The sequence below is a fragment of the Protopterus annectens genome, chromosome 2.part2 (genome assembly GCF_019279795.1).
Source record: "Protopterus annectens isolate FY-2018-M chromosome 2.part2, PAN1.0, whole genome shotgun sequence".
Classification (NCBI taxonomy): Eukaryota; Metazoa; Chordata; order Ceratodontiformes; family Protopteridae; genus Protopterus; species Protopterus annectens.
The window spans coordinates 1,050,040,690-1,050,184,868 of NC_056730.1; positions in this window are offsets into that span (position 1 = coordinate 1,050,040,690).

Here is a 144,179-nt window from a genome sequence, read left to right on the forward strand (position 1 = left end):
GGGGAGGGTTGTGCTTTGATTCTGGAAAGTCTTATGGGGGCATGGTAATTAAGGATGCTCAGGAAGGTAGTATTAAAAAATTCAACTGCGTCATCAAGACTGAGGTACTTTAGAGGATGCCAGTTACATTCTTTGAGGGATGAGATGAATGTGAGTGGGTTAAAGTTTTTTTTTTACGTATTTGATAGTAGATGACAGGTTTAGCTTGGTATAGGTATTTTTTGAGTAGGAATGTTGGGGAGTGATCACTGAGGCAATCTGATAAGCAGCCTGTTATATATGACTGGGGGCTCTTACTGACTAGTATCCAATCCAGGGTAGTGTGCTTGCTGGAGTTTTTATTTATCCTGGTTGGTGAGTTGGTGACTGGACTAATTGGGTGAAGCCATGAAGGTTTACATGATGGGTTGGATGGTTGCCAGAACAGGATTGCCAGTCAATATTGAAATCACCTAAAATTATATTTTCTTGGGGGAGATGGTGGGTAGACCAGCTGAGGAGGTTTTCTAGTGAAGGGATGTTTTGGCCAGGTGGAAAGTAGCATCCAATTATGTTGATGGTTTTGTTTTGGTTTATTTTGAGGTTGGTATATATTATTTCTTTATTGCCTATTACTGCCTATTGAGTATTACTGTTATAATCAAAATTTTAAGCAAATGTACAGTGGGACACCATTACTAAGAAGTGGAGTGGGCAGGATTTGATCCCTGGCCTATTTGTGCTCTGATCATAAACTCACTGCACTTACACCAGTTGTCACATGGAAAAAGCAAGTGGCAGATGTATTTTCTTCACTGATTACTGTCCAGAGTGCTGACAGGCATCCATCACCGCTGAGCCTGTTTGCACAAATGAAGGTGAGCCAAATGAAATTTTTACTTTTTTTTCCTTAAGTAGTGAACCCTGTTTGTGCATAGATAGCTAATATGCAAATGTAAAAGGCAACAGCGAACATGTATTACTTGTGTAAATACTCAATATGACCCTTCCTCAATATATATAACAAAAAAAAAAAAACTATTGTAGGACTCAAATCCAACTTTGCCTATGTTCTCTTCTTTTTAGCTCAAAGCATTTACACCTTGTGCCACAGAGGCACTTGGAAACAGCTAGAATTTCTGCAGTCATTACCACTCATGTTGCTGACTGCCGCAGAATGCCGCTTAGCGTTTGTGCTCTGTAAGGTGACTGAAACTAATTTCTTACTTTTAAGCAGCTAACCATGTTTGTGCTATGCTGTGTGTCACCCACACACTAAAAAAAGGATGAAAAAAGGTTAAACAATAAAACAGCTCTGGATTTGAACCATCAGACTACTGCACTTGCACATAATAGTTGTAGTGGGTTATTTCTCTTTATCACACAGAAAGAACCATGTGCATACAAGCAATTCACAGTTCATATCCAGTATTAAACCATTCATACAGATAGACATTCTCAGTTGATTGTAAATGTGTAGATAACATATTTAGTGTAATGAGTGATCACACAATATTTATAAAGATTTTTGCAAAACTGCTGCTCTGCCTCTGTTTGTATTCTGGCTATCATTCCCTTATCTCTTCTTTACTATCCCACATGCAATTTCTAGTACATATTCTCTCATTGCTCATTCAAGGTGTGATACAAATACATGGCAATCAACATCAGATTTCAGCAAAGGCAGAAAACTGTGCTATTGTGCCAAGGGAATAAACATGTTGGGTATTTATTTTTGTTTAAAAGCTCACCGTGGTTAGTCCACACTTTATAAGTGATATCCTCAATGATATACCCACTTCATGTCTGTGCATTATTGTGTTTTGCTTCAGTCAAAGTAATCATTCACATTTGCAAGCCATTAGCATCTAACAGTGGTATAGAGGCTACGCTATGCTTACATCTGCTGCATAAAGTCAAATGTTTGATATTCAGCAATTATAAGGAGTTCACACCTCATTTGCATCTTCAGAGTGCTTAGAGGGCTGAATCTATACTGACAGGTAACTGTGTAGCCAGGGAACTTGTAGGGGACGAGACTGTTTTCAGTCATGTTTATTGCTCTACTTGTGGGAGTGTAGGGATAAGTACACTTATCTGACTGCTTTTTTATGACGTGTATTTCAGTCACATGGACCACGTTATTTGGAAAACTGCATAAGTATATATTACACGTCAGTCATGTCAGATATTGATGTCTTTGCTAGACAACTTACACATACTCTACTTAACTACATTTACAAGTACCAGTAAGGCAGGTATCTGTCATTCATTCATGTTCTTACACATTTATTTTTCTATTACAGTTTCAACAATTATCTCGATAGTCCTGCAATTACAACTGTTGTCATATGGGGCTGACACTGACTGATGCTAGTGGTACACAGCCATTACATGGGTAAGTAAAGGTTATGAGTGTTATCTGACATCAATGTTACTCTGTGTATGTGCATAGGATGAAAGGTATACCCCTTAGGAGGTGAGCATGTGTGCTATCCATTGTCTCTTGGCCAGGACAAGGGAATATTGTGCACCTACATCTACCTACTCCCACAGCAGCTGGGGGTCCCCCTCTGACTCCTCACCTATGTGTGGATGTGGTGACCTGGCCAGTGGTAGTGGAACATTTGCTCCTAACCCTTGCTGTTCCTGCTGCAGCTGTTTTCATAGGATGATATTGTGTAGGACATCACAGACTGTAATGCTTTCTGCACAAGTACTGGGATTGTACCGCAGAGCCCCCCTGATGTATCTAGGCACCAAAACCATGACTTCAACAGCCCAAACACACACTATATGATATTTCTTGTCTGAGAGTGTCCCTCATTATAGCATTCCTCCATGAGTGTGTGTGCATTTCTGATGGAAATCATCAGCCATGGTTCGAGTGTATAGCTTGTATCACCCATAAATAGCCTTGTGGGACATCACCCTTGGAAAACCTCTGGTAGAACTATGAGGTATGCCAGATATGGGAGTAATGGTAACTGCAGGGGTTGCCAGCACACTCATTCAGGGTGATTCCCGTAGCATTACACAAAACCTGTCAGCTAATGGAGTGGAACCACTTTCTGTTGCTGTAGACCCTTCCCTCTTCCATGGGTGGTGCTTTGTTTTCAATGTGCATGCAATCCATAGTACCAAAGACTTCAAAAAAGTGTGCTATGGGGTAGAACTCCTGCACAGTTCTACCTCTGTCCTCGGGGGTAGAGGAGAAATATATATATAGTCACTGGCATGCTGTAGCATAGTGTTCAGCAACTGGTGTTGGATCTTGGATGCTGATGCCTATGTTATCCCCAGCATGTCCCCTATGGGTTATCGAAATGTTCCTGTAGCTAATATTCTAAGTGTTAAACATACCTTGGTCTCCACAAGTATTGGTTCCCCTCAGTTTGTCTTCCTCTGAGGTGAGGACGACAGAGGTTGAAGAGTTCTTGAAGTGTGTCTCTATTCACCCTGTAGTGTTCTACTATTTCCACCTCATGCATACCATGAAAAGTTAAATGGGTTCTAAATACCCTTCTCCTCCTTGCCCGAGGTCCATCAGCAGCAGCATAGATTTTAGCCTATTGCACACACATATGTAGAAGAGCAGCAGCAGTCCCTAACATTGTTTCCCGCCAGTGTACTTTCTGTGGCTGTATTCCAACAGATTTTGTAGTACAAGGCAGAAGGCTACATGAAGTGTACACAATTACTATATAGCTTGTTGAATAGCTCCGCCATCTTGGATTTTGTTGATTAGCATGCAATTCAGCTGCTTATGCAGTAGTTAGCATGCCACAATATTTACTCTGTTTGCGCGGCTCTGTACATTGAGTAGAGCATCTTACTGAATACAGATTGGTGCTCTATTGTGTGAGCAATTCTGCATGACGTGCAAACAGTTTCAGTGAACTGTGTAGGGTTGATTTATTTATTTATTGATATTAGATTACCAGGAAAGTCTGACTGGGTAGAAGCCCATTCTCAGCGGAGGCCCAGAGAGAAAAGCTCCAAATTATTACAAAACATTTTAAGAACAATCATTTTACAATCTTCAAAAATAAAACAAAAACAGCTGTAATTTAAATAAATATAACAAATTAGACATAATATAAAAACTTTGGTTAAGAATCGATACAAGGTATTTCACAATCATTTAATATTTGGAGACATTTTAGACAATTTATAGAGAGATTAAAGGTACGTTTGTTTAATACAAATAGGAACTGCAATATGAAGTGAGGGAAAAACAGGTTTATGGTATATTTAGAGAGAAAATCAGGGAAGAGAATTAAATAGCATTAAGGAAGTAAGTGAGCAAGGGAGAGTAAGGCAGTATAAGGAATGAAAAGGTACTTGTTCACATTTAGGGATATAGTTTATCCTGGTTTCGAGCAAAACATAGCCAGAATTTACTAGGAAGTCTATCAGAGTGGTTTTGAAAGGTGGGAGGGAGGTTATAGACACGATAGATACAGGTAAGGAGTTCCAGGCCTTAGCTACCTTATATGGGTGCAGACAATGCCCAGCAAATTTGCTAGGCTTATAGACAGACAGGAGTTTTTGATCACTGGATTGCAATGACTGGCAGGGGACATAGTTGTGTACAATGTTTTTTAGTGCTGGATAGATGGATGAATGCTAGATAATTGTATAGGCGGTAAGAAGTTGTATATATGTTAGGTGATGCGGCACTTCTAACCAATTTAGGCTTTTCAGTGCTATACAGTGGCGGGTTCTGAAAGGAGACGTGCTGTAAATTTAGCAACTTTGTTATAGTATTGTTCTTTGGAGGTTAGTAAGGATGGGAGTGTCATAAAGTAGAGTGAGGAGGAGATAAGCAGCGGCAAGTGTAGGTTTACTTCTGTTAGTGAGAAAATTTTTGGCTCTGTAAAGTATCCCTTGTGTTTGATGAGTTTTTCTTATGGAATTTTGTATATCCAGGTTCAATGTAAGATTATCATTCATTATTACCCCTAATAGTTTACTATGAGAAGTCACTTCAATGGTTATATTATCAAGAGGGAGGACTTTACATTTTGTTTTTCATGAGAGAGGGATTTGGTGAAAAAAGCAGTAGTTTAGTCTTATAGGTTCATAGGTTCATAGGTTCATAGGTTCATACTAGGCTATCTGCCCAAGGGCATTTATAAGCCTAGCCCATAGTTATGTGGCTTTCGCCACCCCTTTAGTTTGAATAAAAACTATGCCTATCATTTTTCTGTGCCTCTGTCAAGCAGTGACACTGAAGTAATCCCTGGGGTATATCTGCGATCTCCCATCCATTGGTCAAGATTCCTCTTGAACAAGGCCAGCGAGGTGCTCTGCCTCACATGTACTGGGATTTTGTTCCACAGCATAGGAAGTCTCTGGGTGATGAATCTGTCCCTCCAGCACGTTATATTTATAACCGTGTCAAGGTTTAAGTCTCCTGCCCTTGTGGTTCTGAGGGATCTAGATTTTTTGAGGTGAAGCATATTCATCAAATCTGGGTTTGACATGGCCTTATATGTCAGGCACAGGTCACCTCTGAGCAAGCGGTATGAGACTGAATAGAGCTGGAGTTCTTTCAGTCGGGCAGCATAAGACATATTTTTGAGACCCTTTATCCTTTTGGTGAGGAACTTTTGGGGCCTTTCAAGCTGCAGCAGGTGTCTGGTCAGATACATTCGAGCGGGCATTGTACTCAATCATAGGTCTAATGAGTGATGAGTACAGGGGACGATGACCTCCCTTGATCTAGATGTGAATCCCTTCATGATCAGGTGGGCGATATAGAAGGTTTTCCTAACTACTTTAGCAACATGAGTGTCAAACGAAGGCTACTGTCAACTTGGGTCCCCAGATCCTGATTACTTTTCTGTGCTCAGTGGATTGCCACCTATATGGTAGCTAGGGGTAACCTTGTTTTTCCCAAAGGGTATGACTATGCATTTTTTGGTGTTTAACTTCAGGCCATGGCTCTGGCACCAGTTATCCATTTCTGTGAGGCCCTTCTGGAGGATATCTGTGTCAGATGTGTTTTCGACTATGGCCCAGTTTGCAGTCATCTGCAAACTTTGTCAGCCATAACCCTCCTGTGTTTGCTTGTACTTCAGAAAAGTAGAAGCCGAACAAGAGTGGACCCAGGACTGAGCCCTGTGGGACACCAGTTGTGACAGGCTTTGAGTCTGACATGGCTCCAGCAACTCTGACCCTGTGGGTTCTGTCACTTAGCCAGTTTGCAACCCATCTTGTGATGTATGGGTTTACATTCAAGCTGATGAGTTTTTCGATGATACCTGAGTGGGTATTGTGTCAAGGCCTTTGCCAGGTCGAGGTAGGCTGTATGGACTGCCTTTCCTCATCAATGGCCTTGGTGACTGTCTCAAAAGTCAACCAAGTTTAAGAGGCAGGATCTGCCTTTGACAAAGCCAAACTGGGTTGGATCCAAAGTCTGCAAGTTCCCTATGTCTTTATTTATGAGTTCCATTATGATCCTCTCCATGGCTTTGCAGATAAGGCTTGTCAAGCTAATGGGGCGGTAATTTCCAGGGTCTGTGGAGGCACCGCCTTATGAAGTGGGACCACAGTCGCCGCGCCACTCCTTGGTGCGATCCTGAGGTGAGGCTAAGATTAAACAGCTGTCCTGACTGTGTGTTTAATTCCTCGTTGAGTTCATGAAGCACACTGCAGTGGACACCATCCGGTCCCATGGATGCTGTGTTTATTGCCTTAGTGAGGGCAGTTCTCACCTGGGCGTTGGAGATGTCTGAGGCGCTACAATCCTCTGGAAAAGACATCTCTCCTTTGGGGAGGGGAGTTTGCACTGAACCTGTCAGCCAGTATGTTAGCAATGTGTGTAGGTTCAGTAATTTTCACATCATTTTGAACTAATTCTGAGCATATCTGGGAGTTTCCTCCTAGGTTTCTAACATAGCTAAAGAAGGCCTTATGATTGTCTTTAGAGTCCTTGGCGATTTTTCTCTCAAAATTTGCCTTGGATGATTTTATGAGAGCTCTTAGTTTTTACTTATAATGATCAAAGGTGTCTTACCTTTCAAGGATTTTGCTCTATCTTGTAGTAGCTTCCTCCTTTTGTTGTAGAGCTTGTTTATGGCTGGGGTCCACCAGACTGGATGCTTGCCTTTGGTACAGAGAGTCTTAGTTTTGTTTGGGATTGCCTGATCCATGCAGTCCTGTAGGTGCTGGTAGAAGGCATTTGTAAGTGATTCAGCGGTTTGAGTAATGTTTACCACTGGCTCAGGGGCCTTAAAGGAGACCACACTAGTTTTTAGAAGTGTGAAATCGGCTTTTGAGAAGTTTTTCACTGTGGTCTTTTTGTTTCAGGTGGGGCGGGATGAGGACCTCCAGCGAGATTAGTTTATGATCTGATCTCACCAGTGAGGGGTATACTTCGGTGTTGAACATTTTGATCCCATGTTCGTGATGATGAGATCAAGTATGTTTTCTCCTCTTGTGGGGATGGTGACTAGTTGTTCCATGGCATTTGAGTTTATGAACTCCAGGAATCTTTGGGTTAGAGTGTTGGGCTTGAGTAGTGTTCCCAGTCTATATTAGGGTAGTTGAAGTCACCTAGTATGATGGTGTTTGGAGATACATTTATCCCTCCAATGTTTTCAGGAAGGCCATGTGAGGTTCCTGAGTTTGAGAGGTGGCCTGTAACATGCTACAAATTGCAGAGCAGTCTTGCCTATGGTTAATTGCACCTGGATGGTCTCCGATGCATCGTCGTTGCCACCAACCTTGAGGTGTGGGTGTCCTTTATGAATATGGACACCCCTCCTTTCTTGGTGTTGTCCGGATTTTGGGGCCGGAACGCATGATATGAGGTGAAACCTGTTAGCGCTGGGGTGCTCTCAGGAGCCTTGAACCAGGTTTCTGTCACAGCACAGACATCGATGTTCTCCATATTGAGAAGGGCCTCGAGTGCATCTTGAGACTGAGACTTCTGGCATTGAGCAGCATTACCCTTAGTTTTTCCTTTTGGTGTTCTAGGGTGGTAGGTTTAGAATTTGAGCCTTGCCTAAAAAAGGCACTATGGGGGTGGCAAGAGCCTTTGCCAATATCCGGAAGCCCAGGGGTGACAGGTGCAAGCCGTCCCTTGCGAAGCAGCGTGGCTTGTCCAGCATGTCATCCCAGGCAGACAGACATTGGATCCCCTTTGAATGACACCAGAATTTAAGCCAATTATTAAAGCTGATCATCTTATCACTGTATTGTGGCATCATTCTAGGTGAAGGGTTTTTCGGGTCTTTTTTGGGTTAAGCATGAGTTTTGAGTTATGAATCCATGTTTCAGTAGCTGTTAAAGATTTCTGAGTAATTTTTGTAGCATAGCCAGAATTTACTAGGAAGTCTGTCAGAGTGGTTTGGAAAGGTGGGAGGGAGGGAGGTTATAGACACGATAGATACAGGTAAGGAGTTCCAGGCCTTAGCTACCTTATATGAGTGCAGACAATGCCCAGCAAATTTGCTAGGCTTATAGACAGACAGGAGTTTTTGATCACTGGATTGCAATGACTGGCAGGGGACATAGTTGTGTACAATGTTTTTTAGTGCTGGATAGACGGATGAATGCTAGATAATTGTATAGGTGGTAAGAAGTTGCATATATGTTAGGTGATGCGGCACTTCTAACCAATTTAGGCTTTTCAGTGCTATACAGTGGCGGGTTCTGAAAGGAGACGTGCTGTAAATTTAGCAACTTTGTTATAGTATTGTTCTTTGGAGGTTAGTAAGGATGGGAGTGTCATAAAGTAGAGTGAGGAGGAGATAAGCAGTGGCAAGTGTAGGTTTACTTCTGTTAGTGAGAAAATTTTTGGCTCTGTAAAGTATCCCTTGTGTTTGATGAGTTTTTCTTATGGAATTTTGTATATCCAGGTTCAATGTAAGATTATCATTCATTATTACCACTAATAGTTTACTATGAGAAGTCACTTCAATGGTTATATTATCAAGAGGGAGGACTTTACATTTTGTTTTTCATGAGAGAGGGATTTGGTGAAAAAGCAGTAGTTTAGTCTTTTTTGGGTTAAGCATGAGTTTTGAGTTATGAATCCATGTTTCAGTAGCTGTTAAAGATTTCTGATTAATTTTTGTAGGTGTACCATGTTGTCATTGGAATCATCTGTGTATTGTATTACAATGGTCTGTTGTGTGGAAGTACAGAGGGTTTTGGTGAAAATGTTAAAAAAGACAGGACCAAGGACAGAGTCCTGTGGTACACCGATGGTGACTGGGAGATAAGGAGAGAGTGTGGAGTGCCATTTTACTGACTGATACCTATTGGACAGGTAGCTTTTGAACAACAGAAGGGTGGGCTGAGAGAGAAATAGTAGTGACGTTTGAAGTAGAAGTTTGACAAACTTTATCAAAGGCTTTAGTCAAGTTTAGAAATAAGAAAGAGACTAGTTTGCCATTATCTCTAGTTTTATTGACACTGTCTATATAGGTTAGAAGGGCAGTGCTAGTACTATGGAAAGGACGGAAGCCATGTTGTGTAGGGGATATGAGGTCTTCCTGCAGGAGATAGTCTTGAAATTGTTTTTGAATACATTTTCCTAGTATTTTGGTGAGGGGAGATAAGATTGGTATAGGTCTAAAGTTATTAATGTCTGTTGCAGTTCCTCCTTTATGGAGGGGGATATGTGACTTTTTCCAGAGAGAGGGAATGTAGGATTCCTGGATTGACCTATTTATAAGGATAGAGACAGGATAGGCAATGCTATTGGCTGCTATTTTTGGATACTTGCTTGGAAGGTTATTAGCTGAAAAAGAACATGGTTTAACAGTAGCTTATTGAATCCTGCCCTCTGTTTTTCTGAATTGAGAAGATCAAATATATGCAGTTCTAGAAGAAATAACACCTTAACTGATTTTAAAATGTATGGAACGTTCAAAATCTTGTCTCAGAAAAATACCTTGTAGAATTTGAAAGAAAAATTAAATATGTTATGTAAGAACTGTTAAGTATTAGGGAGAGAGTTTTCTGTCAGTATCATACTAGAAAGCATAATTCCCTGCATCACATACGAGGTAAACATTTTATTCATTCATTTTAAATGCACAAAGGCCATGTGAATAAATCATAGAGAGATGCAACCTTTTTCTTCTTCTTCTTCTTCTGTCACTATTTTATTTTTTTGCAAAAAAGTAGTTTGGGTTAGATTCATTAATGTTTACACTAAGTGCAACTATTGTGTACTGTATGTGGTGCTCTATTTGCTATTCATTAAACAGCTCTAGAGTTAGTTTAGAGCCACAAAAGAAAGGAAAGCAGCAGAATATGCTAATGATAACATAAGTAGCTGAATTACATGCTAATTAACCAGTCCAACATAGTGGAGCTATTCAGGAAGCTATAAAGCAACTGTGTACATTCAGTGTAGCCATTTGCCCTGAAACCCTCAACTCTTTGGATTACAGCCATAATTACACCTAGCAAAAAATGGACATTAGCAGTTGCTGTTGCCATCATTAACCTGTATGTGTAACAGGCTTTAATTCAAGATGCTGCTGCTGCTAGAGCCTATCTGACTTATTGTGGACTTCATGGCACAGAAATTGTAAAGTGATACTGTGTGAATAAGTAACAGAAGAAATACACAACCTTTGCTGCCCTCACCTAAGACCCCAGGAAATCATGGAGAACATATCCCAGTGGAAACAAAGGTATGTGTAGCATTATATGTATTAGGTACAGGTACATTTCAGAGACCAACAGGGATATATTAGGGATGTCACAGGCCTCAGCTTCCATAATATTACACCAGTTTCTAAATGCAATGATAAAACTTGCAAGGGAGCATGTCTGTTTCCCACAAACCCCACAGGAGAGAGCAAGAACCATGTAGGAATTTGATGTAATAGATTGCACACACACACACATAGAAATAAAAGCCCCACCTGGTGGGGATACTACTCCATAAACTATCAGGTTGGATGTAAGGCCCAGTGGATCATCTACAGTGTCTGTGCAGGTAACCCAGGCAGTTTTCATGACTCACACATATAGCATATCTGCAGTTTGTTAGGGGTTACTTTCCACAAGGGTGTCTAGTGGGGGATGCAGGTTATGCCCTGGAACCATGGCTCATGACACCCATGAGAAACCTACAGAACTCCACCAAACAAGGATACGATGATGCCCATGCTCAAACTTGGAATATCAGAGACATGTGTTTGACTTGCTCAAATCGAGGTCCCGGTGTCTAGACACCTCAGGAGGTGACCTGCAGTATGACTGAACCATCTCTGCTGAAATGTCTGTTCCATCCTGTACAATATCATTCCTAGGAGACAGCTTCAACAAGGACAACTAGGGGCAGAACTGCAGTTCCCAGTTCCACAGGCATGGCTAGCAGCTCCAGCAGATACAGATTAGAAATCTGATGGAGAACAAGCAGCTGCAGATGTAGGCAGGCACAATATGCCATGGATCTGGCCAAGAGGCAAAAGATAGCACATGCACTGAATACCTAAAAGAAAGAATAACAGCTTTAGCACATAACAAATATTAAAAATGATGCCTGAAAAAATGCACACTCTTTACTTAACCATGTAATGGTTGTATTCAGTTGGCATCAGACACAAGCACCCCCCCAAGAAGACTTCTCATTTCCGCAATATTATTTTCTTTCTTATGTTGTTCTCTGATACCACTGTATCTATGTTATTTGGTCTGCATTTCTCAAATGAGATGACATTTGTAATTTTGTTTATGCCTGCACATGTGGTCCTAAATGACAATCAAGTTTCTTTGAAAATATTTGAATCTATTGCCAAGGGAAGTCTGGAACCTGTACAGAAGAACCAATACAGTTGTATAAATGATTACAGTGTTAAGCAAATTACATGTCCCTAAGGCGATACATGTTCCATGTGTAGAGTAATGTCAGTAATACATTATGATTGGTGTTTGCAATAAACGGGTCTATATTAGATGATTGAAGTTTCACTACTTCGAATCAGTAAACATCGATCACTACTGATCGAAGTAGTAAAACATCGAATCATCTTTAAAAGTTTTTTCAAAACACAAAAAATAAAACAAGAGGGTGTAGACAGGGAGGAAAACCCCCCTGCACCCCCACACCCCCGCTACTTAAATATACCAACTCTGAGATTGCACTTTAATGGAGTATGGTGCGGAAAGGGAAGATTTCCCTTTCCTACATTGTCGCGCGATCTTGGAGTTGGTATATTTAAGTAGCAGGGGGTGTGGGGGTACAGGGGAGCTTGCCCCCCTGCTTTAACCCATCAGGGTAAATTTTTCTTGTTTAATTTTTTTATTTTTATTTTTGAAGTTACGGAACTTCGATCATATGGTGTCGACCATATGGTATTCGATGTTCCGTAACTTCGAGATTCTAATATAGACCCGCAATAAACAGCTATGAATTTTGCCCACTAATGTGTATCAAGCCCTTCAGTTGGCCACTGTATATAAACCAGTAAGTAGGTCAACGGTAGCATAATTTGCACAAGTAAGCAAGTAAGCAAGACTTAAACATCTTCTTTGACTACATAAGTAACAACAGTAACACAAATACAGTGAGGATCATCAATGGTCCTGCCCATGTCTAGTTCCAACCTGATCCCACTTACCTTCTTTCCGAATACCATTTCCCCATACTCTCCATCTTTTCTTCTTTCTCTCTTCTTACTCCTCTTCCTAGCAAATCAAACCAATCTCCCACTATGAGTGCATAATCCTTTTCATCCCTTCACCATAATGTTGGAACAATTCTTATGTATATTCACTTATACAAAAACTTGTACAAAACCCTATAGTGGTGTTAACAGCTTTTAGGTGTAATAATTCTTATAACAATGTAATTTCCATTTTGTATGTTGTAATTGCAATTGGAGCTATCTGGTCTCCTTTGTGTTATAAAGTTTTATTATGATGTAATCTCTTTTATAAAGTTTCTGTTTGAATGTTTGTAATTGCAGTTGGAGCTTTTCTCCTCAGATCTCCACTGAAAATGGGCCATTTTGGCTCAGCTGGACCAACCCGGTAAACACATGACAATAAATAAAAAGCAATAAATAAATAAAATTATGGAAGCAATCATATGCAACTGATGAACTATGATTAAAAGCATTAACTGTGCAATATATTTTCATTAAAGGAAGATTCTGAGTAAGCAGGTATTAGCTATCCAGTCTGTGCATCAACCATATATGCAACCCAAAGTCAAAAAGAAATATGTAAAGGGCAGCACACAGTCTTCATTATTTGCATGGGCGGGGTGGGGGTGAGGGCAAGCTTGACACAAAATAAGTGAGTGGGTGCAAGCAAAACAAAATTTATTTCTTAAGTATCCAATTTTCAGGGCCAGTAGCAAGACATGTTTAGCAGCCAACAGTACTGCTGAGATAAGTAGAGTGTCTATGTGTGTGTGTGTGTGTGTGTGTGTGTGTGTGTGTGTGTGTGTGTGTGTGTGTGTGTGTGTGTGTGTGGTGTTATGGGCAAGTATTTGTTGAATGTGCCTGCATGACCACAATCAAGCACTGTGTTAGCATTACATCCTGGCATCTCAGTCAAGTGTGCATGATAGAGTACTCAGTTCAGTGCTTTTTACTCCTGACCATGAGAATTACCTTTGCCATAAGGTGCACTGCTAGTTTCATGGCAGTAGCTAGAATTTGGGGTGCTACCTGACTGTGATTGATGTCTGCTGGATGAGCTCTCACCATGACTACATTAAGGACCATGACCCCATGGCCTACCATATGTGGGTGTGGACACCATAGTCACTGATGGAACAGTGGAAATAGTGGCACTATGGAAGCAGGATCTTGCACGACCACATTGGTTAACACTGGAGTGGAAATAGTGGCACTATGGAAGCAGGATCTTGCACGACCACATTGGTTAACACTGGACGATGTAGCAACTCTATGGCCATGTGGAGACCAGCCATCCCCAGCAGACATTCCATTACAGACAGTGCCTTATTCAATGTGTCATTCATCCTGTCCAAGGACTCACCCACACAGTTCAGACAGTCCCACATGTCAGAATGAACAATGTTTAGTACTCATACTATCTGTTCTGAGGCCCTTGTAGAACATGCATGTGTCTGATGGCCCTACGCATACTCAGAGTAGCATCAACTGACACACCAACATCAGGAACAGAGTGGACAGGAGGCCTCTTCCAAGATCCTCTAACAACCCACCTGTTTGGTGCCTCACCCACATGATGGCTACAGGGAGAATCAACCAGTTCTGCAACTGGAGTAACCACACTACCCTGATCAACTGTGTCACCCTCAGCCTGTCCTATGTCTGAGGTCTCTGTAAGCACACTGACTGTGTTCAAAATAGGGGCAGGAGATGTTGGAGGCACAACCTCATTGCCAGAATGACACTCTGTACCCTCAGATTGTGCCTCTTCATTACCATCATCATCAGAGGCTACCGATATTCTGACATCAGGAGGCAGGAGTACCACACTGCCACTGTAAGGATCCCCTATGATAATAAGAAAGCAAACAAAAAAAAAATAAAGAAAAAGAGGGTAAACTATGATCAAACCTATGTTATGTGAAATGTATATTACAACTTAAAAGATGCTAATGCAATGAAATCAAATACATTTCATTTATTCATGCATCTTCTTTTTTGATATTGGTAAGAATACAGAAGACATGTTTACCATGTGCAGGTGGTCATGCAATTGCAGACCCAGATGTCTCTACATATAAAAAAGAATCACAACAGAGATGCTAGGAGATATCTGTTCCCAGCTTTAAGGCAAATGACTGACTTTACTTCAATGTGATTTGTGAAAAATGAAAAATAAAAACACTTAAATGTTCCAGTATTAAGCAACAGTAATAAACAGTCCAAAACTTCAGATGGTAGTTCATCTTCTGTGAAGATACTGAAGAAACAAACTCAAATAGACTTAGTCAAAGGAATAACTCAGCTTTAATTCATGAGAAGCACTTTTTTCCACCAACTGGACTTACATCAGCAGTGCTTATCATGAATTAAAGCTGAATTATTCTGGTGACTAAGCCTGTTTAAGTTTGTTTCTTCAGTACCCATAGAAGAAGAATTAATATCTGAAAACAAATAATCTACTCAGGAAAGACAGAACAACCAAAAGCGTGGTGGTATCACCATATTATACAAAAGCAACCTTACAATAGACATTATAAACATAAATCCTAAATGTAATAAAGCTGAAACCATACTCACCAAAGTAAAACTCAAAGCTCAAAAAACTGAATATAATTGATGCATATATTCCCTAGAAGCTATTCTCCACTGGTCATCCCAAGCCCTCTCCCAAGAAACACTCATACTAGGTGACTTTAATATCGGCTGGTGAACATGTATCTACCCCCTCCCCACCACTCACATAAACCTACATGTCTTTACTTAACTAATCCAAACTTCTACCAGAACTGACAAAACCTCCAAGAAAGAATCAATTTTAGACTGGATCCTCACCAATCAGCCATCCCAAGTGTACAACTCTGGGACACTACCTGATAGTCTTTGTGACCACTAACCTACTTTCGCCCTAAGACATCACATCGAATCCACAAAAACCTCCTCCCTACAACAAATATGGTATAAAAAAACTACAAATCACAGGACCTCTTAACTGCTCTACATCATAGTAACTGGTCACCCCTCTTAAAGCTACCCCTGATCACAGCAGTGGATTACTTCAACTCTGCTTTCCTAAACATTCTCAACCAGCTTGCCCCAACAATCCCTGGCTTACCAAAAATACCTGGCAACTCCTCAAACAGAGAGATAAGGCATGGGAAGCATGGCAGCAAAACAAAACCAGACAAAATAGGCAAAACTACCTTGAACTAAGAAACAAGTCCAAAAAACAAATAAGAATTAACACACAAAACTACTACTATGAGGTTCAGGCTAAACACAGAACAAACCCTCAAAAATTTTGGGCAGCCATCAATATTTTATTTTTATTTTTATTTTTACATTTGTTAACTGGGTTAGTCCAACTGGGCCCAGAGAGCCCTTTTTCAGAGGAGACCCGAGGAGAAAAGCTCCAGGAAAGTAAAAATAAGAAAAACCTAACAATTCAAGTTGTAAAATACTTAACAGTAAAAAAACAAAGAGAAATATACCATACAAATATATACAAGACAAAAGTACAGTATTTTGAGAATGCAATAACAATATCTTTGAGAAATTTGGTTAGCATTAAGTTGTTTACAAGGAAAGTAGCAATGCCTAAATTAAAAAAAAATCAGAGTAACATCATGGCATAGTGCAAAAAAGATGCATTTAAAAGCATAGGTACTAACTGCAGAGAGAGTAATATATGTAGACAGTTTAGGTAGATACTAGGCAGATATGTTAATTAAGAGAAGAAAAATTCATTAGGTAATTTCCTGACAAGTATATATATATATATATATATATATATATATATATATATATATATATATATATATATATACATGCATGTTGGAAAGGAATTTTTAGTTGCTTTTTGAATTCACCACTTTTGGTATTTGGTAATGTTAATTGAGAGAAGAAAAAATCATTAGGTAATTTCCTGACAACTACATATCCATGCATGTTAGAAAGTTGCTTTTTGAATTTGCCATTTTGGTAGTGGAGCGAAGGGACAATGGAATTTTGTTTCATGAGCATACAACTGAATGACTGTAATGTAGTTTTGCAATATTTTTGTTTGGCTTGGTCACCTGCAGAAGGTTTTGTTGTGTGCTTCTGAGGTCACGATTGGGTGTGTAGGGTGTAATTATGGATGTAAGGGCAGGACAGGAGTTGGGACAATTTAGGATGCTGTGTGCAATTTGCAGTTGTGATATTTGAAGCGTGGGGGAGCTCAGTCCTTCTTAAGCTTTCAGGGATATACAATGATGGGATTTGTAGCTATTAATGGCTGCAAATCTTGATATTATGTTATAGGTGGCATCTAGTTTGGTTAAGAGATTATTTTGAAGGCTATTAAGTATGGGAGCAGCATGCATCAGGGACTGTAGAATAAGTGCTTCAGCTAGTATAGGTCTAGATTTGTTAGGTATATATTTGATGTTGCAGTATAGAAGACCTAGTTTTTGATTGGACTTTTTCTGATGCAGTTTAAGATATTTAGGTCGAATTTTAATTGGTTTTCTATAGTAATGCCAAGCAATTTGGTATTTGAGCCAGTGGTGATAATTGTATCATCTAAGGATGAGATGGTGAAGTTGTCTTTAGCTGGATTGAGGTTTTTTGGAAGGAAAAGGAGAAGCTTGGTCTTTTGGGGGTTGAGAAGCAGTTTTGTTTTCAGTTAGCCATTGTTCTAGAAGGTGCAGAGATTGTTGAGTGACAATGTGGAGATTTTGTATATTGTCAGAGGTGTTAATAATTGTGGAATTGTCTGCATACTGTATTAAGGTAGACTGGGAACAGGAGACATGGAGGTTATTTGTAAAAATATTAAAAAGTAGGGGATCCAGGATAGAACCCTGGGGAACCCTGGTCTTAACAAGACAGAAAGGGGAGAAGGAGGTTTGCCATCTGATGGACTGATATCTGTTTGAGAGGTAGCTGTTAAACCAGGAGGTAGTGGAGGTAGAGAGTTGTAGGTTGGAAAGTTTGTTTAGGAGGATGGGACGGGAAATGGTATCAAATGCTTTGGATAGGTCAAGGAATAGAGCTGATACAAGTTTATTATCATCTCTGGCTTGGGCAATGTTGTGTGTGAAAGATAGGAGGGCAGTGGTAGTATTTATTTATTTTCATTTTATTTTACATTTGTTAACTGGGAAAGTCCGACTGGATATAGGTCCATTTTCAGCGGAGGCCCGGGGAGAAAAGCTCCAAATGTACAAAAACAAGTGTAAATACAGTGAAATAATTACAGTGAGTAATCACAAAACTGAGATTTGTTTAACGATATGTACACACAGGTACATGTTTTCCTCACTTACACACAGCAAAGGTTGGAAGCAAGTAGCTGAGAAAGAAATAGTTAAAGATTTCATCTGAAAAAGGAAAACACATATATTAAGGTGGTTATCATACATGGTGTAGTGTTAACTTTAAATCTTTCCAGTAGGTGGGTGATGCACAGAATTTTAAACAGTTAGAGAGTCAGAGTTTTATTCTTGTAATGAGGTTCTCATTTATGAATTATGTTTGAGTGGGGGTTAGTCAGGGTTTGTACAGGGACAAAGCCACTGCATTTTTAGATATTTCCTAAGGGATTTTTTGAATTGGGATAAGGAGGGGTCAGTGGTGAGTTTAGCAGGAAGTAGGTTCCAGTTTTTACCAGCAGAGTTGGAGAATAGTGATTCACCAGCTGAATTGTTAGTTTTAACAGTTTGCACTAGCAATTTTTTGGAAGAGTGAAGGGATTTTAGGTTACTGTAGGGGGTAATAATATTTTTCAGTATGGGTGTACTGTCTGATTGGTAGAGGATTTTGTGAACAACTATTAGTTGGTTATATTGCAATTGATAGGGTAGTTCAAGCCAGTCTAACGATTGAAGGTTAAGGTAGTGATGAGTTCTATAAGCTGATCATGTGGCAAATCTGGCAAAGTTATTGTAGCACCTAGTAAATTTATTGAGGTTTGATTTGCTTAGGTTTACAAAGATGGGTGAGGCATAAAGAAGGGTCGATAGCGGATGTGTACGGGCAATAACAGTTCTAGCAGATGGGGTTAGGAATGGTTTAATCCTGTATAAAGAGCCTCATTTTTTATTAACTGTTTTAGTAGTTTTGTCTATGTGAGCATCAAATGTGAGGCTGTTGTCGATGTTCACTCCCAGTAGTTTAGCACTAGGTTCTGGGGAAATTATGGTACTATTGTTAGATATTATGGTGAGAGGTGGTGAGGGGACCTTGCGAATGGAGTAGAAGAGTAATAGTTTGGTTTTATTTGGGATTAATAGTAGTTGTCGACAAGTGAGCCAGTTCTCTACTTTGTTGAAAGTGATTTGGGACAAGGATTGTAAATCTGTGGGGGAGGTGGCAGAACAGATTAGGGTTGAGTCATCTGCATACTGAATACAAGTTGCATCAGGGATGACTTTGTACAGGTTATTAATGAATATGGAGAATAGGAGGGGACCTAATACAGATCCCTGTGGGACTCCAAGGGTGACTGGTAAAAGGGACGATAGGTTATTATTCCATAGTACAGTTTGTTGTCTGTCACTTAGGTAAGAACGAAACCAGGTAATTGCTAGGTTATCTATGGAGAGTGATTTTAATGTGTTTAAGAGTAGCTGGTGATTTACCATATCAAATGCCTTGGATAGGTCAAAGAAGAGGGCTGAGGAGAGTGTGTTGTCATTACAGTTTTGATTTACTGTATGGGAGAAGGAGAGAAGGGCTGAAGTTGTACTATGGCAAGGTATAAATCTGTGCTGGGAGTGGGCTAGGAGAGTGTCTTGATTCAGATAGGCAAGAAATTGCTTGTGGATACATTTTTCCATTATTTTAGCCAAGGGAGACAGAATGGCTATAGGCCTATAATTTGAAAGTTCAGTGGAATCTCACCCTTTATGAAGAGGAACAATGTGGGAGATTTTCCAGATGTGGGGGATATAGGCTTTGTGGATAGTTCTATTGATTAAAATTGATATGGGGTATGCTATTTCACTAGCAGCTTTTTGGAGATGTTCTGCGGGTAGTAGGTCTGCTGAAAGGGTGGTGGGTTTCAGTTTTTTAAGTAGGGACTTAATAAAAGATGTTGGTACTGGATCAAGCTTAAAGGGATCTTATTATCAGGTGTGGGGTTGGTGGTACTTGGGGTATAGGGAGATAGCTTATTGGCTAGGGATTGCACTTTTTTGTAAAGAAAGTGTTAAAGGTGTTAGCAACAATTTTAGGAGGTTGTTGGAGGGTAGTTAAGGGGGTGGGGGTAGTTAATTGGCCTGGGTGGAGAAGTTTGTTTATGCCTGACCAGAATTTTTGTGGTTGATTTTGGTGCTTTTGTTGCAGATTACAGTAGTAATTCTTTTTGTCTAGCATACTAGACTTCTTTGTATCATTTTTCAGCTGTTTATATATAAGGTTGTCTTTTGGGGATTTAGTGGTTCTCCAGGAGGTCCACGCTTTGTTTCTGCTAATAATATTTTGTCTTGTATCATTGGATAGTCATGGTGCTACTTTGTTATTGGTTCTGATAGTGCGTGGGGGAGCATGGTTATCCAGGATAGCAAGAAATGTAGAGATAAAGTATGGGACTGCTTCTTCTAGTGGAAGTAGCCATAGGTTGGACCAGTCACGTGTTAAGTTCATTCTGAAATTTAGTCTGAATAAAGTTCTTACAACTTCTAATGGTTTTAAAGGAAGATTGTTGATGGATGTCATTTCTTTTTCTGATTATATAGGTCAGGAAGTGATCACTAAAGTCCTCAGGTAGGGCACCTGTTTTATATATCTGGGGTAGGCTGTTTATTAATATCCAGTCTAGGATACATTCCTTTTTGTTAAGCTTATTGATTCTGGTTGGGAAGATATCATCTGGGGGAAGCCATGCAAATTTATACGGGTGGTGGGGAAGTCTGAAGAGCAAGTATTCCAGTTGATATTAACATCCCTGAGAATAATAGTTTCCTGGGAGCAGTTAGTGGAGAGCCATTGGAGGATACCCTCCAAGGTATTTTTGTTGTCACCTGGGGAATATAGATACATGCAATGTTTATAGATTTGCGTTTGTTGACTTGGACCTTTGTGATGAGCATTTCTGCATTGTTAGTAAACAAGGTGTTTGGAGTACTAGTTTTGGATACTTCCAGATTGGATTTATACAAGATGGCTATCCCCTCCTTCCCTTTCTTAGAGATGCGATCAAGATGTAATATATTGTACCCTGGGGGTATAATCTCATTATCAATGTTAGTAAGCTTGAGCCAGGTCTCAGTAAGGCATAGTATATCAGGGGAGTGGACATCCAGGAGGGCATGTAAGTAGTGAATTTTCTTGTTTATACTTCTAATGTTTAGTTGACACACTGGGAGTGAGTTGGGGGAATTATTTGAGTTTTGTAGGCTAGTATGGGTGTTATTTGTGGGGCTGATAGTAACAGGTGGGGTTGGGCCTGGGTTAGGGTGGATGTCACCATCCACTATGAGGTTAGGTTGTAATCTAATAGCAAGTTTCTGGAGTTTTAATAAGAGTTTGTGGTAGTATTTAGTTCTAGGATTGATATATGAAGCACGAATGGTATGTTGAGTTTTTGCATTAGAAGAGTTTGATGAGAGGTGGGGTAGTGGTTGGTTAGAATTATGTGGCTGATTAGTGGTACTGGTTTTGGTTCTAGTGTAGTGGGTGCCAGGGAGATGTTGGTATTCATAGGCTGTGAGAAGATAGAGAATTATAAGTGGGGGTATTAGACAGTAAATAGGATTAGAGTTTGAAGATTTGTTAAAAGTATGTGGAGGCATTGTACTGTATGGGTATTTGAGTAATGCTTATTTAAAATAGAGTTGGGATGTTTATAATTAGCATATAGTGAGAGACTGGAGAGAGTTTGAGTAATAGGGCTGGGTCCTGTGAATGATTGGTTAATGCTGATTGATTCTGATGAGTGGGAGTGGTGTCAGATGAGGGGGAGTGGCAAGGTGATAATAAGTGTAGGACAACTGGGGTGGGTGGGAATTGGGGGCAGGGTAGGGGAGCGGAGTGAGCCAGCAGGGTGAACAGAGTGGGTAGATCCAAAAGAAGAAGAAGATCGAGGAAATCAATCAATCAGTGGAGTGCTGTGTAAGTGTGGTGAGATATATAAGAAGGTAAGAGGCTTTAAAAAAGATAGAAGTGGGATTATAGCAGAAAAGTACTGTGCAAGGGTCGGAAATGGTGCTGTGTGGATGTAATTAGGCTTGCATGTAAGAGGTGCTTTAGTATTTGTCTATGTATACATTTTTCCAGTATCTTGGGTAAGGGGTGTAATATGGCAATAAGCCTGTAATTTGAAGGTTCTGTAGAATTTCCTCCCTTGTGGAGGGGTATTATGAAGAATTTTTTTTCCCAGTGTCTGGTACTGTATTTTCTTGGATGGATCTATTGATAAGTATAGATACAGGGTATGCTACGGATTTGGTTGCATGTTTGAGAAATAATAGAGGGAGTTTGTCAGCTGATGGGGAACAGGGTTTGAATTTGTTAAGAAGTGATCTGATGAAGGAAGTTGCTACGGGTGCTAGAGAGAAGAACAATGGAAGAGATGAAGTGGGAAGTGGAGTCTTTATATCAACAGTTTCTGGTTTAGTAAGCTTTTCTATTGTTTCGATGAAAATGTTAAGTAGGCTTGCAGTTTCATTAGAAGGTTTGTTTGGGAAGGGGCTTGTTGAAGAGGGGTTCCCTGGAGATAGTTGTTGGTTTATTGAGTGCCTGAATTTCTTTGGGTTGGAATATGGGTTGCTCAGAGATTTTTGATAAAAATTTTTTTGTCTAGTAGGACCTGCTTTTTTGTTTGGTTGTGAAGCTGTTTATATACGTTCAGGTGGAAAGTTGAGTTGTTATTTTTTTCCATGCTGTCCAGGCATTGTCTCTCTTGTTTGTAAGTGATTACGTTGCCTGGTTTAGCCATGGTGCATAATTACATTTTAGCCTAATTTTTCTACTAGGAGCCAGGGTGTTAAGCGTTTCTAGGAATTAATTGTTGAAGCTTTGGACAGCCTCATTAAGGGGTAATGTGTGTAGGAATGACCAGGTTACAGTGGACAGTAATTCATTTAGGGTGAAAGAGTTGTAGTTTTTAAGGTTACAAGACTCTTTGTATTGGTGGATCTTGTTAAGACTGGGAAAATGTCTTACTGCTGAGGTAGGGAGGTGGTCACTAAGGAAGCTAGGTAGGGTGGAATGGTTATGATGGCACTGGGGGTTGGATACTAATATCTAGTTGATAACCGAGCTGTTCTGGGAATTTTTTTGCTGGTGCGTGGGTGAGGTGATCAGCTGGGTAAAGCCATAAATGTTTACAGAGTAGCTAGGGGATGCAGTATTAAAAAGGTTCCAGTCAATATTCATATTTTATTTATTTATTTTTATTTACATTTGCTAACCAGGTAATGTCCAACTGGGCTAAAAACCAAGCCAATTTTCAGCTGAGACCTGAGGATGATGGTTTCATAAGGAATGGATATAAAAATCCAAGAAAGAAACTGCTCAAAAATGGGAATGTTTTTACTTGGAGGTATGTAGATCGCTGCAATGACAGTTTTTTATGTTGATTTAAGATATAGGTTGCTATAAGTATTTCAGCAGGGCAGAAATCAGGGATAGCTATTGACAGGGAGGAGAGAGATATTGACAGGGAGGAGAGAGAGAGATGGTCAGAGTACAGTATAGCTACTCCTAAACCCTTTTTTATTTATAGCTAGTTGAACAATATTATGACCAGGGGAGAATTTCACAGTTTGTAATATGAGGTTTTAGCCATGTCTCAAATAGGTCAAGTATATCTGGGTTATATTGAGAAATCCAGGTATGAAGGAGGGTACTTTTATTGACAATGCTGTGTATAGTCATTGAAACAAAAGATAGATTTTTTGGAGGCTTGTGATTGTAATGAGCTATTTGTGAGGCATTTGGAAGGGAGGTGCTGTATAAGTGTGGTTAGAGTGCTGTTGGCAAGGGCATGGGTCAGGGTGAATATCACCAGATATGAGTAGTATTGTGCTTAGAAGTATTTGCATGAAAAAATATTTGCAAAGGAACTGATGTTTTGTTTTGATGAGAGGTTGGGCATTTGGTATGTACAGTACTTTGAACTTGTGAAATTATATAGTGGTATGGTGAAAGAGAGAGGGGGCGATAGGGGTGCAGTAGTTATTTGTATGGTGGGTAGTGGGATAAGAGAGTGCAGGAGATGGGGTGGTAAGCAGGTGAGGAGTATGGTAAGTGGTTAGGGCTAAGAAAAGAATTAGAAATAGGAGGGAGAGAAATAAAGTTTTGAAAAGTATAGCCATGATTTAGTGACAGCTCAGAAATAATTAAAGGATAACAAAGTATTTAAGGTTAGTAGAAGAAATCAGGAATTAACTGAGGGAATTTTCTAAAGTGAGTGACTGAAAGAGATAAAAGCAGGTAAGGATCAGGAGGGGTGGGGAGTGGTTGTTATAGTTAATGGTGATGTAGGGCATGAGTAGAGAAGAGGGATGTCTATTGGCTAGTGTGGAGGCAGGGTAAAGCAGGTTTAGCTATAAAGAAAATGATGTCAGGGGTGGTTAGGAATGGGGGGTAGCATAGGAGAATGGAGTGAGCCCTAGTGCAGTGAGGGCAAATGGAGCAGGATGAGCCAGAAAAATTGGACCAGACGTGAGCCAGAAAAACTGGACTGGGCCAGCTTCCAAGAAAACAATCAGGAAAACCAAGCTCAGTCAATTCCAGGTCAGTGTATTGCATTATCTTCCTAATAACTAGAAATCTTGTGCTACTAATCTACTACAGTGTAGTGAAAAGGACCACCACTTCTATAGGGGAAAAACAATACCAGTATGGGCTGCAGGTACATAGGTAAACCTTTTCCAAGAGAAAGAAAGAAGTTTTAAGTAATTCAACTAGTAGTACAATAGGAAGAGAAAAAATGGGGAGGGCAGTAGTGTGCATGCTTACATTAAAAGCTTATAGCAAAAATGTCTTCAGTTTAGAGGACAGACTAAATACAACTCTAACATACACTAATTTAGCTGAAAGCACTTTATTGTTCCACAGACACAGGATCATACAGTGCAGGGTAGACAGCCTTTGGTTTATTGGAGTTTGGCCAGGACACAGAATAAAACTTTTGCTGAGGGGAATGGAAATAAAAAAGGAAAAGAAGGTAAATATTAGGTCTGAAGTTTTAAAACACTCTGATTACCAAGTAACTAAGATAGAGGATGCAGGGGAGGAGCAGCATATCTTGTAAGAAACAGCAAAATTCTATGAGCAACACAAAATGCAAAGAAAGCAGAGAAAAAAAAATAAAATACTACAACCAGGGAAAACCACTACCCCTCCCCCTAATATTGACACCTCCACTTGAAGCACCACAGCTCAATTTAATGAATACTTTACAAAATCCATTAAAAATCTGATTAATAACAACTCTCCCACAACTCAAACAAACCACAAATGCCAACCATTGATCAAAATGGTTACTCCCTTCAACCAGTCCCAACCAATATAATATATAAATACATGACAAAAGTAGAGAGACCAGTTGCCATAATAGTTAAGGTCTTTGTCTCCCATGCACAAGGTGCAAGTTTTGATCCTGACCTCTGACCAATGCCTGTTTGGAGTTTGTACATTCTCCCCGTGTCTCCATGGGGTTTCTCCCATGTCCAAAAAACATGCTGTTTCCATTTCAATTTCACCAATGAATGGAGCTGTGGGCAGCAGCAGCACAGAGTCTACATGGTGCCCTAAAGAAGGAAGAGTTGTACAGACCAACTGCTTTGGCCATCTACTGTGCTGCGCAGTATACTCAAGATAGGAGAACATGGATCACAGACTGTGCACAGTGGCAGGGCTAGCCACTTGATGATGTAAAATATGTCTCTAGGTGATTCGGTCATGTTGACTACTGTTGCCAAAATGGGCATGGGAAGTTACTGGTGATAAGTGGGTTGAGGATCTAGGCTACTGTGCCCTACACCAAGGACCCTTGCTAATGGTGGGAGGGGTATATCTGTGCCCCTATTGACCAGTGTGCACCTTCCATAAAGCTCAGCAGCCCTAGGTCAGTAAGCTGCTGGCCAGCTGGTGTCTAGTTTCCCCAGCCTGGGTTACCTGGGATAGCTCTGTTGAGTGAAAGCTGGACAAAAAAACAACCAACCTGCCAAGAAATGAGAATTGCTACACTTAATACAGGTTCACTGACAGGATGCAGCTTGGAAGTGGATGACATGTTGATATGGAGGAAGCCGGACATCCTGTGTATCCAAGAGATGAGATGGAATGGCAGTGCAGCAAAGCCACTTGGCTTGGGATCCAGACTCTACTACTCAGGAGGGGGATAGGCTAGAAATGGTGTAGGAATTTTGGTGAGAGAACTTCATCAGAATTAATGACAGACTAATGGCAATCAGACTCCAAAATAATGATAGGGCTGTATTCAGACAGCAGTTGCAGATCCTACTAGATAAAGCAAGAGAACATGAATTGGTGTTGATAATGGGTGACTTGAATGCACATATTGGAACAGACAGAACAGGATATGAGAACTGCCAGGGTCCACATGGGTGGGGCAACAGGAATAAAGAAGGAGAAGCCATTCTAGACTTCTGTCTGACAAATGGCTTGATAGCAGCCAACACATAGGTTCATACATTCACAGATGTGTACTAGGCTAATGGCCCTAGAGCCTTTACAAGCCTAGCCCATAGAGGTGCCCTGGCATCATGCTGCCCAACGTTAGTTCCCAGTGCCTCTATCAAGTAGAGCCACTGGAGTGATTCCTGGGGTTAACTTTCTATTACCCATTCACTCATCAAGATTTTTCTTGAAGAGGGCCAGTGTCTGCTTGACATGTATGGGAAATCTATTCTAGAGCATGGGCAGTCCCTGAGTTATGAACTTGTCCCGCCAGCATGGTCTGTTGATTGTGGCAATGAGGTTGAGATCTCTGGAGTGTGTGGTACAAAGGGATTGGGATTTCTTTAGATGTAGCATTTCTAACAGAGCTGGGTCAGACATGGCTTTGTATGTCAAGCAGAGATTGCCTCTTAGTAGACAATATGAGACAGAGAATAGCTAGAGTTTTTTGAGTCTGTCCATGTAGGACATGTGTTTAAGGCCTAGGATCCTCTTTGTGAGGTATTTTTATGGCCTCTTCAGCTGTTGCAGGAGTCTAGTGAAGTACATGTCAAATGGGGCATTATACTCGATGACTGGTCTAATGAGGGAAGAATAGAGAGACCTGATGACCTCTTTCTTCCTGGATGCAAAACCCTTTGTAATGAGATATGCCACATAGAAGGACTTTCTGACCACAGTGGCAATGTGGTGGTTGAAGGAGAGGTTGCTGTCAACCTGTGTCCCCAGATCTCTTATAACACCTTCAGTGTTCAGTGGGGTCCCATCGATGTGGTAATTAGTGGGAACTGAGTTTTTCCCAAAGGGGATGATGACACATTTTTTGGCATTAAGCTTAAGGCCATGGTTTTGACACCAGTCATTGGTCTCAGTGAGGCCTTTCTGTAGGATGTCTGCATCACATGGGGAGCTAATAATGGCTCTCAGAGTGCAGTCATCTGTGAACTTGGTCAGCCAGTGACCCTCCATGTTGTCCTGGACTTCTGAGAAGTAGATGCCAAAGAGGAGCGGACCCAGGACCAAACCCTGTGGGACTCCACTTGTGACTGGTCGGCAGTCTGACTTGGAGTCTGCTACTTTCACACTTTGGGTTCTATCTGTGAGCCAATTTCCATCCCACCTAATGATATAGGGATTGATGCCTAGTTTGGTAAGTTTATCAATAATTCCTGAGTGAGGAAAGGTATCAATGGCCTTGGCCAGATCGAGGTAGGCTGTATGAACTGCCTTAGCCTCAGCCACAGCTCTGGTGACTGACTCAAAGAAGTCAACTAGGTTGAGCAGGCATGATCTACCTTTCACAAAACCAAATTGCATGGGATCTAGAGTTTGAGGTTCCCTATATCCTTGTTAATTAGGTCCATGACGATGCTCTACATAGCCTTACATGTCAGACTCATCAGGCTAATGGTGTGATAATTCCCAGGGTCTGTAGCCACTCCCCCTTTATGGAGAGGGATGACTGTAGCAGTGCACCATTATGTAGGGACAAAGCCTGAGGTGAGGCTATGAGTGAACAGAGCACACAGATGTGGTGCCAGTTCACTTTGTAGTTCATGTAGAAAACAGCCAGGGATATTGTTGAGTCCCATGAAAGCTGTATTCTTGGCCTTGGAGAATGCAGCTTTAACTTGTGATGCAGTAATGCTGAGTGACTGGCATTCTTCTGGTATTGTGATTGGTCCCTTAGGAGGTGAAAGAGGGGTAAAGTTGCCACTGAATCTGTCAGCCAGTATGTTGGCAACATCTGTTGGCTTGGTATAGGAGGTACCATTGTGCAGTAACTCACAGCAAATTTGGGTATTGCCATGGAGATTCTTGATATAACTATAGAACCTTTGTGGTTGTTTTTAGTGCCTGCTGTAATTCTGCCTTCATAGCTGGCTTTAGAGGTTTTGATGAGGGATCTCAACTTTTTGTTGAGGCTAATAAGGGAGTGTTTCCAGTCTTGGGACTTCACCTTTTTCTGCAACAGTTTCTTCCTTCTGTTGTAGAGTTTATTAATGGCAGGGCACCTCCAGATTGGCTTCCTCTTTTTGGAGGAGAGCATCTTAGTTCTGTTGGGTATGGCTAGGTCCATGCATTTATGTACGTGTGCGTACAGTGCATTGGTGTATGATTCGGCAATCATGCATCTTTTTTCCATTGGCATGGGTCCCATGAAGTTAGCCACCTTTGTTTTTAGGAGCCCAAAGTCAGCTTTGTAGAAGTTTTTCATGGTGGTTACCTTTGTGGGGGGTGTGGGTGAGATGAGGATTTCCATGGTGATTAGTTTGTGGTCGGATCTAACCAGGGAGGAATTGACTATTGGTGTAGAGCAGCGGTTGCCCATGTTAGTGATGACCAGATCAAGGATATTGCTTCCTCTAGTGGGGATAAGAATGAGCTGGTCCAGGGCATTGGAAGTGATGAATTCCAGGAAGTGTTGGGCTGGTGTATTGGTGCATGAGTAGTTTTCCCAGTTGATGGAGGGGTAGTTGAAGTCACCTAGTATGAGAGTGTTGGGTTGGACCCTAGCAGTTTCCAGGGTGCTTAGGATCGTGGAGTGAGAGTCTTGGGACATGGTTGGGGACCTATAGCAGGCTACGATCTGAATTGTCGTCTTACGCAATGTTAGTTGTACCTGAAGTATCTCAGATGCATTATGCTGGGCTACTTGTCTGGAGATGTGCATGTCCTTTATGAATATGGAGACGGCACCACCTTTGGAGCTTTGATCCATGTTCCGGGGCTGAAAGATATGGAATGAGTTATAGCCTGGTAGCACAGGGGTGTTTTCTGCTGCTTTAAACCAGGGCTCCGTTACAGCACAAATGTTAATGTTCTCCATTTTGAGGAGTGCTTTGAGCGAGTGCTTCTTGAGATTTAGACTTCTAGCATTGAGCAGCATGACCCTCAGATTGCATTTATTTTAGCTGTTATGGTAGTAATTTGATCTTTGGAACACTGCCTAAAAAGGCACTATAGAGGTGGCAAGAGCCTTAGCCTGTACCCAAAAACCTAGTGGTGATAGATGCAGACCATCTCTGGCAAAGCATTGAGGTCTGTCAATCATGTTATCTCAGGCAGACAGGTAGTGGATCCCCTTAGAATGACACCAGAAACTTAGACAATTGTTGAAGTCAATCATTTTCTGCTTGCACTGTGGTATCATTCTGGGTCACAGTAGGATGTTGCTCAGGGCTAGGGTCATACCTGCCTGGGCCACATAATCCGAGAGCTCCACCGTGTCTCTTTTCATGTAGTTCAGGGAGGTGTGTCTCAGGTCATTCACACCCACATGGACAATGACAGAGTCATACTTGTACTTGTTGTGGAGTGTCCTGACTGCATGCATTACGTGCACCTGATAGACAGCTGACTGTTAACTTCTCCTTATTCAACCTAGTGAGTGGGACATCAGTGTGCCTCACTATTGATTCACCTATGATTAGTGTATTGGGCAAGCTGTCTTGCTTTAGGGGCTTAGGTTGAGGGGCACACTGTGTAGGTGAGCTATGTGTCTTGTGGTTTGTGCTGTGTTGTGGTGGTCGAGTGCGTTTCTGCCGTGGAGGTCTCTGCTGTTTGGGTAAATTTCTTTTGAGAGCCTCTGCAATGGTGGGTGTGTGGTTTGTGTTTTATGTGAGAGCTGTGATGGTGGATATTCTGGAAGGCTATGTGTTCCATGTGGTGTGGTGCAGGTGTTGGCCTTCTCCTCTTGACCAGCAATTCCAGCCTTGGCTGAAGAGTGCATGGCTTCCAATGTGAAGATATAAGTGCATCTCTCACAAGTCTGAGTGTTGGGAGGTAAGAACAGATGGTTGTCTGTGTACATGAGGCAGTAGCTACACTGCCTCAGAATGCCCAAGTTCACCAATTTAATAGGAGAAAACACAGAGAACTGACCTTTAGAGACACCAGGAGGGATGGTCATCATTACTAAGTACTGGAGCTGTTTCCTTACAAGATGCTGACTGCTTATTGCACTTATGTGTGATACAATAATTGCTACAAACAGCCTGATGAAGTGTTAGGCAAAGAAGCTAATTAAAGTGCAAGAGAGAAGAGAACCAGCAAGATCTAAGGGAAAAATTGAAGATCAGACTTTCTGGCACTGGTAATAGTTTACTCCAGCTTAGCGGCACTGCGTGGCATGCAAACAAGGGCAAACCTGGCAAACACGGAATTTTAAACCAGAAAGTTGAAAGGGATAGAAAAACTGCTCAAACAGCCAATAAACTACAATTTCAGAGCCAGAAACCACTCCTCTTGTGGTAGATAGGCTACCTAGTGCTTACCACTCCCACTGATAAGCTGGAAGGCTTCCCTCTGACACAGAAAGGTCTGGGGAACTCAGAAACTTACAAAACAGTCCTGGATACAACAAATCTGTAGTGTATCTGGACTATTCTAGTAACAGGAAAGGCAGGAAACAAGCATATAACCTTTTTTTTTTGTTTTTTTTTTGCAGAAAAAAACAGTTAAAATAGTAAAAAAAACCACTTTGAATGCAGTGCAAGCTAGCACACTTGAGTGTTAAAGCAAATACAGTTAAAATAAATGCAGTTAAATGAAAAAAATGACATAAATCAAGTGCAAAAAGCAGTATAATCAAAATGTTGGCACTTAAAATCTCTCTTTCTCCTTTCTGTTGCTCTTGTAGTCTGCAGGATGCCAAAACTGGATCTGTGGAGCTTAAACAAGTGCAAACCCATGCAAACACTGGCTTTTAAACCAGAAAGTTGAAAGGGGTAGAAAAACTGCCCAAACGGCCAATAAACCACAATTTCAGAGCCAGAAACCATTCCTCTTGTGGTAGATAGGCTACCTAGTGCTTACCACTCCCACTGATAAGCTGGAGGGCTTCACTCTAACACAGAAAGGTCTTGGGAACTTAAAAACTTACAAAACAGTCCTGTATACAGCAAATCTGTATCTGAAATACTCTAGTAATAGGAAAGGTGGGAAACAAGCTTAGAACTTTTTTGTTTTTTTTGAGAAAAAAAACAGTTAAAACAGTAATAAAAACACTTTAAATGCAGTGCAAGCTAGCACACTTGAGTGTGTAGCAATATTAAAGCAAGTACAGTTAAAATAAATGCAGTTAAATGAAAAAATAAATCAAGTACAGAAAGCAGTATAATCAGAAAAAATCAAAATGGAGGCACTTAAAGTCTCTCTTTCTCCTTTCTTTTGCTCTTGTAGTCTGCAGGATGCCTGACATGGCTCAGAAAGACAGATAGTCACAATATCGCATACAAGAGTAGCCAACATACAACTCAGGTAGACTTCCTCCTAGTAAGGAAAAGGCACTGGGGTAGAATCCATGATTACAAAGTAATCCCCAGTGAAACAGTCATCCCACAGCATAAACCACTAGTTGCCACAATCAGCTGCAAACAGTGGTCAGAGAAGGCTCTTAGGTCAACAGAGAGCAAAAAACCTGGAAGATAACGGGAAGAAAGTACAACAGTTCAATTAATTACTCAGGGCACTAGCACATGAAGCAGAGGAGGAAATAAGTGGAGTTGAACAAGAATGGCAGTGCCTAAAAACAGCATGCGTTAGGACTACAGAAAAGATATTTGGCCGAGCTAGATATGGAAACAAGGTACATAAGGAAAGTTGGTGGTGGAAAGCAGAAGTCCAGGAAGTTATCAAAAGAAATAAGGAGTGCAGGAAGAAGTGAGAGATAGAAAAGACTGACCAGGCTAGGAAGGACTATTGGTTGGCTAACAAAGAAGCTAAGAAAGAAGTTGCAGTAGCAAAGAATAGGACATGAGAGGCACTCTACCAACTTCTTTAAAGTGACTCAGTAAGTGGCACAAAGAAACTATATCAGGTTGCAAGGCAAAGACAGAAAGATAAAGAAGATAGTCAGACACCCTTCATAAGGGATGCCAGCAACAACCTGCTCACTAGTGCACAGGACATCAAAGGCAAATGGAAGGAATATTTCTAGCAGCTTCTGAATGAAGAAAACCCCACAAAAGTTCTACTGCCCCAGAAACAGCCTACAATAAGAGAAGAAGAGGAGCCCACCCTAGAAGAAGTAAGAACAGCACTAAGGAAAATGAAGTCAGGGAAATCAGTAGGCTCCGGTGAGGCCACAGCAGATATGATAAAGATGCTGGGTGTGATAGGGGAGAAATGGCTCGTAAGGGTGCTAATAGCAGTGTGAAGAGAAAGGCATATCCCAGATGACTGGAGAATAAGCATACTCATGTCAGTGTACAGTGTACAAGAACAAAAGGGATATCCACAACTGTGGGCAGTACAGAGGCATCAAACTCCTATCACAGTGCATGAAAGTTCTGGAGAGGGTGATTGATAAATGGATACTCAGAGTAGTAGAATGTAAGATGGGAGATGAGCAGTTCAGATTCAGATCAGGATGCAGCACAATTGACCCAATGTTTGCAGTGAGACAGATACTTGAGAAGAAGCTAGAGATGAGAAGAGAGTCCAACTGGGCATTCCTAGACTTGGAGAAAGCATATGACAAGGTCCCAAAAAAGTTGATCTGGGCAGTACTACAGTAGTTTGAAGTCCCAGAAACACTGGCAGAATTAGTGCAGGCTATGTACAAGGACCCAATGACTCAAGTACGAACAGTGTTTGACCTCACAGAGGGTTTCCCAGTGAGAGTGGGTATACACCAGGGTTTAGCTCTGAGCACACTGCTGTTTATACTGGTGATGGACTACATTAGCAAACAGGTCTGAGGGGACAGATCAACAAAGTTGCTGTATGCAGATGATGTGGCATTACAGGCAGACTCTGAGCTAGAACTTCAGCAAAGGATAGGAGAATGGAATGCAAAACTGAAGGCATATGGGATGAAACTAAGCACAGATAAGACAGTGGTAATGGCAGCAAACTGGGGAAATAAGAAGAAGCTGAGAATAGAGATAGAAGGGAAGATAGTGGAACAGGTAAACAGCTTCAAGTATCTTGGAAGGGTGGTTGAGGAGAAGGGAAGTCTGAATGAAGAGGTCAAAGCTAGAATCAGAGGGGCTGCAGCCAACTGGCATAGAGTGTCAAGTGTAGTCTATGACAGAAGAATTCCAAAGATGCTGAAATGTAAGGTGTACAAGACAGTGGTGCGACCAGTACTACTGTACGGTACAGAAACCTGGGAAGTAAAGGAAAAACAGCTGAAGAAGCTAGAGGTGATGGAAATGAAGTACCTGAGAAGGGTGGTAGGATGCACACTGTGGGACAGATGAAGAAATGAGGACATAAGAGCAGAAGCCAAAGTAGCTCCAATTGCAGAAAAGGTCAAAGAGAACAGATTACAATGGTTTGGACACATGCTGAAAAGCAGAAGACAATCTGATGAGGAAGATTTGGGACAGACAGGAAGAAGGTAAGAGGAAGCTAGGACATCCAGTAAAGAGGTGGCTGGATTGTCTGAAAGAAGATCTGCAACAGTCAGGCATGAGTGTTAAAGAGGGCAGGAGTATGGTATTGAATCGAGAAAGTTGGCGAAAGTTAATGCTATGCCCTGACCCCATGTAGAAAAAATGTGAAAAAGGGGGCTGATGATGAAATGATGATAATGAAACTAAAACTCACTACCCTTGCAGCTGATAGATTCCGAATTGAATACCTCAAGATCACAGCCAAAGCAATCTGGTATACCGTCTCCATATTAATAAACAGGTCAATAGCTGAACAACATGCTCCATCCCTCTGGATAATCTCTCATATAATACCAATACACAAATTCAGCAATTCAACTGAATTAACAAACTACTGTGCAGTTGCCATACTATTCCTCCTATTAAAAATCTGTGAGAAATGCGTACACTCCCAAATACTAAACTACTTACTAACTAGCTATCTCCTGGCTGAAACACAGCACGGATTCCTCCCAAACCAAGGTACCACTACCGCCCTTATCAATTTCACCAATATCATAAATCAACAATGGAACAAAGGCAATCTTGCCTCTACCATCTTTTTGGACCTCTCCAAAGCCTTTCACATGGTTTCCCATTCCAAACTACTAACCATACTCTCAGAACTCAAACTACACAACTTCACACTATCATGATTCAAAGAGTATCTCTCAAACCATCAACAAGCTGCAAAATGGGAAAACAGCTCATCCCCCCCCTTCTCCCTATAAACTTAGTTGTTCCACAGGGATCCATACTTGGACCCCTTCTCTTCATCATATTCAACAACAACTTACATAAAGCTACCCTACATGCCAACCTGGTCCAATATGCCAATGATTCTACCCTAATATGCTCTGCCCCATCATTCCAACAATTGCAACCAATCAACCAAAATGGCTATCTGACTCACAACTAATGCTCAACCCTAAAAAACAACTAATGTTATTGCATCCCTCTAAAGCTACTGACCCAGTTCCATTATTTAAAATAACATCATCCAACAATACCCCTATCACACTTGTTGCCCAAACTAAACTATTAAGAGTAATCATATCTCACAATATGAAATTCAACAAACATGTAGCTCAAACCATCACAAAAGTTCACAAAAAACTAGGTACCCTCTATAAATGCAGAAATTACATAACCTCTGAGAGTAAAGTCACCATTGCAAGAACCTACCTACTCTCCACTCTACTGTATGCCTCCATAGTACTAATCAATCTAAGCAAAGGTGACCTAAATAAACTATCTGCTATAACAAAATAGCAAAATTCACCACTGACTCATCCTACAGATCCCACCATTGCCAATCCTTTAAAAAACTATCCTGGCTAGACTTAACAAAGCTACTAACTTGTAACAAACTTACAGTAGCCTACCAAATCCTCTATCACTCCATAAATCCACAGCCCTACAAGGACTACTACACCACTATACCAACAAACATCCACTAAGTAGTACCAACAAATCACTGGTTGAAATTACTAAAAGCAAATATAACTCTCGGGACTCCCTTTATACTACTGCTGCTGCAAAAACATGGAGTACACTTCCTCTAGATATCGGATTACTAAAAACACACATGACTTTAAGAGCCTTCTTAAGTTACACCTATCCAACTCACAGACTTGCTCCTACACTAGCCCTGGGTAATTACTACCAGTCCTCCTACTCACACCTCCTCTCTCTCACCTAAGCTGTCCCATTCAGAACTTCTATCCACTTAAAAGCAGACATAATGCATATTAGTATTATTAGTACTACATACTCTTACAGTTTACTCTACATGCCTACTAATGAATCTGTTATATATATCCACCACTGAACACAGACAATTGACTATACTTTTACTAAAAGTATAAATTAGTGAAGAGTCTTGACACTATTTTACTACATATATAACTTTAACTATTTGTATAAATTCATGTAACTACAAAAATGCAGTTCAAATGTTGACATTGTTGTAATCTTATATTGTCTGTATTACTCTGTGCATTATTATTGTGTGGTAGTGTAAATGTTACTTATTGTCTCTTTTATTACTGTATGGAGCTTTTCTCCTGGGCCTCCATTGAAAATGGGCTGCTCTGCAGAGTCAGATGTTTTCCAGTAAACAAATGTAAAATAAATAAAATAAAATAAATACACTTTGTACTGTTTATTACTGTTGCTTAATACTGTGAGAAATAGTGCTTTTATTTTTCATTTTTCACCAGTATCAAGGAAGTGAAGTCAGTCCTCTACCTTAATAATGGGGACAGCTATCTCCTTGCATCTCTGTTGTGGTTTTTGCATTTGTTCATCTCTGTTGTGGTTTTTGCATTTGTTCATCCGATGATTCTACTTTTGTGATACACTGGATTATTGCATGTGTGAGACAGATTTACATGAGCCATTGGTGATCTTTTTTATTTTACATATAAAAAAGAGAGTTGAAACAGGGGACATAAGCATCATCAAGCAAATGACAGAAGAAACAGAAGACAATTGCCTTTACAGCTGCAGAATAAGAAACAGCTAAATGAAATCGCTACTGTTCACTGGAGTATGCCCCTACTCCTGCTCCAACTATATCTATTCTACCCCCTGTGCCTCTGTCTCTATATTTAAATTGCATACCTGGAAGTTCTGCAGTAGACATGCTTTGGTTATCTTCCATGCCAGCCCCAACATTAATGATTCTGTGTAATCCCTGTGATGAGCTGTCTGGATCTTTGACAGTAGACAGGAACTCCTCCTTTGCAATCAGCGATGGCTTGGTAGGAGGACCTCTCCTCTGTAACCATATGTTCATGGGCAGTTGCAGCCATCCTACATCTAGCCATCCTACATGTAGCCATCCTACATCTCACCTGTATGATCATGTGACTTGGCTATGTCTTATTTCAGAATATGTACATCCATAGCCTCCCATTGTATTAACATCATTCACCACCTGCTCCCATATACGGTCACAGCTCACAGGAGGACTTGTCACCTCTGTCTCTCTAAATTAGGAAAGTCCTGTGATGATGTAGGTCCTGAATTATCACATCATTCTCACCTTCCATGTATGGTAGTTTATGGGGGTGAAGATTTTTTGAGTGCCATAGCCCTGTATGAGAGGAAACATAATATGAAAGAAGAAATTCATAAGTACAAAAATAAAAGATGGTTAAACAGAAAATAAATACTTATGAATGTATCCCTCCATTGTACACAAAATACATGAAAAGGTAAGGCTTAATATATGTTTACATACGTTAATAGAGAATTCCTCCCTCACAATGCAAAACAATGAAACAACTTGATAAAAAATTCATAGCAGGGCTAACATTTCTGTCCCTCTGTAGTACATTGCAACATACAAAATGTACACCTGTCAAGGAAAAATGGATCCAATGTTGTTGATTTTCTTCTGATTCAATATATAGATCATTGGATCCAACAAGATCTGACCTCAGCACTGATTTCAAAACCTCCACTGTTCCAGAGCTCTGACTTACCCCTACCCATAGCTCCTTGAACACAACCTTTGTACCTCAGATCCCATTTGCCCATGAAGACTTCAGATATGTTCTGATGGCTTTTTTCATGTCTTTATATCCTTTATTGGCAACTTGTGATTTATCCTTCTCCTCCTACTAAGAGATTTCTTTCTAAAGTTGTTAGAGAAGCTTTCTGTGTGTGTGTGTGTGTGTGTGTGTGTGTGTGTGTGTGTGTGTGTGTGTGTGTGTGTGTGTGTGTGTGTGTGTGTGTGTGTGTGTGTGTGTGTGTGTGTGTGTTAGGTAGGTGGTTTAGCGATTTAGATTACTCTTTAGACTGTTATTATTGTAGGATAGTTCATAGTTTGAATACTTGGGATCAACAGTTCAGAGTAATGGTGAGTGTGGAAGAGAGGTGAAGAAGAGAGTACAGGCAGGATGGAGTGAGTTGAGAAGAATATCAGGAGTTATTTGTGACAGACGAGTACCAGTAAGAGTGAAAGGGAAGGTCTACAAGAGGGTAGTGAGACCAGCTATGTTATATGGGTTGGAGATAGTGGCACTGACAAAAAGGCAGGAGTCAGAGGTGGACGTGGCAGAGTTAAAGATGTTAAGAATTGCACTGGGTGTGACAAAGGTGGACAGGATTAGGAATAAGTATATTATAGGCTCAGCCCAGGTTGGAAGGTTTGGAGACAAAGCCAGAGAGGTAAGATTACGTTGGTTTGGACATGTGCTGAGGAGGGATGCAGAGTATATTGGGAAAAAGATGCTAAGGATGAAGATGCCAGGTAACAGGAAAAGAGGAAGGCCTAAGATATGCTTTATGGATGTTGTGCGAGAGGACATACAGGTGGTTGGTGTGACAGAGCAAGATGCTGAGGACAGGAGAAATGGAAACAGATGATCTTCTGTGGTGACCCCTAACGGGAGCAGCCGAAAGAAGAAGTTCATAGTTTGAAGCTTTAAGTTGGTAGTTTATGATATTTAGGTTGTTTTTCCTTATGTAGTTCTTATAGTCTTATTTTTCTAGGTCGATTCACCTGCCATGGCATGTGCGTGTGTCTGTGCTTAGTCTAGGGCTTATTGTAAAATTTATTGACAGGCTTTGATTCTTCTTCTATATGGCAGACATGGAAAGCTTTAAGAAATGCTCTGAGTGTGAGCATAAACTCCTCCTTAAGACCCCCACACTTTGCGTGTCTACTGTTTGGGCACTGCCCACTTGGATACTGACTGCCAGCAGAGTGCCTCCTTTAGTTCTAGGTCGTTTAAGGACTTTTCCCACCACAAACAAGGCCGTCTTTGTTGGGTTCTTCCTCTTCAGCTTCTCCAGCTATGAACCAGACAGATCTAAATCATGAGGGAAAAAGAAAGAACGATAAAGAGAAAAACAAACAAAAGAAAAAAGGCAAGGATAAAACTCAGTCAGGAAACCAGACAAGTCTCTCTCTGGTTTACCTGAAAATATTCTCCTGACCCCACAGTACCAGTCAGGCCCAATCCAAAATGCACTCATAGGTCAGAACCGACAACTTAATGGATTTGTCTTATGTCCCCACAACCCTGGTTCTGGACGGAACTGGCGAGTCTGAGATTGCATTCTCCAATCCTTCAGGAAAATAGGTATTCCAGGCCATCATCTGTGTCATCTTCTGCTCAGTAATCTTGGAGCCTTACAGAACACAAGGTTGACAAGATGATCAGAAAACTTCTAAGGAAGGAAATCCAGCTTGGCGTTCTTTTGGTACCATCCCCAGGGAATGCATCAACTATTAGACAAACTACCCCTCCAGTCACCTCTACCATCCCAGTCCATCTTATGGTCCCTGTGGTCCTGGATCCAGCTGACTCTGGAGTGCCTTTGCCAGAACTGACAGAACCATCTACTTTGACTGTGGCAGCTTTTTTCTCTCCACTCTGATACATTGGGGTCTAGAAGAGACTCAGAGTTAAAATGTAGGTGCCAGTTCTGAGGGGATGGTTCAACACCAAGAATGTTGGCATCTTCCCTCCCCCCCAGGGCTTCAGTATTAGACAGCTTGGGTCCAAGATCAGCTCTGGGTTCAAAGCTCATTGGTACTGAGGGTTGTCTTTCTTTTTTGGATCATGGGAGACCCTTGGTTTTGATAGTAGCTTCCACCTTCAAGGCTTTGAAAAGGGTCTTAGCTATGCCCAAAGAGAAGGTGCTCCCATCCAGCTTGGTTCCACACAAACCCCACCTGAATTCTATGTCTTCTTCTCCTTCTCATTATTCTCCCAGACAGGAACAGTTGGCACCACATGATTCTGAAACCACATGCTATGCCAGCTCCCAGTCTGATTCTGAACCCTCTGACCTCCCAAAAGAACCACTTCATAATAAACATACATGCAAGCCGAATCACATGGACTCCTCTCCTGAATCTTTCTCTGAGGATACAGATTTGGTTCAAGGTGAGGTGCCCCCCAAAAAAATCCTTGAACTCATGAATGAAACAGAGAGAGGATGGTCCATCAATGATACCTCACCAGACAAATCTGTTCTTATGGAAGCCTTTGGTTCTGGCTCAGCTTCATCTGTACCACTCATTGATCCCCTCATTGACCTCATTGTATAGTGGGCTTGGATGGACCCTGATGTATTGGAACCAAATCCTAAAAAAACAGACAGGATTTTAACAGCTCCAAGGGACAGGAAGCATTGGAGCAAATGTCCACCAGTAGATGCTATGGTCATAGCAGCAGCCATCAAAAAGGAATTATCCAAGGAAAGTTCCTCTGTTTATCCCCCAACAGGGAATCAAGAGTGTTGGGCAGATTTGGGAAAAAGACTTATGCTTTAGTGATGTTTATACTTAGATCGTGGAAGTACTTGACACATGTTACCAAATTCCAGAGAGACTTGACTAAGGAACTCTCCAAGTCTCTTTCTGGAGTATTGCCTGTAGATGTTCAGAAGAAGGTGGACTCCCAGCTTTCCAATCTACAGTCAGCTACTAACATTGTCATGTGACTGCTATCTAATGCAGCAGATAGCTTAGCTAGAGTGGCAGGGACGAGAATTACCATATGTTGACATGCCGGGATGTGTCTTTGTTATTTTGTGGAAAGCTGTAAGATGTACTTCATCAGTTCTCCATATGATGGCTCCACATTTTTTGGATGTAAAGTTAAAGATACATTTACCAGAAGTCAACAGGATGGTAAGACTTTGTCTGCTGTGACCATCCATTTTCCACTCCAAAAAAGCCCTTCTCTAGGAATCAAGGGCAGGGAAAAAGATGTGGTTTTGTAAATCACAGCATTCTTACAATGATTCTCCTGGTGATAGACCTATGCATGGCAGAGGAAGAGATAACACCAGTGGATGTCACCCAAGAGGAAGAGGCAGACATAATCAGAGCTTCTCTTGCACTTTACTAAGAGGCTCTAGCAGCATCCCTGAAAGGTCATCAGACTGCTTCACCCTGGAGGCAGATGGGGGGTTCTTTTCCTTGCACTCTCAAGCCTGGCAAAGGATAACAACATATTTGTTCTAAAGATAATTTCCAGATGTTATTCTATTCCACTTTCTCTTCCTTCTATGAAAAAGAAGAACACTCCTGATGTTCCACCCAATCAATGGGAACCAGCAGCAGTAGAAATTTCCAAGTTGCTAGGAAAAAAGAGTCATCCAACTGGCCCCCAAGACCAATTATAGTCAGAATTCTATTCCAGATTACTTTTAGTGCTGAAGAAAAAAAGGGACCTCAGACCAGTTTTGGATCTCAGTCATCTCAATCGGTTCATAAAACACACTAAATTCCAGATGGTCATGGTTCAGTCCACACCGCCTCTGTTGAGGAAGTATATTTACATGTGCTCCATAGACCTCCAGGACTCTTACCGTGATGTGAACTTAGAGAAGCACTCAGGAGATTCTTCTGTGTCCAGCTGGGAGCCAATCATTATCAGTTCTGAGCCCCGTCTTTCTGTCTCACTACAGCCCCCAGGTTGTTCATCAAGATAATAGTAGTGGTGGCAGTGGACTTGCATCTTTTGGGGATACAAGTCTTCCCCTACCTTGATGATTGACTCCTAACTGCTAAGTCAAAGCATCTGATGGTACTCCATCTGGAAATTGTGCTCCAAATTTTACTGGACTAGCAATAACAGTAAACCTCCCAAGTGTCAGTTGGTACCAGCCCAACAAAGATAATTCATTGTATGCAATCGCAACACAGTTTTGCAGATTGTCAGTCTCCCTGACCCCAGGGTTGCATCTTTATGTTTAACAGCCATGCAAGTGATTCATCATCCTTCACCCCTAGGAAGGTTGATTGTACAACTCCTAGGTCTAATGACATCCACAATTCTAATGTTTCTGCTGACCGAATATTACATGAGAGTGCTTCAGTGGATCCTAGCAGTGCAATGGTCCTAGAATTTCCCCATTACATGCAAAGATTGAACTCACACAGATTTACAAAGAATATGTTGCTTGGTGGATAACCTTTCCTTTAGTGACAGAAGGTCACCATTTTCACTCAGCTCTACAAGCAGTGGTAGTAACCACAGATGCCTCCCTTTCAGTGTGTGGGGTATTTCAAAGGGAGGATGGTCCTAGGTACATGGTCACCATCAGGGGTCAATATTCACAATGTTTTGGAGATGAGGGGCATCCTCCTAGTGTTGCAGACATTTCAGGATGTCCTCCTTCAGGGCATGATTTTCACAGAAATGGTCATCCTGGCAGTGGTATGGTATATCAGCAAACAAGGAGGAACCCTTTCTTATCCTCTGTGTTGAGAAGTCATGAAAGTTTGGCAGTGGGCAATGTTTTCACTCCTGTTTCTGATAGCAATACACATTTTGAGATTATCCATTGTTTTGGCAGACAAATTGAGCAGGACTACTGCTCAGTGACAACCATGATCTTTCATTACTGGGGCCAGCTTTGCTGCAATCTGTTTGCCTCCTACCTCAGCAATAAATGCAGTAGTTACTCAGCCCTGATCCCTCCACAAGGACAGTCATAGACATATTCTGTGTTCCACATTGGCTCTGGTCTCCTTTATGCCTTTTCCCCTTTACCACTCATGAACAAATTTTCCAGAAAGCTAGACAGTGCAAGGCCATGGATATCCTTATTGCCCCCCTTTGACCCAGACAAACATGGTTCCCCTTCCTGTGCCCTCTACTAGTACATCCTCCATGGATGCTAGATTAGTATTCAGATCATCTATCTCACCCATCCAGAATACATCCTCTGTATCAGACCACCTTGAATCTAATCACTTGGTTTCTCCAGTTTTGACCATAGCCAGAGATGACAGGATTTCGACCACAGTAGACAGGATTATATCAGCTTCCCAGGAACCTACAAAGGTTTATTAGAGCTAATGGAAAATATTTTCCATTTGGGTGATTTCCAAGGGGTTGGATCCATTTTCTAAACCCATACCATCCATCTTGGAATTCCTGTCTGAACTTTCTGACAACGGCTCTAGTTACTGCACCCTCAAAGTTCAAATGGCAGCAATCTCAAATTTTCATGTTGAAGACAATGACAATTCTATAGCTTCTTTGAAGATCTCTAAGGTGTTTCTTAGGGGACATTTATTTTACATCTTCCCATCAAAGAACCAATTTTCACATTGGACATCACAATCATGTCACAATCTCTAACTCAGACCCCTTTGAACCTGCAGCCAAAGTGGACATTAAATACCTAACTTGTAAAACAATCTTTATAGTAGCCAACAATTCAGCCAGATGGATTTCAGAGTTACATGCACTCTCAGGCAAACCTCCACATTTGATTTTCCATAAAGACAGGGTTTCTTTGAGAACCAATATATTCTTTCTTCCAAAGGTGGAATCCAAGACTTACTTGAATCAGTCTATACATTTACTAGTGTTTTTCTCCAATTTCTGAAATAAAGAGAAGTACATATTGCACGTTAGATGTTCATCGCTATCTCAGATTCTATCTTCATTAAACAAAGCTTGGTAAAACTGTTGCCAAAGTTACATTTTCATGGAAGTTATCAGACTGCATCTCCTGTGTATAACAAGAAGGGCTTGTCTCTTCAATCCAACCAAGACTTCGTTCATTGAGGGCAATAGGTTCATAGGTTCATAGGTTCATAGGTTCATACTAGGCTATCTGTATTTTGCTGTGCCTCTGTCGAGCAGTGACACTGAGGTAATCCCTGGGGATCTCCCATCCATTGGTCAAGATTTCTCTTGAACAAGGCGCTCTGCCTCACATGTTTGTTCCACAGCATAGAGTCTTTGGGTGATGAATCTATGATGGATCTAGATTTTTGAGGTGAAGCATATTCATCAAATCTGGGTTTGACATGGCCTTGTATGTTAAGCAAAGGTCACCTCTGAGCAAGCGGTGGCGACTGAATAGAGCTGGAGTTCTTTCAGTCGGGCAGCATAGGACAGATTTTTGAACCCTTTATCCTTTTGGTGAGGAACTTTGTGGCCTCTCCAGCTGCTGCCAATCATTGGTCTGATGAGTGATGAGTAAAGGGAGACTATGACCCTCCTGATCTAGATGAGAATCCCTTCATGATAAGGTGGGCAATGTAGAAGGTCTTCCTAACTACTTTAGCTACATGGGTGTCGAATGACAGACTACTATCAACCTGGGTCCCCAGGTCCCTGATAACTTCTTCTGTGCTCAGTGGATTGCCACCTATTTGGTAGCTAGGGGTAACCTTGTTTTTTGGCATTTAACTTTAGGCCGTGGCTCTGGCACCAGTTATCCATTTCTGTGAGACCCTTCTGAAGGATATCTGTGTCAGATGTGTTTTCTACTATTTTGCAGTCATCTGCAAACTTTGTCAGCCATAACCCTCCTGTGTTTGCTTGTACAAAGTAGATGCCAAACAAGAGTGGGCCCAGGACTGAGCCCTGTGGGACACCACTTGTGACAGGCTTTGAGTCTGACATGGCGCCAGCAGCTCTGACCCTGTGGGTTCTGTCACTCAGCCAGTTTGCAACCCATCTTGTGATGTATGGGTTGACATTTAAGCTGATGAGTTTTTCAATGATAGCCTTAGCCAGATCGAGGTAGGCTGTATGGACTGCCTTTCCCTCATCAATGGCTTTGGTGACTGTTTCGAAAAAGTCAACCAAGTTTAAAAGGCAATAGTTGCGTCAACAGCATTTTCAGGTAGACTTCCCATCAATGACACTTGTGCAGCAGCAACCTGGTCCATAGTGCATACCTTTGTGTCTCATTAGCTGTCCAATCCAGATCTCAGTCTTCCTTTGGCTCCACCATCCTTGGGAATGCCCTTCCTTGAATGCTTGGGAAGCTGTACAATATGTTGAAAATGATGAAAATAGATAGCAATGAATATAAAGGTTATGCACTTATTATAACGATAGCTCCATGTTGCCTGTTGCTGATTTTCATCCAGTTCAACCTCCCTCCCTCCTGCCTCCATTCCAAATTGACACATAAGGCTTTGAGATGACTGAATGGTAACTCTACACCTTGCCTGTGAAAATCTCTGTCTGACTGTTTTCCTTGTCTTCTACTTTGTACTTGTTTTTTTCTACTTCCTATATATTGCTATGTTTATTTCTCATCAGTACTGTAAGGGGAAAATTCAGTCTGAGGTACTAGGGTGGAGATTAAGGAATTATGGGTAGGGGAGGAGTCAGAATCCAGAAGCCATGAAATCTTTGAAATTGGTGACAAGGTCATATCCCTTCAGATCCGACAAACTATATGTTGAACTGGATAAAAATCAAACAACATGGCTCTATCATCATGGTAAGTACATATCTTTTTTCAACACTTTTTGGTCTGATATGCACTTCCATGAAAGTCAGCCTGGTAGACATCAGAGCCTTAACAACATTGTCACTGCTACTAATGCAAGAACCCATGAACTTGTTATAATTAATACAACAGACTTCTGAAGAAAGTGGTCAGCTTTTAAATTTGAAATTTCCATTACACTGTCATCATGCAGAAAAATACTGCATGTTCAAGAAATAAAAGTAGTATACATGCCTGTATCAACAATTACTGAGAATAATGCAGAAAGTAAAGTAATACTTGTATTGTGAAATGCAAACCATAACTAAGGTTCAAATATGTAACTGTATTCATAACCACAACCTTCCTTTTCAGCAAGTCAGTTGTGAACGTAGAAAAAGGTTTTCAAAGCAAGTAGTAGTAACTAGAAATATCGAGTTCTCTGGATCCAGACAGTCTCCCCTACTATTATACAAGTTCTTAGCTACATGATTGCCTTTATATTGTGCAAATTCAGCCTTGTCAGTATGGTGAATATGTGAATGAGGTTGAACTAATTAGCACTCATGATCTCCACAATCTGCACTAAAGGCAGGGACCTACAGAATTGCATGCCCACACCCTACCTCTGCAAGGGTGAGCACTGAGAAGTGTTACCTGCTAAATGCTTGTAAGTGTGACTGGTTAGTCTGACTACTAAATCAATCATGGTCTGTCAGGGAGAAGGGATATAAAATAAATGTTCTGACTACAATTGACTGACTTAGGAGAGCAACATTCCTATCATTTATATGAATTGTTTATGACAACAACTTCTACCTCTGAATACAATTGTATCTGCAACTCTAAGGACATAGACCTCTCACTGAAATGTGTTAACTGCAAGGCAAAGCACATAGCAGTCTTGTAAGAGAAGCATAGGTATGGGAATGATATTCACAAAATAAAGAGAAGCAGAGAGGTGCAATGTTCACATTTTTGTATTATGTGAGGAAAGATTATTTTCCCTGTTGCCAGTATCACAGTCATCTACACATCTAACTTCAAATTATGTAGGACAGAGGTCAGAAATGATTTCTGTTGTACCTGTAATGTCAACTGATACTGTGTCACATACTGAGTATAGATAATCTCTTTTTTATCTTCACAGTATGTGTGTGGCACATGATGATAAGAATCTGAACTATGTCTTGTGAATGCCCTGGTATCCTGATGTTCTAATCCGCAGATGGTGGTGTTTGAACATAATGATGTCTTTTGAGTATATGTTCATACTGAAATACAATAATGTTTAAGAAATATCAAAGCTATACATTTTAACTACTTGTTTCATAATGTTTCCTCTATTTCAGTACTTTTTTGTTTGTTTGTTTTTTTTACTTTTATTGTTTGCTCTGCATTTTGCATTGCACACTAAAGAAAAGAATGCAAAAATTAAATTTAGATTGCCTTTTGTAGTGAAAACAAGCCTGGTGCCAGTGAGTGGCTGTCAACAATCCGGATAGTGCTTTGTGTAGAAAATGCACCTCTCAGGTAACTTTTTCTGTGGCGCAAGATGTAAATGCACTGAGCATAGAGAAAAAGGACTGCTGATTCAGGGGTTGGATCCAGTTAACTGATTATTTTACACAGGGGATCTCAATACATATTTACACACATTTTGTGATATCATTGTGTTGCTGTTTAAAATTCACCTATTCTGTACACTTTCAGATTATTTGGCATTAACTACAGTTTTGATAATTTGCACCAGAAATCAAATTGGTGATTTGTCAATGATATGTGAGAAGGATGACAGTGTCACTGTAATGCACTTATTGCTCCTGTTATTGTTAGGTATACCTATGCTTGAATTAAATTTTCCTTTCAGCTTTTCTTTTTCACTGTCATTTTTTTAATGTCTTTTGCATTTGCTCTCTGCTTGGCAACATACAGACATGATTTACTGCCTAAGGAAAAAAATGCAACATTTAATTTAGCATGCCTTCTGTAGCAGAAACCTGCCTAACTCTGGTGCATGCCCATCAGCACTCTAAATAGCACTTAGTGAATAAATTTCACCTCTCAACTAACTATCCATAACTCAAGTGACTTCAGAGAAATAAGATATGTGATGCTGTTTTTGAATTGAGTTAATTGATAATTTTATAGATGGGGGTATGAATACATATTTACAGAGATTTTGTTATATCATTGTGTTGTGTAACTCAAATATTTGCAAAATTGCTAACAGCATGTGAGGTGTTGTCTGCCCACTTTCACATTACTTGGCATTAACTACGAGTCTGACAATGTATGCCACAAATTATATTTTTGATGTTGCAAGGACATGTGAGAAAGATGAATATGTCACTTGAATGCCTTTCTTACTCTGTTCTTTGTTAGGTATACCTCCTGCTTGAATTAACTTCCCTGCCAGCTATATTTCTCTGCCATTTTTTTTCTAATGCCTTTTTCATTTGTGCTGCAGTTGGCACTGTGCAAACATGGTTCATTGCATAAGGAAAAAAAGTGAAATGTTTAAGTTAGGCTGCCTTCTGTAGTGCAAACAAACACAGTGGTGGTCCATGGCTATCAGCACTCTGGACAGTACTCAATGAATAAATTCATCTTTACTGGTAACTTTACCTGTAGCACAAGGGATAAGTGCGGTGATTATAAAGAGTAGACAGGTGATGCAGGGTTCGGATCCAGAGGGGGCAGAATATCATTCATCATAACACTTTGATTTAGAATGTCATAGTAGATGTACATGAGTATCATGACTATGTTTATTATGAGAAACGTGTCATTACTACTTGCTATAGAAGACCAATATAAAGGAGGTAGATTATGCTAAACATGACAAAGCCGATATATAATGTAGAATGCACAGACGCAGGTCTGATGTGCACAATAGTTTTGTTCTAATTATTGACTTTGTCATATATCATAAGTATGTGCTTAGAACATTATGTGTTATGACATATGAATATAACCTAATCATCATGTCTTATTCAGGTCATGCAATGTTTTTACATAGAAATGTAGTCCCATGACTAAATAAAGTCACATATATATAGGCATATCTTAAGCATTTCTGTATTCAGTCTTAAAGTTGTATACCTCTAATTACCAGGTTCATACGTAAGCCCTCTTGTGGCATTAACAGCTAATGATCAAAGTTTAACATTTTATCCTTTTCTTCTTCTGGGTTTGATTCCAGGGAGAACTACACAATTTTATCAGAGTCTAACTCCCAACACGGAAATATGTCTCAAGTCATATCATTTTTCCACATAAATAACCATAATTATAACCAATAACATAAAGTATACCAGTGTTTAACACTGGAACATGTCTCAAGAGTTTGAGCATCACACATGGCCAAATCTCAGTTCCCTTTTTAACACCTTCTGTGCTTCATGATATAATCAGTGCCAATGTGTCTGAAAATCCATTTCTGTGCTTCCAATTGTGCCAATGTAGTTGGCAAGGCTGTTTATCTTTGTGTACAGGTTGTTACATGTGAGATCTGAATTGGGTCCCAATTCAGACCCATATTTCTGGGTTGACTGCTGCAGGCATGGCTGGCAATAGTAGAGCTAGTATTCCAATTAGAAAACAAAGGTGGGATGTTGTAGAGTACAGGAATTTTGTGACACTCCTTGTAAAATGCTACAGCTGGAGGCTACTGTAGGGGGAATATACTGGGTTTCAGTATAAAGCAGAGTCTTGAAATAGCTTGGCCAAGGCTGTCTCCAGTGCAACAGGTATGATGCACTTTGGAGAAATGTCATCACTACTACAGCGACATAAAGAGATACAACAGGGACCTCCTTAGCCAACATGAGGATGAATTTAGGACTGCAAGCACCCCTCAGTTGTGTAAGCCTACTGACCCATCACCTGTCAATGATATGGCATTAATTAGCTAGCTAATCAACAGGTATTCATTATGCTTTCATATCTATATCTATATCTATGTCTGTATCTATATCTATATCTATAGCTATATCAAGACCATATGATTGAGTTTTTGAAAACTTGAAGCTTTTGAATGGAGATCGCGGTACAACAAGGATTGGGAAATTTACCCTTTTCTTCACTGTAGTGTGATATCAGAGTTGCTATACATAATATGCAGGGGGTGTGGAGGTGCAGGGGGATTGCTCCCCTGCATAAATGTAAAAATGTAAAAGAGTACATTTTTGTGTTTTTTTTCTTTTTGATGTTCGAGTTTTCAGAAACTTGATCATATGAGCTCATCCGTAGAAATTTCGAGTTTCTGAAAACTTGATCATCTGACCTAGATCCCTATATCTATATCTATATCTATATCTATATCTATATCTATATCTATATCTATATTTTTTCTACTGTACAGCTGCAGCAGAGATCATAGAAAACCATGAGGTGCATCAGGAAAGACTAACTTACCTCAGGGAGACATGGGGTAAATATGCATCTATTCTGATTGCAAGGCACAGAAGTATTCTCAGTCCATCACTGTATATCATCTTGAGCAGGCATACTTTAACTTTTATATTAAGCCAATATGTCTGCTCCAATAGCTCTTGGTTATTGCATTAGGCACTGAGGGGTTATTGCATTAGGCACTGAGTACATTAGATTAATTGTTTGTGAGTTCCATATCGACAAAGAAAATATACATTTTTTACAGGCTATTATTTATAAGTTATTTTTAACTTCTATACTCCATGGCATTAATATTTGCAAATGCAGCAGATATCTGACATTGTACAATGAAATGCATGATTATATTAGTCATATCATATCACTCTGATTGATTATTTTTATGACACATTCATGCTTTCCTATCATTTCTGGATATGGATAAGATATACTTATGTATTTTTCATAGTGTTTTATGTACTGAAATAATTTAGTAATGTGACATTCTATTGCTCTAATTATCTCTTTTTTGTCTCTCACCACCCTTTATCTCTAATTAGATTTTTTGGGTTTATTTTTACTACATTGCTGCGGAAAACAAAATGACCATCAGCACAGGGAGGTAGACCAACCACTGTGGTTCAGCCTGTCATACATCCACGTGTGGCTGGGGCAGCAACTGCTCAGGCAGCACAGACACCCACCACATCAGGGACACAACTTGTCAGTGTTGCCTCCACAATTCCTTCTCTTTCTGCTCTGCCTGTATCAGGTAGTTCTGTCCCAGCAGCTTTTGCAGTGGTACTCTCCAGGAGTAGTAGAAGTGGAGGTGGTGATTTTGTCCCCCGACAGGAGTTGACAGGTCTGTTGGAGGACATTATGGAGAGGGGTATTAGTGCCAGAATCAACAATGTTGAAAAGGTAATCTGTCATATTGCCAAAAATTATGGCACATCTGGCACTGACCCAGGCAGCAGAAATAGGAGACAGTGGTGACAGTTCTGAGGGTGAAGACTAGATTCTCACTCTTCTCAAGCTGGAAGTTGTTGCACCTCTGAAGTCCTTTTCCTATCCCCAATCATGGTGTCCTCCAATATTTTGTGCCTACCACTATTTATGTCAGACTTGTACGTATGCACATGCTACCTACTTGACCCCATTATTCCTAAGCACCTTCCACAACATCCCTCTCTCTCTCAAAAAAAAAAGACAACCTGTCCCAGAAAAAATGAAATGCTATACATAGCTCTCCACTTAACCTGTGTGCTATCTTGACACACTTGATTTGTTCCAATTGGCTATACAATATTATTATGTTGTTGTTATCCATCCCTGCTGTAGTGACTTTTCAAAGTCATGAAATTATTTGCACAATTCTACATTTATGTTGTGAAGAAGTGGATAGCTATGGTGCTGTCCAACAACCCTCCTGTATATTTCTGTATTCTTTCCACTGCATCCTACCATCTGCTTGCCACTCCTCTTTTCACCACTGTCCTGTCCACCCCTTTTTTGCATTTAATCAGGTCAGAAAATAGAATGATACACAGTACAAATGACTAGAAATGCCCCATCAAAAAGTCTTCACATTTTGTCCCCAGCATTTACTTGGAGGTTGGCATCATGCACCAGTACTGAGTTGTGGAGAATACCATTTAGCTTCCTATGGCAAATTCTGAAGATTTTAATTTCAGCCACAGTGGTCTGGTTACTTTTGTACAAATCTGCTTAAATCTACTGATCTATGGGAATAGAGAGTAAAGGCAGAATAATGCACTACTGTGAAACAGTTACTGTAACAGTTCTTAGGCTGCTGCATGGAACCATTTTGAGGTTCCTCTGTGGCATGTTGAGGTAATGCATACTGTCATGGGTTCAATTACAGCTGTAGATCAAATGATTATTTCATGACATTTTATATTCTTGTCATACAGTTAACTGCAAATATCTGTATTTCTCTCCATTTACAACATTTCATTAACACACCATTGGAATAATGCAGCAAGAAAACATTTGCAAAAAACATTCCAGGCCCAACAGGGAGAATTAGTAATCCGACCTTAAACTGCTAATGCCATAATGTTGGTCATACTCTCCTACTACATTTTGGTCCCTGTAGCAAACACTTTATTGTGCAGAGCATGACAGCTTAATAATGTGGAAAAACATAAGAGACACACTATACAGATGGCCCTACATGTTCCAGAAAAAATACTGTTGCAATCTCTCTCTCTCTCTCTCTCTCTCTCACCCCTTCTGCTTCAGTAAGTGGTTACTCTCCTTCAACTGTGTGATTTAAAGTGTGTGAATTATGGGTTTCTTTGAGTTCTGATGAGATAATTCTCAGATCTGTAGACAGATATTTCCATACTTAAAAAGTAAAAAAAAGTAATGGAAATTCAGAAGCCATGTAGCTGAAATATTTGATGACATGAAGGGGTCACTTGCATATATCCCATGGGCCACCACTACAGGAGGTTTAAGGTATCACGCAGTGAAATCTAAACTGTAGCTTGTCTGGCTTTCTTTGCAGGTTTTACTGAAAGGTTTGTCTGTGTGTCCCTTTTACCCTTTGGATGTTAGTTGGGATATTTTGCAGGCACCTTAATTTTTATGGGCATCAGCTGGGTTTAAAGACCCTGTGCAGAAGGGTACATTGTACTCCATTATTGCTCTAAAGAGGGCTAAGTATAGTGGCACAATGATCTCTATGATCGTTTGAAAGTTTTGTATGACTCCTGTGGTTGTAACTATAGCAACACATTTTCTTAACCAAACATATTACCCTGCTGTTGTATTAACTTTCTTGCTCCCTCTTGTAAACACTGTCTTGTACAGATCTTGCCTCAGTAATTAGGATGATAAAGCAAACAGTAACGCAACACAAATCTATACAGAAATGAACCATAAAATAATCTCTTATTATGTCTGTATATATATTTCTGTCACCAACAGTCTGCCTCTTTCTACCTCTTCTGTGTCATCAAATAAGCCTCATACATTCCAAAATGTAGTTATTTATTTATTTATTTTGTTAACCTGGTAATGTCCAATTGGCCAAAATAGCCCATTTTCAGCGGAGACCCGGGGAGAAAAAAACAGTTCTCCAAACCAAAAATGCTTATAGAAAAAACATTATTGGATTAGATTAATAGCAAAATGAGATTAAAAAAACATAAACATTATATAAATATATATATATATATATATATATATATATATATATATATATATATATATATATATACACATATATATATTTATATATATATATATATATATATATATATATATAGATAGATAGATATCACGAGTTAAAAAACATAATTTAATAATTACAAGAAAATACAAGAAACTAGAATGAATTAAGAGTTTTGTATAAGGAAAGTACAAAGAAGAGCAAATTACTATGAGCAGGAGATATAAAGGTGAACAAGCATGTCTTCTGATACGTAGGGTAAGTAACTGCAGATATTAAGAATTATCCTGGAACTGTACAAGAGCATAGCCAGTGTTTAGTAAAGTGTTCTTTTAGAAGAAGTTTGAACGTATGAATATCTGGGTTTTTAGAATGTGTTGGGGAACAAAGTTCCAGGTTTTAACTATTTTGTTTGAATAGAGAGAGTCTCTATAGAAGTATTAGATTTGGTTACCATAAGCATTAATTTGTCAGATAATCTAAGGGGTCTATTACTAGAGTTATGTTGGACTAAATTAATGAGAGCAGGACAGTTATTGGGTTTGTAGATTATATTATGAACAGTGGTAAGTTGGTTGAAAGATAGTAGGCTAGGCAGTTCAATCCATTTAAGCTTATGAAGGGCATAACAATGGTGAGACTTATGGGGTAAATTAACAGCAAATTTATCTATTTTATTATAGCAACTTTCAAGATTGTTTAAGTCAGTTTTACACAAGTTGGTAAAGATATGAGAGAAGTACAGGAGGGTTGATAATAGGTGGATTCTAGCAGTAGTAAGTCTGATGTTGTTGGTTAGAAAAGATTTAGACCTGTACAGCGAGCCAAGTTTACAGTGAACTTTTTTGATTGTCAGGGATATGTGTTTACTGAATTTTAGTCAATCATCTATTAAAAATGTTTCAATAAACCATGTTTCCACCAGCAATAACATGCTTGGTCTCTCGTATGTTCCATAACAGCTGTAGCATACATATAAGGATCAAATAACTGCAACTGTCATGACAAACATGTAAATCATGACACCTGAAACATGATCATAACATATATCTCTTTTGTATTCATCAGATTCAAACATGGCTGTATGTGTATACTGTGTATTTGCACAAAAGTCAGCATAGAGCACCATAGATTGCGAATCCCCATTCTATGCTCAACACCTGAAGATCTGACTACACATGTGCTAATACTTTGTTGTCATCAGCAGCACAACTGAGCTTGCCAGCACTGCACTTCCAGTAGAGATTAAAACATTTACAAAAATAATTATTTCTTTAGGTTGCATAATGTCTGTATGCATGTATTGAATTTTGACAAGTTATCTGGATTTCTGAGTGATGTTGACTCAATTAAATCAGTCTGTTAATGTATGTCTGCACTCCAGTGGTTACACTTGCAACTATGTTACACCATTGAGTAACCTATTGACACGTATTCCATCACTGTTATTCTGTAGTGCACTGTCCTATTTAGGAAGTGTCTGCTTGTATTGTCAAAGCACATTGTACAAACATGAGACACGTGAGAGTGACATTATAAATGTTTACTATTTGCGTGCAGTCATCCCAGAATGAAGTAGCAGGAATGCTTGAATGATAATTCATTTATCTACAACTATGATTGTCATTGGCATCTCATATTGTAAAATAAGTACATTTCTCTCACAGTAACGTGATGCACATTAAGGACAGTATATAAATCTTAGCAACATGTATGTCATTACATGGGACAAGCACAGTGCTGTTACTTTGGCCTGTCCACAAACACATGCAGTTGTCCCAGAACCTATGATGCTTAGTATCAGCTGTTCCAAACAGTGAATTTTTACTAATTATAAATGTACTTATTCACATCAATAAATTCAGACTGCTCCTGTAGTACTGTTGACTGATACTGTGCTCTGTAGATTGTGCAGCTCAATAGGCAGGAGGTTCATTCCTTCCTTGGGGAACTTGTGGGCAGGTGGAGGGCCTAGTGAAAGGTAGATCATGCTTCAGAGTCAAATGTGCTGTGTTCAAGTCAACTGAGAAGAGTACATTTAACTTTGGACACAGCTTCATATGTACTTTATCCTACTTTTAACAGAAACATCCTCTCTGCAGCACACTGATAAGGTCATTCTGTCGAAAGTGCACTCTGTCTCCTAAAAGTCAGAGTTCTTCTTTGCGACTGATACTGTGCTCTCTAGATTGTATAACTATATAGGTATGAGGTTCAGTTCTCAGTGTGGGAGGTCTTCTGTGTGTATGTTGCTGCAATATAAGGTACATGTAGCTTTTTGAAGGGAAATGCTATATCACCTACCACTCAGGGGTAAAACTTAATCTCACCAAGTATTTTACCCTCAAGTTATCTCAGTTTTACCACAAACATCTCTGTAACACAGCGATGAGGTCATCCTGCCAGATGTGTAATCTCTCCCCATAAGAATTAAACTTCTCCTGTGGCTCTTACAGCTAATACTATGTTTTCTCAATTTTGTAACTAGTAAGGTAGGTGGTTCAAATCTATCAGTGATTAAGTTGTGTGTTTGTGTGGTTCTAGTCTCATGGAAGTAAACTTTCAGCAACAGATATGCTGTCTCCAGTTCCACTTAGGATAAAACTGTAACTTTGGACAATGCTCCTTTTGCAGTTTATCCAACTTTTAACACAAACTTCTTATCTACAACACCATGATGAAATCATCCTGTCAAAAGTGCACTCTCTCCCCTTAAAGGACAACTGCACCCTCAGACTCAAAAAACATGTTTATTTCATCATGGTTTGGTGTTTCTTACATTTTTACACCACTCTGGGACTATTTATAGGTTTTTAGATATTTTTACACATAATTTCTGAGTCTGGCCACATGGGGTCTGGCATATTGAAGGAATTCCAGAAGTTTAGTCTGCCTCTGTGTATCCTAGTATGCATTGTTTGTCTCAAAAAAATTGCATCACATCTGCCACTATTCCCTAGAGCTCCTGTCACTGCACTCATTTACAGGAATTCACTGCTGTGTTGTAGACACCTAGTTTTGGTTAACATTATATCCTTTTTCAATGACTACTTCAAACCCAAGCAGTGCAAATGCTACAGAACAGAACTGAAAAGTGCATTTTATTGCTGTTTCTTCTTAGAAATGCTAACTTGAATTCAGGCTTGACAAAAGAAATGTAGTTCTTCAAGGAAGTCCCCTCCCCCTTCACACCTACCTTCCCTAGCTGTCAAAGAGCTAAGGGTAATTTGACCCATTATCTGCATGTGATTGACAGCTCACAGCAGGTGACCAGACAAATGTACTGTTTTCTTCTCACAGTCTTTCCTTCCTTACAGTGGGACACTTTTTTGTTGCACATCTCCTGTCAAATTTAGATCCAAGCTCTATAGCACCGGGAAAAATCACTTCTTTGCAAACCAAACTCCCAGTTTTTTCCTTACACTATGGTTAAATAGCTAACAAATGATAGACTATAAAAAAGATATATTTCAAGGACTTGTATGACAGCAGTTGCATGCTTTTTAAAGTGGTGATTTAAGAAAATTACAGTCTCTCATACTTCATGTAATCTTATATAGTGTTCTCTATTAATTGTGACAAACATCTGCGTCCTATGTAAAAAGATGCAATTAATGTCTATGCATGGTCATTTTTAAAATTATGCAGCTGTTACTGTACTTTTGCATGTACTTCCTCACTGTGCTTTGTCACATCAGTGGGGCTTTTCAGAAAATTGCTGTAATATTTCCAGGAATGGAACACACACACGCATCAGCCCCCCTGTGTCCATTCACACATACACCGGCCCCCCTGTGTGCATTCGCACACACACTGGCCCCCCTGTATGCATTCACACACACACTGACCCCCCTGCGTGCATTCACACATGCACACACAAAAAGCTGGAGAAGATGCAGGCAATGCAAACTTTCCTCAAATCCCTCAGATAAATGCAGTTGACAGGGTACACTTACACAGAAAAGGAGTTCCACACAGCATATACCCAGTAATATTAGGTTAAGAGTGGGCTGGGCAAGGCAGCTCTGACATCACAATTTGGGAGGTTCACTGGCTCTTCTATAGAGCATGCAAATCAGGCAGCGCTTACATCACTTTGGGGGAGGAAACATCCGGGTAACTACAGCAAGAGCTCTGGCAGATGTGACATCACCATTTAAGAGCCAGCTAGACATTTTTCAACTTGTTTTGCAAAGTGAAAGTAAAACAGTATGGAAAGGTAGGAAGCCTGAGAGGTAAAACAGTTGACTGCATTACTTTTTAAAGCTGCAGTGATGATTTTTTGTGGCTGTATCAAACAATGGGGACTAAAAGAGACATCAGTTTGAGCAATCTGCTTTACTATCCCGTTGTTATCCTTTAAGAGTCAAAATTGTCCTGAGGCACTTGTGGCTCATACTGTGTTTTCAACTAGATAGGTAGGAGGTTTAAATCTCACAGTGGGGAACTTGCGTGCGGCTTCAATGTCAGTTCTGTATAGCTTCTTGAACAGATGTGCTGTGTCAACTTCCAGTAAGTGAAAGATTTTAGCACGGCACAGGATGGCCTCATCCCCTTCTCCCACTTTTATCACAGAAATTTTTTCTCCATATCACTGATGAGGTTCGCATGTCAAAACAGCACAATGTGCCTTTACTACTCAAATTTCTCCTGTCGTACTTAAAGCTTATTCTGTGCTGTCTAGATTATGTAAATAGATAGGCAGTAAAAACAAAATTAGGAATGAACCAAGCAGAAGACCACTTTAAATAATTTACTGAGCGCTTTTGTCTCAGGTAAAGAGAGATTCATTCAGAATAAAAAAAAAACAAACTTTTTTACACAATCAGCTTAAATACAACCCTACCTACATTCTAACTGGATAATCAATCAGTAACTTAGTTAAACAGATAAGGAATTCACTTCAACAGTATGCATTTTGCTCCCTTATTGGGTTCAGGTAGTAATTCAACATTTCCTTTAAGGGACAATAGTAAAACCCAGACAACAATAGTTTTGTGAAGGCACTTATTTTGACCTATAACATGGATTTTTTATGATATCCAAGCTATTATAGAAAAGTACAGGAATGCCTTTATGATTATTCCAGACTATATTAAGGTTGTGGGGTAAGCTCCATTGGTAAAACAAGAGAATGTTTAAGGTTAGACTCTTAGAACACTTGAGGGATATAAGAAACAAAAAAAGGAGCCTTTAGCCCTACATTTTTTGTGATTTTCATGATGGCAATAGTGATAGTTTAAAAGCTACCATTTTACAACTACACTTGAGGGATATAAGAAAAAAAAAAATGGAGAGCCCCCTTTGGCCATTTTTTTTGTTTTTGAGGATGGCAATAGTGATATAGTAAAGTTCAAACAGAACCTGATGAGTTAGTTGTAGGTAGATTACTTTTAAAAAGGAAACTGTTTTTATTTTAAAATATGACACTCTATTACCTAGAGGTTTGAATACAGAATGTAGTTGGAAGAATGTTATTTAGTTTTTAAAGCACATTAATTTTATTGATTAATTGGTTAATTATGTAATTGAATGATTCTTGTGACTATTTAAAGTATGTTTTAGTGCTGATAGTTTACTGCTAAGCTCCATTGGTAGTCTATAGGAAGGATATCTGTTTGAAAAAATTTATTAGAGAGGGAAAGTAATTGTAATCATGAGGGAAGGATGTCAAATGTGGACACTGCACACAATGTAAATATATGTATGAAACCAGCAGTGTGCAGTTTGATGGGTTTGGTATGATAAAATTAAAGTAAAATCATTACTGTAACACTAAAGCTGTGATTTATCTAGCTCTGTGCCAATCCTGTATGTATTTTTATGTGAGAAAGACAAAACAAAGACTTATTGAAAGAATTTACCAGTATTATTATGACATAAAAGAAAAAGGAACTTAAAAACACCCTTTTTAGGCACTTATGTGACTATGAAAATCATTTGTTTTAATTTTTGGCTACTGATCATGTTGATATGGGTCAGAGAGGGGAGTTCCAGAATGACCTTCTTGAACTTGAAAGAGTTGCAGTGGCAACTTAGAACTAATGCTACTACCTTTCCGGGTTTGAATGACTCACTATCTATAAGTAGCATTCTTAAATTAAAAGCAGTTTTTGCTATGTAAAATTAAGGCTTTCATAGCCTTTATTATATATAAAATAATATCTGAACATGTTTTTATGTTTACATGTACATGTATATGTATCTATATGTATATGGGTATGTATATACTTATTTACATACAAGGCTTTATATACATTATTATATATATTTTTGCCACACACATTTATATATATATATATTTTATATATGTATATGTGCAAATGCACACAGTTTTTTTCTTATGTATTTATATTAATGGAAACCATGCAGTATGGAATTTTATGAGTCAGCACTTATGGGTTTCATTTACTTTGTTGTGCTATATGGGTTTCTGTTTTTTAACTGTTCTTTAAAATGCTTACTGTTTAAGTGTATTTCGTATCTGTTTAACTAAGTTACTGATTTATTATCCAATCAGAATGTAAGTAAGGATGTATTTAAGCTGATTGTGTAAAAAAGTTTTTTTATTCTGAAGAAGTCTCTCTTTACCCGAGGCAAAAGTGCTCAATAAATTATTTAAAGTGGTCCCCAGCTTGGTTCATACCTAATTTTGTTTTTACTGGTTTAAAACAGCATTTTGGTTCATGTAAATAGATAGGCAGTGAGTTCAAATTTAGCTCTAGGTAACTAATGTGATTGTTTGTAGAAGCATGTACAAACATGTCTATAAAAACAACTCTTATGTAAACTTCCACTTAGGAAATATATTTTCCCTGGCAGAGGATTACCTCAGAAATTCATAGGTATTTACTAGGCTAATGACTACAAGGGCCTTTTTAAGCCTAGCCATGCATCTCAAATTTTTGACAAGTTCTTGTACCCTTGATAAGTGTAAGCAGGAGCTTGAGAAATGAACCATTTACAGGCTGCCTCTGTCCATTAGAGACATAGGTGTGAAGGCTGCCAGCCTTGTCAGATAGAATTGTGCAGATAATTCTACCATTTGCAAATATGAATGTGGAACTACAGACTTGTTTTCTTAAATGAAAGAATATGCTGTGAAATGTGAACTTAAAACAATGTAACAACATTGCCCTCTGCTGTAAAGAAAGCTAAGACAAGCATTTCTTGTTTGTCCTTTGAAGTTCAAATTATTTCATGACTGTCTTTGATGTTTACAATTTGGCTCTGGCCGGGCTAGATGAAAGCATCCTGCCTATTGTTTTAACTTAGAGTTTACATATGGAATGTCTTTTATTGATGTAGTTTCCTGCAGCTGCAAGATAACAAAATAATGTAGTATCTGTCAGCCTGGGAACCCCAGGAAAGTGTAAAAATTATGTAATGGGAAACAGGACTGAAAATAGCAATTTAAAAAGAGAGAATCAGAAGGCATTAAGCATTTTTGTCTTGATCATCCAACTCACAGCACTGTCTTGTTCTTATGTAAGTTATCTTAGATTTGTTTTTTCTTTTAGAAATAGCTAGGAACTAGAAAGATTAGACTAAGCGTTTTTCTGTGATGTCAGAACTGTACTACTGATTTATTTTAAGTATTTCTGTGTGATCTCTAAACTCTTTGATTAGCACTGTGTAGTAGAGAGTATTATCTTGTGGTTTTAATTATTTATTATTAAATATTTTAAAACCTTTTAACTGTGGCTGGTTTGTGCAGAGATAAGTTAAGCTCTAGAGTACATTGCATATTTATAGTTTATTGTCCAAGTCACTCCAAATAAGCCTTGACCGATTAGTCACACTTACCAATTGGATAATAATATTGCACAGTAATAATTGGACACCCTTTTAAGGGCCTTTGAGTATCTGATAATTATTAGTGGGTGGTGGCAGCTGGTACTACCATATAGTCTGGGAAAAAGGGTCACAGCTGGAGAACCTGTGCCAGCCTTCCCCAGGAATGTCTGTGTGGTTGTATAAACTCTTCTCAAAGTGTGTGTTTCAGCTACTTGGGCAGGGACATGAAGCACTGGTTGGACAGAGAGGGTGCTAGAGGTTTTAGCTTGCCCACTAGGCTGAGATATGGACCCTATAGCTATGCCAGTGGGGAGTCTTATTGGGGACCTGGAGAGCAAGGGAGCGACCAGCCCCAGACTGACTGTGATCTATGTGTCCTCTTAAGAGAATTTGCACTTTGCTGTGTGTATTTGTTATCCTTTCCTCATATATGAGATGCCCTCTCTGGGGTTAGTGGTGAGGATTGAGGCTCCTTAATTGCTGGGCCAGGGCACGGGCATCAAATATTAATTGGTGACAGTGGTTGGGATATCCTCACATATTAATTGGTGGCAGTGGTTGGGATATCCACATCACATATTAATTGTTTGGCAGCGGTGGGATATCCACATCACATATTAATTAGTTGGCAAATACTAACTGGCTTGTAGTGGTATGGGTAGATTGAATCCTGAAGCTTGTGTACCGTGAGCTTTGGAGGTGTTTTGGTACTCTAAAACAGCCACACAGTGAATACTCAGAGTTCAGATCACAATTGTTTTATTTCTTTTGTTAGCTTAGTTAGTCAGGGTGAGCAGGCAGCATGTCAACAGTGGAGTATGAAAAGCTGACAAGGAGCTAGCTGGCATTGATGTACCAGGCTAGGGGACTGGTGCATGGAAACCTGACTAAGGCAGACCTGATTGCAGCCTTGGTTACAGCTGCATCAGAAAACCGTAACCAGGAGGACAATTAGACTGGCAGTAGAGATATAATACCCTTGGAGAATGGACAGCTCAGCCTTTCTGCAGTGGACTTAAAAATCCAGCTGGAGCCAAAGAGACTTGAGTTGGTGGCCTGGCATGTGGAATTAGAAGCAGCTGAGAGACTGAGAAGTCTACAAGCTGAGGAGAACGAGAAACTGCTATGTCTCGAGGCTGAGGAAAAGAAAAGGCAGAGGCAGCATGAGAAGGAGATGCTGACTCTTCACCAGAGTCATGGAGGTAATGGGAAAGGGAGTAACTGGACCCCAGAAGCACAACAGGTCAATAAATTTCTTCCGCAGTTTAAAGAGGGGGATAATTTTGATAGTTTCATTCATATGTTTGAGAGGGTATGTAAACAGTATGAAGATGACCAAGGGCTCTGGGTAGGGTTCCTGACCCCCTTACTCCATGGTAAAGTTGTAACTGTTTTATCTAAAATGTCTGGCATTGCATGTTTTGATTATACTGCTGTTAAGAAATGTCTTTTAGAACTGTTTAAGCTAACACCTGAAACGTATAGGAAAATGTTTTATGAGCATAGACACAAGGTAGATGAAAGTGTGTGTGAATATGTTGCTGAATTGAGCAGTTATTTCCATAGGTGGGTGAGTGGATGTCAGGTCACCACTTTTGAAGGGCTGTCAGACCTTTTGGTGAGGGAACAAGCCCTTAGCACTTTGCCTAAGGACATGAGGATCTGGTTAGCTGATAGACAATGTGCTACTTTGGATGACTTGGGGAAAAAGGGAGACCTATACCTGCCAAGCAGGGCAGCCCTTCACAGGAAAGGGACCCCCAGTACTGTTCATGGGTCTAAAGGAACCCATGGTGGACAGCACAGACTGTCACAACAGAATCTGCCAGTTGCAGTGGAAGCAACTAGTCCAGGTACAAGTCCAGGAGCTAGGGTTAAATGTTTTGAATGCAACCAGTGGGGCCATGTGGCATACAGGTGTCCACAGAGGCAAAGTGGGGAACAAAAGGTGAGGGAGCCAGTAAGTGTGAAAGACAAAATGCCCATAGTAGGTTGCCTTGGGACAACATGGGTACCAAACTACCACCAGAGGCTATATCCTATTGTAGTAAATGGCAAAGAGGCCATTGCCAAGAGAGACACAACCTCTGATATAACCATTGTAAAGCCTGCAATGGTTACAAAGAAGCACTACTTGTCTGGGCAGTCTTCTCCAGTCAAGGCTTTAGGAGGGATCCTATTCAAATACCTTTGGCTAGGTTTCACCTTGACTGGGAGGGTGGAAAAGGAAGCCAACAAGTAGGTGTGTTTGAGGATATACCTGCAGATGTCCTGATATGGAATGATTTTGATAGTGCAGTACCCTGTGCTTGTGCAATTACACCCAGTCAGGCTTGGAGACAAGCAGGTAAGTCTGGTAGCCTGGGGGAGACGCAGACAGACTGCATACTTGCAGCCAGGACTGGTGAGGTGGTTACTTCAGGGAGGGAGCTACTCTGTAGCAGTGAGACTGAATGTGAGACACAGCTTCTTGTGGGTACTGATGGTCCCTTGGACAGAGTGACTGCAAAGGTAGAGGTGAGTAGTAGTACCTAGGCTGACAGTGAGGCACCACAGGCAGAGGATGACAGACTTCCTGTGGAAGGGGACCTGGGAAGGGTTACAAGGAGAGACTTGAGACAGGCTCAGCTCTCAGACCCCACATTGCAAGGCCTGAGGCAGGTAGCTAGGGAGGCACCAGATTCTTAAAGAAAGGGGGAATCTGTATACTGGGACAAAGGGTTACTATACAGAGTGGTCCCCTGAGGGAGGGCTAGAAGTTGAGAGAGTACAGCAGTTGGTAGTGCCTAGAGCTTACCATCTGGTGCTTTTAGCCATAGCCCATGATATTCCCTTTGCAAGTCATACAGGCATAAAATGTACAAAGAGGCATATTATGCAGAACTTCTATTGGCCTGGAATTTCCAAAGATGTAACAGGGTACTGCAGGACCTGTGCACAGTGCCAAAAGGTAGGCAAGGCAGGAGACAAGGCGAGAGCTCCTTTGATGCCTTTGCCTGTGATTAAGGAGCCATTTCAGAGGGTAGCTATGGATATTTTGGGTCCTCTGAGTACCCCAAGTTCCACAGGGAAAAAGTATATCCTAGTGGCAGTGGATTGTGCTACATGATACCCTGAGGCAGTGGCTTTGTCCTCCATTGTGGCAGAGAAGGTGGCAAATGCTTTGTTAGAGATTTTCAGCAGGATAGTTTTCCCCCAAAAAATACAGACTGACAGAGGTGCCAATTTCATGTCAGACCTGCTGGCTTGTTTGTGGAAGTCCTGTGGGGTGAAGCACATGAAGACCACCCCTACCATCCTCAGACTAATCGTCTTGTTGAGAGGTTAAACTCTACAATCAAGTTCATGCTACAGGCATTTGCAGATCAGTTTAAGAGGGAGTGGGACAAATATTTACCCCATCTGTTGTTTGCTTACTGAGAAGTTCCCCAGGAATCCAAAGGTTTTCACCCTTTGAGATGCTGTATTGGATAGGGTGAGGGGACCTCTAGATTTAATTCAAGATGAGTGGGAAGGTGAGTGCAAGTCTCATAAGCAGTCTGTTGTGGTATACGTCCTAAACCTCAGGACAAGGCTCAGGGAATTCATGGGCTTGGCACAGGAAAACCTGACAGAAGCCCAACAACAGAAAAAGGTGAGGTATGACAGGAATGCTTGAGCTAGAAAGTATGCTGCGGGGCAGCAGGTAATGGTTCTCATCCCTGTCAGGCACAACAAGCTGCAAGCAGTTTGGGTGGGACCCTACAAGGTGGTAAGAAAGGTAAGTGATGTTAACTACATGGTGGACCTGCTAGGCAGATGGCAGAGGTGCAAATTGTACCATGTTAACATGATGAAACCTTACCATGATAGGGAGGCCCTTGTGCTGAGCATTTGTAGTGGATTGCAGGAGGAGTCTGAGGAAGATTTGGTGACTGATCTCCTCAGTGAGGCTCGGGCTGACACCTCAGTGGGAGGGTTAGCAATATCCCAGAAGCTATCTCCTACCCAGGTTTGGGAAATCCGAGCAGTGTTGCAGGAATTTGTGGACATGTTCACAAGGAATCCAGGGTGCTTCCACCTGGTGCAGCACCAGGTGGATACAGGACCTTAAAGGCCTATTAGGCAGGCCCCTTATAGGGTGCCTGAGAGAGTCAGACAGACCCTGAGGGAGGAGGTGCAGGAGATGTTGGAACTAGGGCTGATTCAAGAGTCCAACAGTCCCTGGGCTTCCCCAGTGGTGCTGGTGCCAAAGAAGGATGGCAGCACCAGGTTCTGTGTGGACTATAGGAAATTAAATAGTCACACAGAGTCGGATGCTTACCCCATGCCTAGGACAGATGAGGCCCTAGAGCAGCTGGGTGGGGCTAAGTATCTTACAACCATTGATCTTACCAAGCATTACTGGCAGGTGCCCTTGACTTCCAGTGCTGGACAGAAGTCAGCCTTTGTGACTCCTTTTGGCTTGTATGAGCTCACAAAGATGCCTTTTGCAATGAAGAATGCCCCAGCAACTTTCCAGAGGCTGGTGGATGTATCCTAGCAGGAACAGAAGGGTTTGCCCTTGCTTACCTAGATGATATTACCATCTACAGCAATTCTTGGCTAGAGCACCTTCAGCATGACAGAGAGGTGCTGGGCAGACTACAAAGGGCAGGGTTGACCATTAAGCCAAGCAAATGTCAGGTGAGTATGGCAGAGGTCTCCTACCTAGGACATAGAGTGGGAAGTGGTAAGATAAGGCTAGAACCTGCTAAAGTGGAAGCCATTCAGGCATGGCCTGCACCTGCTACTAAAAAGCAGGTGAGGGCATTTTTAGGTACAGCAGGGTACTACAGAAAGTTCATCCTCAGTTATAGTACCATAGCTGCTCCCCTCACAGACCTGACAAAGAGGAACAGACCAGATAAGGTAGTGTTAACCCCAGCATGTGAGCAGGCATTCCAGAAGCTTAAAGAAGCTTTGAGAGGACCCCCTGTGTTAGCCAGTCCAGATTACAGCAAATAATTTGTTGTGCAGGTGAATGCTTCGAACCATGGGGTGGGGGCTGCACTTAGCCAGATTTCTCCAGAGGGAGAAGAGCACCCAGTGGTTTATCTCAGACATAGGCTCCAACCCAGGGAGGAATGCTATGCAGCTGTAGAAAAGGAATGTCTAGCCATAGTGTGGGCAGTGCAGAAACTTCAGCCTTATCTGTATGGAAGGAAATTCACTGTTATGACAGATCACAACCCCCTAACATGGTGAATCATAGCCAGTCAGCAAAATGCCAAGTTGCTAAGATGGAGCCTAGGGTTGCAAGCATATGATATGTCAGTGCAGCACTGCAGCACTGCAGTGGGATTAGCAAAGCCAATGCAGATGGGCTCTCAAGACAAGGAATGGGGTGAGGTACACTCAGATAGACCTAACCCTCTCAAGTGGCGTTTCTCAAGGGTCACTTGAAAAACTAGCTTGCGTTCTCCAGGGGGGAGAAATGTGAAGGCTGCCAGCCTAGCCAGATAGAATTGTGCAGATAATTCTATCATTTGTAAATATGAATGTGGAACTACAGACTTGTTTTCTTAAATGAAAGAATATGCTGTGAAATGTGAACTTAAAACAATGCAACAACATTGCCCTCTGCTGTAAAGAAAGCTAAGACAAACATTTCTTGTTTGTCCTTTGAAGTTCAAATTATTTCATGATTGTCTTTGATGTTTACAATTTGGCTCCAGGTGGGCTAGATGAAGGCATCCTGCCTATTGTTTTAACTTAAGGAATAATTACTAGAGTTTACATGTGGAATGTCTTTTATTGATGTAGTTTCCTGCAGCTGCAAGATAACAAAAGAATGTAGTATCTGTCAGCCTCGGAAGCCCAGGAAAGTGTAAAAATGATGTAATGGGAATCAGGACTGAAAATAGCAATTTTATAAGAGAGAATCAGAAGGCATTAAGCATTTTTGTCTTGATGATCCAACTCACAGCACTGTCTTGCTCTTATGTAAGTTATCTTAGATTTGTGTTTTCTTTTAGAAATAGCTAGGAACTAGAAAGATTAAACTAAGTGTTTTTCTGTGATGTCAGAACTGTACTACTGATTTATTTTAAGTATTTCTGTGTGATCTTTGAACTCTTTGACTAGACTGTGTAGTAGAAAGTATTGTCTTGTGGTTTTAATTATTTATTATTAAATATTTTAAAACCTTTTAACTGTGGCTGGTTTGTGTAGAGATAAGTAAAGAACTAGAGTACATTGCATATTTATAGAGTTCACTGTCCAAGTCACTCCAAATAAGCCTTGCCTGATTAGTCACACTTACCAACTGGAGAATAATATTGCACAGTAATAGTTGGACACCCTTGTAAGGGTCTTTGAGTAGCTGATAATTATTAGTGGGTGGTGGCAGCAGGTACTACCGTATAGTCTGGGAAAAAGGGCACAGCTGGAGAACCTGTACCAACCTTCCCCAGGAGTGTCTGTGTGGTTGTATAAACTCTTCTCAAAGTGTGTGTGTGTGTGTCAGCTTCTTGGGCAGGGACATCAAGCACTGGTTGGACAGAGAGGGTGCTAGAGGTGTTAGCTTGCCCACTAGGCTGAGATATGGACCATATAGCTGTGACAGTGGGGAGTATTATTGGGGACCTGGAGAGCAAGGGAGCAATCAGCCCCAGACTGACTGTGATTTCTGTGTGCTCTTAAGGGAAATTGCACTTTACTGTGTGTATTTGTTATCCTTTCCTCATATATGAGATGCCCTCTTTGGTGTTAGTGGTGAGGATTGAGGCTCCTTGATTGCTGGGCCAGGGCACGGGTGTCACAATAGGTACAAAACCAGATATGAATTTCCTGTCCTCCATCCACTTGTCCAAGTAATGCTTGAATTGTTTTAGGGAGGAACTCTGCTTCATATAGATGAGAAGCCTGTTCCAGAGAACGGGCACCCTGAGGCAACAAATGTTTTGGAAACATAGTGCTTACATCATGCTATCAAAATAAGCCACAACAAAGTGGTCAAATGAGTTACCTTATGGCACTGGCTGTTGATACTGTGCTCTCTAGACTGTAGGGATGCACAATCATACAGAAGGAGGAGGTTTTAATCCAGAAATGCTTGACTACTGCCTGTCTGTGAGTGTCTGTTTGTCATGCTGTGCATGTGTAGTGTTACTGTGCACTTTAGCCACAGTCATACATTTTATAAGCACATCAACGCATGAAAGAATGGTGATGTCACACAGTCAAATGTGCACTGTCACAACTGTAAAAGAATTTCTTGTGTGGCAAGTGTGATTCAGGCAGTGTTCTGTACCTTGTGTTCTTAGGTAGTCTGTTTAAATCCAGCCATTAATCCTTAGACTCACTTGTGTCAGTATGACTGTGAATGTGCAGGTAGGTGAATGTCAGCCAGCTATCTTCTGCATACATGTATGGATGAGTATTCCTGTCGCAATGATTTCTGCTCATTTTTCTTTACACAGAAATGCTTTGTTTGATAATGAGGATGATGATGCCATGGGATGACATTTGACTTTCCCATTAGAACTACTAAGGCTTTTCCTGTGGTGTGAAGACATGAGACTATGCTCTGTATTCTGATGCCTTAATAAGGCATGTGTTCAAATCTGTGATTATCCAGATATTGTGCCTGACTGCCATTCTCCCACCACAGTGACAAATGTATTATGCGTCACATGTGTCTGGGTATACCAGCAGCAGGCAATGTTGTGTGAGAACACAACAGTATTTTAAAGAAATGAAAGGTACAATTCTCCCTTGCAGCAATTAAATAATGTCATGGCTTCAAAGACCATAACGTCTCACACTTGTAGCACCAGTGGTATTGTGACACATTCATCATTTCCACTATCATGTAGCTTCTGTCATCACATAGTCAGGTGTTCAATACCCACATTGACTGACTGTAAACACTGCATGTCCTAATGCTGTTATGCATGAATAAGATCCAGAAGTGTTATAATGTGTGCAAATACAGCGGGATAAACTTCTCTTAGCCCTTTATCTCTTACAAATTGCAACACAATCATATGATGTAATGCCTTCACATAGATGGAGTTTCACAGCTATGTTATGACTGCCAGTGTGGTGCATTTGATTTATACATGTTTGTAGTCAGTGGGCTCACATAGATTACTATTCATTTCCAGCCAAGGGTAACATTCTATGAGTGTATTGACATTACATAAACAGCACTGCATAAAGTTATTCTTCTCAATGTTTACTTATTATTAATCCAAATAATATATGTGTGTTGTTTACATGCAGTGTTTGCAGTAATGTCTTGTGATCTTGTATTAGATCGCTCCTTTTATAAATTGAGACATTGAACTACTGCAGTGTCATCAGGTCTGTGTTGTCATTTGTCACTTGTGTATTTTGATTGTTATTCTATTACTGTTTATCATGCACATGTAAATAAAACACATGCTTGTCTCAGATATGTGTCAATGTAATATACTCCCTGTCTATGGTTGTCTAATGACAAATGTTAGAACATGTTCCTTTTGACTGTGCATGACACAGCTGTTGTATGGCCTATACCTTGTTCATACAAGATGCAGTGGAAGGTATAGTGCTACAGTCAGTTATCATGCATGCATTCCCTGTATATACATGTCATATTCAATAAATGCACTGTATATAAATGGCCCATAATGAATCTACTGTCCCTGATGTTATCTCAACTCAGCATATTATCAACATTAATATTGCATTTAACACCCTTTCTTACAATTTTGCATTGTGTCCCTCTCACATCCATTGCTAGTATGTCTGTTTTTAAGGTTAGTACATGGGTAAACACTTGGAACTAGGATTCTTTATTATTACTATCAATCTGAATGTCTTTCTATCAAAAAATGTTTCTTTGTCACATCATCACATTTGAATGCATTGACTGAGCACATTTTTTCCAATTACCTTCCCTTCACAATTATCCCTTCACTGTTTACATTATATTCTATGTAAATTAGCCCAATTTCATATCCCCTACAGCTACATGCTTAAAAGTTACTTGCCTTTACTTCATATAAGCAGTCTATGCTTACTCACATAATACATTTGCTTACAGGCAAGTACTTTTAATTACATTTTGTGTTTGTGCTCCCAGTATCATTTCAAGGTCACCAACACTGTTGCTGGCCTCAAAACTGTGCTTGCAATTGTGTAAGTGCAATGAGCAACCTGCATGTTCAGTGAGCTCTGCTGCTCATCATGCTAACACATTGCAATCATGTAGGCTTTGTGTGAAGCCTACACAATTGTTAATGAATCCTAAGGAGACGCTACAATTTGTCTAATGAAAGTATAAATTCAAATTGTTACAGTTTTATTCTTCATGCATTTTAGAAACCCAGCTTATTATTTTAATTAACTGCAGGTTACATCTAATATGCTTTTTGATTTAACAGCTACTGGATGCTTATGTACTGCTTGGCAACATTATTGAGTATACAGTACCCAGTTATGGTTATTTGGGTTATGGAACTAGCAAGCAAAATGCCATAAGATTTAAGATCTGAATCTGAGGGTGTATATGCGCTTTGAACTGCACTTTTATATTTCTATCCTGCCCGAGGCTATTGAATATGCTTTTCTAATTTGTAACCATCACTTTCAGAAATGGAAATATATATATATATATATATATATATATATATATATATATATATAGATAGATAGATAGATATGGGTCTATGTCAAATGATTGGCTTTTCGGAAACTCAAATAAATATTGAAGAGGCCATATGATTGAGTTTCCGAAAACTCAAACATCAAAAAAAAAATCTACCTTTTTTATGTTTTAGCATAGGGGCAAGCCCCCCTTTGCCCCCCATACCCACTGCAAATGATATAAACCAACTCCAAGATCATTGCCTTACAGCAAGGAAAGGGGTACTGCAATCTCCATTCAAAAGTTTTGAGTTTTCAAAAACTTGATCATATGGTCTTGACCATATGGAGTTCAAGTTTCTGAAAACTCAATCAACTGATAAGGATCCATATATCCATATATATATATATATATATATATATATATATATATATATATATATTATATTATATTACATATCTATCTCTCTCTCTCTCTCTCTCTCTATATGTGTGTATATATATATATATATATATATATACACACACATGCCTAAAGTTTCTCAGACATGCATGGCCATCATATATTGTAGTCCCGCTGATGCAAGAAACATAAATATGATTCTGTCAACATGCAGAAATATAAATATAATATAATTCCGCTTCCTCAAGAAATATGACTTCAATATCAATAGGTATGAAGTAATAGTTTACAGTAGCCAGCAGTACCAACAGTCCTTTATTACACACTGTGAAACATATTTTATTATCTGTTTATTTTTTAAGCCAGTTACAGTATAGAGGCAGGTCATATACCTGTTTTTCCCTGGAGCTGAATTTGGGAATGGACTCAGGTCACTGGTAAGGATGGTTGGGGTGAAATAAGACAACAAAGCTTTTGACAGCTGTCCTATACCAAGGTCAGGTTTTAGGAAACCCTTTCATTGTGCAACCTCCAGTGTTTACAAAAGAGCTCACAGGTCAGTTGGTATATTTAAGTAGCGGGTGGTGTGAGGGGTGCAGGGAGGCTTTCCCCCCTGCCTACACCCTTTAGATTTTTTTTTATTTTAATTTATTTTTTATGAACATTCACAATTTTAATGGTTCGATCATTAAAGGTCGACTTTTAGTGATTCGAACCATTAAACGTTCAATGTTCTAATATAGACCCGTCAGGGGTATCTGGAAAGGGGCAACTGGGTAATCTGCAACTATGCTAGTGTGGAAACTAGGGGTAACAGCCAAACGATGTATGGGGGGGGTAGGGGAAAAGATTAAAAAAATGTTCTTTCAGCTAAAAATGGATTTGAAAACTAAATATGAAGTATGAGACATGTGATGACACATGCAGCTATAAAAAAAATGTTTCTCCTTAACTGGACAGCAGTACCACAGTCAGGTGCTATTTCTCTGGGTTTAATGTCTCCATATGCTTATTTTATTTTAATACTTTGATAAGCATGGACCCCATTCCTAAGTCAGGGTATAATTAAAGTTCATGAATGCAGTATTGTTTCAGTCTTTGATGTTAGCCAAGAGTGCGCTTCTCAGCACCCACAATATCCCAGAATTGCCTCCTTCTCCAGTTTATACTGGGTTACATGTATTGGTAGCATATTTAAGTATAATTACATGTTTTATTAGTCCTGTTGTCTCTACTACTATTAGAACTGTCTGGGTATCTTTCTTCCACATTGCTCTAGTTTCTGCTTTCAAATCTTGGTACTTCTTGACATTGTGTCTCTTTGTAAAAAAGACAGAGTAATTACTGGATGTAGCAATTTCATTGCTAAATGCTGCTTTTTTCTTTTTTTCTTGAACTACTGTATCTGTTTTTCTTGTGTCTAGTTTTTGAACTATTGGTAACAGATGATCTCATGCAATATAAACTTCATCATTCTCAATAATGCTTTGTTGTTCATGTTTCCAATGCCTCCCAGCTACTTCTGTTTTGTAGTGCTTGCACAATCCCCCAGTGCAGCAGTCTTGCCACATTATTGTATCTTTCAGTGTCTTGACCATCAACCACGAATGTATTATAACATGTCAACATTTTATCATCGGTATTTTATTACATACTGAAAAACATTTTGTTTTATCTTTGATTCTTACACGGAAATTGCAAAATTTTATTTATTTAACCTGAAAATGGATTTGGAAGCTAAATGTAAGATATACATATGCAATTACAAAAAGGTTCCCTTTCCTTGGAACAGAATACTGCAGTGAATAGATATTTCTGCTCCACAGGAAAAGGTTAATATGTAGACTTTTAGTAATGCTCACTATACTTGAGATTTATATGCATGTTTTATGTATGCCAGAAAAAAAAAGGTTATAGTATCTTTACTAAGAACAGCTGCCAGCAGTACTCTCCCACCCAATCCCCTTTGCTTGGAAGCACATTCTTATATCTCTAACATTTGGCCTGACATTCGTTAGCAATCTGATCTGGGCCTTTGTAAGAATCAGAGGGCCAATGCATTTTATTTTCTTCAGTGCCTGAGATGATAAATTATCCCCTAGGTCTGGTATCACAGTAGTCTCAAAAATGCCATTAATAATTTGTTGGGAGAGCAGTTTAAGAAACAAACCCTTAACTAAAAAGTAATCTGCGATCTCTGGAAGCCGATTATTCATAATTCTGCCCTTTTGTCCTGCAATTCAGTACTGTAGTATGAAGTTAACATGAATCATGAATCATCACCCAAGTCAAACCTACAAGCTTTGAAATATTATTGGGCTTTTTGATACAGAGCTACAAGTTTTATTTGACAACAGTAGTCTGTTTTTGTAGAGAACACTGAGTCAACTTTTCGAGAGCTAGAAAAGTGGCTGTAGCAAATATTCATTCTGATAAGCATCCAGATGTTTCGTTTTATGGCTGATATTCTGTTACATTTAACTGTTGTCTGTTAAGGTTGACACAAGGCAGATAAAACTTTTATTTGTACTCATAAGTCCAGCTTATTAAAAAGGCATTTATGGCCCAGCAACTACAAACATGTGAACAGTGTCTAATGAAAGCAAAAAATCCTCATGACCGTTAGCATTTCTCATTAATCACCACTTAAAAGTGATTTTTCCCTAGAGCAGGACAAAAAGCTTTACAAGATCAAAAGCAGTGAGCCATGAAAAGAGCTAGGAAGAAAGACAGTTGTCACAGGGATCACGGTAAATGTATTTAATTTCTAAGAAGCAAAGGTGAGGAATAAAAGACTATGGTGAATAGAACTTGGTCTGATTCCCTGTTGTATGTATCATTTCTAACACAGATACATTTTTTCTTTTTGCAGATGACATTTGAAATTGTCAGTTAGGTATTCTTTCCAAGCAAGACAGAGTAGTGAAGAAAATATTAAAGATGATAATATGATAACTGTTTCTTTCTTAAAAAAGTTCAAAATCAGTTTCTCTTGTGCGGTTTGTAAAGCTAATAGCAGACTTGAGTTCAGCTAACAAACTGTGTGCATATTTCATCATGCAGACACTGGTTAGACTCATATAATCTGCAGCTAAATATTATGTGAGTAGGAGGAGCAAGTTACTTAACCAGAACAGGGCCGCCACTCACACCTGAAACAGGTGTTTATATCTTGAGCAACCTATCTAGTTTAAAAGGCAACATAATAAAATATTATTGGGTAGTATTTATTTCAAACTTTTATTTATTTATGTGGCATTTGTTTACCAGGATAGTACAATTTGGATGACTAGCGTACCCCTTTTCAGTGGAGGCCTGGGGAGAAAAATCTCCCAACATTCAGCTACAATTGTTCAGAAATAGTTATACAAAGAGTATAGAAACCAAGCAATACCCCAAAAAAAAAACTTTATAAAATAGCAACAGTTGAGAAGAGAATATATGATAACATATGTGATAATGCAATTAATAAGAAACAGACATTACGTTAACGATAGTATAATAAATGATTATGGACTGTTTGAAATACCAACATATTTTCAATAAATGTAATTGGGATCATAACATTTTATTTATTTATTCCTCTTGAGCCATTTGCTACTACAACATGTAGAGTGAAAGAAATATATATTTACCCATCTCTCTCTCTTTCTCTCTCTCTATATATATATATATATATATATATATATATATATATATATATATATATATATATGTATGTATATGTTTATAAGTTAGTGTAGACAATCAGCAAGTTTTTTAGGAAGTATGAAAAAACTGGAGGACCCGATGAAAACTCATGCAGCTATGAGCTGAACAGTAAAAAAGGACTGAACTAAAGACAGTGAGTTATGAGGAAGGCATCTTATTACTAAGCCAACATGCTGTACAAAATACATGTGAATGATATATGCTGAGGTAATCAGGTCTAGTTTTTGCCATCAAACAAATATTAAATTGAATGGCTGTACATTGAATGTTACTCAATGAACAGCACTTTTAACAAACAGGCGTGTCTTTGAAAATAAAGTCATCGGATGGCCATAGTTGGTAAACATAAAGGAACCGCGATCTACTACTAGCTTACCAGTAACTTAGCTTTAACAGAACCTGCCCTTTCTCCAGTTTAGTGCAACCTCGGAGTTGGTATATGTAATTAGCAGGGGATGAGGGGCGTTTCATGTTCATGAATCCTTCTGTTGTGGGGAGCACCCCCACTAATTATATATACCAACTCCAAGGTCACACTAAATTGGGGAGGTTCTGCTAAAGCTAAGTTACCAGTAAGCTAGTAGTAGTAGATTGCAATTCCTTTATGTTGGCCAACTATGTCCATTTGATGACTTTGTTATTGAAGACATGCCTGTTAGTTAAAAGTGCTGTTCATTTTAATATTTTTTTGATAGTCGAAAATAGACCTGAGGTAATCACCTAAGGATGGACAAGTTGACTGAGGCAGTGTAGCAAGGTAGTGATAACAGAAATTAGATACCCGGGTGCACAGAACAGATTCTTAGTAGCATAAAGAACAATGGAGCGGGCTCATTATCAAATTGTCTGCTTAAAATGCAGTGAAAGTACAGTGTTGAGTTTTAAGGCCTTAGCTTTAGGAGGACTCGGTAACAATTGAGAAGTACCAAAATGTGAAACACAGTCAGGGCAAACTTTATGACAAACCGTATTACGAATGATTAGGTATTGTCAGAACTTATAATGTGTGTGTGTGTGTGTGTGTGTGTGTGTGTGTGTGTGTGTGTGTGTGTGTGTGTGTGTGTGTGTGCGCGTAAGTGTTTTTGTGTACATACATGCATGTGTGTGTGCTAGTGTGTACATATATGTGCATGTGTATAGTTGCATGTGTGTGTGTGTGTGTGTGTGTGTGTGTGTGTGTGTGTGTGTGTGTGTGGGTGCAAGTGTGTTTACGGAGGTTAGGAGATTAAGCTAATTTTGTACTTATGAAAAAAATTTGATATATACATTTCATCTCACGTAAGGACAAATAATCTGACTGAAGAAGGCACAGTTTAAAAATATAGACCCACTGCTGGCAGTGCAGTGCAGTGTGTTACAACAGGGGAGGAGCAATTGCCAAACATGGTAGGTCTAGTGATGGTGGTAGTGACAAACTATTGGAACCCAGCTGCTCCAGTGGTCACTCTGGTTTCCCCAGTAGGCACTGATGCTGGAGATACTGGCCAAGGGAGTTAGAAGTAAATGTCTGTGCCTGCTTACTCAGCTAACTGGAAGGTAGTAATGTGCATCATGTTCTAGGGGTGACTGAAGGTAAGGTTTTCAGCTTAGGGGCCCAAGACTAGGAGCCATACTGTAGACAAAACACAGACTCATGGTAATGTGCCTATACAACTTAACTGTTCAGATTTTGGAGGAGTATTCTTAATTTGTTAATGGTCCTTTGTTACATTCCTCCTAAAGTTGGAAATTATTTTAAGAATACCTAATTAAACAGTACCAGCATTTAAAATGTGTCTGTTTTGGGGTCTTTTCCCTAATTATTTTTTGCTTTGCCTTTAATTTCATGGATAAAAGCTGAGTGGTACATTACCTGCTTTGCAAACCCAGAGTCCGGACTCAAGAGGGATTTGTCTCTTGTGCTTTAATAAACACCACCATTTTTTTAATTAAACATTAAACAAAAGTAATGTAAAACATAACACAATTTAAAAGCATCACACAGTGTAAAACAACTAGAAATGATGCAGCTTGTAAAACCATGTTAGAGTGTCAATGGGGTAGCATATAACATTGTATACAAGAAGAAGAAGTGGGTTCTAAGTGATATATACGTAAAATCTTGATCTTAACAGCAGCAGCTAGCACTTACAGTATAACTCTTCTTTTTTCAAACATCTTTATTGAATTACTACTTGTGACATAGGCAGACTTACATTCATATAAAAGTATCAAACTATATAACAAACATTATACTTCACATAATAAAAATACTGTATATTATAGCAGGCATGGTAAAGAGAATCACCATAAAATCATTTTGTCTGTTTCAGTTCAGGGAACCAAAATCTGATATATTTTGTGATTAAATGAAAATTCTACCATAGAACTAAAAAAATCTACCTTTAAATTTTGAACTACCTTAATGCATTACATCAGTCTATGTACTCCTTGTTCTATTTTAATATGTTTTACCACAAAATAACCATCATAGGACCTGTCATAATAATGTGATATGGGTTTACTGCTTTTTCCTTTGGTCCCAAGAATTAATTTCAAGTGCCCATTATATAAATCATGGCAAACATTAGGAAATTGGGTATTTTTAACTTCTATGCAAATTAAATGACAGCAGTGAGAGTCATACATTATATCTTATATGACTTCTGGATTGTGATTAATTTTTCACTTTTTAACCAAATTACTCCAATCTGCATTATTCTCAGAAATGCTCTAGCCTATTCCAAGTAGTTATACAGCCGCAATAAGATAACGTAGCAGAAATATAAGCCTATGTCTGTCAATTTACAGTACATCATATATTGGCAGTCCACTCTTTTTTTTTCCTTTATTTCTTTATGTTTGAACATTTGTATGTATGTATGCATATATGCATGCATGTATGTATTTGTTTATTTTATTTATTTATCCTGTGATTAATAGGTTACTCCCAATATGTTACTGGCCTGTTTAGAGAAGAGACCCAGTGTGATATTTATACTACTAGGGGAAATTTGGCCAGGACATCAGGGAACTTCCCCTACTTTTTTGTTGTGAGGGGGAACATTTTTGTGGTTGCACTTCCTGTTTCTGTTTCTGGCATGGAGGCAGCTCAGAGAAGCAGGGGGATAAGAAGTGGAGTCAAAATAGTTGGAAATAAAGAACACTCCAGCTGTAGCCAAAAAACAGACTCTCCAGGTACAACTTTGGTATTGCACCTGGAGAGTCTGTTTTTTTGGCTACAGATGAAGTGTTCTTTATTTCTAAGTGTTCTTTTACACTCTGATGCCAGAACTTTGGTTATTGGAGCCAAAATAGATGTTTGGTGATGATTTGGAGCAGAAGATGGCAGCCAAGAGTTCAAATCAACTTAAAAATGTGTCAAGAGGTAAGAGTTGAGAAGTGAATGTAGTTGAGCCTTCTATATTTGTGTCTATATCTGTGTCTGAAGGTTGGATTAAAGGTACATTTGAAAAAAAGATATAGTACTACAATGGGACTACAATGGTAAAATGTTATGAAAAGCATCAAAAATATGTGTTCTTTCTGGAGGTCTTTTTAAACTTTCTTTCAAAAAAATATTTATTTGCTTAACTCTGTTGTTTTAGGAAATATTTCATATATAGCTAGTATATTTAGCATGCCATTGTCAATTGAAAAAGATATTAATACTATTTTCATCTTTATATGGAGATCTCATCTTAATCCTGTAAAGAGAGGTGGGTTATATGTAGCAAAGAAGGATGGTGTTTTAGAACTTATAAATCAAGTGGTGTTTGCAGTTTCATTACATATATATAAAATACTTAAATGTGTAAGGGAAACATGGTAATTTAGTAAGTCTATTATTGGAAAACGAATATAAAAATATGGGATATGATGAAAAGTTGTGAAAGAGTAAAACAGTAAAATACTATCCCCTAGATTTACTAATCTTCTGTGCAGGACTAGTTTAGTCCTGCATGGAAGAGACCATTTAGGAGTAGGATGGCAGCATGCCATGCATATTAATGAAGCATGCTGCCTGAGCTCCTAATCCTGCATGTAAGAGTGCAGGGGGCATGTCTGAGAGCAGAGGTCTCAGAATATACACACCCCCACAATGAAGAACAGCAGAAAGGCCTAACAAATGAGCGAGATCGCTCATAGGTGTCCGCATATCCCCACCAACATTCCCCTTGGTATACAACTGCAAGTAAATACAAATAAAATGAACAAACCTTTTTTTTTTAAAACCCGATTAAAGCTAACCGTAGGTGCATGGGTGTGCCCACCACTTAGGTACAGTTAATGCAGCTTAAATGGCTGAAGATGATAACAAGGAAGATATATGCAAATGAAGCGGCAAAGCAATAGTGTAGTGGGCAGAGCACTTGACTTATGAGCAGGGATTCCCGGTTCGAGTCCCACTGCAGCACATTCCATTTTCCATGGCAAAGCATGTTATGACCAAAATCTTTGTTGCATAACCCACTAAATAACATATATTTATGAACTGGAGTACTGCAGTAAATTCACATGTGAGGTGTCAGTGTCATAATGAATAAAGCACTAGTAAGCAGGTTTAAGCAGCAGTAAGTAGTAGTAAGCATATTTAAGCACTAGTAAGTGAGTTTAAGCCTGTTTGCATGGGGCTAAGCAATGTGCACACAGGTTAAGCAATTGTGAAGCTAACTCTCTGTAAGCATAAGTAACCAGAGGTTAGCATTGCTTACCCTCACGCAAATCCGCATAAACCCGCTTACAAATGCTCAAAAGTGCCTTAATCACTCTGTATCCAATGGGCCTTGTTCTGCCCATCAACAAAATAAACATCCTTGCAGGTCTTGAACCCACGACCCTATACAGTATAGTCACAGTAGTTAACCACCACGCCATCACAACAGTACAGAAGAATGAGGTATCACCAAACAAGTCCTCACTATAGTGAAATCTAACTGAACCTGTGAAAGGAATCAGTATGCAGTCATATGTTCCATAACCCACTACATAACATAAATATGTGAACTGGAGTACAGCAGTAAGCCCAGAAGTGAGGTGTAATTGTAACAGAGTGTTGAAGTCCCCAATAAAACAAAAGGACCCCATAGAGTGTACGTACATATTAATCATGGATACCAGGCAGATATATAAGATGTAATGAATAAGAAATCAATGCCAAAAATAAAATAAAATGCAAAGACTAATGTAAGCAATGGTAAGCATTGCACAGGCCAGCATAGGAGGCATAAGCAATGTGTAGGCCAGCTAACACATTGTGCCCAGTGGTATACCCCTTTAAACAATGCAAACCTTAGATAAGCAGGTTTTTCCATAGTTTAGCCTTTTCAAAACCGGCCAATTACGGAAAAGTGTGGGAAATCAGCCTACTTAAACCCAAGAGGCGGGAATACATCTCATAACTGGTTGTAGCTTCCCTTTGTAGGCACCATGTCAGGAAGAGGAGAGGGAGTGCGCTTTCGGGCACAGTATTGGTGCATCCAGGAGTCCAGAGTCATGGCAAGACTCCTTGTCAAAGATCATGACCAGAGACTGCTGCAGGGCTGGTATCAGGGTTCCCAATATAAGGCAGAAGCCTGGGACCATCTCACATGTGACCTCACCAGTGCCACTGACATATCCCGAACTGGTGAGCAGGTCAGGCATCACTATGCTGACCTGAAGTGGTGTAAGGGGGACCTCTTGGACCAGTGGATTTAAAAGGCTAGAAAGGCAGGGGCTGTACCAGCTGTCTGTATCACCCCATGTGTGTATTAATTGCCAGCTCATGTATATCATGGATAGGTATGGCTAAATAGTCCTGTTATGTCCTACACAGCTGCAAGTGAGCGGGCTGCGAGCCAGGAGGCCTATGGAAGTTAACTGGAGAGGTTGTGATGCGAGGCAGGTCAGTAATACTCTCACATTTACTGTCATAGGAAATAAATCTAAAAGTAATAGTAAATCAATTGCCTGTATAAAACCTGTATTGTTTAAGGCACATACTGCATACACCAGAGAGTATGGCAGGAAGAGTCTCATATAGTTTGTATGTAAATAAAAGCGTAATAGCTTGACAATAAAGGTCTAACTGGACTGCATGTATCATATGGTAATGTAGATTTGCAATCATGTAATAGTACTGTTGTATTAAGCACTGTTACCCACACTGTGCACCATAAATAGAATGTGTAGGAATGCCTGTATATGACTGGTGTAATCCCCAGAGGACATTTAGTACAACTGAGAGACACACAGAGAGAAAACAGAGAAAATGCAGACAACAGAACCCAAATAGCACATGCAACTGAGATGTGAACTGTTGCTTTTTTAGCACACACAGCCATGGTTTGAATCCTGTCAGTGGTAGTAGTCTGCATACAGAATCATACCCCACAACTGTACAGATATGTCCAGAATGTCCAGTAAAGTGGCCCATATCTGTTGCCTGTCAACCTGTCCCCTGAGAAATCAGTGGGATGATCCCAGACATACAGGCAGCAAACAGGAAGTACAACTGATTGACACACATCAATAAGAACAAAGCTGGCACACTAGCAACTCACCAAAACCTTATGAGACTAAGAAGCCATGTATGTCCCATTTACACCCCCATCTTGTCAAGCTGTGGCCAGAGTGTGTACAGTAACAGAGTGAAATGTATGTGCATAATAGTAATGTGGAATCTGGTACTGTGTGTGGCAACAATCAGGTAGTGCTAACAAACATTTCTCTCACAGATCTGTCAGATACCAACACTGTGCCCAGAAATATAAGAATGATACCCTGTACTGGTACTGTTTACTATGGTATTGTATGGCATTGTGACTAATGCAGTTGCTCTGAATAATGAGGTATTACTCATCACTGTCACCCACACTGTCCAACAAAATATAACTGTCTAGGAAATCTGTATAAGAGTGTTGTAATACAAGGTCAGAATGCAAAAGCACAGGAGAATTATAGGACAGAAAGCAGAAAGGAGATATACAGCAAAATCTATATAGCACACACAACTCTGATGGACAGTGTTTAAGTTTTAGCAGTCACAGCCATGGTTTGAATACTGCATACAGAATCATACCCCACAACTGTACAGATGAGACCAGAATGTCCAGTATATGGTCCCATATCTGCTGCATATCCCCCTGTCCCCCTGGTAACTATGTGGGATGATCCCAGATGTTTAGTCTGCAAACAGGGAATACAAGTGATTGTCAAACATCTATGTGAACAAACCTGTCACTGTAGCAACTCCAAAAACTGTTATGAGAGTAATAAGCCAAGTATGTCCTATCTATACCCCCATGTTGTCACGCTGTGACCAGAATCTGCACAGTAACAGAGTGAGATGTATGTGCATAATACTAATGTGTAATCTGACACTTTGTGCGGCAACATTCAGGTAGTGCTAACAAACATTGCTCCCACAGGTATGTCGGATACGAACACTGTGCTGAGAAATAAAACCATTATACTCTGTATTGGTACTGTTTACTCTAGTATTGTGGGGAATTGTGAGTGTTGCAGTTTCTCTGAATAATGAAGTATCACTGATCACTGTCACCCACACTGTGCTACATAATATAACTGCGTAGGAAAGCATATATATGTGTGTGTCAAGTCACTAAAGGTTGAAGAGGGCAATATCCTAGATATGTGCCAGTATACCTGCATGTGGTCAACACATGGCCAGAGTCTGTGCAGAAAGAGTTGGATAGCTATGTGCACAACATCAACCCGGAATCTGGGAGTATGTGTAGAAACAGTTAGTTAGTGTTAACAAACATTCCCTCCACAGGTATACCAGGTAAGAGGTGTATACTGCAGATAAAACCAATTAATGTATAACGATGACGACAGCCATATCACTGTCCAAACTAAGGCTATAGGGTAGTGTAGTAAGACTTGTAAGGTACAGATAACAGCACTGACTAGGAAAGTAATGTGGACTACAGGAATATACTTGTTGTTAATTGACATCTTTCTCCCCCCCACCATATCTCCAACAATAAACAACATACCCACCCCAACCGGTGTGTACTGACTCCAATGTTCTGACAATGTCCTATTGTTTGATAAATATTTTAATTGTTCCCATGCATGTGCTATATTGAATTATTCCAACATTGGTGGCATGGTGCCATCATTGTACCTGCAGGCTGTTCTTATTACCAGTGTGGTCCCATATATGCATGTGTTCTGTTTGCTATGCAACTGTTCCGTATCTGGTGTCTGGGTTAATGGGAATACCTATGCATGCTGTTATACCTAACCCTGGAATGTGTTGACTATTACTAACCCACATATGATGATAAACTCTAAACACTATAGCATGTTTGGGAAGGCCGGTCCCAGCAGACCCACGTGTCCCACCTCAGCTGGCCATGGCACCAGGCACCAACATGTCTGGGGCCCAACCCGGGACCTCCTTATCCATTGGTCCTGCACCACCTTTGGGTGGAACTGCCACAGGGGATGGGGCTTGCCCCCCCTGGGAGCAGGCGCAGACAGGAACCTGTCACCCATTGCTAGGTCCGGGTCATGGTGTGTAGCAAGCTCAACCAGCAACTTGGTGATCTGCTACACCAGCTCGAGGGCTGAGTGTTGTGACTAGAGGGTCAGCCTGGCTCTGCGACTCAGCCCCCAGCACAACCACCTTCGGGACTGTAAAGGTGCAGTGGTGACTGCCCATGGGTGGGGACCTCAGTCACACTGTTTCTACTAGGAGGCTCATGGACTTTCGATTTCCCAACACCCCTACCCATCAAGGTGTTTACCCGCCACATGTGTCACATACTGCCCCTGTATGCATCTTGTTTGTCTTGTCTGTTAACCTACCCAACCTACCTCCCCAAATATACCTACTATCGCTCCCCAACATCCCACTCTCACCCGAAAAAAAAAATAAAAAAAGGGCAATCTGTTCCCCCCCCCAAAAAATCTCACCCCATATATAGCTGTCCATTTTGCACATGTCCACTGGACACAACTTATTTATTGTTGTCCTCACCCCTCTCCCAGGGGTTTGAGTGTCCAAATCTACCTCCAAATTCAGTGTATATGCACATCTGTTGCTGTAGAAGAAATGGGCAGCTATGGACCTTCCCCACACCCTCCCTGCACATCCCTAGCTATTTTCCCCACTGCCTTTCCCTCTTTGTGCCCCCTTTGCACTACTTTCCTATCAACCATTTTTTCCTTTCTTTTAAAGACATTAGCACAGGGGTAAGCGGGAGTAAGCAGTTTTAAGCAGCAGTAAGCGAGATTAAGCTTGTTTGGGCAGGAGTAAGCAATGCCTACATAGGTTAAGCAATTTAGAAGCTAACTAAGGATAAGAAACTGTAACTGGAAGTTAGCAGTGCTTACCTCTGCGTAAACCCACACAAACCTGCTTACAACTGCTCAAAAGTGCCTTAATCCCTCTGCGTCCAATGGCCCTTGTTCTGCCCAGTAACAAAAGAAACAGCTTCTGCAAGACTCAAACCCAGGAACCTGCACACCATAGCCAAAGTGATTTACCACTAAGCCAAGTCAGATATACATAACCCTGATGTTTTCACAAACATATCCAGCCCAGTCATTCAACAGTACAGGGAATGTATTCCAACACGTAGATGTAAGTGTGTGTGTGTATATATAATAATATCTACATAGATAAAACATATCTGTATATGTAGATATATATATATATATATATATATATATATATATATATATATATATAAACATATATACAGACAAATCCATACATCTATAAATATATATGTCTACATTTATATATATATATATATATATATATATATATATATATATATATAGATAGCAAGTTATATATATGTAAGCACACACACACACATATATATATATATATATATATATATATATATATATATATATATATAGGTATGTACAGACATACATTTGTAGATAACAATGGGAACATAACAAAAACATATATGTCCACATGCACCATTAATGGGGTTGAGAGGCACCAATCAACATATGTTTTGTATGAATAGGTATACCCCCACAGCCAAACATGTCTCCCCTACCAACTGTTGCAGATCCCATAACCAGGCCCTGACATGACATGGCACAAGATGTTAACAGTACTCCATCCCACCTGTATGATGTCAGGCTGGTATCAGTAACTTGTCATACAGTACAGTCTGGCTCTCATAGGGAATGTACAATGTGGAAGCTATCAACATCTATACAGACACATATATGCAGATACAGATAGATGCAGATACAGATGGATACATATATATATATATATATATATATATATATATATATATATATATATATATATATATATATCTATATATATATATATAGATATGTAACTACACATACACACGCAGAGATATGTATAGTAAGATACATATGTAGAAGGTGCACACAATATGGAACACTCACTATGCCTACAGTTACCACCTTAACAACTGGACACTGTATAAGCCACACATACAAATGACAATCATTGCCTGCAACATATACCCACAAAGGCATCAAAGGTTATAACACCACACACAGGTTTGCATAAATGGGAAAGCTTTATTTGTATACTATTAAAGTTGTATATGCCATGTCACATAGCTGTTTAGACACTGACATCCATATAAACAGAGTAATGCAACTGTGAAACAGTTATACTAATACAGTAGTCTGGAAAGGTTTACAAATGCTGCTGTCCAGGCACAGGCCTTCAAGTAATACAATAGTAAAGACAGACTGGGCCACAGGATATCAAACAATCAACAGTAAGTAATGCAGATATATAGTTCAGCAGCCTCTATCTACACCCTGTACACAATCCCTAGGGTGTAAAGAACTCAGTTGACACAATGGGATGTAACTGTTACATAACAAGGCATAACTGGCATCATCACAAGCACACTAATAGACAGAACAGTCTGTATGGCAGGAGGCTGTAGGCCTGCATTTACCCAAGTAATATTACAGTATATGGACTAGTCGTGCAACACCATCCTCATATGTGCCACTCACACACTAACCCTACATATACTGGGCCACTCCACAGTGTGGTCTGAAGCCTGTCTGTGGTATGGGACATGTGTGTGTATGGCTCTACAAATATGTAAGCCAATAGGGTAACATACAGTGGAGCAGCATGTAACATCAGATAGAACAGGACCATGAACAATGACATCTACCACAGTCTGTACACAGGCCAAAGTACATATGAACATACACACAGTGTCGACAATCACCATGAGTACACACAACCACAGAATGTCCAGGTTATGTCATAAATTGTAACCACATGTGTAGCAGCCTGATATCTCACCAACTTGTTATCAGATATGATGCCACTAATTATGGTGTACAGCCCATATGCACCTCTTACTGAATGACATATATACAAAGGTTGACAGAGTTGTGGCTGGAGGCACATACACAGAGCCAATATTGACATGCTGCTCTAATACCCTCATACATTTACTGTTGTAACAGGGTTTGTTGCAACATATGTCCTATGAAGGATATGACGTCAGTAACTCTCATGGTTGTCACCATCTACAGACTGCAATCCTCACACTACCTTCTGCAAATCACAGATAGGTGCTCTGTGGGTAACACATGAAACAAAAGGCACCACACACTGCCCAGTCTGCAGAAGACCCTACAGATGGGGGTTTCCTCATAAACATAGCACTGACATGGCAGCTATTAAAACAAGTAAGGCAGGCATATCCACACACACCCTGTTAAACCGACATTACTCCAAATGCAGTATAGCAGCACTTCCAGTCTGTAGTCAGGTCAGGCACATCCCTCTCCTGTGTTTTGCCGTTTCCACAGTCAATGCTCTTATAGATGCTCAGTCCATCTGAGATGCTGTTTGCCAAACAACAGATCGATTTCCTGCTCACAGTGAATGTAAAGGCCCAACACCAACATGGTGTTCCTAGATATTTGAGTGTGCTTCCATGCAATTGACTATGGAAATGTTACCACAGCTGTTCCACATGCAATCAGCTAAAGGAGGGCTGCAATTTGTGCAGAGGCCATCAGCTGATCATGAGCAACACTTAAAATACACATGCTGCTGCCTAAGCACAGTGGGTATATGTCTCCACATCCACCAGGGAGGGAGTGAGAGAGGCAGACAGAGGCAAAGAAAAGTCAGGGAGGGGTGGGAGAGTAAAACTTAAGCACCAGTACAGGGTATCAAATCCCTGATGACTATGTAGTGCTATCACATGTCTATGCAGTTATTGGATGCACCACATAGGTTACATGTTGAGGAGCCCTCAAAACATATATGTGATGGTGAGTGACATCTGCAACAGGGATATGGTACCTATATGGTAGGTGTAGTACACGTGCCTGTCTGCATGAACAGGTGCCAGTGTCTACACAGCCACACTCTCACAGGGACACACACACACATTGACACACTTGACAGGGCCAGGAATACAAATCATCACTAGTGAGATTGCCATAAAACATTACTGCGCAGGTATCACATGCATCACAGGGATCATACAGAGTTTATATGGGCAAAGGGTATGTGGAGGTGTCTGACATCAGGCAGCATGCTTCAGTATGCCAATGGAGGTTGCAGTGAGTGTGAATGTGGTCATACACATCATACAACACACACATACAGACACAGGGTGCCAGTAATGATATGCATGGGTGCATTGCTGCACAAGTGTGTCATGATAAACTGTGCCAGATGGCTATACAAGGATAGGTGATGGGTATACCTTGGCATCAGGCCTCATGACAATTATCTTCATTGTGGCTCAGGGATGTAGTGTCTGGATCTGACCACACAGGTGAGTATTGTATTCACCATCCAGTCACCTGGGTGACTATTGCATGTGGTCAGTGCTGTGCATTGATTGCCATGCATGTGTTCCTTAGTCCATGACATGGATGGTGTTTGGGATGTGTACACCTCCCACATGCATGTACAGTGAAATGTGGAACTGTACCTGGGGTCTCTGGCCCATGTTGTGCACACATATTGTTATCAGATGTGCCAGTCCTGGCCTCATGTGGTGGGAACTGTTAATGGATGGCAGGTTGACCCAGCACCTACATTGATAGTGTGATACCGGTATTCCCTGGTGTCAGTGGCATCTGTCCATACAGGGTGCATTTTCAGGCATGGTATGTCCTTTGTGGGTCACATTTGAGGGCACCACAGGTGTTGCAGGTGTCCAGTGGGGAACATGGGGAAGGTGCACTGTCAGCATGTACATGCCTATTGGACTGATGGTTGGGGTGCTATGCCCACTGTAGCCCACTGCAATCACACCATGGTTAATATCAGTGGGTAATATGCAGGCTACTTCCAACATAGCGGCTGTTGCCTAGGCAAGTGTGTGTGTATGAGACATGGGTTGATAGTGTTATCTGGGTAATACTAGGGTCACTCACTTTGTTTTCCTGGCCTTGATATCAAATGTAGAGGTATGGATATGCACCACAGCCTCTCAGCTATTTCACATCTGTTATCCCTGTATGGTGGACACTGTGATATATATACTAGAGCCATCATATAAGAAATTTGCAAAACCTGCTCCCCATTGACTCCATTTGTTACACACTCACAACCACCTCCACACAGGATACAAATTACAAACACACACACACACACACACACACACACACACACACACACACACACACACACACACACACACACACACACACACACACTCACCTGTCATGTCTGGGATTAGAACTCCTACCTAAGGAGTTTATTACACTACAGCACTATGCAGTTATAGGACATGCCATGGAGATTACTGGGCTACAACCTTCCCAAAGGTGTATTTCAAGTTGGATAAAATCAGCCTTGCCAAAGTAGGGCATTTGAATTGTAGGGAGTGTGACTAGCCTAAAAAACATTGCTCTCTACACACACACACACACACACACACACACACACACACACACACACACACACACACACACACACACACACACACACACACACACACGCTCTTGCCAAGTCCGGGATTAGACCTCCTACCTATTTCATCACACTACAGCAGTACGTAATTATAGGACACGCCACAGAGATTACTGGGTACAACTTTGCCAGATGTGTATTTCAAGGTAGATAACATCAGCAGCCTTGCCAAAGTAGGGCATTTGAATTGTAGGGAGTCTGGCTAGCCTAGAAAGCATTTCTCTCTACATAGACAGACAGACAGACACACACACACACACACACACACACACACACACACACACACACACACACACACACACACACACTTGACAAGTCTGGGGTTAGAACTCCTACCTAATTATTTTATGACACTACATCACTACGCAGTTATAGGACATGCCACAGAGATCAGTGGGCTACAACCTTCCCAAAGGTGTATTTCACAGTGGATGACCTCAGCAGGCTTGTCATAGTAGGGCTATGGGGAGGGCAGTGTGTGTGCATGGGCCATAACCCACTCATCTAGGGGCTGACACACCACATGCGGGTACACACTGGGCCATATTCTACAGGTACGTGTATACAGCTACTAGATGGCAAATTCCTTATACAGTCATGTTGCACAGCTAGCACTTGCACCACATAGTCGGTACTGCTGACAGATACCATTGGCTAGTATCTACAGTGAGTGACATCTGAACCTCATGTTGTTGTAGCCATTTGGCTGTGTGCTGGGTGGGACAGGCCTGGATGGCTCCTTGTCACAGTCACTCTCTTCCACGCATCTATGTACATCTTCTTTTGGCTTAGTATAGTGTATTGCCCTTGGATATATGTCTGTATTCCTATCCACTGTGTGTGCAAAGCATGAGTGGTGCATACTGAGGAGTGTCTGCACTAACATCTGCAACTGCCAGATATGTCTGGTCCACTGTTGTTTGCAGACATGGGCTTCATGTGTGTAAGTGTGTGAGCATGCCCAGTATGACCTTTCAGTATGTTGTTGTCTGACATTGCCTTCATTTCTCTAAGTGTGTGAGCATGCCCAGTATGCCCTTCTGTATTGCATGTGTGGATCGAGTCCAGGTAGTTTGTCCTCCAGTGCAGAGCTTTGTGTTGTACATCTACAGGTAGCAAACTGTTTCTGCAGGGTATCCATTGATCATTTGGCAATATGGGGACAAAGTGTGCAGGGGATAATGTGTACTGTACGCAATTGTATCTGTGCTGCTTCAGCTACATGGTACTGCTGTTAGCAGAGATATTCAGAGATATGTACTGTTATACACTGTGATGCTTTCTGTCCTCATGCACTGTCAGATGGACATTCCTGCTCACAGTGATGTCTTGGGGGACAAGGGTGACTGCAGCTGTGTATGGTATTGTGGGCAGACGCCTACATATTCATGGTAGGTTATGCCATCCTGTAGGGGGTGCTGCAGCCATTTACTGCTGGGTCTGTGTATCCAGTTCAGCACCTTGGTACAGTACTGGCAGGGGATCCCATACATGTACATCCATCAACATGACAGTATGGCCTTATATTGCTATGGCAATACCTCACAGCTGTACAGATTCACACAGGTTACCTAGAGGCAGAGGCCATGAGTCAGGACTTTACCCCTATTGTGGTGTATGGGCAGGTATGTAGGCACCTATTTATGTGTTTACAGCCAGGGATAGTGTGTGCACAGAGCTTTGTGTCGGACCATGCACATTCTATGCTGCCCACACTCCCACCCCTCTCTGTTATTCTCTCCTCTTCCTTACATTATGCATACATTCTCTGATACTTTCCCTATGGTTATCACCCCATCACGGCTGTGTGTTTGTGTTGGTCCAGTGTCCATGCAGTGGGATATGGTGGCCATGTTACTGTGGTTTGTCCACATGGCCTTGCATATGGCGTATGTGGAGTGTGTTGTGTTGTTAATTGGGTGTCCATGAGATACCATTCATTGGCAGTACATGTGAGACACAGGCCCTTGGCAGAGGACTGTGGGCCATTAACTGTTGATGCGGGCCAGATGTGGCAGGCCATTGCATTCTGTCTGTCCTACAGTCTCAGACTGCCATACAGTATATTCCCCTGGGGTGACAGAGTAGGTGTGGCAGGTGTTCATGCGAATACCTTCTATCAGTCTTGATCAGGTGGTGTGGATGCTGGCAGGGTGCTACCTACAGCTGGTGACACACCTGCATGGGACAGTTGCACTGCATGCTGCATTCTTTTGCTATTGCCATATACAGCTGCGATCATATTGTGCCCATTCCCCACAGCAGGGGTACAACCAGAGAAGTACCTCTGGGTGGTGTTTGCAGGAGCTGGTTGCATGTGTGCTATGGACACTACTTGCATCTGACACACAGATATGCACTGAGCATTACAGTTATGCTTGCATGTGTAGGTACATCAGCTGTTTCCCAATACATCAATCCTACCTCCTTTGTGAACTGCGAGTGTTTGGGCAGACAACACCGGTATCCTCTACTACAGGAACAGATAATGTGATGCATACCTGTTTGTACTATTCCAAGGGTGTGTCCATTTCACAGTGACACAATATATATACTGTATGTCTGGGGTACTGTCCCCTGTGTACTGCTTGTATATCTAGCCCAACAGCCATGCCATGTCACTCTTTCAGATGGTGACACATTTTACCACCATACATTTGCAATGGCTTACTGCTAGCTTGTGTTATACTGGTGGATATTGTGTTTGGCACTGCAGTTGTGAGGACTTGTCCCTGTTATCAGTGGTAGTAGGCAATGGCCACCAGGTCTTACCTCAACATGCATACATACCGACCACTCTCACACAATATGAAACACACACCAATTTAACACACACATATCTGCATATTGTGCAGATGCTACAACCTATCCTGCAGGATACACAGGATTGGGGGGGGGCACACCTGACTGTTACTACATTTCTACACAGGATTGGGGGGGGCACACCTGACTGTTATTACATTTCTAAGTAGGATGGGAGGGGCACACCTGACAGTTATTACATTTCTATGTAGGATGGGGGGCACACCTGACACTTGTACACATTTGCTATGACTGTACTGGTATGTCAGGTACTCCATTTCATTCTATATTCTAACCTATCATGCTGACTAGAGGCATATCAGTGTACTACAGCTCTTAGGTTTGACTGACCTACATATCGGTTTCTGACTTCCTACCCTTCAGAACTAACATCCCACTGCCTGACCTGCTATAGTTTGTCTGTGTAGGCCTGGGGGGTTATCCATAGGCATCATTCAGAGGCCATAGCACAGCCTTTGTTTGTCTTTGTCTACACCTGTCCTGCTGGCTTTGACTGTTGTTGGGCATGTGAACCCCCTGACTGGCATGGGTGAGTAACTTACCTTGTGGGTGTCCAAGTATTAAGGGTGGTGCTACAAGGCTGCCTATGTCTGATGCACATAGTACACTCCCTACACATGGTTGAGCACAGGTAGTGTCATGTTTGGCATCTCTTTTACTGTATGTGAGAGTCAGAGAGAGGTGTTATTCCCTGAGTCCCTCCTGTGTCAGTGTATGTGCTATGCGTTGCTTCTTTGCCAAGGCCAGGGCATACTGAGCACACCTCCTTCTGCCTACTGGGGCAGGCTCAGGTTGTTCCTCCTCTGGGTCACTCTGTGCCTGTGCAGGCCTTGGTAATGGTGGGGGGGCTGTGTGGCCCTGCCCCATGCTATTCCTGCTGCAGCTTTTACCGCAGGATCATATTGTGTAGCATGGTACATATGATGACATTTTGGGTACATGTAGCTGGTGAGTACTGCAAGGCTCCATTGGCTGTGTCCAGGCACTGGAACCATGACTTGAGCATCTCAAACACATGCTCTACTATAATTCGGGTCTGTGGGTGTGCCTCATTATGGAGTTTTTGTTCTGGTTTGTGTGCATTTCTGATGGGTGTCATCATCGATGGCTCCAGTGCATATCCAGCATCTCCCACTATGTGACTGTCAGGGATGTTCCCATTGGCAAATCTCTGGTACAGCTGCATAAGATGCCAGATGTGGGAATTGTGATAGCTTCCAGGGCAGCCAGCACATACATTCATTATTATGCCTTGGGCATCGTACACATCCTGGCAGTTGATGAAGGGGAAGCCCTTGCAGTTGATGTAGACCCTACTCCACTCACCGGGTGGTGCTTTGATGCATATGTGCGTGCAGTCTATAGCACCCACTACCTCAGGGTATTATGCTATTTCACCCACTACCTCAGGGTATTATGCTATTTGGTGAAACAGTTGCATATTGCTGGCCAACGCCTCACGGGTGTTGGGGAAATATACATGCTCACCGGCATGTGCTGACATGGCATCCAGGAACTAGTGGAGTACCCTGGATGCTGATGCCTGCGAGATCCCCATCATATCCCCAGTTGGCCTTTGAAAGGTACCTGTGGCTAGTATTCTTAGGCCTACACATACCTTGGTATCCACTGGGATGGGTTCCCCTCTGTTAGTTCTGTGTGTCAGGCATAGCCAGCACAGCTCAACAATTTGCTGTAGGAGGCCCCTGTCCACCCTATAGCGCTCCACTATCTCCAGCTCATGTAGCCTCTGGTAGGTTACCCTGGGTCTGTACACTCTTCTCCGTCTCCTCACTGTGGGTTGGTCGACAGCATTCACATCCTCACCACCCTCAGCCTCTTCCACAAGTTGCTGTATGATAGCTATTGCAGCCCCTATCATTTTGTTGTTTTGTCTGTTAAAAATTCCCCGCTTGTATACACCAGTGGTGTAGAGTATGGGAAAAACAGAGTGGAATGTGTTTGCATAGTTTATAGTAGTGTTCTAGGCTGGGCTGGTCTGCTGCCTGTATAATTGGCTGATTCTGATACATTTGACCTGCCAGCTATGCTAGTTTTCCTTGATTAACTTCCTACTGCTGCTTTCCCTTCCCAATGCCTTCCTGTTTAAGCAGGTCTATATTAGGACATCGAATGTTTAATAGTTTGAATCACTAAAGGTTGACCTTAAATGATCGAACTATTAAAACATTGAAAGTTCCTAAAAAATAATTAAAAAAGAAAAGAAAAACTAAAGGATGTAGGCAGGGGGGGGCAAGCCCCCTGCACCCCCCACACCCCTCTCTATTTAAATATACCAACTCCGAGACCGCACTACATTGAAGTAAACAGAAATCTCCCCTTATGGAGATTTCCATTTACACGTTCGATATTCTGAATGTTTGCTGTTGTCGTGACAACAATATCAGAGTCGATATTCTCGGCTTTCAACAATGTAATATAGACCCGTTTAAGCTTAGGGGCACGCAGCATAAATACAGTGCTCAAATGTGCACAGAGCTGCTATTTCCTGGTTTACCTTTTTTATTTCTTTAAAACCCGGTGCATGGGGAGCACTCCCTCTTAGGCAATGTAAAGAGTGCTAGGCAGACTCAGACACACCCCCTTGGCTAGCTGTGCTAAGCTAGGAGCAAACCTAAGCCACAGGGCTCCAATGCGCTTACAGTCTGCCTGATACACCCCCTATGATGTCAGCTAACTCCTAGGCTTGCACCAAGCTATTCCTGCTCTTACACTGTTGGGAGCTGACTAGCATGCTGGGGAAATCTGGGGTTCAGTATCATTCCCCTCGTTTGCATAGGATTGCCTGCTAATGCATAGTTACATGTCTCACACTGAGCCTCCCCCCTTAGCAACCACTACATATTGGCCATGTTGTCTTCTGCCTGCCATTGACTATAATGGCAGAATAGTGATTTTTGGTAGAATGCTTTTTTTGTTTTTTTTTTTAATTATTTTTAGCACAATCCCATTTGCGTGCCACTGCCCTAGCTTAAACGGCTGAGAGTGGCAAAAAAAAATGTTGATTTCTTTATTTTTTAAACTGTTTTCAATGCCAATGGCCTTATACTTGTCCATTGGCATGCTTCCTGAATGATATGCACCCTTTATTTGGAGTTATCATGGCTCCGTTTTTAAATTTGCAGAAATCTACTGGGTTACTAACTGAGTACATTTCTGCAGATTACACTAGTCCTGCACGGCCAGTTTCCAGCTTCCTGGATCACAAATTCACCTCATTTGCATGGATTTCTCTTGCAAATGGGGTAATTTGCATACAAGGGCTGAGTCCGTGCAGGACTAGTGTAGGAGCGCTCATGCACGCCCCTACAGGCTATTCCTGGATTGCACGGCAGACATATTGCCTGCTAGAGCTCCTGCACTAATCCTGCATGCCGTGCAAGGCTTGCAGAATCCGGGGGTATATGAATGAAGAAATGAAAACATATCAAGAGAGAATTGTAATGTGGAAAATAAGTATAGAAGATTTAGAAGAAAAAAGAGAAAAGTGGTATAAAAAAGTAATGGCAAAATATTTTGATATGTACTAATGGAGAGAATTGGAGAAAGTGAAAATCAGAGCTATCAAAGCAAGAAATTCTAGATATAAAAAGATAGTAGAATGTCATGATTGTCTATGGAGACTGGAGATAAGGAAATCACCAGTTAAAGCAAACATGCTGTATAAAAAAGTGAAATAATATGTAATGATTATAATAAAGAAGAAACTGCCGTACATCTCTTTTTGTAATATGAAATGATTGATACATTATGGACTAGCTTAGATGAGAATCATTATTTAGACAAAATTAAGGGATACAAAAATATTAATATGGATATGATTACATATGCTTTCTATAAAGATAAAGCTAAGCGGCCAGATTCATTAAAGCCTACATGATCCATTTACACAGTGTGAGCATCAGGTCATGGTGCTCACATAGTAGCACACTCTTTTGGATTCAGTAAACAGATCTACATGGCGTACAGAGCTGTGCAAGCAAGGAAATACCATGGCATGCTAATTATAGTGAAAGCAGCTGAACTGTATGCTAATCAACCAATCCAAGATGGAGAAGCTATTCAACAAACTATAAAGTAACAGTGTAGACTGAGTGCTGGTTTTCCCTTTGAATTCCAAAACCTATTGGAATACAGCCATGGAATGAAGTCTACAGAGAAAAAATGTTTGGGGCCGCTGTTGCTTTAATTCATGTGTATGTGCAACAGGCTGAAGTCAATGCTGCTGCTGCTGTTAAAATACCAAGGCCAAGAAGGAGAAGAGTTTTTAGACCCCATTTAACTTATCACAATCTGCATGATGTGGAAATTGTAGAGCACCACTGGGTGGACAGAGGCATACTACAGGAACTCTGCAACCTCTGTCATCTGCAACACAGAGCCAGGGCAAACCAAGGGGAACCCATACCAGTAGAAAAAGATATGTGTAGAACTTTAGCTACAAGAACCTTTCAGAGACCAGCAGGGGACATGCTGGGAGTGTCGCAGGCATCAGCATCCAGGATCCTCCATCAATTCCTGAATACTATACTACAACATGCCAGTGACCACATATATTTTCCCCATGCCCCTAAGGATAGGGCCACAAATATGCAGGAGTTCTACCCTATAGCAGAGTACCCTGAAGTAATGGGTGCCATAGATTGCACACATAAAGAAATTAAGGCACCATCTGGAGATCAGGGAATGAGCTACATAAATAAAAAAGGCTTCTGCTCTATTAACTGCCAAGTCATGTGTAATGCCAAGGGAATAATCTTGAATGTGTGTGTTGGCAACCCAGGCAGTTACCATGACTCACATATCTGGCACACCTCTCAAGTTTATCAGCTGCTCACTGGGGTGATATCCTACAGGGTCATTTACTGGGGGATGCAGGTTATGCACTGGAACTGGGGCTGATGACACATCACAATTGTGCACACACCTGCTGAAGAACACCATAATGAGGCACACACTCAAACCAGAAATAGCACAGAGTGTGTGTTTGGGCTGCTGAAGTCATGGTTCCAGTGTCTAGATACATCTGTAGGAGCCCTGTAGTACAACCCACTTACATTTACTGAAATATTCACTGTATGTGCCATGCTGTACAACATCATCTTGAGAAAACAGCTTCAGAAGGATCAGCAAAGGGAAGGAGCACACATTCCGCCACCAATGGCAAGGTCACCACAGCCACATGCAGGTGAGGAGTCAAAGGGGGGAACTAGCAGCTACTGTGGGTGTAGTCAGACATAGGAGTGCTCAATATGCCCTTGCATTGGCTAAGAGGCAATGTATAGCACACTCACTGACCACCTAAGGGACTACAATATTCCTCCTATGGGCAAACATATAGTAACATTGATGCCGGTCAATGCTCACAACCTTTACCTTCCCATGTAATGGCTGTGTACTGCTAGCATCAGATAGAGCCAGCCCAGAACTAAAACTGTTGCAGGTGCTGGATTTACAGGTAAGTGTTGAGCATGGAGTGTATTGTTTAATGATATGAATGAATGTCATATCCTTGCATGTTGTTACTTGATAATCTAAACAAGTAAAAGGTGGGTGATTTGTACAGAAATGACTTTAACATGTAATAGCAGAGACTTAAGTGACTTATATGTCTCCATTATCAAGTAGTAGGCCTCAGGCATCAAATATTCACACAGTGATATCTCTCAAATATACTGATGGCCACCGAATATCCTCAGTTTAGCACCATACTTTTGTACTGGAAAATCATTAAAGAGTGAAGTTACAAAGTAATGAGACACATTCCAGTGTCAGCCTTCACAACCCTCACAAGATCATTAACGATGCTGAAGCAAAAAATGTTTGATTATTATCAACTATCTTTCTAAGATCAGTATATGCCAAAGGTACAATTACCAAATCCACATCATAAATGCAGATATACTAAGCAATAAGTTAGGTATGCACCCTGAGCATCAGACACAAATGTTATGTATCCTTGAATCCAAAACATAGAAAATATGCATATGGCACAGTTATCATCACTTTCACAGGGTGTTGTGTGGAGGGCAGGAAGCCCAGGCTGACACAAAAGGTGGGTTAGTGTGTGTGAGTAAGAAAGAGAAGCAGGTAGACATTTGGATAAAATAACAAATGGCCAGTGAGACAAAATAAGATTTAAGCTTCATGGCTGAACCATGTAACTGCTGTGTGTGTGTGTGTCTGTATTGGTCCTCCAGGTTAAATTGGTGCGTGAGTGTCTGTACTGGCTTTGCTGGAGAAGCTCACTCAGACTCTGCCACAGCTTGCTGTGAGGGAAAGGCTAGTTCGCTTTTGATTTCTTATACTTTGTATTACTTTATTGTCTTTTTCTATTTTGTATATTGTGATTTGTTTTCTTTTCACTGTGTTTTTCATGTATTCTGCTTTTAATTGAATATTAAAACTTGAAAAGAAACCACAGCTGTGTCTCCTATGAGTCAGACAGAAATTAGAACAGGTCAATTAAGGAGTCACACAGACATTAGAACAGGTGAGTTAAGGTTAATCATCTGTGAAATGAGGGGTAGAGCTAGGAACTAAACCTTCTATTTAAGGGGTAGAATAAAACATTTCAAAGCTTTACTGGAAAAGCTCATCCAGACTCTGCCACAGCTTGCTGTGAGGGAAAGATTAGTTTGCTTTTGATTTCTTGTACTTTGTATTACTTTATTGCCTTTTTCTGTTCTGCATACTGTGATTTGTTTTCGTTCCACTGTGGTTTTTTTTGTATACTGCATTCAATTGCATATTAAAACTTGAAAAGTGACCACAGCTGTGTCTCTTGTGAATCAGACAGAATTTTTTCCCACCCTGTTACTGTTGTGTTCTTAAACACCACTGTCTTTCTAGTTGCCTGCCCCTTATGTTAATTTGACCACATATCTCCTTCCCTCTCTCCTTCAATTGCTGGTGTAAGCACAAAACTATAATTTTGTGAAATCACTCCCCTTCAACTATTTAAATTTATTGACCGTCCCACTGTATTCCATAGTAACAGAATACAAATGTGCCCATCACCTTTCAATCTATCTTGCTCTTTTAAAAATGATGGCTCTCCACTTAGACAGCTAAAACTTAAGTTACCCACTTTCATATCTAACTGCTTAGTGTACAGTGCAGTGTTTAGGATAAACCATTTTTTTCATTTTACCTTTAAACATCTATTGCAAGACCATCAGTTATTGAAGAGCCCACATTCTGCCTTTCAGTAGTCATCTTGGAATTAGTGCTTCTGTTTTCTCCTGGTGAGAGAAGGAGTACAGGGACATTATTTTCTGGAGATTGCTGATCACTAGAAAGCCTAATAACTGCTTTATAGTTGACAGCTTGGAATATGTGTTTATAAAGAACATAGTGCATTGATTCCTGACTGTTTCTGGATGGAGAGTGAGTGTCTGTGCTTAATGTTACTGGTCAGTCTGGTTGCTATTCAAGGCATCTACCAGGAAAAGGCTACAAGCCCACAGACCCTTGCATCATTTGGGACAAGACTGTGGATCACTAAGCAGGCTGTGGCTGCTTCTCTTCTTGGGATTGGTGCTAACATTTTGCTTCTGGTGAGAGATGAAGCAAAGGAATATTGTATCCCAACAGAGTGAAGCTGTGGTGAGACCAGCATTAGTAGTAGCCAGGCAGTAGCCATTCATGCGACTCCCCTCTTTTCATCATTACAGACAAGACAATTCTTTGATTTGAGTAATTACTGCTTGATTTGTTTCTGTCTTCAGAATATACACCTAAATACTTCATCCTTAAATTTTCAGGGTCTAATTATTAGATTCCCCTCAAGTGTTTGGCAGTGCTGTGTATAGATTCAGACACCTTGATGACATTTTTTCCTATAAAACCACAAATGAAATTTCTCCAATACCTAGTTGCATACAGGACAAATAGTTTGCAGTGACAAGCACTGTCCCCATAATTGCAAAATGGATACTCCTGACAGTGATTGAGATTCCCACTCCAACTGTCTAATCAATAAAAAAGGGTCTGTTGCCATGGGCATGAACCTTCCCACTGTCTCCGTTACCAGCTTGGTGGATATGGGTATCCTCAGGCAATGTACAAATTTCTTAATGTTTACTGACAACCAGTTAGTTCTCAAACAAACTGATATGGTATGTGAGAGAATTTATACAATGTCACTGGAGGAAAAGTTCTCACTTAAAAGTACTCCTAATGTCAATAAGGTTGTCAGTAGTACACACTCTGCAACCATCACTCACAATCCAAAGCAGACATATCAACCCACATATGCTGAGGCACTTAATTGTAACCTTCCTAAACCACAAAGACTTCTTAGAAGAAGTACACATAACAAATACCCTCAGCAGCCCCAAATGCACTCTTTCAAAACAATACCCACATCAACACATAGAGCTACATCTCAAGGAGCCTCTACCTCTAAGCCTATAAGGCAAGTCACCACACAATATAACATCCTAGTCATTGGAGACTCCATAATGAGGCACACTGATGTCCCTCTCACCAGGCTGAGCAAGGAGAAAGTCACAGTCAGTTGCTTATCAGGGGCTAGGATCCACCACATTACAAAGGCATTCAGGTCACTAGACCACAGTTACCAATATGACTCAGTCATAGTCCATATGGGAGTAAATGACCTGAGACATACTTCCCTAGACTATATGAAGAGAGACATCATGGAGCTCTCAGAATATGTGTCTCAGGCTGGTAGAGCCTAGCATTGAGCAGCATTTTACCTTCTCCAAGGATGGTGCCACAATATGAACAAAAGATAATTTACTTTAATAATTGGCTTAGTTTCTGGTGTCATTCTAAGGGGGTGCAATATTTGTCAACATGGAAGGAGATGGTCAACAGACCATGCTGCTTTGCCAGGGATGGTCTGCACCTCTCCCCTCTGAGCTTTTGAATATTAGCTAAAACGTTGTCTTCCACCATAATGCCTTTTTTAGGGAATGCCAAACTGAAAGTACTTCCGACATGGCAAATCAAAACCAAAAAAAATCTAAAGGTACTAAGGAGTCTAAACAAAAACCTCCACTCACTAGAAGCTCTCTTTTCCCTAGAAAATGCTGACATCTGTGTGGTCACTGAGACATGGTTTAAAGCCGCAGAGAGCACACCAACAGTGTTAGGTTATAATACCTTCCACACATTTAGGCCCGCTACTTCACATGCAGGGACTAAAGGTGGAGGTGTCTCTATTTACATCAAAGATAAATATATGTCAAGGCTGGTCAAACAGGACAATGCACTTAAGCTGTTCCATGTTCAAATTACCATAGGCAAAATCCAATAACACTTCCTTGCAAGCTGTAGGTCCCCATCTATGACCCAGGAAACCCATACCATATATTTAAACATATTAAAAACACTAACTATCCAACCCAATACCATATTCATGGATGACTTTAATTACCCCACTATTAACTGGGAATCCTATACAACACCAAATGTACATGCACAGATATTCCTGGATTTTGTAAACACAAACTTCGTGGACCAGATAGTCAGTACACCAACCAGGGGTGCAACCATGATGGATCTGGTCCTCACTAATATGGGAGAGTGCTGCACACCCCCTACTGTAATGCCTTCCCTGGTAAGGTCAGACCACAAAAAGGTCTTGTTTGAAGTAAAAATAAAACCTAGCCCCCCAGCTAAACCTGGAATATTCAGGAACTATTCTAAGGCTAACCTCCTGCAATTAAGTGAGAGCCTGGCAAAATTTCAAGCCCCCATAAACCCTGAGAACACTGCTGCCTATGTAGAACTGTTCGCAGAAACCCTGTGCAAGCATGTTAATAGCTGCATAGAGGTATGTGTACCCACCAGGAAGAAGTACAGAACTAACTCAAGAAAACAAGCCACCTGGTGGAATCACAAAATCAATAGGCTGTATAACAGGAAGAAGAAAACCATGGCAAAAATTAGGAGGTGCAGCACTCAGCAGGATAAAAGCACTCTCATCAAACTAAACAAACCACTCAGAGGACAAATAAAGTCTATCAAAGCCAAATTTGAGATAAGTTTGGCCTCCCAGGCCAAGGAGTGTTCCTATTACGTGATTGAAGATGCATTCTGTCGAATGCCTCTTGATCGAATGTAAAAGAATGAAAAGGCAAAAGAGCGAAGCGGCTTTTAAGTGAATTTTTTTCCCTGGGAAATAATTTGTTTGGCCGCTTCCATTACTTTGACGTTTTTGGCACTGTAATGCGATCTTGGAGTTGGTATATTTAAAAAGGGGGGGGGGGGGGGTGGGAGGGCACAGTTTATGTAATGTTTTAAAGTTTTTTTTTTTTTTGGAGTAGAGATTTTTTTTTCCCTTGGAAAAAAATTGCTGTTCTGAGGTTTTGACATTGTAAGCTTTCACTTACATGGGGTTGATTAATCATTGTTCGCTTTTTTAAGTGTTCGATGATATAATATAGACCCACCAAGGAAAACCACAAAGCATTCTTTAGTTATGTCCGCAACCTCAAAGGCAATACACAATTGTGTGCAGAGCTCATTGTAAATGGAGCCATTTATACTGAGCCAGAAGACATAGCAAACCTCCTGCCTGATAAATTCTACTCAACTTTATCCCTCTCTCCCCCTCAACCTTCCCTCAGTAAAAATCATTGAATAAAACTTCCTCTACTATCACTGGGGAACAGGTCCTTAATGCTCTCTCTAAGACCAAGAACACTGCATCAATGATCCCAGACAATATCTCAGGATGCCTTTTAAATAGCATGAAACATGACCTATCAGGCTTCTGAAATTGCTATTTAACTGTAGCTTCAAAACAGGTCTCATGCCTCTTGAATAGAGAAAGGCAACAGTCATCCCTCTGCATAAAGATGGGACATCTACAGACCCTGGAAACTATAGACCCATAAGTCTCACTAGTCTTATATGTAAAGCCATGAAAATAATTATCATGGAGATGATTACTAGAGGTATACTGAACCTCTAGACACAGAACCCAGCCCAGTTTGGTTTCATCAAGGGCAGATCATGCCTACTCAGCCTGGTAGACTTCTTTGAGAAGGTCAACAAAGCAATGGATGAGGGCAAAATTGTTCACACTGCCTACCTTGACCTGTCCAAGGCATTTGACAAAATACCTCACTCGGGCATTGTTGGCAGACTCAAGAGGTTAGGTACAAACCTGTATGTCACCTGGTGGATAGCCAACTGGCTCACAGACAGGACCCACAAAGTTAAAATTGAGGAGACCACCTCTACAAAGAGGCCAATCACAAATGGAGTCTCTCAGAGATCAGTCCTTGGACCATTCCTTTTTGGCATTTACTTCTTAGAAGTCAAGGCCAATGTCAGTGGTCTGTGGCTGACTAAATTTGCAGATGATTGCAAATTAGACTAAATTTGCAGATGATTGCAAATTAGGAGCTGTCATTGACTCTAACACTGACACAAATGTTCTCAAGGAGGGGCTGACAAAAAAAACTGATGTCAGAGCCATGGACTAAAACAAAATGCTAAGAAATGCATAATAGTATCCTTTGGGAAGTCATCCATCCCTGGTAACTATCTTTATTGACAACATACCCCTTAGAGTTGACCCAGTAGTCAGGGACTTAGGGACACACACATAGATAGTAATCTTGGCTTTGACCATTATGTGTCACAGTGGTGAGGAAATCATTCTATATTGCACAGCTTATAAACAAAGGTATGGCATCTAAGTCCAAGGAGGTCATTATTCCACTGTATCTGGCATTCATCAGACCTATCATTGGGAATAATGCCCCCTTTGGTATGTACCTAACTGGGCATATCCAACAACTGGAATGCCCATAGAGGTTCCTCATTAAAAGAATACAGGGCATAAGTAAAATGTCCTATGCAGACCACTTCAAGGCCTTATCCCTGTATTCTGTCTCCTATAGGCTTTTGAGGGGAGATCTATACCTGGCATATAGGGCATTTTCAGACCCCATTCTGATGGACCTCCTGCATGTCCACAAAACAAACAGCACTGGAATTACCTGTTCTAAAGACTTATACCTTACCTGTGATATAGGAGACTATCACTTATATGGAACAGGCTCCCCATCTATGTGAAGCAGAGTTCCTCCCTAACCAAATTCAAATGCGACTTGGACAATTGGATGGGAAACCAGAAATTCATCCCTGGTTTGGTACCTATGTCTCTAATGGATACAAGTAACCTGTAAATGGTTCATCTCCCAATCCCCTGCTTACATTTTCAAGGGTATCAGAACTTGTCTGAGATTTAGGATACATGATTAGTCTTAAAAAGGCCCTTGTAATCATTAGCCTAGTAAACACCTATGAACATGTGAACAAAGCCAAGCTCTGTGCTAACTTGACATCTTGGTATGTCAGACAGGTGTGAACCATGTATGGTAGAAGTGACAGTTCATTGTTGTCATACCCAACCATGAGAACTGGCTCTGCCAGGAGTTGCACTGGCACATCCACACCCATGGTCAGATGCACTGCTGCTACCTGAACATGACCGATGTCTGCTGGATGAGCTCTCCTAATGAGGACACCCAGGACCAGAAACCCTTACCCTGCCATGTGTGGGTGTAGACACCTCAACCACTGATGGAGCAGTGGAAGTAGTGCCACTATGGGAGTGTGATCAGGCATGGCCACGTCAGCTAACAACAGATGATGTGGCTGACCTATGCCCATGAGGATGCCGTCTCCCTCTCAGCAGATGTTCCATCACAGACACTGCCCATTCCATTGTGTCATTCATCCTACCCATTAAATCAACAACACATTGGAGGCAGCCATGTGTGTCAGCCTGTGCTACATCTACAACCCTAAGCATTTCTCTTGAGGACCTATGGGAACATGCCTGTGCCTTCATGATGGCCCTAAACATATGTTGAGTGGCATGGGAAGACACACCTGGATCAGGTAGACTATGGACAACAGGCCTCCTCCAAGCACCCCTAACATCCTTCCTGCATGGCACCTGACTCACACTTTGGCTATGGCCACAGTCAACAGGCACTGAAGCCACAGTAATCATACTTCCCTGATTGAGTGTCTCACCCTCCACCTTTCCAATATCTGAGGGCTCACTGGAATGGGTTAGTGTAGGCCTGCTAGCTGTGTCCGATGAAGTTACCAGGGATAGCTGAATGTCAACTACAGTGTCAGATTCAACCTACGCACCCCCAACTGTGCCTCTGTTTGGCCACCATCATCATCAGAGTCTGCCAATACTCTGACATCAGGTGATAAGAGTCCTACACTTCCACTGTCAGGATCACCTGTGATAATAAGCAACAAACACAAGAAAAAAATAATAGCTACAATACTATAGTCAAATGTAGGCTAACAAAGTAACAGTGGTGCCACTACTACAGACAGCACAGCAATACACACAATAGTCCTGACACCCACATCACACATATGGATAACATTTATATATTTCTTTGAACTGCTCGTCATCACTGACAAAGAAGATATTTGGCTTACCATGTGCAGCTGATGGTATGCTTAACATGGAAGATGGTCCTGCAAGATGTTAAGCAAAAGTTAAGGACAAAATCATCAGAATTAACAGTAACACAGGAGGTTAAAACATTTTGTCCTTTATATGTCCATTAACAATACTTTCAACAAGAATTTGGATGACAAGTCCAACCTAAGCCCATGTGTAATCAATGAGAATGTGTTGTTAACTATAGTAATCTACAATCCACCTCCACAACCCAATTTATTGTTAAACAGAACTAGTTTATTGCTGTCAATATTTTACTATACAAGAATATTTAACGATTGAGATACATAAGCCTTCCTGGAAGCTCCTCCTGAGACATACTCGCTGTCCCTGAAACAATAGCACCAATGTCAAGAACATGCTGTTCTGGGCTTTCCTGTGAGCTGTCTGGATCCCTGATAATGGATATAAACTCTTCATGTGCTGTTAGTGGTGGTTCTGTAGCAGTCCCCCCAGTACCCATCCAATCACTGACCACTGCAGCTTCTGTCTTCCATGCAGATAAAATCATGTCTAGGGCCCTACAGTGCACCTCATCATATGTCCCTGCTGTGTCTGCCTACTTCATTCACATCAGCAAATATCTGTTTCCAAATTTGTATTCTGTCTGACATAGCTCCATATCCCCTTTCAAGCAGAAAGGCACCATGTTGCCTAAAAGTTTCTATAATGACCTGATTCTCAGGTTCATTGAAGGGGGCATTTTGGGGATTGAGATGCCTGGGTGCTATAGTCCTAGGTTACCTAAAACACAACAAAAGGATAATACGCATGAGTATCACATAACTAAAAAAATCAAAACAGAAAAATTAGCATTTCACTATTACCCACTGGAGAAACATAAAACAGTAAACATACTTAATTATAAAAAAAAACAGGAATTGTGTGGTTGTAATATATTACATTCACATACAAAGCAAGTCTGGATATAAAACAAGTAGAGTAACAATAGCAATATATACTTGTTTGTGCAAAAACAGAAATGTAACTTTGCTCCCCCAGTCCCACAAGAACAGGCAAATGGCACATTTTACTAACAAAACATTGATGAAATGCTAAACATGATATCAAATGAACTGTCCCTGAAACATGTCTACAGATGTAACGCATAACTTTTTATTTTAAGCTCTTGCCAGTTATGTATATCTGTGAAATGCCCTGACAAACATGCCCATGCCATCAGTACATTTCTAAGTAATGCATACAGATAATAGTAGCATTTGCTAATATATATATATATATATGTGTGTGTGTGTGTGTGTGTGTGTGTATATATATATATATATATATATATATATATATCACACACACACACACACACACACACACACATATATATATATATATATATATATATATATATATATATATATATATATATATAAAAATACATATATAGAGAGAGATATCTTAATAGATTTTTCTTAATGATAGTTCAGCCTATGAAGTATATAGCCAAAATATGCAAGCATACCATTTCAAAGTCATTAGTCTTCTGTTCAGATATATCCCAGATTAATAGCCTCTTTTGTGTTCTCCACATAAACAAGTCTCCTCATCTTCAGGTTTCCTAGCTAGACAATTGCCTTTTTATGGTGTAGATTCAAGGCTTTGAGCATGGTGAAGATGCAAATGAGGTGTGAATTCATTAGAATTGCTGAATCCCAAATAGCTCCATATATCAGAAGTAAGCATAGTGCAGCCATACCTTCAGTGTTTGTTGCTAATGGATTGCAACTAATGAATGATTACTGGTAGTGAAAAGGAAAACACAACAACAATGCAGACTGTCCAACCTCCAGTGGGTGTGTCAGATTAATGTAGAAGTAGTTTTATCAAGGTTGGAAATGTAAGTAAGCACATAAGTTACAGGTTCTGTTCATTAACATCCAACCTCCCCTTCATTTGTTGAAAACTGTATATTATTACCATTTAATATCATCACACATGTTAAGGACAATGATATAGAATGGCTTTCAGACTGCATGTCTCAGATTACTGGTCAGATAAGAAAAGAATGAGCAACAGACACAGAGAGAGATGAGACAGCACTGCATTTTTGCAAACAATAGTCATAAATGGTTGTGTGATCACTTGGTGCACTACATCTGAAATTAATACATGTACAAATAACTGTCATATGATTTATTAGTACTGTGGATGATGTTGCAGTTGGTTGTATATAGAATGATTTCAGTTCCCTGCTGCAAAGCTGTGGCAAACAGGGTTAAGGCACACTTACTGGGTTCAGAAGGTTCATTGGAGTGAGAGTCCAAATCCAGACCTATGTACAAATATTTCATGTGTAGTAATAAACATACTGTAGTGCTTATTTCATAGATTGCTTGCCTTCATTTCAACACTTTTTCCCTTTTATTTTTTATTTATTTATTTTTTTGGCCAGTGTTTGCTCAGTGTTTGACTTAGTGCAAACAAGAGAAATGGAGAAACACACTATATGTCAAGATTGTCTGTACTTATCTTTTTTGCTCAATGCTTAGCACTGTGCAAACCCAGACTTGTGTTCCACAAAAGAAGCAGACAGAACACCTGTAAACAGGGTGTCTGTAAAAGTGTAAAGGTCAAAAAGAATACATTATTGCAATTTTTGCTTTCCACCATGCAATGCTGCTAAGTGATGTTGCTCATCAGTTAGCAATGCTTACCAACACCTGTAGCCATCAAACACCTGCATACAGGATGTAGACAGTGAATAACTGAAATCCAATACATTCAATTAATTCTGTTGGGCACTGTGCAGACATGCTAAATGGTGTTACATGGTGGTTAATGCAGAGAACTTAAAAATGAGTAGGAAATTAAGGAACTGTCATGTAGTTACTCCTGTGGCAGCAGGTGTAAATGTAGGGCTGGAATACTGATGGGCCTGGGTTCTAATACAGGGTGTTCACTTATATTTACTGTTGTGATAGTCCAGTTTATAGTAATGAACTGAAAATAGTGTTATTTCAACATTTTTGTGGCAACAGGTGTAAGTGTAGTGTTGCCATACACATGGTCCTGGGTTCTAATACAGGACATTCCAGACATTTTACTGTTGTTCCATTTCACATTATATTCATTCTCACTTATAACACTTAGATAGTGGAGCTGATATGAATTATATGTGTGAGGGATAAGACACTCTTATTGTGTTTTCAGATGTATGACTGCAGGTATACTGTCTACTATATTTCTGTAAGTATAATTCTGCTATCTGGACTTGGATCACCTTCACAATTAAATAAGATAAATACACATTTGGATCTATATACATGAACCTTGTCAGGTCACACACATACATGTGTAACACCTCAAACTGTAAGCTGTATTTATGAATGATTCTTAAGTATATCTGAACAGCACTTCTTCTATGGCAAAGAGTAGAAATCACTGCTGTGGAAGAAAATGTTTTCTCCCTTATGCCTAGGCTTGAATCTCACACTTTAAAATCAATTTTATCAGTGCATAAAGCCAAAAACAAATGTGTCAGGTCATGACATTTATGCCTGGACTGCATGTTTGTAAACTTAACTCACTTAACAGTTACCTTCCAGTTTTCAATATATATTTCTAAGCTATAACAGCAGACACCCCTCAAATTATGGTCAAGTGTCAGATTAGCCTTCCAATTTAAAATATCTATTTCCTCCCTGCTTGGTACTGCTGCTCTGTGGCTAACATTGTGCAAATGAGGTTGGCATCATTGCTTGGCTTTGTACACTACCAGTAAATGCTATAACAGGAATTGGCAGGAAATCATTAGTTGCCATTGCTCTAGTTCGGGTGTTAGACATATCTGGAGTTAGAAGGAAAGGTGCCCAGTTTAGGGCACAGGGGTGGGGTATTCAGGAGTCTAGGATATTTATTGGACTCCTGGTAAAGCATCATGGCCAAAGTCTTCTGCAGGGAGACTATTCTGGTTCCCAGTACAAGTCTGAGGCATGGAGTGGTTTGACTCAGGCTGCAACCAGCATCACACATACTAGAAAACAGTGTAGGCATCATTTTAATGACCTACAAAGGTTCAAAAGGGATCTGCTCAACCAATGGTTGACTGAGTTTCAAACTGGTGATATCTGACAGCTGTGTAAGTATGATAAGAGAGTATTCGTAATACATAAAAAGCTAAATATAAGCAAGACTTGTATGTATAATGCTGTTCTGTTCTTTTCTCTTCTTTCCACAGCTAATGCTTAAAAAGAGTTTAATCGCTAGGCTCATGCTGATCAAATGGAGAGACTGAGGGAAGCAAGTGGTATGTATGCAGCACAAGAGAAGTATTGTTATAGCTTTAAATGTTAAAGATATATTTTTGTTTTTTTATCCAGTTGTAGCAAACTGAGCATGGATATCCTAACTGTAAAAACAAGTATGCATACATTAGTCTGTAGCACAATCCAACTTTAGAAGTCAAGTATAAGACTGTAGTCAGAGGTTGTGAGTTCAAATGCCATGAGTAACAACTATACAATACCAAATTTCTTTAATAATATTACATACAATTAAACTCTATACAAGTAAATGCTCTGCTCTTAATTGTTATCTGTATAATTAGACCAATGCACATTTCAAGGATTACTTAAAGCAATCTGTAGTTATAGTGTGTCGTTATTATAATATGTACTCAAATGGGTCTACTTCTGTTCGAATGCACATTTCAGTGAATGTTTGTAGAGCAACTCCTCTTGTGAGAAGCTGCGGATTGTCAAAAATACACTTAACCGGAAGCTAAATCTTTGAAAGTGATAGCAACATGCTTTGATGTAGTTGTCCCTTTAAATGCATTTAACCTTTGATATCATTCCAGTTTTGAAGGAATGTCGGATGTTACAGTAGTGTCAGCAATCTTTATGGTATGTTGAATTTTCACATTTAATGTAACTTTTAAATGGAGATCACACTACAGTCAGGATAGGGAAATACCCTTGCTGTCACTGTAGTGCAATCTCAGAGTTGGTATATATAATTTGCAAGAGGTGTGAGGGGGTGCAGGCCCCACATGTGGGGTGCAGGGGAGCTTGCCCCCTGCAAAAATGCTAAACATTGTGTGAGTTTTGTTTATATTTTTCCATATTTGTAGTTTCACTGTTATGTAGTTTGGGGAAGTAAGTGTTTGCATTATTGTAGTTTCACAGAATTGGAGTCACTTAACTAATGTTTGCTGAAATGTGCATTCGATCAGAAAACACTCTTAAGTATAATACTTCAGATAAAATAGTTGTATAATTGTGTTAATGCAATGCATGTCACATATGATGGTACTAATCTTATCTCTTTTTTTTCCTCTCACCCCAAACCTTTAACTTTTTTTTTTAATTTTCTATTATGTGTCATCAAATGTCTCCATGTCATCCATCTGTAACAAATCACTAAATGCTTCACAGCACAGTGAGGTAGGCCAGCCCCAGTAGATCAGCTTGCCTCTGCTCTACTGGCTTCAGCACCAATGCTCAGCACATCTGGGAACCAACCTGGCAGCATTGCTTCTGCTACACCTGCACTACCTGTGCCCTTATGTAGAACTGCCCTGGTAGCTGGTGCTATGGTATCCTCCAGGAGTAGTGGAGGAGGTGGAGATTTCCTCAGCCACCAGGAGATAGCAGGGTAGGTGTGTAGGGTTGTGCACCACACCATTGGCGTACACCAATGCCACATGAAGAGGTTGCTCACATTCATGGCATGTAGGAAGAGAATATGTCACACACTTCAGCCACCAGTGGAGCAAGGAGTCAGTGATAACAGTCCAGTGGGTAAGGACTAGAATCTCACTGTCTCCATGTTTGACAGGCATAAGCCTGGTTCTCTTCTCCCTCACCCCAATCATGGTGTCCACCAACCTTTTTTGTCCCTCACCATTGCTGTGTCTTGCCTTGGTTGTCTTGTTTGTTTGAATTTGCTTCCTCCCCTACCCAGCTTACCTGACCCAGAAATACCAATGTCCCTTATCCAGCATTCCTCTGTTACTGAATTAAAAAAAATGGGCACCTATCACACATAAAAAAATATCATCTCATGCATAGCTCTCCATTTCACACACCTGTCTTCCTGACACACTTGGTTCAGTCCAATTGGCTATACAACATGATTATGTTATTGTCACCCCTCTTTCTGGAGGTGACAGTCCAAATGCAGCTAATATTCTACACATATTTTCAGTTTACCTTATTGAAGAAATGGATATCTATGGTTCTTTCCTACCTCACTCCTGCACATTCCTGTATTGCTTTCCCTTTGTTCTTCCCGCTACTTGCTCCGCATTTCACCACTTTCTTATCTACCCTATTTTAACACCTATAATCTGGTCAAAAAATAGAATCACACGCAATACGCATTAGCACCAGAAAAAGCAATGGATCCCTTCACTTTTTGGCCTCTGTGTCTGCACAAAGTTTTGCATCCACACCAATGCCAAGTGATGATGAGTGTCTCTGCAATGCTGCATTTACCTCTACGCAATGCCACTTAAACATGCTGTGCTATGTCAACATATAGTAACACATGCTGAATGTACTATAAAGAATAATGTCATTGTATCATCATTGTTTATTTAAAAGTATTAGATACACCTAGATTTGATCCCATTATCATCTGGGCTCAAAAAGAAATGTATCAATGCATTTACATTTGCTGCCATAGGGTCAGCTATGCAGCAGATGTGTTTCATGCATCCAGTACTAACTCTCAGAATTTTAACAATGAGGCTTGTGTTTGTGCACTGCTTAACTATGCACAAAGAAGGAAAGTAATGAAAATGTGTATCTTACATGTGCTAACACTTTGCCAACCATTGCGCAAACCAGCTGCTCACTGCTGCACTATGCAAGGTCACTATTAACATATATTAGTGCTGTTTACTGTCCATTTACTCTTCATGCCATGCAACTACATATGGAAAGTAACAAACTGAAGGCCCTATCTAACAATATGTCACATATTTACAATACAGCCATATCTTACCTCCCCACATGCACTGCAACCCTGGTCTCTCAGTATGTGTTCACGAATATATCAACTACATTACATAAATTAATAACAAATGTTGTATGATATGCAATGCACATTAATTTGGTAACATGCAGAACTAGAACTGTCTTCACAGTTGAATATGGCTACATATCCATCAACTGACCCTGGGAAGTATTGATCCATAAGCCTAACCAACCTTATCTGCAAGGCTATGGAGATAATCATCATGGACCTTATCCACAAGGACATAGGCAACCTTCAAACTATTGACCTGACCCAGTTTGGTTTTGTCAAGAGCTGATCTTGCTTATTAAACCTAGTGGACGTATTTGAGAATGTCAAAAAAGCCCTGGATGAGGGAAAAACAGAACATACCACCTATCTTGATTTAGTCAAGGCCTTTAACACAATCCCTCACTCATGCATTGTACAGAAACTCTCACATTTCGGGATTAATGCATATATTACTCAGCTAGCTCACCGACAGAATGCACACTGTCAGTTTTAGGGTGTCCACCTCCACCTGTAGACCAGTTACCAGTGGAGTACCACAAGGATCTGTGCTGGGCATCTACTGTTTGGAATCTATTTCTCTGAAGTCCAGTCAAAGGTAGATGGCCTGTGGCTTACAAAATTTACAGATTACTGTAAACTGGGAGCAATTAAAGAGTCCCCCAATGATGTTAACATATTACAGAAAGGGCTGACGTAGACAAACAATTGGTGCCAAACTTACAGACTGAAACTTAACACAATAAATGCCTCATTGTTCCCTTTGGCAAAGAAGTAGCCCCTGCTAATTTTGATATATATAGTACCCCTCTAAGCTCAAACTCAGTGGTGTGAGACTTGGGAACACAGGTTGATAGTAATCTAAACTTCAATCACCATGTGTCCATAGTGATAAGAAAAGCATTCTACATTGCACACCTCCTTAATAAGGGCATCACATCCAAGACCAGGGAGGTCATAGCTCCATTGTACTTGACCCTTATCAAACCACTAATTGAGTACAATTCTCCCCTCTGTATATACCTTGCCAGGCACACACAGCAACTGGAGGGACCACAGAGGTTTCAGACCAAGAGAAAACAGGGCCTTCAAAATATGACATACATGGAAAGACTGAAAGCCCTGTCACTATAATCAGCATCATACAGGTTGCTGAAAGATGACCTGTGTCTGGCCTACAGAGCAGTCTCAGACTCTGTCCTAATGGAAATGCTGCACATTTGCAAATCAAATGGGACAAGAACAACTCATTCCATTAATCTCAACCTAGCCTGTGATATAAACAGAACATGCTGGAGAGACATATGTATTTCTCCGAGTAATTGCCGGTCCTCTGGAATAGGCTCCCACTCCATGTGAAGCAGAGCTCCTCAATGACCATATTCAAGCACAACCTTGTCAGCTAGATGGGTGACTGTAAATTCACCCCAGGGGGTCACCTGTGTCCCTCATGGACAGGGGCAGTCAGTGCTGATCACAAAATCACTCTGCTAACAACAGCCATCTTAATTATGCTTAATAAAGGGTACTCAGGTTTTTACATGGCTAGCCTTGTAAATCCCTAGGGCTACTAGCCTAGAAACTTCCTATGAACCTATGTAGGCCTTCCAGTATCTTCTCTCCAACATCTACTGCTGATGTCGTCCAGTATAAATTGTCCTGCAGCCTTGTAAAAGTCAGACTTCTGCTGTGACCCTTGCGTAAAATACTGAGCTGTGTTCTCACTGCAGTCAAGTGTGTGTGTGTGTGTGTGTGTGTGTGTGTGTGTGTGTGTGTGTGTGTGTGTGTGTGTGTGTGCCTGTGTCTGTCTCGTCAGAGGAGCATACTTGTGTGCCCTACAGTTACCATTCCAATCCCATGGATTGACACTATTCTGACACCTGCAATTACCTACATATCCATTTCATGCAGGCCTCTCAACATCTTCTCTCCAACATTCACTGATGATGTCATCCAGTATAAGTTCTCCTACTGCCTTGTAAATGTCAGGCATTGCCATGGTGCTTCTGTAAAGTACTGAGTTCTGTAGTTTGTGTACTTAGGTAGGGGTTCTGTTATCACCACAGTCAACTGGAGTGTGTATGTGTGTGTGCACTTGCTTGACATTAGAGAGAGAGCTTTTTATCCTAGCATGTGGGACACTGCTAATACCATATTCTCCTCACCAGACACTGCTGATGTCATCCCCTATAAAGTGCTGTCTGAGACATTCCAATCAGACTTGAGCTGTGGCACTTACCTTAAATACAGAGTTCTGTAGTCTGTGTACTTAGGAAGAGATTCATAGGTTCATAAAGTCATAGGTGTTTACTAGATTAACAAACACAAGGGCCTTTTTAAGTCTAGTCATGCATCCCAAATTTCTGACAAGTTCTGATAACCATTGATAAGATGTAGGCAGGGGTTTAGGAGAAAAAATATTTACAAAGAGGGGCCCGGGGGGATGCACCATTTACATCTTGCCTGTGTCCATTAGAGACATAGATGCCAAACCATGGATGAATTTCCTGTCCCCCATCCAGTTGTCCCAGTTGCACTTGAATTGGACTAGGGAGGAACTCTGCTTCACATGGAACCACTCTGCCTGTTCCAGAGATGAGGCAGTCTCTGGCATACATACCTGTCTCTCCAGCAGGTCCTATTTATATCACAGGCAAGGGTTAATTCTTTAAAATGGGTAATTCTGGTGATGTTTGTTTTGTGTGTATGCAGAAGGTCCATCAGAGTGGGGTCTGACAATACCTTATATGCCAGGCATAGATCTCCCATCAAAATCCTGTAGGAGATAGAATACAGGGATAGGGCCTTGAGGTGGTCTGCATAGGATATTTTACTTATGCCCTGTATTCTGTGTACATTCCAGTTGTTGGATATGCCTGGTTAGGTACATACCAAAGGGGCATTGTACACAATAATAGGTCTGATAAATGCTGAATACAGTGGAATAATGATTTCATTGGACTTAGATGGCATAAATTTGTCTATAAGTTGCACAACATAGAATAATTTCCTCACTACTGTAAACACGCGATGATCAAAGGCTAGATTACTGTCTATGTCTGTCCCTAATTCCCTTACTACTGGGTCAACTTTAAGGGGTATGATGTCAATATGGTAGTTACCAGTGGTGGATGACTTCCTGAAAAATACTATTATGCATTTCTTGGCATTTAGGTTTAGTCCATGGCTCTGACACCAGTTGTTTGTCTGTGTCAGTGTGCAATTCAATGACAACTCGTTTGCAATCATCTGCAAATTTAGTCAGCCAGACACCATTGACATTAGTCTTGACTTCAGGGAAGTAAATGCCAAAAAGTAACGGTCCAAGGACTGATCCCTGAAGGACACCACTTGTGGCTAGCCTCTTTGTAGAGGTGGACTCCCCAATTCTAATTTCCTGGGTCCTGTCTGTGAGCCAGTTGGCTATCTACTGTTCTCACTGCAGTCAATTGAGGTGTGTGTGTGTGTGTGTGTGTGTGTGTGTGTGTGTGTGTGTGTGTGTGTGTGTGTGTGTGTGTGTGGGTGCATGTGTGTGTGTGTGTGTGTGTGTGTGTGTGTGTGTGTGTGTGTGTGTGTGTGTGTGTGTGTGTGTGTGTGTGTGTGTGTGTGTGTGTGTGTGTGTGTGTGTGTGTGTTTGTGTGTGTGCATGTTTGTGCACTTGTTTGACATTAGAGAGAGCCTTTTACACCAGCATGTGGGACACTGCTATTACCATTTTCTTCTCACCAGACACTGCTAATGTCATCACCTATATCTAATTTGTGGATGTGCACTATTCCCACCAGGGCAGGGTCAGACTGAGGCCAGGCAGACGTTACCTCATCCTATATGATACAAATTACAGTGACATGGCTTTTAGTCTATCCACATGCAGCATGGCATAGTTTGTAGGCCCTGTGTTTCTTGGTGAGAAACCCCTGTGGTCTCTCCCGCCATTGCATGTGTCTGGTCAGGTACATGAAAAAGAGCGCATTATACTCTATTATTGTTCTGATGAAGTTCGAGTACAGTGCTGTTATATAATCCTCATATCTGAATATGATGGTGTGACTTATGATGTGCACAACATAGCCTTTCTATACGGTTCCCTATTAAGTAAGTGAACGCTGTTTAATCGACAGCTACATGTCACAATGGCAAAATCCTGAGGACACGAAACAGCAATTATTTTCCAAGGGAAATAAATCACTGGGCTGTTTCGGGACTTTGGCGTCTCTTCCACTGTGGTGCGATCTCTGAGTTGGTATATTTAAATAGAGGGGGATGTGAAGCCTCCCACTTTATTTTGTGTTTTTTTTTTTTTTTGCAGATCAGCAATTGTTTTCCCTGAGAAAAAAATTGATGTTCCTTTTGTTCGGAATTTTGTGTTTTCAGTTTTTTTGGGTTGATTATTGTCATAATATAGACCCTTTCTATACCACTGTGGACACTTGGTGGCCGAAGTTCAGATTGCTATCTATGTGTGTTCACAGGTCTTGCATCACTGGGTTTCAACATAGTAGAAGTGTTGTCAATGCTGTAATTATCAGGGAATTCCACTTTGCAGAAGGATAAAAATAATGACACACTGTTGAATTTATATGTAGACTCTGTGGCTTTGTCACCAATCATTTGCCTGTGTTAGCTCATCCTGTAGTATTATAGTTACAAAACGAGGTCCTTGTCAGCAGAAACCACACAGCAAAATGTTAACCAGCATGGATTTGTTGTAATAAAAAAGCAAGTTTTTTCACCCACAGGCAAGCTTATCATCAGAAATAAAAATTGAATTAAAATCTCCGTACATATCAGAAATTCAAGTATCATTTAATTCAGGAGTGACATCTTCCACAATTTTTTAAAAATAATGTGATGGTACACAAATACGTATGGTACACTAAACATGCACCACAATACATAAACACTATTAACAAAAAATTAACACAAGAGACCAACTACCCTCAATAGAAAAATTTTTTGTGTAAGTATATATGTATATGTATAAACCTACAATTGCAGGTTATTACATTTAACTATTGTTAACACACTTAAATTATCTTTTGGGTGTCTTGTCTTAAACCTACAAACATCATAAAACAAGTTTATTTAGAACCCAAAAGTACAAAAAAACCCATTTTTTCAATAATGTAGGTATTTTAACTATGATGTTTCCACATACCTCTGTAAGTGTAAGAAAATCATTCACTACACTATTCTCATAAAAGTGACTACAAGTGGATAAAAAACTATAGTGTCCCTGTAAACTATCTAAAATAACTTCTTAATTTCAGTACAGGGGCTATGTTACAGTTACTATTCAAGCCAGGATGCCTAAACGCATCAAGGCGTAACTGCCATTCTAATTCCCGATTTTCCAAAATTAATGAGAAAGGGCCACCCCTAGTCTTTAATGGCACTTGGTCAATAATGTAATAACCTGCAATTGTAGGTTTATACATATACATATACACTTACACAAAAAATTTTTCTATTGAGGGTAGCTGGTCTTTTGTAATTAAAACTAACATTTAAAATTTAAAATGTAACTTATAACATATGTTTTTACATATGTTCTTTTTTTTATAATATACATGGTTTTATACTAAAGTTTTATTATATAGGTTTTTATGTTAATAGTGGACATGTATTGTGGTGCATGTTTGGTTTTTTTGTATCCTTCTCTGGTTCATCCTGTAGTATGATATCATCATTGGTGGACTCAATGATTGCATGCAATATGCAAGAATCAGAAAACACAGTAAGCCAAAGGCTGGATACTTTAGCCTGAACTAGCAAGAAAAAGATTGCAAACAGTAAAGGGCCAAGCACAGATCCCTGGGGTATGCCACTGGTGACAGCCCTTCCAGTACAGGTTGATTCACCATCTTTCACACTATGTGTTCTGTCAGTGAGACAGTTGGCTACCCATCTAGTGATGTAAGGGTTAATCCCCAGCCGGGAGAGTTTCTTGATGATACCTGCATGGGGGATTGTGTCCAAACCCTAGGCCAGATTAAGACAGGCAGTATGCACTGTTTTACCTTCATCCAGGTCTATCACACAGAATCAGTGGGATGAGACAACATCATAGATCGCTTGTAGCATGAGAGAGCACATACACCTTCCTGACATGGTTGAATACACACTTCAACTCACCCTCCAAACAGATTATGTTCTCATAAAAAGGTGTACATCAACATGCATCCCTCTGAGTTGGGGGAGGGCAGCACCTGCTGCATGCATGTTTAGACATATCTTGACTTTCCTCATCTATGAAGTAGACCACCCTGTCATCATGGACCTTTTCTAAATGGACACTAGTAATATCCCGGCTGTGTAGAACAGACCTGTTTGAGTTGTTAATGATATATCATGTCTCTTACATCTGTTAGATATCATCAAAGACGTCATTGAGGGCATGCATGATGACAACACTATCATCCTTTTGAACTTGACAAGCCCAAGGCATTTGACACAAATCCATACTGAGGTATTCACTCAGCACTATCAGATGTGACCATAAGCACCTGTATCACCAAGTGGGTAGACCAGTGGATCACATGTGTGGCATATAAATATGTTGAAATGTGTGAAGTGCGCCAAATCTCAGGTCCAGTGATCATGTCCGTACATCAAGGCTATCTACTAGGCCCTTTCCTGTTCATTATTTATTGGTGGTATTATTCTGATATTGTCCATGATTGTGCATGCTTCTTTCAATGTTGTCTATGACCCTTTACCTGTGTCCCACTTGTTGGAGATCTCTGTTGAGATTACACTCAAATTCAGGCAAATAAGTTTGCACAGCTTCACAATATGTACCCTATCCCAATTGTATATAACATCTCTGATAGATGTCCTCTACACTGTTTATGTAAGGATAATCATCTGACGAAGACAGCTTCCCCATTGTTATGTCACCTTGCATGACAGTCACATGTGATTGTTGTTACTGCTACAACTGTCTTCCATTGACATGCACTCATCGACTGTACATTAGGTTGTTTCACCTGTCCTCTTTCCCTTTGCTCATTCCTATAATTCATTTTTGTGTCCCTATTCAATACACACACTTCCCCTGAGTTTTTTATTTTACAAGACAGTCCATGTACCCTTACAGATTATTTACACAACTTCTGTACAGAATGCCTGGAATGGGATTTCACAATGCTCTGCACTGTATACACTATCCTATACTGTGTTTGGAAAGGTTTACTATAAAAAAGATGAGTGTAGGTTTGGCGAACACAGAATGTCGAATAACAGTTGTCTGACTTCCGTGTTGCCGACCTACATGCATTCAAGTCCCAGGTTCAGCAAATGCACTGTGCATTTGTACATATGTGGTCAACTCTACAACTAGAGATCATGGTACAGTGTGGATCAAAAAATGTACCCTTTTCCCCACTGTGTGCGATCTTGGAGTTGGAATATATAATTTGCAACGGGTGTGGGGGTAAAAATGGGCACTTCTGTGCTGTGCAGTACATATGTACTGCTGAAAACTACAGCATCCATTGCTGTTCTGAAAGGTGCAGGGGAAGGCAAATGTCAAATAATGCAGAATTCGAATAATTTTTAAATTCAACATACTGCCTTTCTTTTTCTGCATTTTCCGGTCACACTTGATTCACGTGAATGAATGGAATTTGTTCTGTCATTCGTGATTTTGAAGTAAACCATTTGGAAACTATATATTAAGCCGTGGTAATCAGTGTGGCATTCCACTCAGTCCCATTAACTTACTGTGCTCTGAGGTAACCAGGTTTGCTATCCGTGTTGCTTTACATAGTTTCTTGACCGGCAACACTGTTGCTAGCCGCAAAACCACACTTGTTTACATTTAACACAGTGCACAGCATGAATATGTAATTAGTGTTGCTGCTCATTGCACATCACCGTGCACACAGGTAAACTCCTTGTAGGCTTTGCGCGTAGTCTACATGAAGTTTACTGAATCCCGGGAAAATGTTTTTTGCAAAGGCTGATAAAAACAATATTCAATGTTACGTGGATAATTTGGAACCAAAGAGTGAAAGAAATTATGTATAATGGTAAATGAAATTTATCAGAAATGTTAAAAAAAACAAGATTTTGCTTGTGGAAAGTATTTTGAATGTAAAAAAAGTGAATATGAGGTCAGTGTAAATAGTTTGTGTATAATATTGTAAATAATGTAAATATTTTATTTATTCAGTTTATGTAGAATTTTAAGATTTGTCAAATAAAGAACCCCTCCTCTTTTTGATAGGTTTAGTGGGATCTTTTATATCCACCTGATTTACCACCACCTCAACTAGATCGGATGTCAGTTTAATATCTCATTCAAAGGACAACACACTCAAGAGTGCTGAACCCCCCCCCCCCCCCATGCTGCACTGCAGTGTCAGCAATCCAACTACTTAACATGCTATTTTCCATGGTATGCAGTAGAATGATTTGTTTTTGCCATGAATGCTGTAGAAAGGTGCACTATTTTCTAAAAGGTTAAAACCAGCAAACCCCTCAACCTCTTAGAGTAAGAAATCTAGACAAAGCCATAAAGAAAAGTGGAACAAAGGCCCAAAAATACAGTTTTTAAATATTGCTGTTACAAAGATAGAAAGTTAATAGAGTAACAAGTTTTGCATTAGCATGAATTTTCTGAAGGGTATGAAGTCTGAAATTCAAATATCTGTCATTATTTTCTGAATTCAGTCTTTCATTTGCCACTAATTTGCCAGAAAACCACACTTTTATGAAAAAACAGACCAAAAATTTGAAATAAAAATTTGGACATTCTGAGAAAATCTGTACAGTTGAGAGGTAACCAGTGATAATGGGCGTGTCCTAACATGCATAGTATAGGGACTGGATAGTATCAAACAAAAGTCAAAAGCAACAAAAAAAAAACTGCAGTATAAAAACTTCAACACTTAAAGAAAAAATGTTAAGAAAGTGCATAATCATTCTTGGCAGGCTCAAATAAATGAGTAAAGGAACATGAGATATATAATAATTCCTTAACAGCAGTTTCATCAAGGGCCTAGTAATCAGAATAATTGTGCATATTAAAGCACAGTGTAGACAACTCCAATAAGTGGATTTGTGTCTGCAAACCATAATCCTAGAATATAAATATATGAACTCCAATGCCATGCAATTTTTAGGCATTCTGAATGTTTAAAAAAAAACTCCAGATTCCTTGACACCGGACATTGCATAGCTTCAGACTGGTACATTTATGCTAAAGCCAGGAGAATACTAGAACAAAAGTTGTTTTCCAATGTTAGCATTTAACAGCTTCTTCATATTAAAATGAAAAAAAATGAAAAAAAAAATATAAACAACTCTTTATCAGAACCATCAAGAAATTTATTTATAAAGCGTTAGTTTTCATTCCACAATGCACTGTTAAAAGAGATTTTATTAGAACAAATAAGACATATATATTTATACACTTAAGTAGCATGTTGTCGTGTGACTTCATTAAATTAAACAACAATCAAATTCTAAGTTCCCTTAAAAAGACAATTAAGTATTACAAAACTGTATTACCAATCTTTTACCTTTGGTTTAATATACTCTTTATAATTTGGTTTAAGGTGTTCATTACCATTAACTTTGACCTTTTGCCATATTTCTTTAAATTCTAAGATGGTATCTGGGTCTCCATCCCTAGGTCATAGTGTAACTGTGTCTACATTGAGAACTACAAATGTCTTCCCATTTTGTACAACTTCTTTTGTGCATTGCCATATTTTTTTTGACTGCATATAAGAGGCCATAAATACAATACAACTGTTAGACCAAGGTTTTGTCCATGTAGATGTTGTCAGAAAAAAATGCATCTGTCAGTGTATACTGCACAATTGGTGGTGGATTCTTAATGTCCTTTCACATATAGAACATGTCAGTGTGAGTCAAGTTTAGTACTGCTACAGAATTTATGAATTTGCAATACTTACAGGAGTCACATAAACAAGTATCCATTTTTTATAATATATGTTGGTACCATGGAAAACTTTGCATGCTCCAATATACTTTCCAAATTCTGCACCCTCTTATTGACATACTCTTTGTCAAGTGTTGCCCATTAAAATATAGTGACTGCTTTTACTACACTTTTAATTCTGATGGAGTTAGTGGTACAAGGAATACTCAAGTCCATGTAATAAAACTGGCAAAATGAAAATATTTCTATATTCAATGACATCCAGGTTATTAAACAACATAAGGGCACAGTGCCAGGTTGTTAAACAATTCAAGAACAAAAGCAGTATGATTTCAATTGAGAGTGACAGTTAATATAGGAGCAGAAGGGACTTCTTACTGCAATTTGTTTTAGCTATTTTTGGTTGCAGAAAATTCAGTGACCTTAGTTTAATGTGGGAACATGCCCTGCCTAAGGAGAATGTGTTTATACCTAGATGAAACCTGGAATCTAAGAAAATCTATTCTGCCTAGTGACATTTAGAAACTAGAAGAATTTCTGTGTCTCTAACAGAGAGTTGCTGAAAGGGATGAGTATGTGGAGTAGGGACAGAAACCATAAGCCATAGTAACAAATTACAAGACTTAACTTTTTTGTTCTTCTCAATATAACAAAAAAGGGGATTGTGGCTGGCTGGCTGGATTTAGCTGAGCAAATATTTCACCTTAATACAACCTTACATACACACACATATGTCAGCACTAGTGACAGTCATTGTTTTGTCAGCCTTTTATTCACTGAAAGCTTAGCTGAGGTTCTGATCGAAGTAGTGTTTTTATTAATTACAAATGTGTTTGCCATCAAAATGAAGTGCTTTCAGAACTTAATTCTTAAAGTTTCCAGTCAAAGGGGCACAGGGAGGAGGAGGGTTAAAGTTGGAGACGTGACATTTAAAGAATACTAAGACTATGTGCTGCATTCATCATTATAGACAAAAGTAGCTTATAAATGCCTAGCCCTCAATGTCCTATTTGGATGTAGGACATCATTATTCTTTCAGGAAAACTTGGCTAGGCTTAGAAAGGCCCATGGGTCATTAACATAGTAACAGTTTATGAATTTATGAATTAGAATTAAGTTACTGCAATGTGTATTTAGCTGTTTACATGTCACTGCACCTTTTTCTACTCATCAAGCACTCTTACTTTGTGCTGCACACTCCTCCAACATGAAACGGGTCTATATCATATGAGCGAATTGCAAAAATTGCGAATGCTCATAATATCGAACATACCGGACCTCAAAGTGCTTTTTCTGAGATCACGGTACAGTGAAGAAAGGGATATTTGCCCTTTCCTCACTGTAGTGTGATCTTGGAGTTGGAATATATATTTAGTGGGGGGTGTGGGAGGCGCAGCCATCCACAATAGGAAGTTTGAGGTCTGGTACGTTCGATATTATGAGTGTTTGCAATTTGTGCAATTCGCTCATATGATATAGACCCCATGAAACTACATGAAAAGATTTTAAGCCTGCACAAACTAAAGCACCATTGGTGATTCCCCACTGGGTGAGGAAAGTAAACCTATGTTTTTTGTCTGTGAGTGATAAAGCAGTTTTCTGTTTTACCTGATCCATTTTTTCTGTTTTAAGAAACCTGCTTGGCCTGGAGTTTTTGTTCTATGTGAGAGATAGACACTTAAATTAGCTAGGGCACACATTTCAGATATTTTTTCATTGGTTAAATTGTATGAGTGATACTTAAATGCACAGTTAATTTCTGGGCCTTTGTATTTTTATAAAAAATTCAAGCCTGCATAAACTAATGCACTGCTGGTGATTCCCTGCTGGGTGAGGAAAGTAAACCTATATTTTCTTATCTGCGAGTGATAAAGCTCCTTCTGCTTTACCTGCTCCATTTTTTTCTGTTTTAAGAAATCTGCTTGGCCTGGTGTTTTTGCTCTATGTGAGAGACAGACACTTAAATTAGTTAGCCTGCACATTTCACGAGTTTTTTCATTGGTTAAATTGTTTTAGTGATACTTAAATACACATTGAATTTCTGAGCCTTTGTCTTTTTTTCTGACAAGATTTCAAGCCTGCATAAACTAAAACATTGCTGGTGATTCCCTGCTAGATTTTTCCCATCCACCCTTCCTTTCATTGATCTGCTTTTTAAACCTGGTGATTTTAATCTGCCAACCCTACTGTAAGTTAAGCTTAAAAAGCCCTCCTTTTCAACACTACTGTTTATATCTTGAATTGTTTATTTGCCTTTCCTTCTGCTTATATAGAAAAAGTACATTTTGCCACTCATTGTCAGTTCTACTGACTTACTTGTTCTGAATTCATTATCTAACTAGTTGTTGGATAACACAGTGTGTTTTACACTCTAGCAAGGACCTGATTTTACATCAAGAGGTTAGTGGATTTTCCATCTAGTGCACTGGGAGGTAGCCTGGTATGTCTAGACTGGAGAAACACTTGAGATTTCTGTATGTAGTTTTATTGGCTGGAGGGCTTATTAATCAACGTATCTTGCTTTTAGCACCTTTATAAATTCTGTACAAGTGAGTGGCTCTTGGGTCTTCAAGTGAAGTATTCTTGTTGAATGATCACACTTTTATAAGCTGTTTACAGTCCACTGCTGCATCCATATCTTTAAGTTTGTTTGTGGTATATTTCATACCTTTTAAGTTTGTTTGTAGTAGCATTTCACTCTGGACACTCCTTTACCGTGCTTTTACATTAGAAGGATTGGGATTATTCATCTGGTCACAGTGGGTTTGCTTGGTCTAGCTGAGCTGGGAAGCAAGTATCTTTTTGCACTCCTTTTTTATAGTGTGACTGTATTTTAGCAGTTTAAAAAAAACTATTGTCTGCTGCTGCTGCTTTAAGTAGTTAATTGCACTGTATTATATTATATCTGTTAGTTGTAGGTAATTTGTGTGGTCTAATTACATTTGAACTCCAAACCTGCTATTCTACATTAAAAAGGTGTTCTTCTGCATCCTTCTGACAGAAGTGTGCTGATCTAACCTGTCTGAGTTGGGAATTGCTGGTGGAAGGCTTATTGTTGCTTTCTTGATTGGTAGTTAGCTTAAAACTTGTTTCTCTTTGCTTGTATATAAGTCTCATGTTTGTGTGTTGCTGCTCTTCATTTAGCAGCAGCAGTTAGCAGTGCACTTGTTTAGATGCAATAGTCTAGGTGCTCAGTTTTCCCTAAACAGTTGTCAGTGAAACCCTTCCAAGCTTTTCAGCTGCTTTAGGAGCAACTCAGTTGTGCTGAGCAGCATTGCCTTATTAATCAACTTGTAGTCTCAGCACTACCAACAAAGTCCTGTGAAATTAACCCATGCCCTTCCCTAACAAAACATACAGTAAGAGCCTGAAATCATGGATGGGCAGTTTCTCATCATCTCTCTGGCCAGCATGATAGACATGGGCATTCTGAAGCAATCTAGCAATTGTCTCATGTATACTGACAATCTCTAACTTCTGAAACAAATACTTTATGTGAGAGATGTAGTTACACTATGAAATTGGAGGCAAGATTCTCACATAAAGACAAATTGAATGCCAAGCAAAGTGTCAGCACACACACACACACACACACACACACACACACACACACACACACACACACACACACACACACACACACACACACACATATACACACACACACTAAAAGGACACGACATATAAACCAACATATGTGGAGGAACTTACTAGTAACTTAGCAAAAGATCAGAGGCCCCCCAAACACACATAATGCAAAAAACAACCACAACACATAATAACACACACACAACAGTGTCTCAATCAATAAGCCCATAAGGCATAACACCACAAAACCTAATGTATTCGTCATAGGTGACTCCACTGTGAGACACATGAATGTTCTCCTTACCAGGTTGGATAAAGAGTGCATTATTGTTGTTAGCTGCCTGTCAGGTGCCTGTATCTGTCAAATCACTCAGGCACTCAAGTCACACAACCATAACTACTGGTATGACTCCATCATAGTTCATGTAGGGGTGAATAACTTGACACATACCTCACTAGACTATATGAAGAGAGACATGACTGAGCTCTCAGAGTATGTGTCACAGGCAGGTAGAAGCCTAACCTTAGGCAACATTCTGCCTTCTCCAAGGATGATGCCACAATACAAACAAAAAAATGATTGACTTTAGCAATTGACTTAACTTCTGGTGTCTGTCCAAGGGGATCCAACATCTGTCAGCCTGGGAATGGTTGACAGGCCATGCTGATTTGCTAAAGATGGTCTGCACCTGTCTCCAATAGGCTTTTGGATACTGGCAGAGGAATTGGCCACCTCTACTATGCCTTTTTTAAGCAACCTCCCAACATAACAAAATCATCTCTAGATAAAATCAAGGTACTGCTGCTTAATGCTAGGAGTCTAAACAAGAAATTGCACTCTGTGGAATCACTCCTCACTTTGGAAGATGCTGGCGTCTGGGCGGTCACTGAGACATAGTTCAAAGTTGGGGGACAGCAATCCAGCCATACAGGGCTGCAATGGCTTCCATGAGTTCAGACTGCAAACTGAGCATGAAAGACCCAAAGGAGAAGGTGTATCCATCTTCATTAAGGATAAGTACACCTCAAGACTGGTCAAAAAGTGTGACTCTCTTGAGCTACTCCATGTAAAATTAACTATAAGGAAAGCCCACTACCACATCATAGGTAGCTATAGGTCCCGCACCATGTAACAGGAAAATTATACCACATATCTGGACTTACTGGAGTCAATTGCATACAGCCCAACACCATCTTGGTGCTCTCCAAGGTAAAAAATACAGCATCAGTGCAACCAGACAACATCCCAAGTTGCCTTTTAAACAACTTAAAATATGATCTAGCAGACCCACTTGGAGCCCTGTTTAACCACAGCCCAAGAACTGGTTATACTCTGGCAGAATGGAAGACAGCAACAGTAATCCCTCTGCACAAAGTGGGACCATCAGCTGACCCTGGGAATCATAAACCCATAAGCTTGACTAGCCTCATTTGCAAGGCCATGGAAAGAATCATTATGCACCTTATTAACAAGGACAGAGGTAATCTCCACACTCTAGATCTAACCCAGTTTGGATTTGTTAAAGGTAGATAATGCCTGTGAAACATGGCTGACTTCTTCAAGAAAGTCACCAAGGTCCTGGACAAGGGAAATATAGTGCATACCACCTATCTTGATCTCTCCAGATTGGGAATAACCCCTACATTACCAGATGGGTTGCCATCTGGCTCACTGACAGGACAGACACTGTCAAAGCAGGTGACTTCACCGCTATCAAAAGACCAGTCACCAATGGTGTACCACAGTGTTCTGTGCTTGATCCCTTAGTGTTTAGAATTTATTTCTCAGAAGTCCAGGGAAACTTGGATGGCCTGTGGCTTACCAAGTTCACTGATGATTGGAAACTGGGAGCAGTCACTTAGTTAATATACTGCAGACAGGGTTAACGCAGACAAATGATTGGTGCCAAAGCCACGGATTAAAGCTAAATGCAAAAAAAATGCATTATTAGTCCCTTTTTGAAAGCTGATATCCATGCTAATTGCATTAGAGACAGCACTCCACTAAGTGTAGATACGGTGGTACATGATCTGGTTACTCTGGTTGATAGCAATCGAAACTTTGACCACCACTTATCAACAGAAGTAAGGAAATCCTTCTGTGTGTAACATCTTATAAGTAAAGACATTCCATCTAGAGCTAAGCATGTTATAATTCCATTATACTTATCCCTCATCAGACCAATAATTTAGTACAATGCTCCCTTTTGTATGGATCTCACCAGACACCTGCAACAATTGGAGGGACCACAGAGGTTTTTCACCAAGAAATTGCACGGTACACAAAACAAGTCTTATGTGGAAAGACTGAAAGCCATGTCACTGTATTCTGTCTCCTATAGGTTGCTAAGGAGTGAGCTGTGTCTGGCTTACAGGACAATCTCTGACCCGGCCCTGATGGAAATGCTATACATTCATAAATCAAAGTGCAGGAGGGTCACTTGCTCTAGGGATCTTAACCTAGCCTTTGGCATGAACAGGTCATGCTGGAGAGATAGATACATCTCCCAGAGACTGCCACTTCTCTGGAGAAGGTTTCCAATTCATGTTCATAAGTTCATAGGTCCATAGGTAGGTACTAGGCTATTGGCCCTAGGGCCTATATAAGCCTAGCCAAAAAGGTACCCTGGCTTGTGCCACCCAAGGAAATTATTTTCCTGTGCCCCTGTCAAGCAGAGCCACAGAAGTGATCCCTGGGGTGAATTTCCTATTTCCCATCCAATCATCAAGATTTTTCTTGAAGAGTGCTAATGAGGAGCTCTGTTTGACATAGATAGGTAGTCTGTTCCAGAGTATGGGAAGTCTCTGGGACAGGAATCTATCTCTCCAGCATGTTCTGTTTATTGTGGTGACAAGGTTTAGGTCCCTAGAGCGTGTAAGCTCAGAGGGATTGGGATTTCTTTAAGTGGAGCATGTCCAACAGCTCTGGGTTTGACATAGCTTTGTATGTTAGGCAGAGATCACCTCTGAGTAGGCGATATGCGACAGAGTAAAGCTGGAGTTTTTTCAGACAGTCTGCGTAGGGCATCTGTTTGAGGCCATTAATCTTCTTTGTGAGGTATTTCTGTGGCCTTTCCAGTTGTTGTAGATGTCCTGTTAGGTACATACCAAAAGGAGCGTTGTACTCTATAATGGGTCTAATGAGTGATGAGTAGAGGGGAAACAATGACCTTTTTTTTTCTGAATGAGAAACCTTTTGTGATGAGGTGTGCCATGTAGAAGGATTTCCTTACTACTGTGGCGATGTAATTATCAAAGGAGAGACTACTGTCCACCTGTGTCCCAAGGTCTCTTATAACACTTTCAGTGTTAAGTAGACTACCACCTATGTGGTAGTTCATAGGTACAGAGTTTTTACCAAAGGGGATGACAATGCACATTTTGGCATTGAGCTTGAGGCCATGGCTTTGACACCAGGCATCTGTCTCAGTGAAGCCCTTTTGTAGGATGTCCACATTATTAGGATTTTCGATTATGGCTCCTAGTTTGCAGTCATCTGTGAACTCAGTTAGCCAAAGACCTTCTGTGTTAGCCTGTACTTCAGAGAAGTAAATACCAAACAGGAGAGGACCCAGGACTGAACCCTGTGGTACTCCACTTGTCACTGGTCTGAAGTCGGATTTGTAGTCTGCTACTTTCACAGTGTGGGTTCTGTCAGTAAGCCAGTTGGCAGCCCATCTTGTGACATAGGGATTTATACCTAGTTTAGTGAGTTTATCTATAATTCCAGTGTGGGGGGTGGTGTTGAAAGCCTTGGCGAGATCTAGATAGGCTGTGTGAGCCACCTTACCCTCATCTATGGCTTTGGTGACCTGCTTCAAAGAAGTCTATCAGGTTTAGGAGACATGATCTGCCTTTTACAATCCCGAACTGTGTAGGGTCCAGAGTTTGGAGATTACCAATGTCTTTGTTTATGAGTTCCATGATGATACATTCCATGGCCTTGCAGACCAGGCTCATCAGGCTAATGGGACGGTAGTTCCCGGGGTCTGTCATGGCTCTCCCTTTGTGGAGTGGGATAACCGTCGCAGTTCACCATTCAATGGGCACAAAGCCTGAGGTGAGGCTATGATTGAACATGGTACTTAGGTGGGGTGCCAGTTCATTCTGTAGTTCATGTAGAATGAAGCCTGGGATGTTGTCAGGTCGAATGGGTGCTGTGCTCTTAGCTTTGGAGAGTGAGTTTTTTACCTGTGCAGCCATGATTACAGGAACTTTGCATTCTTCCGGTATAGAGATGGACCCTTTAGGGGGTGAGAGGGGGGTAAAGTTAGCACTGAACCTATCTGCCAGGATGATGGAAATATCAGTTGGTTCTGTATATTTAGTGCCATTGTGCTGTAACTCAGAGCAGATATGAGTGTTGCCATTGAGATTCTTGACATAGCTATAGAATGCTTTGTGGTTGTCTTTAGAATCAGTGGCAATTTTGTTTTCATAACTAGCTTTGGAGGATTTTATCAGGTATCTCAGCTTCTTACTGAGGCTGACCAGGGAGTTCCTCCAATCATGGGATTTTACTCTTTTTTGCAACAGTTTCTTTCTTCTGTTGTAGAGTGTATTTCTGGCAGAAGACCACCAGATTGGCTTCCTTTTTTTGGAGGATAGCATCTTGGTTCTGTTAGGGATAGCACAATCCATGCACTCGTGTAAGTGCTTATAAAGTGTAATTGTGTAGGATTCCACAGTTGTACCTTTATTGTTCATCTGCATGGGTGTTGTGAAGTTTGCCACTTATGTCTTAAGAAGTGTGAAGTTGGCATTGGAGAAATATTTTACAGTTTTTTCTCTAATGGGGGGTGGGGGCGGGTTGTGGATGTCTAGGGTGATTAACTTGTGGTCGGATCTGACCAATGAGGAATTGACCTCTGATGTGGAACACCAGTCGCCCATATTGGTAATGACCAGGTCTAGGATATTGCTGCCCATGATGGGGGTGTGGATAAGTTGACCTAAAGCATTGGAATTTATGAATTCCAGAAAACGTTGAGCAAAAGAGTTGGTACATGAGTAGTTTTCCCTGTTAATGATGGGGTAGTTGAAATCACCCATTATTAGGGTGTTGGGTTGTACCCTAATATTTTCCAGTGTATCCAGAAAAGAGGAGTGAGAATCCTGGGGCATGGTGGGGGGTCTGTAGCAAGCTACAATTTGGATTGCAGTCTTGCCTAGAGTTAGTTGCACTTGGATAATCTCAGATACATTATGTTGAGCATCTAGCTTGGAGGTGTGGCCATCCTTAATGAATATGAACACACCTCTGCCTTTAGTATTTTGGTCCGGGTTAGGAGGCCGAAAGGTGTGGTATGAATTATAGCCTGGTAATGCAGGGGTGCTCTCTGGAGCTTTGAACCAGGTCTCTGTCACTGCACAGATGTCGATGTTCTCCATTTTAAGGTGTGCCTCGAGTGAGTGTATTTTGAGGTTTAGACTTGAAACAGGGCTCCTCCCTGACCCTCCTCAAACGCAACCTAGATCAATGGATGGCTGACCAAAGATTCACTCCTTGGGTGGTGCCCATGTCCCTCCTGGACAGAGAGTCAGTATTAACTACCATAGATGCTTACTTCTGTGAACTTCACTCAACTAACTACCGACAAGTGGGGCAACTATGGCTAAATATGGCTGGGCTTGTAAAGGGTCTAGGGCCATTAGCCTAGTAACTTCCTATGAACCTATGAACCTATAAGAAGTGCAGTATTGTGAAGGGCTTGCTTCATGGCCATTTTGAAAACTAATAGGGCATTCCAGGGTGAAAGGCCTATGCTAAATAATCACTACCACTTATGAAATCCCTTCTATCACACCCCCCAGCAATCAACAGGGATCATATCTTGGCAGCACTTGCTAGGGCCAAAAAACTGCTTCAGTGGGCCCTGACAATATCCCTGGTTGCCTCCTAAATAACCTAAAACATGATCTATCAGGTCCACTTGAGACACCCTTCAACTACAGTCTCAAAACAGGTTACATACCAATGAATGAGGACCACAGTGGTTATCCCTCTTTATAAAGCTTAACCATAACCTGACTCCCGGAATCTACAGACACATCAGTCTGACAAGTCTAATATGCAAAGCTATGTAATGAATTATCATGGAAATGATTAACAAGGCATTGGCTTCCTTTAGACACTGAACCCATCTCAGTTTGCCTTTAAGAGAAGGTCTTGCCTACTTAACCTGGTAGACTTCGTTGAGAGGGTCACCAAGGCAATGAATGAGGGGAAAAGTGTCATACCATCTACCTTGACCTGGTGAAGATGTGAAGTATTGTAGACAAACCCTCCAAATTGGGCATAAATCCTTGCATAATACTCTGGATTAACAACTGGCTCACAGATAGGACCCAAGAAGTCAGGATTGGTGAGACCACCTCCACCAAGAGTCCAGTCACCAGTGGAGTACCCCAGGGTTCCTTATTGGGACTGCTCTTGTTTGGTATCTACTTCTTGGGAATCAAGGCTAAAGTCAGCTCTGGTTTACCAAGTTTGCAGATTCACCCAACACACTAACATCCTAAAAGAGGGCCTAACATAGATAAATGACTGGTGCCAAAGGCATGAATTAAAATCCAATGCTAAGAAATGCATTACAGTGCTCTTTCATAAATTGTCCACCCATGCTAGTTACTGCATCGGTAAAACAGCCCCTAAGAGTTGACCTGGTAGTTAGGGATCTGGGATTATATGTAGCCAGTAATCTGTCTTTGACCAACACCTAGCCAGGATAGTAAGGACATAATTCTATGGTCACCCAAACCATAAGCAAGGGTACAGCATCCAGGTCCAAGGAAATTATAGTACCGCTCTACTCAGCACTTATTAGGCCATTTATTGTGTACAGTGCCTCTTTGGCACTGGGAAATCTGTCTGAGTAGTGGCTTTTTCCAGGGGAGGTTCAGGGAGAAAAGCTCCATTATACAGACATTATGGACATCATTTGCATTGTTTCATTCAGGGAAAAAAGCTCCATTACACAGATATCATGAACATAATTTGCATTGTTTCATTACTTAAAGTCAGACATACTTGAGGTCAGTTACATCGTTTGCCAACAGTTTTGATTAGAACTAACAGTTACATGGATTGTATATAAATATTTTTTAAATATAGGGAGGTATATGCAGTTCAATATCATCGGTATGCATAGATTGCCAGGTTTTATGTAAGAATATTTGGTCCAATATATACTTGTTCAAAATCTAGGACATAGAAATAAAAAAATAAAGAATTAGAGCACCCAAAGGAAGGAAGGGAAGAAGTAGATGGAACATAAAGGAGATGAGACAATAGAATAGGGTATAGCTACAATAGTAGTACATTACGTTTTGTGCAGTAGAATGTTATGGCACAAGGTCATATAACTGTATTAGTACCATTTTAACCAGGGGTGGTGCAGGTGCAGAGACATTTATCTGTCAGATGTTACTTCTGTCATCATATAAAGTCTTTTAGGTTGCAGACAGTTCATAAGTAGAGCTGGATGGTATTCCAACTATTACCTGTGCAGTGTGAATACAAGGAATACCCTTGCATTGTTGTTAGGTTTAGTTATGGAGAATAATGAATTGTCAGGAGAATGTAGAGGTCTTTTAATAGTGTAAGACTGAATGACGGAGTGAAGAGAAGGAAAATTTTCAGGGTTGTGCAGTAGTTTGAAGGTTGCAATTAATTGTGAGTACAACAGAGAATTACTTAGTTTTAGTCATTTTAGTTGTTTTAGAGAGAGACAGTGAAGTGATCTATATTTTTCGCTGGTTGTGAATTTGTCTACTTCATTGTAGCTTTGTTCTTGTTTTATTGATAGAGAGGAGATGAACTGGTTACAGTAGAGAAGGCATATAATAGTGTGGGGATTAGAAATTAAGTGGCTATGCTTTGTCTAGCAGAGTCAGTAAGGTAGTTTTCTTACTCTGTAGAGGCAGCCTAGCTTTTATTATGTCCTCTATGGCTTGTCAAAGTTGGAGATCAAATTTCAGGTGGTCATCTATAATCACACCTAGTAATTTGATGTGGGATACCAGTTCTATATTGGTCTTGTTGGATGACAGTATTCAGTATATTAAAAGGCTGTTTTTGGGGAGGAGAGAGTTGAGGGTGAACAGTTGTAGTTTTTTTTTTTGGAATTGTGAGTTGTTGGGCAAAGCTTCCAAGGAGGAGAAGGATTTCTGTGTGTGTTTGGAACTTGGGTAGTGTCTGAGCAGCACAGTGATGTTATTAGCATTTTATACTATGTTGGCCTATGTGGGTACTGCATTTAGGTCATTGATAAATAAGTTAACAGTAGCAGTCTTAGGATGAAGCCTTGAGGGACTCTGATCGATATAGGAAGGAAAGAGGAGAACTTATCTTGCCATTTCACTGCTTGGGATCTATTAGTGAGATAACTAAGAAATCAGTTAAGTGAGGAGGATGATAGTCCATAGGAAGAGAGTTAGTTAGGAGAATTTCATGATTGATGCCATCAGATGCCTTTGATAGATCCAGAAAAAGGGCTGACATTAGAAGATCTGCAGTTCTATTGTGATTTATTATATCTGTGAATCTTAGAAGGGCAGCAGTTGTAGTATGACTGGGTATGAAACCATGCTGTGAAGGAGAAAAGAGATTATGATAAGTAATATATGTAGTAAGTTTATAGAGATGCATCTTTCCAAGAGGATGGATAAAGGTGAGGGAGAATGATGATTGGTCTAAAATTTCTGAGCTTGTTTATGAGCTGCCTTTATAGAGGGATATTACATAGGATTGTTTCCATAAGGCGGGAACATGCTTTTCTCAGATAGGGCAGTTAATTGAAATTAAGACAGGTTAAGTGAGGCTGTCTGCAGCAAACTTGAGGTATTCTGAAGGAAGTTGGTCGGGGCAGTGGTTGTTATCTTAAGGATACAAAGGTGTTTTTTAATTGTAGATGTTGGCACTGTAATGAGTGTGAAGGTCTTTTATGGTTTCAATGATTGAAGTGGGGTGACTGGATTTGTAGTACTTTTGTTTTGTAGGAGGGAGGTTACTGCATCTATGAAATGTGAGTTAAACTATGAAGCAATGCTTTGGGAGTTATTGGTTGGAGATGGACTGGGTTGGGATAATTTTTCAAGGACTGAGCAATGTGTTTATTGAGTTCCATAAGGTTTTTTTTTTGATGAATTTTGGATGTTGATATAATAACCTTTTTGTCCTGTTTTGTGCATTGTTTGCCATGATTCTTTAACTACCTATATTGTTGCAGGGATGTTTCAACCTTGGTTTACAGCCATGACTTCCAGGCTTTACCTCTAAGTTGCATGAGTTGCTTTGTTTTTTGAGTTAACCAATGGGGCTATTGTGTTTTTAACTGTTTTGATTCTTAGTAGTGCTTGCTCTGCCAGGATTTTTAGAAACATATTATTAAATTTGTCTACTGCTTCATCAAGGGGAAGAATTTTAAGTAGAGTCCAGTTGACCTTGAATGGGCTGGAAGTAAAAGTTTCTTTATTGAAATGAATGAGGTTTCTGAATATGTTAGGAGAAATCAGTCAGACCTCTGCACGTACGGCTACTGCATGGCTCAGGAACATCAGAGGAATACAAAAACATGGTAGAGCCAGCAACCAGTGGACAGAAATCCGTTTATTGATGGAGGATAGAGACTCCATCAATAAACGGATTTCTGTCCACTGGTTGCTGGCTCTACCATGTTTTTGTGTTTCTGAATATGTTATAATGACAAACCTTGTTTGGCCTTTTTCGGGTGGTTGATTATGTAGCTTAGCTGGTGGTCACTCAGACTAACGGATAGGGTGCCATCTGTGGCAAAATTGTTTAGGGAGAATGTTAGAATCCAGTCTAGGATGGATTCTTTAGATGTGGCCTTGTTAATTCAAGTTAGTATCTTGATCAATTGAGAAAAGCCACATGGTTGAAATGAATCAGTTGCATTTTCTAGGGCTATATTTTACCAGACTATGTTAATGTCTTCTAATAAGATGGTTTCCAGTCATATTTTGTCCAAGCTCTAGGATAGGAGAGGATTTCTTTCAAGATGAGAATGTTGCTACCAAGTGGTATGTACAGACCTATGATGGTTAGAGATTTGTCTGTATTCAGTTTGAGGAGTGAGATGAGAAGTTCATCATTGCTGGAACAGGGTGTAGTATCAAGGTAAGTAGAGAAAGATCTGAAACACGTTTGTAGAAAACAATAACTCTACCTGCACTTTACTGGTTCAGACTAGTCTGTGTATATTATAACCTGGTAGGAGTATTTCTGTATTTTTGGTTATTGATTTTAACCAGGTTTCTGTGGCTATGAAGAGAGTAGTGGGCTATGCAGTCATGAATGCCTGTGATTTTGTTATAGAGATTTCATAGGTTACTGAGTAGTATTTTAAGTACTAGGTGGTTGGAGAAGTAGCTGTTGCTGTGTCTGGATGTGTGTAGGGGCTGCTTTGGTGTGTCTGGTGTTAGGTGACCGGATCCAGGATTGGGATGTGTGATGATGTGAGGTATTGCCAGTTATGCCAGGAGAAGTAGGGCAGTGGATGTGTAACATATGCCAGCACAGTTAGCTGGAATTTTGTAAAGAATTATATGTCATTTGTATATCAAGCTGATTTGTATAGATGTTTGTGTTGAAAATGTATTTGTAAAGCTGTTTGCATTAAAAATGTACCAACAGTATGCCCTGCTGGACAGAAAAAGAAATATGCATGCATTATTGTAACTGTTTAAATGTATATGTTTTAACAGAGGATACTGGAAGAGAAGAGGTTAATCTCAAACTTTAAAAATATTAAGCAATTAAATTACTGGGCCTAGGGCATAAAGATGTTATCTCACAGTTTTGAATGAAGCCAGAGACATAATATCTCTAAGAAGTATGGTTTATTAGCTCATGTAGGAAGAGTAGAAGTGTTTTATGGTTTTATGACTTCCAGGAGCTGCAGCAGATCTTAGCAAGGCTCTGTGTGTATGTTTGTATTATTGACAGCTATGTGCTAAATCCTGACAGCTTCTAGCTGGGGGGGGGGACCAGAAGTAAAATGACCAGATTTATGTGATGTCATTCTGTAATCTAGAAAATAAATAATATTTGAATACTAGATAAGACTGAAGTCTTGTGGTACTCTGTTTTAGTAACCTGACAAAGAAGGATCTCTCACCTACTTTGTCTTGCCTTGTTCTAGTAAATAACCAGGGAATAATAATTCTTTAGATCAGTCAGGAAAATGTAGTGAGATTAGTTAAGTATTGTTTTCTATAACTGTGTGAACTTGTCCACCTGTGTTATTTTTAATATTTCCTGTGATTGAAACTCTGGTGTTTATTGAAAGTACATATTTAATATTTTCATGTTCTTGTATTATTTATTAGTAAATATATTTAAACTTTTCATTGTGGCTGATCCTTTAGAGAATATTTTAAGAGTACTTATATATATTGGTGACACTGTGTCCCCTTCTGAAAGCCTGGCTGTTTCATCAACATTATCATTTGTGTTAGTATTAATTTCACTCAGTATAATTGGGCACCCTTGTAAGAGCCTTACAGTAGCTTGCTTTGGGGTAGAAGGGGACACAGCTAGTAAATCTGTGCCAGCCTTTCCCAAGTGTGTTTGTGTGTGTGTGTGTGTGTGTGTGTGTGTGTGTGTGTGAGTCTGTGTGTGAAAATCAAATCTCAAAGTGTGTGTGTGTGTGTGTGTGTGTGTGTGTGTGTGTGTGTGTGTGTGTGTGGGTGTGTGTGTCAGCAGCTTTGAGCAGGGACACAAGGGTACTGGTTTCACAGACAGAGTGGCAAAGTATGTGGCTTGGACACTCTGCTGAGACCTCAGCTTTATAGCTGTGCCAGTGGGGACTCTTATTGGGGCCATGGAAGGAAACCTAGACCCCTGGACTGAGTGTTTCCCCTGTGCTCTCTTAAGGGAAATTGTGCTTGAGGTAAAGAACTGCATCTGGAAATACTGGGTATATCCATTTTTGTTCCAAGTGAATGTCCCTCTTGTTGCCAGCAGTGAGTATTCAGACTCTTTGATTTCTGGCTCAGATTGTTACAGAATGTATATTCCCTCCTAGTCTTACTGTACATTTAGCACTGTGGCTATTGAAGAGCTCCTTATATTTGGGCTTGCATTTATACATGATTTTGGATAATGGCAGAGCATGTGCTGCATGCTTCATTTTCAGGTTCTTAATGTAATTAATGTTGAGTAGGCTGAAGGAGATATTAGAGAAATGTGCTGTGGTAATCTGATTAAAGTACTGTGTGGTCGGTGTAGGTAAGCAACAGTGGGAGAGAGACTTGTGATAACTGGCTGAGAGTGTGAGTATATTGAAAAAAGAATATAAAGTAATGGCATATTTGGGATTTAGAAGGCTGTATAGATAGGTGATAATGTGTGGTGGGATGAGTGTGGAGGGATGCAGTTATAGCTGGTGGAGATTAATAGGAGGAGTAAAGTAGTGTAAGATGATAGGTTTTAATGATAGGTATAGAGATTGATAGGTAGGATTAATAGGTAGGTATAGGGATTGATAGGGAAATATTGATATGAATGAGGATGAATTGATATGGTGAGGAGTCTTTTATCAGTTTAGATTATGTGTGGCAAAGAAGGGTAGTAAGAAAAAAGTACTGATTTAATCATGCATGGGCATAAATAGATTGAGGGTAGAGAGATATAAACAGCATAGAAAAATAATGGAAAGGTATAGAAATAAATATTAGTCATATCGTAGTATATGAGAGAAAACTGCAAGGATGAAAGAAAGATAGAGTTTTTCTCAGGAACGAACTAGAGGTACAGTTGGAGAGGGTCTGAGCTGGAGAGGCTGTAGCACAAAGGAGTATGGGAGAGCCAATGGCAGTTGGAAATAATGCTAAATGATGAAAGTAGTGAAGAGGAGGATATAAACTGAAGTGGTTCTTTGATAGTAGTAATGTTGTTTGGGAAGCTATAGAGTGTAGTCGGTGTCACAAGTGATGGGAGTATGTGAGAAGTATAATGGCAGCGTAAAATGGGGTAGGATACAGGAGCTTTCCATCCTCAGAATGATTATTACAGAGAGCAATCATTTTATAGCCAGCACAGAGCAATTAATAAGAAGGGACAAAGTAGAACAGGTTTTCTTTCATGCACTGAATGCAGTCACCAAGAAGCAAGGGAGACAAAGTAACTGGCATTGATAGTGCAATCTATTGGTCAAGAGAAATGACACTGGCCAAATTAGTAAGTGGTCCTTAGAGTACAAGGACTGCTCCTTTGGGAGAAATTTCACAGCTATGTTCCAGAATAGGACAGGCAAGTATTTGACTATTTAAAGTGAATACACAGCAAGGGTCTTCATGTTTACATTGCAGAATGACGATATTCTCAGTGAAAACTTTCACAGAGGTGTACCTTGTGGCAGCGTACCTGTTATTTCTGGTTTCAGGAACTGATGTAGTGAACATGACTAATGTCAACTTGCTGAAGGTAGTTTCAGTGATGGTAAATGATTGAAAACTTCCCAAAGAAACTACCTTTGGCAAGTGTATGAAAATATTTTTTGCAGAGTGGCAAGGCCTCCTGCAACCCCCCCCCCCCCCAAAACATATATATACCAACTCCAAGGTCATAATATAGTGGAGGAAAACGTAAACTCCACTGTCAGTGAAGCTAATTTCTCCAAACAGAGCTTATACATTTTATGTTTAAAAAAATGAACTTTTCCAATTTGATACCTTCCCCCCCTTGTGATAGAGCTCCTGCTTTTTCAGGGTCAGGGACTGATGTAGTGACCACAGGCATTTGCACAATGACAATATTCTCAGTGAAAAGTTTTCACAGAGGTGTGCCTTATGCAGAGCATAACAGACCAAGGTACTGACCACATAGTCTGCCCTGGGAAGAAAGATGGTGACTGTATGGATGTGGAAACCTCTAAAGTCAGGAATGAATGTATGTTCTTTATTTCATTGATTTTTTTTTAAGCAAAGGGAATATGAATATTTTTAAGATGATTATAATTCATCAAGTTATTTTCCTATAAACCTGCCTGGAGTATGATATCCATACTTTGGTTCAGGACCATCAGTGATATACTTACACCCTTCCACTGAATGATAAAAGCTCCTAGGGTGGACTATGAATAGCAGTTAGCATCCTGGGCAAATGCTAAATAACTGCATACAATTTGTCTCAGAAATTTAGAGCATACTTCTAATAACATGCAGGAAGATTTGTTAGTTTCTCCTCAAGTAAACCATGAGTGTCTCCATGATGGCAAACATCTGTTTCCTACATAGATAGTGTCAACCCTTACTACTTTCTTTTTACTTCTTCGTCCCCTTAAAGAATTCCACGCATCCTCAAGACAGGGCCAGCAAACACATAAGTCAGCATGATAAAATTATTCTGGCATTCATTTAAGCCAATAGCAACATGGTAGATAGGACAGCCGGTCTATTATAATATAAAGATAAGTTAAAAGCCTTCCCCCCAGAAACCCCATCTCAAACAAGGAGACATACTTCCATTAACATACACATATCAGACACATAAAGATACCTAGGACAAGGTTTATAAACAATGGCAACTCCATTGTGGTTTTATTCTATCCATTGTGGTTTCATTCTATCTCTTAGTCAGTGCTAGCCTGGGAGGTAAGGTGATCCTGTGTTCCTGAGCCTGGAAAAAAGGCCACCAGGCTAATGGGACAAACCTGCTCAACAAAGGATAAATAAAAGTACAAAACTATAGTGTTACAAGAATTCCCTTGTAGACATGAAAATCAATGATGTGATTAGAATACATGTTAGGCAGCATAAGCATAGCTAAAACAAATGCATTCATAAAGAGGTAATATGTTCTTTCATCTTCATCTAATGGCCTAAACATTTGCTCATTATAAATCTCAGCTAGCAGGTGATGAAAACCATTAAGCCTTACCTGGAAAATGACTTTTCTCCAATGTCTAGGCTGAATGTTGACTTTACAAGGGTAGAGGAACTTTCACACGTAGATATAGGAGAGTAGCTTGGTGTACAACCTGAAAGTTTATATGCCAGTGAGCAGTATTCTAGGTTGACCAGCTTGTATAAGAGATTAGTAAGCAATCTGGCATCCATCCCTGTTTGCCTTTTATAAGAGTAGACAATGATGGGTCCTATGGCGAACCAGAAACATACATTTGTAGATCTTATCACAGCTGTCTGAAGTAAGCCAGTACTGTAAACCAAATAATCAAAAAAAAATCTTTATTGAATTATGACTTATGACATAGACAAGCATACATTTATAAAAATGAAAACAAACTATATTGACATATTTTCAGTTGCACAATTTATACATCACATATAATATTCTATACTGTCATTGCCAATCAAACATTACATACATAGCTCTCAACATCTTAGAACAAGAAATCTGGGCAAGGCATAAATAATGGTGGGAAAAGGCCCCAAAATAGGGACACTTTTTAAATATTGCTCTTATAAACTTAGTTGCTAGAATAACAGGTTTTGCATTAGCATGCAATTTCTGGAGGGTATGAAGTCTGAAACTTAAATGTTTGCCATTGTTTTCTAAATTCAATCCTCAGTGATTTGCCAGAAAACCAAAAATTTTATGTGGAGCAGGCCAAAAAACATAAGGTAAAAATCTGGACATTCTGTGAAAAGCTACACAGTCGCGAGATATAGCTCATTAATTTCCTGCCTTCCCTTAAACCCCATTTTTCCTCCAAAACATTATTCTGTATGCATTGCTCCCATAATTCCCGTTTTTTTTGTGCAATGTTCTCCTGCACTTTTCAAAAGAGCCGACTTCCAGTTCTTTTCTCTCTGTTGCTATAGCCGCTACTTCTAATACAGTTCGTTTAGACTTTGATTTCCATTATCTAGTAATTGCTTTTTTGTCAGCCACCAGAATTAAATTTAGCAAGGCCTTAGTATGCTGTCTAGGCAATTCAGATTCTGTATCACAGCTCAAAAAAAGAATTTACTTACTTACACCAAATTATTCCCCCAATATTTCTGACAGAGTAGTCTGCAAGGAATTTTTAAAGTCTGCCAACTCATTAAAACCCCAAGAAATATCTTCCCAATTACCTCTTTCTTCCCCATTACACCTCCAATATTTGCAATCTACCTGAGAAAAATTTATTTGCAGTTTGCTATAAAAATACGCATGCAAACATCTCCAAGCAAACATCTTAAATCGTCTAGACTTTGTTGCATATTTGGGAGACAAACACATATCCTCCCATCATTTACTGTAGCCAAATCTTATTGCAATTACTTGTAGGGTATATTTTAATTTGAGCAGCAATGTGTAATACCAATTGTTCTCCTAGTTTCTGGGGTGAGTAGATTCAAGATTTTGTAGAAAAATCAGCCATAGGAGATCTCTGCTGGCAAACATTTCTGGGTTTTTAAATGAGTGAAATTGCTCAAGAACTTCTCTCAAGCATTTACGTTGGGTAACCTTCCAGTCATGTTATTTAAAGACGCTTTCATAAGAACATGTCTAGCACCTGCGATCTATTGTATAGTTTCAAAGGTAATAACTGCCAATTTTTTGAAGGTGATTCTTGTTTATTTTATGTAACACAGTTCTAAAGTGCAGCAAAATCATATTGTAACTTATTCTGTAGCACTGCAGTAGATTTCCCAGCAGACAGAAATTGGAGATTGTCAATTTATTTATATTTAAATCTATTTTTGGTAACTTCTATCTTAAGCTGTTAATATTGAGGAAAGGATTGTTCTGAGGTCTTGTCTTTGAGATATCACGAAAGCTACAATTCTTTTTTGTCAATAACAAAGTCATTGTGCTGTCTTTATGTATTAAATTTATTGCCAGCGCTATAGCCTAGAAGTATTTTATAGTCACTGCAAACTTAATAAGCAAACCCCCACATAACTACTGACATGAATTGTTACATTTTATCTGGAGTATGAAAGTAAACCTTCATACTGACCATAACATCTCTACTAGAAAAGTGATTGGTGAATGTCTTTATGGCAAGGAATCTATGCACTGCCTATTTGCGCCAGCTATTTTCAGTTTACTGCAATGTATTTCATATTGTGGTCAAACTGCATGTATAAAACCTTTCTGGACTCCTCAGACTGATGCTAATAAAGATGAGAAAATGAAGAAATTCATCTCTGGAGAAATCCCATCATATTTCAAAAACAGAACCATTTTTTCATCAAATTACACAAACTATATAACAGAATTATGAAGCAATCTAATTTTACATATAAAGCTGTACCACACTTTAACATCACAAGCCTTCTCTGGTGAAGATGACTGAATTCACCTTCACATAATTCCATGACTGCAGCAATTCTACCTGCAGAGTAAAATTTCAACCCCCAGTAGCTCTTAACTGTTGAAAATTATTTAGAGAGGTATTTCATATCGATACAGCACTGCACACATGTGCACCCACCGCTGGACCACATGACATAAATAACAACACGCGCACACACACACATACATGCAAATGCAGTATATCCCCTACAATGTATCATTGGTCGTATCATCAAGTCTGATCTCTGGGGCCTTACACTCTCTCAATTCCTTTGCTGTAAATGCAGCTCTGAATGGACATACTTGAAATGTCTCCCACTGTTTCAAAAACACTTGAGTGATTCAGCTGCATCATCATTCATTAAAAGAAAAAACATGATCACACTAAATCTCAGTTTGGAATAGATGGTTACTGCTTTAAGTGACAAAGGTCCCAAATTGTTCAGTGAATGAGGCTCACCTTCTGCAGCTAATGGTGTTCATGAATCTGAGCCTGTTTTGTAATAACTATGTCTTTGCACAAACAAGGTACTCATGAAATGTATGGAAAGCTCTTTTTATGTTTATATAAAGAGATGCTAGAAGAGATGAGTTATAAGGATAATGTTAGAGTAATTTTTCTTTTGTGTTTTTTACCTCCCCGCCTGCCAACCTACAGACCCTGATGTAAGTCTTGATTCTATATTTCCTTGTCCACTTTCGTCATTTCACCTGAATAAGGCAAGAGGTGAACTCACGGAGCATTGCCGTGACAGGCATAGAAATGTGTTTTACACCTCTGGCCCAGCTTGTTTCCTGTCATCTGTACCTTAGGGAGAAAGGTTTGTTCCTGTCCTGGTAGCCTGATAGTCTGACTTAACCCCATTGCTAGGGCCATTTGAATGTTTCAGGATAGAACTTTGCCCTCTGTAAGTGGTCCCCAGGCAAGGAAACTACATGGTAGCTCTACCCCTTAAGTTGCATCATTAATAATACAGACCTTAAAGGCATTTCTGTTAAGCCCTTCACCTTTGCTTGGCAGCTGATGCATGCACCTCTCTTAAGCAAATGCGTGCTTCTGTGCACAAGTATTAAAAGCTACTGTCATCAGTTTGGCACCACTAAACACACATCCCTAAGTGATGCTGCATGTCACATTCCTGCTCTCTGCTAAAGATGGGCATTGCAGTGACAGAATCACCTCCGTCTACCCAGTATGAGAATATTAGCTGTGGATGTCTGCACCCACCCTCATGATATAATGCTCCCGTGCCTGGGCGGCTAGTAGAAGTCAGGTTGTCTAGGACACAATCAGTGCTTTATCTATCTGTACCAGAGAGTCAGTCTAACCTAATGTTAGAGTAGTAATGACAATGTGTATACATGGAGACTATACAAACTTCACCCGAGGCATACATAAAGGGCATTACTGCTTAATTTCTTCTGATATCAGTCAGCTAAGTTGCAATAATCATTTTCTTTAAGTCATCATCTGAAGCACACACAAATTTTATTGCTTATTTTTATTATTTGGTGATATTTAAGGAATATACAGCTATGTTGTATTGTTATTTTATTAATATTCCTATATAAATATCTATATTTCACTATTTGTACCCTCTGACAACCACATTTTATCTACTGATGTACTTATAAACATAGCATGCAATAGCATAAAGGCATTTTGTGCACTATGTTTACCTCTGTTCATTTCTGTGATTCATAGACACTGATCACAGTAGTGACCAATGACATGAGGCATCTTCTATGAAAACTGTACAGGTTTTCAGAGTGCAGTACACAGTGGGGTGCTATGTGAATCTGTATAATATCTGCACCTATAGTCCAGATGTGGGGAATGACTGTGTAGCATGACAGCACTATGCAGCACAGCAAGAAACAGCTATTTAGAAAGTTATAATGTTATTTATAGAGTAGTTGCTAAATAGTGACTTAATTAGGTATTTTGCACTATATTAAGTAATTGCCCCTATATCCCTCTGCTCCACTGCTATGGCTAAATTTGATTCATTAAAAAAAAAATCATTCCTCAGGCACAGTGGGAAACATAGGGTTATTACAATAGTATGGTAATGAAGAAATCTGGCTATGGGAGCTCCCATTGGCTGGAGGTCAACAATGTCACTGTATGGAAGTGTAAATATGTAGGGTTGTGGTAGCAGGTTGCATGCACATTCTTCTAACTCTGCTAGCTGAAAACATATCAGCAGGGAAGGGAGATTAAACTAGTCACATGTACTAT